The sequence below is a fragment of the Apodemus sylvaticus genome, chromosome 7, assembly GCF_947179515.1.
Source record: "Apodemus sylvaticus chromosome 7, mApoSyl1.1, whole genome shotgun sequence".
NCBI classification, from domain to species: domain Eukaryota; kingdom Metazoa; phylum Chordata; class Mammalia; order Rodentia; family Muridae; genus Apodemus; species Apodemus sylvaticus.
Genome location: NC_067478.1, coordinates 14361618 through 14486414, shown reverse-complemented (window position 1 = coordinate 14486414; position 124797 = coordinate 14361618). Strand labels below are relative to the sequence as shown.

The following is a 124797-nucleotide window of genomic DNA, read 5'->3' as shown; positions in this document are numbered from 1 at the left end:
TCTCAGCACCCATGGCTATCTCTCCAGCCTTTGGGTTAGCTTATAAATATCTAAAGGATAGTAATTTAGAGAGCATATCCTTTGAAATTTGAATTATACTTGTATAAACAATTGTAAAAATTAAGAATTAGCAGTATTAAAAATAGAATAATTTTAAGCAATTGTAAACCATGAGCTTTATATATATTTACTATTATTAAAAGATTGATTTTTAACATCTTAAAAATAGCTGCTATAGCACCCAAGTGCTGAAGCACGGAAAACTTAAAGGAAGAGATGTGTGATCTAATTATATAAACTTTATTCCCATAGTTGATATAATCTTTATGGGATATATGTATAGAAATATAAAGCAAATTGTAACAACTTATTTTTTGGATAACAATTATTAATTTTGCCTAAAAAGGCTTGCCATGTAATAGATCAACCATTAATAATAATTAAGTTGATTGCTACTTGAAGCAAGGAATAAATGTTTTATTAGGCATTTAAAACATTTCTTTAAAGTATCTCTATAACATTTTAACAACACATCAATATCTTTATTGAAGAATGTAAAAAACTTTATTTTATGAGCAAAAAATGTGATTCTATATCAACATTATTTTTGACAAGGAATGGCAGTGAACATATATCATAAACAGCTGATCATAGCAGCGTTATCTGCCTTGAAAACAGAGGTTTAAGTTCTCCTGTGGCAAGCTTAAAAGGATGTCTTAGCCAATTAACTTATTTTAATAACCTTTGAAAATTATTTATTTAAAAATTTAAAAAACCCAAAAGCAAAGGCCTGTTTTTCTATAAACAAAACATTTTTATAAACAAATATTTTTATAAAACAAAAGAGATTTCTATAAATAAAATGTATTAAAAATGTAAGATCTCAGCTTTTTTTTTTTTTTTTTTAATTGAAGCAAAGACAAAACACTCCTCTTGTAAGAGGTGCTAGGGGCCGCTTGGAAAACCCACGGCCAGTGGCAGGGGGGACACTTCTCTCCTGTTGTCCTGCAGAAAAACTAAGTTCCTCAGGCCATGCCCGGAGGCTGCTTGGCTCCAGTCTAGATACATAGCCATTGAGGCCTTGCCGCACTGTGTTGTGCTCCACCACTACAGTGGCCGTTTGCAGAGCTCTTGCTCCACTTCCAGCTGCTTGCCTGGGCCACCCGCCCGGCCCACGGCCCTCAGAGTTCCAGACTCCCTTCAGCCACGCGCCGAGCGCTGCCTGGGCCACCTGCTCATGGCCCGCAGAGTTCCAGATATCTAAGATTTAATTTAAAGGCTGGAGGCTAGTGGACCTTTAAGAGAAAAAAAAAAGGTTGAGCACGTTGCTGGGGCCACCCGGCTCATGGCCCTCTCGGAGTTCCAGGCTCATTCCCTGAGCTCTGCCTCCCAAGGGTTGGGATTAAAGGCGTGCGCGCCACCATTGGCCGCTGCTGCACGCAGCTTTGTATCAGCTTGTGGCCTGCCGGCTCAAGGCCCGAGCAGACGAAATTTTCATCAATTTTTATTTTTTAACATGAAACAAACACTCATTCACACAAAACACAGACAAATAAACGTACATGTGGACAATCGGTGCACCGAAGACATAGAAATTAAAGCGCTCCTGCAATGTAACCAAATCCATTTTCCTTTTTTCTTTTATGTTTCTAGAATTTTTTGTTTTTTACTGTTTTTATTTTGTTTTATAATTTATGCCCTATTTCTCTTGCCTGATGCAGTTTTAGACTGCGGACAATTGCCTAACTAAATTCCCTGTTCCATGGCTGTCTTCACATCCTAGCTGATCTCAGTGCAGGGCCTATATCCTGAGTCAGTCTAGCCTGTATCTTTACATACTTCTGCAGCAACATTCTTTAGAAATAAATGACATTATTAGTGCTAAATTAATACCCTGTTGCTTACCGAGCCCGATACATAAACTTTTTCCTTTTCTTTTTACTTGGAGCTCCTACATTCAGACAAACATACCTCATTCTGCCTCTCCATTTCCAGTTATAATCCATGTTGGGCGCCACATGTAGAGTCCAGCTCACACATTTTAACCTTGGGTTTTCTGGAAGGAGAGATGGGTAAGGAACAGGTTGCAAGAGAAATCACATGGAGAGACACAAAAACACATGGCTTCTGGTTCAAGTCTCCATCTTTAATAATGCCTCTCTCCCAACCAACAAAGGCAGACCAAGCTCTTCCCCTGAAGACTGGAAACCGGTTTTTCTTGTTCTTCAGGAGGTGGGTAGTCAGGTTGCTGGCTGCTTTTCTTGAGAGCAGTGGGCAGGGGGAGGTCACAGTTCTTCATGTGAAAATTCTTTGTTTAGCTCCATACCCCACTTTTTAATGGGGTTATTTGGTTCTCTGGGTTCTACCTTCTTGAGTTCTTTGTATATATTAGATATTAGCCCTTTGTCGGATTTAGGATTGGTGAAGATCCTTTCCCAATCTGTTGGCTGACGTTTTGTCCTTTTGACAGTGTCCTTTGCCTTACAGAAACTTTGTAGTTTTATGAGGTCCCATTTGTCAATTCTTGATCTTAGAGCGTAAGCTATTGGTGTTCTGTTCCACTGGATGCTTTCAGCTCCTTTGTCGGAGATCAAGTGACCATAGGTGTGTGGTTTCATTTCTGGGTCTTCAGTTCTATAGCATTGATCTACTTGCCTGTCACTGTACCAATACCATGCAGTTTTTAACACTATTGCTCTGTAGTACTGCTTGAGGTCCGGGATACTGATTCCCACAGAAGAGGGAAGGAGGAAGATTTCTTCACACTGCTCAGAATGAGGTGGGTGGAGGCTAATGTTCAAGGTCAGACTGCCTGCATTTGGGATCCCCTAGGAGACACACCTTGGGGACTCCATTGTGATGGACTGTCTGCTCTTAACACCAGTGAACCCAAATAAACTGTCCCTTCAGTTGCTTTTGTCGGGTTCTTAACTCTCACAGTAATAAGAAAAGTCACCAGTACACTATACCTTATTTATTCATTTTGGTTTTTTTGGGATAGGGTTCTGTTCTGGAACTCACTGTGGAGACCAGACATATTCCTGCCTCTGCTTCCCTTTTTGCTTTTGAGAAAAGCCCTCTACATAATCCTGACTGCCCTAGAAATTTGCTATATAGACCAGAATGGTCTTAAACTCAGATCCACCCACCTCTATCTTTGAATGCTGAAAGGTATCTGCCACTATGCCCAGGAGGTTAAAGATTTATTTTTATTTTATATATGAGTGTTTTTGCCTGCATGCACATCTGTGCACTGCATGCATGCAGGACCTACAGAGAACAGAAGAGGGCATTGGATTGGATCCTTTGAAACTGCAAGCTCCAGCATAAAAACTGTAAAACTCACATTGTGAATAGGTGTGTGTACAAGAACTAATCACAGGGTTTTGGACTTGATAGGTGAGGACTTTACCATTAAAATATATATGTATGTATAACCATTAGTGTTGCTCCTTTGTGGAATACTAACCACCCAGGGAAGGGGAAGGTTAGAAAATTGCCATTGAAAGGTGCCTACTGACAGGGCTGCTGTGACTGAGGGAAAAACGTGGGTCAGGCCCTGGCTAGTGAGGACAGACCAGAAGATGACTGCATAGCCATGCTGGTGTACATAGAAGCTAAGATCACCCTACACTCGAGCATGTGTGTGTGCATGCAAGTGCACATGTGGTGAGTGTGCAAGTGCTCACACTCACGCCAGAACATGCATGTGGAGCTCAGAGGCCAACTTCAGGATTAGATCTCTTTCTACTGTGTGGGTTCCAGAGCCTGAACACGCGGGACATCAGGCTCACCTCAAGCTCCCTCACCCACTGAGCCAACTGGTTGGCACAGCTTTTGTTTTTATAATCTTGCATCAAAATTATCTTGTTCACACTTTGGTCTTCCTTCTCCTTGAGCTTCATGTGGTTTGTGAATTGTATATTGGGTATTACGAACTTTGGGGCTAATATCCACTTATCGGTGAGTGCATACCGTGTGTGTTCTTTTCTGTTTGGGTTACCTCACTCAGGATTAGACTTTCTAGTTCCATCCAATTGCCTAAGAATTTTATGAATTCATTGTGTTTAATAGCTGAGTAGTACTCCATTTTTTTAATGTACCACATTTCCCTTCATAGAAGGGGCATCAAAATACCCATGGCTCACAGCCAACCAAAGGATTGAGCATAGGGTCCCCAATGAAGGAGCCAGAGATAGGACCAAAGCAGCTGAAGAGTTTTGCAGCCCCATAGGAGGAACAACATTATGAACAACCCAGTACCCACAGAGCTCCCAGGGACTAATCCACTCACCAAAGAGTACATATGGAGGGACCGATGGTTCTAGCTACGTATGTAGAAGAGGATGGCCTTGTCAGACATCGATGAGAGGAGAGGCCATTGGTCCTGTGAAGGCGCAATGCCCCAGTGTAGGGCCAAGTCAGGAAAGGGGTGAGGTGGGGTTGCTGTGCAGGGGGGTGGGGGATGGGTGAGTGGGTTTTGGAGGGGAACAAGGAAAGGGGATAACATTTGAAATGTAAATATAGCAACTATCTAATAAAAATATTATCTTCTTCATAAAACTTCCCCAAATTAATCTGTGACAACTCGTATCATGCTAGGACTTCAGCTGACAGGAAGCCCAGTGTCAAGCATGGGCAGTGCTTCCATTTGGACCTTCTGGAATGCCATTTCTGTTTTGTTCTGTCTTAGAGCAAACCATCACCCTCAACCTTCTCCAGTGGACACAGTCCCTTCCGTTTATCTCCATAAGCATTACTTTTCTGATTGTCTGAGGTTCTCCAATTTTGTAGAAACACTGAAGTTCATTATGAAATTCCTTAAAATTCTAAGAAGACATTCTCTTTGTTTTGCCTGCTTTTTTCAGTTCATAATATTTTCATTCCCCAACTCAGAAAATTCTCTTTTTAGCCATATAGCCTTATTTACAAACACACAGTCTAAGCTACCTTGAACTCCCTGTGATTAGGCTCAGCCTCCTGAGTTCTGGGACTCCAGGCATTTATGATCCTTACTAGACAACCAGGGAGCTTGTTGTGTATGTATGTATGCATGTGTGTATGTACATATGTATGTAGGTATTTAAGTTTGTTTTGCCTGAATGTATACCAGAAGAATGTAGTTTCCTCAGAGGCCAGCAGAGGGCACTGGATCCCTGGACCTGGATTGTCAGCTGTGAACTGCCCTGTGGGTGCTGGGAATTGAACCTGGGTCATGTGGAGGAGCAGCTCTGGTCTTAAGTGCCAAGCCTTGTCTCTAGTCCCTTGGTTTTAGTTCTTGGTGAGGCAGTGTCCTGTAATCCAGGTTAGCCTTGAACTCACCATATGGTGGAGGATTCCTTTGCTTTTGCCTCTCAAGTGCCTTATCTATGGGATTTCTTTCTTTGCATGTTTCTGTGTGGTTTGCATGTGTGTGCATGTGTGGTAATCTGAACGAGAATGGCTCCCATAAGCCTGTCCCCTGGTTGGTGGAACTATTTTGGAAGGATCAGGTGGTGTGTCTCTGTTAGAGGGGTTGTGTCACTGTGGACAGGCTTTGAGGGTTAAAAAGACTTGTTATTCCCATGGTTTCTCTTTGCTTCCTGTTTGCAGATGGAGATGTGCATGCTCCAGGGTTCCTGCCGCCATGCCTTTGCTCCACCCTGTTGACTCTAATCCTTTTAAACCATGAGCTCAATTGAATTTTAATTTCCCATTTTAAGCTTTTTCAGGGCAGGGTTTCTCTGTGTATATACATGTACATGGCTCTGACTGTCCTGGAACTCTTTGTTTTTTGTTTTTTTTTTTTTTTCAATTTTTTTTATTTGATATATTTTTTATTTACATTTCAAATGATTTCCCCTTTTCTAGCCCCCCACTCCCCGAAAGTCCCGTAAGCCCCCTTCTCTCTCCCTGTCCTCCCACCCATCCCTCCCACTTCCCCGTTCTGGTTTTGCTGAATACTGCTTCACTGAGTCTTTCCAGAACAAGGGGCCACTCCTCCTTTCTTCTTGTACCTCATTTGATATGTGGATTATGTTTTGGGTATTCCAGTTTTCTAGGTTAATATCCACTTATTAGTGAGTGCATACCATGATTCACCTTTTGAGTCTGGGTTACCTCACTTAGTATGATGTTCTCTAGCTCTATCCATTTGCCTAAGAATTTCATGAATTCATTGTTTCTAATGGCTGAATAGTACTCCATTGTGTAGATATACCACATTTTTTGCATCCACTCTTCTGTTGAGGGATACCTGGGTTCTTTCCAGCATCTGGCAATTATAAATAGGGCTGCTATGAACGTAGTAGAGCATGTATCCTTATTACTTGGTGGGGAATCCTCTGGGTATATGCCCAGGAGTGGTATAGCAGGATCTTCTGGGAGTGAGGTGCCCAGTTTTCGGAGGAACCGCCAGACTGATTTCCAGAGTGGTTGTACCAATTTGCAACCCCACCAGCAGTGGAGGAGTGTTCCTCTTTCTCCACACCCTCTCCAACACCTGCTGTCTCCTGAATTTTTAATCTTAGCCATTCTGACTGGTGTAAGGTGAAATCTCAGGGTTGTTTTGATTTGCATTTCCCTAATGACTAATGAAGTTGAGCATTTTTTAAGATGCTTCTCCGCCATCCGAAGTTCTTCAGGTGAGAATTCTTTGTTTAACTCTGTACCCCATTTTTTAATAGGGTTGTTTGGTTTTCTGGAGTCTGACTTCTTGAGTTCTTTATATATATTGGATATTAGCCCTCTATCTGATGTAGGATTGGTGAAGATCTTTTCCCAATTTGTTGGTTGCCGATTTGTCCTCTTGATGGTGTCCTTTGCCTTACAGAAACTTTGTAATTTTATGAGGTCCCATTTGTCAATTCTTGATCTTAGAGCATACGCTATTGGTGTTCTGTTCAGAAACTTTCTCCCTGTACTGATGTCCTCAACTGGTCTTCCCCAGTTTCTTTTCTATTAGCTTCAGAGTGTCTGGCTTTCTATCAATGCCTGACACAATTACCAGTAGCTGACAGAGTTCACATAAGTGCTACCATACCGAGTGCTTTATATAGTGCCTTCTCTCTTACCTGCCATCTCTCTGGTGCTTGTTTCTTAGGTAGTGTGAGAGAAATGGTCTGTTCAGAGGCCAAGTACTCCTCAGGGCCCAAGCATATTTATTTGGTTTTCTCCATTGATATACTTTCAAAGAAGCCTGGGTTACAGTGTGACAGTCTCAATGCCTCATTTTTTTTTTTTAAGTGTAGACCAGCCCTGGACTCAACCTCTACACAGGGAAAATGTACTTAATCAAGCTCTTCCTGATGTGTCCATTGCAGGGATTTTACCTGGGTCAGGGATTCTATTCTGTCTCTGAATATGATAGGAGGGGCAGGAAGACTGTGAGTTATTCTGACCCTGAGCTGGAGTAATGGCTGCTCTGCCCTGCCCTGGGTGAGGAACAGATGCGGCCAGTCCTGGGTTTCTTTCAAAGCCCCTTTTCTGGAGTGCACATGTGCCAGGCTAAAGAGGTGTTACTCTTCTTTGATTCCACTGGGCAACACAAATGCCAGCCAAAACTACTATATCCAGCAAAACGCTCAATCACTGTAGATGGAGAAACTAAGATATTCCATGACAAAACCAAGTTTACCCAATATCTATCCACAAACCCAGCCCTACAAAGGATAATAGGAGGAAAACACCAATACAAGGAGGGAAACTTCACCCTGGAAAAAGCAAGATAGTAACCTTTCATCAAACCCAAAAGAAGTTAACCAATCAAATTTAAAAAATAACGTCAAAAATGACAGGAAGTATCAATCACTATTCCTTAATATCTCTTAACATCAATGGACTCAATGCCCCAATAAAAAGACATAGACTAACTGAGTGGATATGTAAACAGGACCCTACATTTTGCTGCTTACAGGAAACACACCTCAGGGTCAAAGACAAACACTACCTTAGAGTAAAAGGCTGGAAGACAATTTTACAAGCAAATGGTCTCAGGAAACAAGCTGGAGTAGTCATTTTAATATCAGATAAAATTGACTTTCAACCCAAAGTCATCCAAAGAGACTCTGAGGGACACTTCTTGCTGGTCAAAGGAAAAATACAACAAGAATAACTCTCAATCCTGAACATCTATGCTCCAAATGCAAGGGCACCCTCTTTCATAAAAGAAACTGTATTAAAGCTCAAAGCACACATTGCACCTAACACAATAATTGTGGGTGACTTCAACACTGCACTTTCCTCAATGGACCGATCAGGAAAACAGAAACTAAACAGGGACACAATGAAACTAATTGGAGCTTTGGATCAATTAGATTTAACAGATATATATAGAACATTCTATCCTAAATCAAAAGAATATACCTTTTTCTCAGCACCTTGTGGTACCTTCTCCAAAATCGACCAATCACAAGACAGACCTCAACAAATATAAGAAGATCGAACTAATCCCATGCCTCCTATCAGATCACTATGGAGTAAAAGTGGTCTTCAATAGCAACAAAAACAACAGAAAACCCACATACATGTGGAAACTGAACAATATTCTACTCAAGGATACTTGGTCAAGGAAGAAATAATGAAAGAAATTAAAAACTTTTTAAAACACAATGAAAATGAAGACACAACATACCCAAATCTATGGGACACAATGAAAGCAGTGCTAAGAGGAAAACTCATAGCCCTGAGTGCCTCCAAAAAGAAAATGGAGAGAGCATACATTACCAGCTTAATGACACACCTCAAAGCCCTGGAACAAAAAGAAGCTATTTCACCCAGGAGGAGTAGAAGGCAGGAAATCATCAAACTCAGGGCCGAAATCAATCAAGTAGAAACCAAGAGAACCATACAAAGAATCAACAAAACCAGGAGCTGGTTCTTTGAGAAAATCAACAAGATAGATAAACCCTTAGCCAGACTGACCAAAGGGCACAGAGAAAGTATCCAAATTAACAAACTTAGAAATGAAAAGGGAGATATAACAACGGAAACTGAGGAAATCCAAAAAATCATCAGATCCTACTACAAGAGCCTGTACTCAACACAACTGGAGAATCTGGAGGAAATGGACAATTTCCTTGACAGATACCAAATACCAAAATTAAATGAGGACCAAATAGATCATCTAAACAGTCCCATAACGCCTAAAGAAATAGAAGGAGTCATAGAAAGTCTTCCAACCAAAAAAAGCACAGGACCAGATGGTTTCAGTGCAGAATTCTATCAGACCTTTAAAGAAGACCTAACACCAATACTTTTCAAACTATTCCACAAAATAGAAACAGAAGGAACACTACCCAATTCCTTTTACGAAGCCACAATTATGCTGATACCAAAACCACACAAAGATCCAACAAAGAAAGAGAACTTCAGACCAATTTCCCTTATTAACATCGATGTAAAAATACTCAATAAAATTCTTGCCAACCGAATCCAAGAACACATCAAAACGATCATCCACCATGATCAAGTAGACTTTATCCCGGGAATGCAGGGTTGGTTCAACATACGGAAATCCATCAATGCAATCCACTACGTAAACAAACTCAAAGAAAAAAACCACATGGTCATTTCATTAGATGCTGAAAAAGCATTTGACAAAATTCAGCATCCTTTCATGATTAAAGTCTTGGAAAGAACAGGAATTCAAGGCCCATACCTAAACATAGTAAAAGCAATATACAGCAAACCGGTAGCCAGCATCAAACTAAATGGAGAGAAACTTGAAGCAATCCCACTAAAATCAGGGACTAGACAGGACTGCCCCCTTTCTCCTTATCTTTTCAATATTGTACTTGAGGTACTAGCTCGGGCAATTTGACAACATAAGGAGGTCAAAGGGATACAAATTGGAAAGGAAGAAGTCAAACTATCATTATTTGCAGATGACATGATAGTCTACCTAAGTGACCCAAAAAACTCCACTAGAGAACTCCTACAGCTGATAAATAACTTCAGCAAAGTGGCAGGTTATAAAATCAACTCAAGCAAATCAGTGGCCTTCCTATACTCAAAGGATAAGCAGGCTGAGAAAGAAATTAGGGAAATGACCCCCTTCACAATAGCCACAAACAGTATAAAGTATCTTGGGGTGACTCTTACCTGGAACTCTTTGTAAACCAGGCTGGCCTTGAACTTACTTCTGGCTGACTCTGTCTCCCAAGGGCTCTGTCTCTCCAAGTGTGCTCTTACACCACCTGGCTTTTAATAATTTTTTTCCATTTTCTTTTTTTTTTTTTAAAAACGATTATTAAGTGTGTTGTTGTTTTGTCCATATGTATGTCTGTGTGAAGGGTACCATATCCCTGGACCTGGAGTTATAGACAGTTGTTACCTGCTATCTGTATGCTAGCAAATGAACCCAGGTCCTCGAAAAGAGCAGCCAGTGGTCTTGAATGTTGACCGTCTCTCCAACCCCTATGCCCTTGATTTAAAAAGTGTTTTGAGAAAAAAAGAAGTCAAGAATTCAAAAGAGAAAGTGAGGAGACGTATATGGGAAGGTTTAATGGAGGAGGGGGAAGGGATAATTATAGTCTCAAAAAGGTTTTGGTTTTTTTGTTTTTATTTGCCACATGTGTTCTGACGTGATAAGCCACCACATGGCCTGGTCATGTGATTCAACTCTATAGCAATGAAATGAGAGCTATCATAGTCAAATTGGTTGTATATATAGCCACGGTCTTTGTTTCAGAGATGGGTTCTCATGATGTAGCCCTGATTGGCCTGAACTAGTTCTATAGACCAGGCTGGCCTCAGAACTCAGATCTTCCCCCTGTCTCTGCCTCCCCAGTGTCAGGATTGAAGGTGTGTACTGCAACCTTGGTCCTCTTCAGTTCTTAGCAACACTGAAACCACCAGCCTGGGCTTGCAAATAGGCCTTTATTATCATTGAGGAAGAGGACACACAACTCACTTAGTTTTCAAGATCAGATTTCAAGGTATATGCCATGAGAAAGCAGGGGGTGGAACCATTTGTCATCATTTGAATTATGTTCATATTGTCACATAGCGTTTGGTTAAAGTCGCTGCAAAAGGGGAAAAAAAATCCAAAACGTTGGTAGTGAAATGGGAGTGAAGTTTATCAACTAAAAATCAAAGGCCTGACTTTTCATCACCGTCCTGAATCTGTTTAAAACTTTTAAATACTTATTTGTTTTGGGCTGGAGACATGGCTCAATGGTTTAGAGCACTGACTCCTCTTCCAGATGTCCTGAGTTCCAGTCCCAGCAAAGACAAGGTGGCTCAGAATCATCTGTAATGGGATCTGATGCCCTCTTCTGCTGTTTCTGAAGGCATCTAGTGTGTACTCATAACCATAAAACAAACAAATAAAAATACTTATTTGTCATGTATGTATGTGCGCCCTTGTGTGTGTGTGTGTGTGTGTATATACCTTTGTGTGTATGTGTGTGCCTGTGTGTGTGTTTACATGTGCCTCTCTGTGTGTGTATGACCCCAAGTGTGTGCATGTGTTCTTATGCATGGAGTAGGTAGATAATAACTTGTGGGGATCAGTTCTCTCCTTTCACCAAGCAGGGTCCAGAGACTGAACTTGTCAGGCTTGGTGGCAGTTGCCTAAACTGCTGAGCCATCTCAGGTTAATTTTGAGTAACTGTGCACATTGGCAAAGGAAGACTGTCATTAATAGCATGCGTTCCCAATCCCAGCCTTCTGCAATAGACCTCTGCCACATTTCTCAATTCTTAGTTGTTCAGTACATTACCTAAGAACAGAGATAGCAGCCAGGTGTGAGGCTACATACCTATAAATCACTTCAACTCAGGAGGCTGAGGCCAGAAAATTGACAGAGTTTGAGGCAGTTGGAGGTTAGACTAGGCTAGATAGTGAGCTCTTGTCTCAGAAAAAACCCAAAGATGTTAATGTATAAATTTATTTTAAAATTGAGTTGTGTTCCCTTAACCAAACTTGGTCCACTCAGAGTAAATACAGCAATGCATCCCCTCCCCACTAGGGGGCGTGGAGATGATAGGGCACATGTCAATCATTCTGCTCTTTCCTAATGAAGGAAACCTCTACCAGATCATTCAGGGACTGAATGTCAGGCCTGTCCTAGGCAAGTACACAGCCTCCAGCATGTGGACTTGCAGGTTCTATCTGAAACCTGTCGTCAATTCCAAAGTCTCCTTCACACTGAGGTGGTGAAAATGGCACCCTATCTCCCTCCACCCGGCATGTTGAGAACACATCAAAACTCCCTGAAATTTTGGGGTAAAGTTCATTATCAGAGTTCATCTTTTATATGTGCAAGACCCTGGATTTACTCCCCCAGAACAAGAAAATCAAAATACCTTTGCCAAATTGTAAGTCTACTGGATAGTCTACAGAGTCAAAAGCAGATCAAGGCCAAATATTTTAAGTTTCAACACTTTATACTAGAGTCACCAAGAAGGATTTTCTAAAAAAAAAATTTAAAAAAACCCTTGAATTCAGAGGGACATTACACCTGATCATCTATAGAATGACAGATCCCAATGGCAGTAGATCTTTCAGCACATCATAGAGGCCAGGAGGACACGCTAGAGCCCTTTCCAAATCCTGAAGGAGAAGAAACTAAAACCTATGAAAACAACCAAGACTGAGTGAGAGGGAGAAGGTTCTGGAGTTCAAGGCAAGCCTTGGATACATAAAGTTTTAGGCTAGCCTTAACTACATAGCAAGTTCAAGGCCAGTCTGGGGGTACACAAGATGTCCCAAAACAACAACATACATACACATGCTCAAACATGCGCACGCATGCATGCACACACACACACACACACACACTTTACATACCCAAGGTCTTCTGGAGCAAAACAAGAAAACTGAAGCTATCACAATATCAGATTTTAAAATACATCACAGCAAGCTGTTGTGATCCAAGCAGATGAGTGGTACTACCATCACACAGGTGCGTCAGAGCCTCTGAAAAGAACCTCCACTTTTGTCATTTTTTAATTTTTTTTAAAGATTTATTTATTAGTATATGTAAGTACACTGTAGCTGTTTTCAGACACACCAGAAGAGGGAGTCAGATCTCATTAGTTATGGATGGTTGTGAGCCACCATGTGGTTGCTGGGATTTGAACTCAGGACCTCTGGCAGAGTAGTGGGTGCTCTTAACTGCTGAGCCATCTCTCCAGCCCTTAATTTTTTTTAATGACAAAGAATAGGCTCTTTTATAAATGGTGCCAGGATGATTCAAAAGCCACCACATTCTGATACCTCCCACTACTCAATAATGCAATAATCAACTTATAACACATTGAAAGAAAGAGTAGATCTGAGACTAGAAAATGACTAAGAGAGAATCTGTAGAAAAAGCTCCATGACTCGGTCTAGGCAGGAGTTCTTGGCTAAGAATTTCCAAGTACCAGTCACCAAAGCAACAAGGAACAAATGGAACTGAATCAAACTACAAAGTCTCTCTGCAGCATAGTGGAGGAAACAAACAAACAAAACACCAAAACTAACCAAACAACATCATCAAACAATGAATAGAAACTCCACAGTGTGTGTGTGGGGGGGGGGGGAATTGAAATAAGGTTTCATTGCATAGCCTAAATTAGCATTGAATTTGAATGTAGCATAGGCTAGCCTCAAACTCGAGGAAATTCTTCTGCCTTAGTTTCCTGCATGTTGGAATTATAGCTGTGTGCCACTGTTCAGAGGGACAAATAACTTTGAGTCATACATGTAATATAAATTATATTGGTAAATTGTCACCTGCTGTTGACTCTTGTTGAAAATGAACTCTGGGCAAACACCTTTAGTCCCAGCACTCTGGATACAGAGACTGGTACATCTCAAGGTGGAGTTCAAGGCCAGCCTGATTCTAAGACTACTGAAGTTACACGGAGAAATCCTGTAAGAGGGAGGACTCGTTTTTCTTTATCTTTTCTTTCTTTCTTTTGGCTTTTTTGTTTGTTTGTTTGTTTGATTTGAGACAGGGTCAGGCCTGTACTGCCACACTATAATCACTGAAAATAACTGAAATGAAGGCAAGTAAAACTCCAAGGAAAATCAGCCAAATGGAGATAATGACAGCTCGCCAAGGAAAATCAGCCAAATGGAGATAATGACAGCTCGCTGATTAAGTAACCCAAGTGGAGGGGCCATACTCAGGGGAACCCATCCTACCATTAAAGACAAGCTAGGAGGATGCAGTGCCCCCACTTCTACTGTGGGCCTGAGACTGCCGACATGACTGTGTGTGCTGAGATCCCAAGAACTGGTAATTCTTTCTTTTCCCTCCCTCCCTTCATTCCTAATACATAATCTCTCTCTATAGCCCTGGCTGTGCTGGGACTCACTGTGTAGACCAGGTTGGCCTAGAACTGACAAGATAGCCACTGACTCTGCCTCCTAAGTACTGGAATTAAGGCCTGTGCTATGCTTGGCTGGTTCCTATTTTGTTTGTTTGTGATGCTTTTGCAATGAACCCAATTGGCTGCCAACCTTCCTAAATAGCAGAAGGTGACCTTGAACTTCTGGATCCTCCTGCTACTACTTCTTAAATGTTACACAGACACAGCACAGTGTCTGTTCTGTGTGATGCTAGAAATCATAAATTTAGACATGATTTTTTTGTAGAAAGTTCATTTCTCTTTGAAAAATACATTTTCACTTAGAACTTTTTAATATGTTTACCTTTCCTTTAAATGCATGGATGTGAAGGAGTCAGTCAGATCCCCTGGAACTGGAGTCACAGAAAGTTGTGAGTCACCACATGGATGCTGGGGATTGAACCCAAGTCCTCTGGAAGAGCAGCCAGTGCTCCTAACTGCTGGGCCATCTCTCCAGCACAGAAATGTCTGAAAATTAATGTGCAGTTGAAGTCAAGAAGCACAGCTCACCTTTGTGGTGGCAGACATTTCCTGTTCTGCAGCCCATAACACCTCCTGAGCCGAGGGGTTCTCTCCTCCCATGCATACACATCCAAAGAGCCATCATAAAAGGTGACGATGACATGAATGGGGTCCTACAAAGAATGCCCAACTGTGAGCAGGCTGGAGTCAATGTCAGATCAAAAGACAGGGAGAGGACCTAGGAGATGGCTCATCAGGTAGAGGCACCTGCTGAGCGAGCCTGGTGCTCTGAGCCCATGTGAAGGTGGAAAGAGAGAGACTAATGCCAGGAAGTCGGCCTCTGGCCTCTGCAAGTGCTCTCCCAAGTACAAGTGCACATGCGCACACACCAACAGTATGCAGTTTCAAAATATGTAAATCTATTTTATTTAAAAAAAAACCCACTGCAGGGCAAACATTCTAAACGTACCACCCACAGGCTCAAGATCTCTTCAGGGCTGTACTGAAATGCCTGCAGACGAAAACCATTCATGCTGAAGAGCAGCAGACAGGACAGAGTTGAACAAACAATCACGTACTTATCACTGACTCCCATACATTCCAGGCAGTCTTCTCGAAACCCGAACATTGCTACCACATATCCTGTTCCAAACAAAGTACAGAGGCAAATTTTCAGTCATTTAAGCAAGAACAAAATCCTTAATGCTCAGTGCAAAGCAAATCCCTACTTCCATGGCATGGTAGACTCTTAGAGACAATGAACACAGTCTATTTATCTGACAAGTCCATGTGCTTGGCCACAGGAATGCAGGCTGTGACACAGGGTCGGTGTGGACAGTCAAAAGCTCAAACATTGGAAAGACAGCTGTACTGGGAAAGGACAGTAGAACCAAGTCTCTAGTACAAGACAGAAATGGAAACATGTCTGCCTGAGAGAACTGTAGCTCGCTAGTGCCGTGACCATCAAACAGGCCCAAGTTCACATCTGGCCAAGGAGCCTCCTGCTCCCTTTACAGAAACATCATGTGCAGCAGCATCGTGTGGAGATCCACAATCGGAGCACAGACCAGGGATCTCCAAGGTCAAGGCCAGCCTGGTCTACAGAGCAAGTTCCAGTTAGCCATGGCTACACAGAGAAACCCTGTCTTCAAATACCAAAAATACAAAACAATGACAAGCATTTATAGCATACTATGAGCACTTCTGGGAGTCACAGGAGAAATCGGGATTTCTTTTAAAAATCGCTTTCACATTGTTACATATGTGTAGGTTTTCATGCCACAGCACACATGTGGGCGTCAGGGGACAACTTGAGGGATTTGGATCTCTCCTCCATCATGTGGTCCCCAGTTATTGAACTAGGTTGCCAGGCTTGGTAGTTAAGTGTCTCTGCCCTCTAAGCCAGGGCTTCTCCTCCTTCCTAAAGCTTCCTACTGCACTTTAACACAGTTCTCATGTGGCCTTGGAGTCACCCCAGCCATAAAGTTACCTTCATTGCTACTTCATAATGGTAAGTTTGCTACTGTTATCAACTGTGACTTAAGTATTTTTGAAGACAGAATTTAGCCATAGGGGTAACCACCCATAAGTAGAGAATCCCGGCCCTAGAACATTTTGCCACCCGTAATATAGTTCTTTATTGCCTGTCATTTGGGATATTATGTTATTGAGACAAGGGTCTCCATATGCATTTCTGGCCAACCTGGTACTAACTGTATAGATCAGGCTGGCCTGGAACCCAAAGAAATCTGCCTGTCTCTCCTCCTTAATGCTCAGATTAAAGGTGTGCACCACCATGCATGGCCTTTTGTTTTTATTTTTTTAACTTTATCAGTTTGTGTGTGTGTGTGTGTGTGTGTGTGTCTGTGTGTCTGTATATGTGTGCACACGTCTCCATGCATGTATGTATGCATGTATACATGATAAAATATCTTGCCAGTTCCATGATTTTTCATTGTGATTCAGCACCTTACATGAAGCTCTCCTGACTCAGTCTCCTGATTTTGTGCATGTGCCATGATGTGTGGATTGAGCATTTTCTGAGGTTTACCTTTAACACTTAGTTGGTTTTCGATGTTTCCAGCTTCATATTAAATGTGATAAACTTTGTGGTTATTTTGGGGCCACTTCTGCACATCAGTGTTATCCTGTCTTCCCTTCTTGGGGTCCAGAAGGCTTTTTCTGCATAATGAAATATTGAGATTGGTACACACAGGTGCAGAGAATTCTGATGTCCTCAGTAAGCTGCTCATTAAAAACACCTGCAGAGAGGATTGCCCCGAAGAATCAATGAAGAGTAAATATCTGCAGACTGGCACATGCTCACTCCAGACAAAGGGCTTTTGAAAGATACCCAGGGGTGGCTGCATCTGTTCTCCACCCAAGGACAGGGCGAAGCTGACATTGCTCCAGATCAGGGTTGGAATAACTCACAGTCTTCCTGTCACTCCCACCATATTCAGAGACAGAATGGAGTCCCTGACCCAGGTCAGAGCACCTTGTCATCCTACTGCAATGGACACATCAGGCAGAGCTTGGTTAAGTACATTTTCCCTGTGCAGAGGACTACTCCAGGGCTGTTCTATACTTATTTTTTAAATGAGTTATTGAGACTGTCACACTGTAACCTAGGCTGTTTTGAAGGTATATCGATGTATAAAATCAAATAAATAAGCTTGGGTCCTGAGGAGTAGTTGGCCTCTGAGCAGACCATCTCTCTCTGGTACCTAAGAACCAAACACCAGAGAGCTGGCAGTGAAGGGAGAAGGCACTATATAGAGCCCTGGGTGTGGCAGCACGTAAAGGTTTCTGGGCACTGTTATTTCACCTGCCTTCGTCCTTTGGCTGAGCCACATTTTAAGGACAGTTCACTGATAGACATTTGCCATTGTGACTCCTTCCAAGTTCTTTATTCTTCCCTGACGTCTGTAGGATGGCTTTCCTTATGGTAGGGCTTAGGAGAGGGGGAGGGGTCTGCCTGGACCTCCCTGAGGGCTGGACCTTCCCACTGTCTCCCACCTTCACCCTAGAGTTGCTAGAACAGACCTACCTTTGGGAAGATATGTGGGTGTTTCTTATTCACAAAGACCCATTTCTTCTGAGGAGAGCAGTAGATTTCATCAATACAGAATAGGAATACATTGATTGTGCACATGAAGCATAATTCGGGAATGCTAAAGATGTGGAGGTTACCTGAGATATCGCTTGCTGGAAATCAGAGCAACAGCACCCGGTCAGTGGGAAAAGGTTTAGCAAAGAAGAAGTCTTACCTGTTCTGAGATGTGTCACTGTATCTTCAAGTCCAGAAACAAGATCCAAAGCTCTGACCAGTCTGTCTCACAGAGTATCTGGCCTGATCCCATGGAGTAAGACCCTCCAGACCTGGTGGGGCAGGGGGATGACTCAGTGGGTAATGGTGCAGAGCAAGAGTGAGATCTAGAGCAAGAGTGAAAGAGAGAGAGAGAGTATTTATACGTTTAATCCTGGGCCTCCAATGACTTTCTCTGGCCTCCAAGCATGCTCATAATACATAGGTACCCACGCAGGCAAACTATTCACACACAAATAATTGTTTCTTTTGGGTTTTTTCCAAAAAGGACTCCTTTGTGTAGCCCTGGCTATCCTGGAAATCACTCTGTAGACCAGGCTGGTCTAAACTTAAGAGATTCACCAGTCTCTGTGACATGCACCACCCTGCCGTGTAAGTTTTTTTTTTTAAGAAACTTTTGTAGGGCACAGTAGCATATATCTTTAATCCCAACACTGAGAAGGTAGAGTCAGTCTGATCTCTGTGAGTTAGAACATCCTAGTCTACACAGTGAGTTCTAGGCCAGCCAGGGCTACATCATGAAACTCTGTCTCAAAACACATGAGGTAGGGTATGAGTAAAGATTTTTAAAGCCCTAAAGTACTCTTCCCTGGTACTCACTGGGATACCAACATTATCTTTTTCTCTGAATATCTGATAAAATTCACATTCTTCTCTCCATTGTCCTTACCAAATTCATAGATTCAGCAATAATAAACATTTCAAAGACAAGTTGTAAAATCAATTAGAAAAATCATGTGTGTGTACCTGCGTGTGCATATTATATGTATACTTATGTATATTTATGAAGATTACATACCTGGGCATACATGGAAACCAGGAAAGGATACCAGGTATCCTGTTAGAACACTCTTTTCCTGATTTCCTGAGTTTCTTTTTGAACCTGGAGCTAGACTGGCTTGGCCAGTGACCCTTGTGTTTCCATCCCCAACAGGACTGGGGTTACCAACCCATTTAGCCAATATATTTATGTGAGTGTCAGGGATTTGAACTCAGGTCTTCATGATTGTACAGCAAAGACTGCTACACATTGAACCATCTATCCCCAGATCCCAGGAAAGGATTTTAAAATGATATATTTAAGAGGATGGCTTAAGGAAATGTACATGGATTAGGTCACAGGCTAAGGGATGGCCATGTTTATGGTTTACTGTGATTGACTTTCAGGGTTTGCAGAGACTCCCAGAAAGCAAGTTGAGATTTGACTTTAATGAAACCTCAAATTGGCAAGGGTTTGGTCTGTGTGACTACTCCAGATTTGAGGGTCACTTACCAAGACAATCGGTCCATCCTTGGTATCCACAGCTTTCAGTAATCGACAGTTAAAGAGCAGCCTGTTACTTGCCAGAGCTTCCCTGTTCTGATAGTCCCACAGTTTGACAGTTGATTCTAGATCTACAGTGACTGCAATGTGCATCTCAGGGAGGGTGGTCAACAGGAGTATTCTGGTGGGTTGTACGGGGCTTTCCCAAGTCACAATGCCCTGGGGAACAAGAGCACCATCATGTCTGAACACCTCTAGTGCAAATACTCTCCCCCACCATATTTGCAAGCCTCCTCCAGACTGGAAACCCTGACTTCTTCTTTACAAGAAAAGATTATGAAAGCTCTAAGTATCCCTCACTGGACATGGTAGCACATGCCTAGCATCCCAGCCCAGGGAGGCAGAGGCAGGAAGGTCACTAGCAGCTTCAGGCCAGTCTGCTCTACATGCCAAGTTTCAGGACAGCTAGGACTACATGACAAGAGTATCTGAAAAAAGAAAAAGAAACACAGGGCTGGAGAGACGGCTCAGCAGTTCAGTTAAGAACAGCTCATGGTCTAAAGGACTGCGGTTCAACTTCCAGCACACACATGGCAGCTCACAACTGTGTGTAACTCCAGTTCAGGGGGATATGACACTCTCACATAGACATACATGCAGACAGAGGACCTATGTACATAAAAATAAAAAGAAACACAAAGAAGAAATCACACATCTAGATTATTTGGGACAGGAGTGGACAGGAAACAGGACACATGCATTATGCTCAGAGGCGAGCACACACTCACTGTACAAACCAGAAAGAAGAACATGGCTGCCAGGATGGCTCAGCAGGGAAGGGCAGCAGCCACTGAACCTCATGACAGGAGGCCAATCCCCAGGGACCACATGGAAGGGGAGAACCACCTCCCACAAACATGGATGAAGAACAATCATCAGCCCTGTGCTCAGAGACTGTTTTTCTTTTACTAACAGTGCAAGCTTGTGCCTAGCAGCACTTTTAGTGGGGTTAGGTTCTTTTTGTGTTTGAGGAAGGATCAGGGAAGCTGTCCCATTCACAGTAGCCTTGAACACCACCCTGAAGGGGCCTTGGGGACATTGTCCATGCTTATGATCCCAGCAGGCAGAGGTTGTCAGATCTCAGAGTTCAAAGGCACCCTGGTCTACCGAGCAAGTTTCTACCCAGCAAGTTTCTGCTGAGGCTCTTACACATTGAAACCCTGTTTCAAACAACAACAACAACAACAACAACAAAAACAAAGCAAAGAGAAAAATACCACCACCAACAAACAAACCTTGGAGTTAAGGACCAAAGTGATGGTTCTGCAGTTTAGAGCAATTAATACTCTGGGTTCCCTACTTGGGTTCCTAAAGTCTCCACAACATCTCACAGCCTCTGGCCTCTGCCATCCAGCACCAACCATAAACACACAAGGCAAACATACATAAAATAAAAAAAATTATCTTAAAAAAGAATACCTAGGAATAAACCCGATCTTGTATGTAAACAATCTCTATGATGGAAACTTTGAAACACTGACAGGTCCTGCAGAGATGGCTTAGCAGAGGACCTGAGTTCAGTGCCCACAGCCCCAGGACCCACAGCTTACATTCATCTGCAACTCTTGTGACCTCCACAGGCAGCAGACACACATGTATTACACAGACATATATGCACAGAAAACACTCACACATATAAAATAATGAAATCTAAAAGAAAAAAAGTAAGAAGGAAAACCCAGGTGTGGTGGTAGAAATCTTTGATCCAAGCCCATGGGAAGCCAAGGTAAGTGGATCTATACAGGGACTTCCAGGACAGCCACAGGTCCTTCTGTACAGGGGTATCCTGTCTCATCATCACCCACAACAACAAGATGAAACCAGAATTCACATCCAGGGAACAGGAGGTGAGTCAGACTCACCTCCTGATTATCCCAGGTGGAAATCTTGGTCATGGAAGACACCATACAGACAACCGACTTGCCTTGTCCGTTTCTTGTTAAGCCATGTCCTGAGATATAGCATGCATTTGCCTGTACTCCTGCAAGGAAACCCCAAGAATATGTGGACAAACACAGTAGAGGCGGCACTCAAACCGAAGGAACTATGTTTCCTTTCCCTCTGCCATGTAGAATGCTTGGATAAAAGCTGTGGAAAGGATGAAGTGAGAGGCAGCCAAGCAAGCTGCAGGCTGGTCATTTGTTCAGAGACATTTCCACTTTAATCTGTTTCTATAGATTCAAAATGGGGGCTGGGGGCTGGGGCTGTAACTCCGTGGGCAGGGTGCTGGGTTCTGTTCCTAGAGGCCTATATGATTCTATATCTATATCATATAGAAATATATTCTATATCTATAAGAATCATATCTATAAGATATGATTATTCCCTTCAGGAGAATGGATTCCACAAAGTTGTCTTCTGATGCACACCCACACACACACTGTGTCATGTATACACATCACATGCACACACACTCAAAATAATAAATATAAAAATTAAAAAGTTTCTCCACCAGAAACCTGTTCTGAGGAAGTTTTTTGAAAAAGATAAATACTAACACCTTTGTAGTAATCTCCCCATTAAATTCTCTCTGCACACTGGGAAGGGTTCGAACCTGCAGGGAAAGGGAGGGATAGGGCAGGTTTACAATGTTGAGTAACCACTCAACAGATCACAGATTGGTTCCATAGCTAGGCTAGTACAGCAGCCCCATCCTGTTAAGCTACAATTCCCTGCCTGTTATTAAATGAGAATGTAGGACAGCACAGAATGGGAAAAACAATGTGGGCATCACTACTAGGGTACCCCAGCCCATACCATACTCTGCAGGAATTTCCTTGTAAGTGAAATCTTCTGGCTTTGTCCGGGATTGGCATGTTCTTGCCATGTTTGATAAACATAGAACTGCTTCCATGTCTCTGTGACCAGGAGGTATAGGTTGACCTTGTCACAGAAAGGCCTTCTCTTCTGACAGAACTTCCTGCAATGAACAGTTGTAATCCCTTCAGGCTGACCCCAGTCACCTCACCTTAGAATCACAATTACAGTGCTTAAAACATTTATTCTCTAACCATCCTGCAGCAGAGGTGCAGGTCCAGTATCAGAAGGCCTCTTCTTACCTTCCTGACCCATTTTGTCCCCTCTTCCCATCCCACCCTGCCCCTCTCCTTACCTCCACAGGACATCACTGCTTGCAACTGCATTCCAGCTCTATGGTACAGAAAAGAATCCTTAAAGCAACAACTGCCTCCCTCTCCTGCACTCAATTAGTTTTCTGCTGGGCCTACAAAAGGTTAATCAAACACAGTCCTAGCTCTCCAGGCCCAGCCAGCCTGGAGAGTCCTACCCCAGCAAACACAAGTCACCTTGTGAGGGCTCAGAGGAAGGAGGGCCAGCCTCTGAAGGTCTGACATGGAGTCTCAAGGATGTCAAGCTTCAGCAGCACATCTCAACAGGGCAGCTGGCTCTTTTCGTTTAGCAGAATTTTATTATTTCTGTTACTGTTCTGAGATAGGGTGTCTAGTCGCGTGGGTTGGGTTTAAGGTCATGTGATTGAGTCTGACCCACACTCCTGATCATCTTGCTGCCACCTCCCAAGTCCTTCAATTACAGGTGTGAGCCACCACTCCTGCCTCATTGAACCAGATTTGAGGTCTTCAGAGTGGACAGTGTTAACCCATGAGCCCTAGGTATATCCTTTTGCTATTCTGTAGGCTGATGATCCTGTTGGTCAAGAGAAGCAGATGGGTCCCCGAGACACTAATGTGCCAGAGCTTAGTAGACAGGTCTGAATAAGGTAAGTTTGGGAGATAAGGAAGGAAGGAACAAAGGAAGGAAAGAAATAGGGAAAGAAGGAAGGAAGTCAGGAAGTCAGGCTATGTGAGTGTGATGCTGGTACCCAAGACTCCACATTGAGCAGGAAAGGCTAAAGGGGGCTTATGTAGGATGCACCCCATGGAGGACTTCAGCCAATGATCTTTTACCTTGTTCACTTGGGCAACCTGGAGCAAACTGAAGGCCTCCAGACAAGAGAGGAGTTTCAGCAATTGCTCAGGGGGCAAATGGATCTCCATCTTCTGTGGCCTATGTCCACACTGACTCTTCTTTCTCCTCCCCAGCTTGCTCACATTTTAAAGGCTTGGCCAAAGGGTCAGCAGGATGGCCACCCACAGCTCATCAGGCTTTGATGGGAGCAAGCTGCAGGTGTGTAGACTCTCAGCCTGCCCCTGCCCCCACTCACTGGAGACAGATACACTCAGCTGAGAGCGCTCACACCTAAACTACTCCACAGTGTCTTTCATTGCATAGATGAGCTCAACAACCCCACCCTGGCACTGTGGAGACCAAAAGTCCATGATCTGGGGCAGCCCCGATTGATGATGTACTTGTCAGAACTTTCTAGAAAATACTGAGTAACACACTAATTTTCTACAGGTTCATTTGGTTATGTGAAGTCCAGTAGGTTGCTCCAAATTACATGTGTAGGGAATCTGGTTTCCATGTTTATATCTACTTTGAGAACTGAATTAGATCAGCAGAGTCCACCTCTCTTGTGGCACAGCCTCTGAGAATATGTGGTTGTGTAGTAACTTTCTGGTAGCAAGGTGCCAGGCAAAGAAGACACCTGAATGTTTACTGCTGTTCCCTGCGCATACACAGGCATGTGCACTCATGTAGGTAGGCACTTTTACGCATGAAGTTTTGCACATGAAGTTTAGGCTAGCCTATTGTAAACAATGAGACTCCGTTTTAAAAAAATATTAAAAGGGTCATGCTGATTATATCACTAACTAGAAATCGGAATGTATTTTTATTCTAAAATTACCTTCTCCCGTGTATCCACAGGGTAGAGCTGTTGTCCTGAGAAACATCACGTTGTTCTCTGTCCTTGCCCCCAGGCATGTTCTCATCCCTGTCTGCTGTGTTGTACCTCACTAGGTAGCTCTGGTGACCTAGGCTCACTATGTAGACAAGGCTGGACTTGAACTCACAGGGATCCACCTGCCTCTGCCTGTTGCTGAGTGCTGGGATTAAAGGTGTGTACCATCATTGTGAGGTGACTTTTGTTTTGTTTTGTTTTGAGACTTGGTTTCTCTGTGTAGCCCTGGCTGTCTTGGAACTCACCCTGTAGCCCAGGCTGACCTCAAACTCAGAGACCTACTTGCTTCTGCCTCCCTAGTGCTTGGATGAAAGAGAACACAGCCTCTATCAGCTGGCTGGGATATCTTTCTTTTTAGGTCACCTGTAAATGTATACATCTGGGTAAATTCAGATAAGCTCCTCAGTTGAGATTTATAACCCAGTCATCAATTTTTGATTTTTTTTTATTATGTGAATGAGCATGTGTGTATATGAACTTGAGAGCAGGTGCCCACTAAGGTGGAGGTGTCAGTTGCAGGTACTACTGTTGCAGGCAGTGGTGAGCTGCCCCAGGAGGTTCTGGGAACAGAACCTGAGACTTCTGTAGAAGCGGTATGTGCTCTTAATTCATGAGCCATATTGTCCCCATTCCCACCCAGTCATATATTGTATCATGTTAAATGTCACTCGTGCTTCGTCAAATAAGGAAATACAAGTTCTGGAGTTTGGGAACTTGTATTTCTAAAAGAGCAGAGAAAGAGTGAGAGATTGAGATCAGAAGGGCCACCATGATTGGACACTGCAGTTGTTGGATAAAGATATATTTGCACAGAGAGCATCTGGCTTCATATTAAATGGCTTCCTCAGTGGGACTTTTTTGCTCAGTGTCAGGGCAGATCAATAAAATGGTTGGCTTATATTCACTTGTAAAACTCTGCTATTGACTCTGGGCCCAATGGCAGAACTGTAGGCTAAGACAAGCAAACTCACACAGCCTTGCCAGCACAGACAGCCCAAGGCCAGCACAGGTCTTACACCACAGTTACCCAAGCCACATCATTTGCTGTGGGGAGAAGAATTTTCTGAGTGCCAGCCACCCAGAGGCCCCTGCACTTATTATGTCCTTCTCAGAGTCCAAATGGCCAAAGGAAAGTCCCAGTAAGATAGTTGCTAGATTTCTCAGGCTCTGATAAACACTGTGACCAAAAGCAACTTGGGGAAGAAAACATTTGATTACAGGTCACAGCGCATCACCAGGGAAGCCACAACAGGAACTGAAGCACAGGTCATGGAGGAACAGCAGCATCTGGTTACCCAGCCTGCTTTCTTAACCACCCAGGAATCCTTCCTTAGGCAAAGGGAATGGAGTGGGGGTAGCACCACCCACAGTGGGCTGGGCCCCCACATCAATCATTAATGAAGAAAATGCCTTACAGTCCTGCCTGCAGGCCAGCCTGGGGGAGGCATTCCTTTAAATGGAGGCTCTCTTTTCTCAACTGACTCCAGCTTCATCAAGTTTTCCAAAATCTAACCAAGACAGTAGCTGACTGCAATCACCAGTTCTGGGTCCTGCAAATCAGAAGGGCATTTCACATCACCCATTTTGCCTTGTTCTCTTTGCTTGTTTGTTTCAAGACAGAGGTTCTCTCTATATCTGTGGCTGCTCGGGCATTGCCTTTGTAGAATAGGCTGGCCTGATTTCTGCCTGCCTCTGACACATGAGTGCTGGGATTAAAGGAGTGCACCATCATGACCAACTTACTTTGCCTTGTATTTAAAAATCAACTATTGATGAAATTTCTAATATTCTCAATTCTTTGATCTACTGCTCTGTCGCAAGGCTAATAACCTTAAATAGGTCTAATTTCTGGTCTTCTTGCTGTTGTCCTCAGTATTAAATTACTCGTACAGTCTTCACGTGGAAAAAGCACATCACACACGGTCTTTGTAAAGAGTAGAGTGTGCACTGTTCATTATAACAGCATTCTGCAGAGTCAGCAAACCCAGCCCCAAGGCGTATGCACAGCCTACAAGTGACATGAGACCCCAGAAGAGGCAGACAAACCCAGGATTTCAGACTGCCATCTACTGGGTACTTGCTTCTCAGCAGAATCATGTTTCTGGGTGGCAGCAAGACCAGTGGATCCATCAAATGTATGTGAACAGAAGGGAGCTTATGGCGTGAGGACAAAAGCAAACACCTGCTCCTCTCAAGCTAATTGCTAAGATGTTAGGAGTGTCCCTCAGTTCTGGTACCGGGTGTGGGTGGCAAAACCTTGCTTATCACTCTGATGGGTTAGCTTCATCATAGCCCACTGGGATACAGTGGGAGGGGACCTGACAGGATTATTCAGAAGTAATTGAGGTTGCTGCAGTTGCAGTCAGGTCAAGGTGAATCCCTCCATTGCGATAATGTAACTGTATGTATAAAAGAACACAGATGCATCTGCAGTTCTAGGCTAAGTGTTCCTTTACATCCCAATTCACAGGAAATCAACAGTTAGAAAAACTGTGAACTTTTCTTTTGTCTTGCTTTTTTCATGACAGGTTCTCTGTGTAGTCCTGGCTGTCCTGGAACTTGCTGTGTAGACCCTGGCCTTGAACGCACAGAGATCCACCTGTCTCTGCAGTTTGAGTGTGGGGTTAAGGGCAGCACCACCCACATCAGGAAATGTAAATGAACTCTCACTGCAGACTTTGTCATCACTAAGGTGGAGGGGGTAACATCTCAGCTGTCAGAGGGCAAAGGCACCTGAAACTGACCCTCAGGACTTGAGTTCTGTGCCCAGGACCCATTTGGTAGAGGAGAGAAACCAGCACTGCAAAGCTGTCCTCTCTCTTCCACAGGTGTGCCATGGCAAAAATTAATTTAAAATAATTTGTTAATGAGACTGGATAAAGGACCTATGGATTAAGCGCACACACTATTGTTCTAGAGGGTGTGAGTTCCTCTGCCTGTAAGATTACAACCATCTGTACCTACAGCTCCAGGGGGATCTGTGTGTGATAGGTACCGCCTCTGGGCTCCAGGGCACCTATAGTCACATCCATATGGCATGCACCTGTAAATATCACACCCCAGGAAATGCCAACCCTACGTTTTCCACCCTTAATATCTGCTCTCCCCCCAGCATATGCTATTCCCTCCAGCATCTGCCATCCCCAACATCTGATCTCCCCCAGCATATGCAATCCATCTATATACATAACTAAAATATTTTTAAAAAATTTTTGTTATTGTTAAACAAAAGACAGTCTGCTCATGGTGGCTCTTGGCTCTAATCTCAGCATTCAGGTGGATAATGAAGGAGAATTCTTGAGCTCACCAATGGCCTACATCCTGAGCTCTGTCTTAAATGAACAGTCCTACCAACCAGTCCTCAAACCAAATGAAATCAACCAACCAACCAACCAACCAAAATCCAGGTAGACACTGAAAGTGACGTAAGGTTCTGGGCTTGTCAGTCATGCAATGGGGGCTGCCCTCCAGTAACCCTGCTGTCAGCAACAAGGCAAGGCAGACGCCTTCATGTGCCTTCAAATGTCCTTTTGTGCTTCAGATGAAACTAGAAACAAGTAAGCACAGGTATTTGTCGTCTAGCTTTAGGCTCTTTGAACCTGTGTTCCTTGAACTGACCCAGGAATACAGACCCAAGTCTGCAGTCCGTGACTCCTGGAGGAGGACTTCCAATTGAGCGTGCTCAAGAAGTGCCTGACCCTTAAGTGCTTCCCCTATGAGTGTGCACAGGATCCCAGAACAAGGCCTCCCAGTTCCTTTCTGTGAGGAGACTCTTCTCTGCCATGCCCTTTTGTTTTGGCCTTGCACTCAACAAGACGGGAACCAGCTGTCGTCATTTACACTGAGTGTGCACTGTGACAGTGTGTCCCAGAAGGCAGGCAGCCACTTAAGAGGCTGATGAATGGGTAGTGTATAGAGTGGGCATGTGTGGGACAAAGGGATGATTCATGCCCTGGGTGGGAAGGAGGAAGATTTCTTCACTGCTCAGAATGAGGTGGGTCGAGGCTAATGTTCAAGGTCAGACTGACTGCATTTGGGATCCCCTAGGAGACACACCTTGGGGACTCCATTGTGATGGACTGTCTGCTCTTACACCAGTGAGCCCAAATAAAGTGTCCCTTCAGTTGCTTTTGTCAGGTTCTAAACTCTCACAGCAATGAGAACAGTCACCAGTACACTATACCTTATTTATTCATTTTGGTTTTTTTGGGATAGGGTTCTGTTCTGGAACTCACTGTGGAGCCCAGATATGCTCCTGCCTCTGCTTCCTTTTTTTGAGAGAAGCCCTCTACATAACACTGGCTGTTCTAGAAACTGGCTATGTAGACCAGTGTGGGACCTTGTAAGGCGGTCTTTGGCCTGGTTGAGCAAGAGTTACTCCTGAGACCCAGTAGAACATTCTTCTACAAGGGCCAGAACTATTGAGCCATGCTCCCTGACTCCTGACTCCTCAACTCTATAATCCTGTGGCCATCAGTCACATGTGGCCACAGAGAGGCCCTAATGGCAGAAAGGTTCCCTATGTAGTTTCTATTGGGGACACTGAGTCCCAGCAAGGACCCAAGTCCTCTGGCTCCCAGTTTCTGCCTTCCCATTACCACCTTCCACCTCAGGAAGGGTGAGTGTGGAACTTACAGCTTCTGTTCTCTGCCCTTCCTCTTCTCCTCTTCTTCCAAGAAACCAGTGTGGAGTGGATCACCCAGCAGGCCTGGCCTCTGGGCATGGAGAGCCAGCCGGTCAGCAGGGTCCCACACATGCAACAGCTTTCCTATGGTGACTTCTCTGGCAGGTAGTCAGGAAATGACTTATAGGAGAGGAAGCAGAGGGTGAGAAGTCTGTTCTCTCTGTGTGGGCACTGTGCAGTGAAAGCCCACTTTTTATGCTCTGAGTCCTTGGGACTTTAGACCAGGGCACACTTCCTTCAAGGGCAGAGCTTCTGTGTGACCCAAGCACACATGGCCACATCACACATACATGTGCCATTACATTCAAACACAAAGAGGAACCTGGGTTAGACAGGAATGAAGTGTCACTCTACAGAGGTCTCCAAATATTGCCATGTCCCTCCGTGGGTGTGAGGCAGGCAGGTATGCTGGCTGTTGCATCTCTGGAGTGGCCTATGCCTTGTTCTGACTGAAGTCTTTGGCCCTGAGATGAAGCAATAGACAGAACTTGGTTTGCACAGCCTGAAGCTTGGTGTCACACTTGGATCCCAGGCTGGAGAGATGGCATAGACGCACTATTAGACTGAAAGTTGAAATGTCCCAGGTTCTCCAGGTAGAATGTGTGGCTCCTCCCAAGAACCAGGGATGGGGGAAAGGGAGGGTCCCGGAAGCCAGGCGGCTTGGAGCCAATTCTTGCCCTGGCAGGAACTGACTGTTTTCCCAGAGGACCTGTGTTTGATTTTCAGTACCCACATGGTGGCTTTAACCTCAGTACCAGCAGGACAAATGCCTTTTTTCTGGCATCTGCAGGCAAGAGAATTCATATTCGAGGCTAAGCTAAACTCCACAGTGAATTCTAGGCCAGTCTGGATCATAGGATGATATTCTCTCTCATACACACACACACACACACACACACACACACACACATCTTAAACAATTACACATTGTAAAAACAATCTGATCTCTATCATGAATGGAAAATATCCACTGTTAAGGTGTCTGGGGTAAGAATGCCTCATGTCTGTTACAAGGAGTTATAAGAGATCTGCATTTGAACATCTAATCAGGCACTCAGAGACAGAAGCCAGGGCCATCCTCTGCCTCAGCAAACATGCAAACAGAAAGTTGAAAGCCAGGCATTGTGGCACACATCTTTCATCCCAGCACTTGAAGGGCAGAGGCAGAGAGATCTTTAAGTTTGAGTCATGGACTATTTATCACAATCCAGGATAGTCAGTCAGAGCTAGAGAGGGAGACCTGTCTCAAAGTCAAATAAAGGAAAGAAAAATGAAAAAGAAAGAAGAAAACTGAGGAAGTGTAGCCCAGGGAGGCCTCTGGCTCTTTCGGGGCCTGCACTGTGGCCTGCAGTCCTCTCTTCAGGCTGCTTTGGCTTTGATTACTGCTTCACATTCTAACCTCCATCTCTGTGGTAGCAAAGACAATGGTGGGGCCTGCAGTCCTCAAAATACTTACAATCTGAATCAGTTGAGAGCGTAGTTTCAAAAGTGTGTCTCTCCATGTAAACATATATCCATTTTGTATGTGTGTGTGTCTGCTTATGTGTACATGCATATGTCCATGGTTTGTCTGTGTGCACTCTGTCTTGGTCCTGAGTTCCCTGACTTATTGTCTTAAAGTACAAAGGAGCACACTTACCCAGGGCCTGGGACATCAGCTCTACCCTGTGCATGCACAGGAGAAGGTAATTTTAGAATAAAAGTACATTTCAATTTCTGGTTAGTAATATAATCATCATGAATAAAAGCAGTATGAACCTTTTACTCTTTTTTTGAAACAAAGTCTCATTCTTTAGCCTAGGCTGGCACGGAATTCATGTGCAGTACATGTAAAAGTGCCTTTATGCATGAGTACACATGCATGTGCATACACACAGACCAGCGATAACCATCAGGTGTCTATCTTTCTACTAGAAAGCTAAGTACACAAGCACATAGTCTCAAAGGCTGTGTAGGCACAGAGAGGTCTCTCTGCTGATCTAATTCAGTTCTCAAGGTAGACATAAACATGGAAACCAGATTCCCTACACAAGTAATTTGGAGCAACCTACTGGGCTTCACATAAGCAATTGAACCTGTAGAAAATTAGTGTGTTACTCAGGATTTTCTAGAAACTTCTGACAAGTACATCATCTATCGGGGCTGCCCCAGATCATAGACTTTTGGTCTCCACAGTGCCAGGAAGGGGATGATGAACTCATCTACCCAATGAAAGACACTGTGGAGTAGTTTAGGTGTGAGCACTCTCAGCTGAGTGTATCTGTCTCCAGTGAGTGGGGGCAGGGGCAGGCTGAGAGTCTACACACCTGCAGCTTGCTCCCATCAAAGCCTGATGAGCTGTGGGTGGCCATCCTGCTGACCCTTTGTCCAAGCCTTTAAAATGTGAGCAAGCTAGGGAGGAGAGAGAAGAGTCAGTGTGGACGTAGGCCACAGAAGATGGAGATCCATTTGCCCAGTGTGCCGATGATGGAAATCCTCTCCTATCTGGATGCCTTCACTTTGCTACAGGTTGCCCAAGTGAACAAGGTAAAAGCTCCTGGGCTGAGTCCTCCATGGGGTGCAACCTACATAAGGCCGCTTTGACCTTTCCTGCTCAACATGGAGTCTCAGCTACCCCAGCATCACACTGACACAGCCTGGATTCCTTCCTTCCTTCCTTCCTTCCTTCCTTCCTTCCTTCCTTCCTTCCTTCCTTTCCTTTCCTTCCTTCCTTTCCTTTGCTTCCTTCCTTCCTTTCCTTTGCTTCCTTTGCTTCCTTTCCTTCCTTCCATCCTTCCTTCCTTCTTTCCTTTCATCCTTCCTTCCATCCTTCCTTCCTTCCTTCCTTCCCTTCCTTCCTTCCCTTCCTTCCTTCCCTTCCTTCCTTCCCTTCCTTCCCTTCCTTTCCTTTGCTTCCTTTCCTGTGCTTCCTTTCCTTCCTTTGCTTCCTTCCTTCCTTCCTTCCTTCCTTCCTTCCACTTACCTTATCCAGACCTGTCTACTCAGCTCTGACACATTAGTGTTTTGAGAACTCAGCTGCTTCTCTTGACCAACAGGAGCACCAGCCTACAGAATAGCAAACAGATATACCTAGGGCTCATGGGTCAGCTTTAACCATTCTGAAGACCTTAAATCCGGTCAGTGAGGCAGGAGTGGTGGCTCATGCCTGTAATTGAAGCACTTGGGAGGTGGAAGCAAGTTGATCGGGAGTGTGGGTCAGACTCAATCACATGAACTTAATCCCAGCCCAGGCGACTAGACACCCTATCTCAGAACAGTAACAGCGATAACAAAATTCTGCTAAAGGAAAAGATCCAACTGCCCTGTGGAGATGCGCTGCTGACACGTGTCATCCTTGAGACTCCATGTCAGACCTTCGGAGGCTGGCCCTCCTTCCTCTGAGGCCTCACAAGGTGACTTGTGTTTGCTGGGAGAGGTCTCTCCAGGCTGGCTGGGCCTGGAGAGCTAGGACTGTGTTTGATTAACCTGTGTAGGCCCAGCACAGAACAAATTGAGAGCAGGAGAGGGAGGCAGGTGTTGGTTTAAAGATTCTTTTCTCTCTTATAGAGCTGGAATACAGTGGCAAGCAGTGATGTCCTGTGGAGGTAAGGAGAGGGGCAGGGAGGGATGGGAAGAGGGGACAAGATGGGGCAGGAAGGGAAAAAGAGGTCTTCTGATTCTGGACCTGGACCTTTGTTGAAGGAGGGTGGTTAGTGAATAAATAAAGCACTGTAACCATGGCTCTAAGGTGAGGGGACTGCGTTCAGCCTGATGGGATTGCAACTGTGAATTGCAGGAAGTTCTGTCAGAAGAGATGGCTCTTCTGTGACAAGGTCAACCTTCAATTCCTGGGCACAGAGACATGGAAGCAGTTCTATGTTTACAGAACATGGCAAGAACACACCAAGTCCCGGGCAAAGCCAGAAGATTTCACTTACAAGGAAATTCCTGCAGAGTATGGTATGGGCTGGGGTACCCTAGTAGTGATGCCCACTTTGTTTTTTCCATTCTGTGCAGTCCTACATTCTCATTTAATAACAGGCAGGGAATTGTAGCTTAACAGGATGGGGCTGCTGTGCTAGCCTAGCTATGGAACCAATCTGTGATCTGCTGAGTGGTGCTCAACATTGTAAACCTGCCCTATCCCTCCCTTTCCCTGAAGGTTCGAATCCTTCCCAGTGTGTAGAGAGAATTTAATGGGGAAATTACTAAATTGGCTTTAGTATTTATTTTTCTCAAAAACTTTTTTGGAACAGTTAAGTTATGGAGAAATTCTTTTTAATTTTTTACATTTATTGATTTTAGTGTGTGTGTATGTGATGTGTGTACATGGCACAGTGTGTGTGTGTGTGTGTGTGTGTGTGTGTGTGTAAAGACAACTTGGTGGAATCTGTTATCTTTCCTGTTTGTTTTGAGGTAAGGCCTTACTTCATAGTCATGGCTATCCTGGAACTTGATCTGTAGACTAGGCTGGCCTCAAACGCATGATCTGCTGCTTTTCTTCTCTCTGGACTGGTACATCTTTACAGTGGATTTTTCTTATCTTTTGTTTCTTTTTCCTTCCTTCCTTCCTTCCTTCCTTCCTTCCTTCCTTCCTTCCTTCCTTCCTTCCTTCCTTTCTTTTCTCTCTCTCTCTCTCTCCTCTCTCTCTCCTCTCTCTCAACAGGATCTCATGTACCACATGCTGACCTCAAACCCTTCATGTAACAAACTCAATAACCTGAATTTTGGATCCTTCTGCCTCCACATGAGTACCGGGTCACAGTCCATAGGCCTCTAGGAACAGAACCGAGCGCCCTGCCCACTGAGTTACAGCCCCAGTCCCCAGCCCCATTTCGAATCTATAGAAACAGATTAAAGAGGAAATGTCTCTGAACAAATGACCAGCCTGCAGATTGCTTGGCTGCCTCTCACTTCATCCTTTCTACAGCTTCTACAAGCATTCTACATGACGGGGGAAAGGAAACATAGCTCCTTTGGTGTGAGTGGCACATTGACTGTTATGTGTCCACATATTGTTGGATTTTGTTTTTTGCAGGATTTCGGGCATATGCATGTTATATCTCAGGGTGTGGTTTAACAAGAAACAGAAATGCCAAGTCCATTGTCTGTATGGTGACTTCCGTGAACAGGATTTCCACCTGGGATATTCATGAGGTGAGTCTGGCTGACGAGTAGCAAAAGTTCCCTGGATGTGAATTCTGATTTCATCTTAGTGTTGTGGGTCATGATGAGACAGGATACCATGTACAGTGCTGGCTATCCTGGAAGTCCCTGTATCGATCCACCTATCTTGATTTCCCATGGGCTCAGATCAAAGGTTTGCACCACCACACCTGATATTTCCCTCTTGTTACATTTTTTGCAGATTTAATTGTAAAGAGAATTTAATGGGGTGTAATACATGCGTATCTGCTGCCTGTGGTGGTCACAAGAGGGTGTCAGGTCCCCTAAAATTTATAGTTGCAGATGACTGTAAGCTGTGGGCTAAGAACTCAGGTCCTCCTCTAAGCTATCTCTGCAGGGCCAGTCAATATTTCAAAGTTTCCATCATAGAAATTGTTCTCATACAAGGTCAGATTTACTCCTAGGTATTCTTTTTTAAGATATATTTTTTATTTTCTATGTGTGTGTGCCTGTGGTAGTGCCTGCTGCCAGAGGCCAGAGGCTGCGAGGTGTTGTGTAGGCTTTGGGAACCCAACTAGGGTCCTCTGCAAGAGCACTAATTGCTCTGAACTTATGAACCATCACTCCTGCCCCTTACTCCAGGATTTGTGTGTTTGTTTGTTGTTTGTTTGCTTTTGTTTGAAACAGAGTTTCATTGTGTAAGACCCTTGGAGCAAACTTGCTCTGTAGACCTGGCTGCACTTGAAGTCTGACATCTGTCAACCTCTGCCTGCTGGGATCATAGGCCTGTACCATGTCCACCAGGCCCCTTCAAGATTGTGTTCGAGGCTGCTGTGAATGGGACAGCTTTCCTGATCCTTCTACACTTTGTTTATTGCCATATAGGTAGAGCACTCTTTTTTTTTTCCATGTCAACTATAGATAAGCATGATAGACAAAAGATATGGCATCGTGGCAGCACCAGAGTCAGGGCAGCTGGTGAAAGGTGATTAAGGTTTCTTGACAGAGCCATTGGAGAAGCTGTAAGTGGCAGCTGTGAGTTAGTTCCTGGGGGTACAGATAGTCAGCGATCTTTAATGTGCCCAGGTTGTGTGACACTAAGGAGTTAGGACAAGGTCAGGGTCTGAAGCAGAAGACAAAAAAATGGCAGGTTAGTGTCATTTATGAGAAGGATGTCAGGGAAGTGATGATGTTGGAGGAGTGAAAGAATGTTCTTTTTTTAAATAGTTTTTTAAAATATTTTTATTTTCCATATTCTTTGTTTACATTCCAAATGATTTCCCCTTTCCCAGATCCCCCCTCCCCATATATCCCATAAACCTTCTTCTCTCCACCCATTCTCCAATCACCTCCCTCCTTTTTCTCTGTCCTTATATTCCCCTCCAACCCTAGATCAATCCTTTCTAGGATCAGGACCCTCTTCATACTTCTTCATTGGAGTCATTTGTTATGCAATTTGTGCCTTGGGTATTCAGAGTTTCTGGGCTAATTAATATCCACTTATCAGAGATTGCATTCCATGTGTATTCTTTTGTGATTGGGTTACCTCACTTAGGATGATATTTTCCAGATCAAACCATTTTGCCTAAAAATTTTGTGAATTCATTGTTTCTAATTGCTGAGTAGTATTCCATTGTGTAACTATACCACATTTTCTGTATCCATTCCTCCTTTGAGGGACATCTGGGTTCTTTCCAGCTTCTGGCTATTACAAATAAGGCTGCTATAAACATAATGGAGCATGTGTCTTTATTGCATGCCGGGGAATCCTTTGGGTATATGCCCAGGAGAGGTATAGCAGGGTCCTCCGGAAGTGTCATGCCCAGTTTTCTGAGGAAACTGCCAGACAGACTTCCAAAGTGGTTGTACCATCTTACAGCCCCACCAACAGTGGAGGAGTGTTCCTCTTTCTCCACATCCTCGCCAACACCTGCTGTCTCCTGAGTTTTTGACCTTAGCCATTCTGACTGGTGTAAGGTGAAATCTCAGGGTTGTTTTGATTTGCATTTCCCTAATGACTAATGATGTTGAGCACTTCTTAAGGTGCCTCTTGGCCATCCGAATTTCTTCAGGTGAAAATTCTTTGTTTAGATCTGTACCCCATTTTTAATAGGGTTATTTGATGGGTGGGATGTGTCTAGGTCACTAAGGGCCACAGCTCCAGCTACCTTGTCATCTCGGTTGTTTCCCTTGGAGACAATAGTGTCATCTATCTGGTGGGGCCTCAGTGGACAATGCTATCTCCACTCGGACAGAGGATGTCTGGCCATCGGACCCAGAGGATGAGAAGCTTTTTCCTGTGAAGAAGAAACATGGGAAAAATGAGTCACTTGTCTTAGGCAATATGAGACATTTAACTCTCCCTTGTATCCTCTGTTTGTCCACAGTTTTGGCCAAGCCTTGGCAGCAGGCAAGGTAATGGAGCAGTGAATCTCAGTGATTATCACACCACAATCTAGGCAGTCGTGTCACTGTGCCCATATCACTCAGATCTAGAGGGTGGGGGTGGGGTTCACTATGAAGATTCAGGAGTCTCTGTCTATTATAGTAAGCTAAAACACTTAACATTGCATTTAGCAGATTTCTGACAAAATTGAAAGCCAGTATTAAGTATATCTGAGTTAGACAGTCTGTGTTTGTGTATTTGTTCTAGACTGTATCTAGTAAATAGAGTACAATGTAACATTATGACAGTAGCAAAAACAAGGCTAAAAATACTGTTTGGCAGATGGGACCTGTTTTCAGAAGGTCCTAAGGAATAATGACTTTTATTTATCTGTCAGAAATCCCATCATCCAGCTTGATCTCATTTCTGGATATTTGGAGAGTCTTGAGAGCTGACATTTACCACATAATATAGGTTGGCTATCAGTTTGTGTGTGTGTGTGATTTCTGTTGCAGCATTAAAAGGCTGTGGCCAAAAAGTAACCTGGAGGAAAGGACTCACAGATTACAGTCCACCAGAGGAGGCTGAGGCAGAAACTGTAGCAGGGGCCATGGAGGGTTGGTCACTCTCTCTGGCTCGCTCTCCATGGCTTGCTCAGTTAGCTTCCTCATAGCACCCAGGACCCCAGCCTGGCAGTAGCACTGCCCACAGTGGGCTGAGTCCTCCCACACTGATGATGAATTAGGGCAATACTCTGCAGATGTGCTAAGAGGCCATCAGCTGGCATGCATGGTGGGGGGGTGATGCCCTCCCTCAATTCATCACCTGCCCCCTCATTGTCTATGGCACAAGGAGAATGGATACCCACTCCTTGACTGGGCAGCACAGTGGAGCTGTGCTCTCTTGGGGGGCAGAGGGAGCAACACAGCTGTTCTCCACATGATTTTTTCTCTGATAATGTCTACCTGGATTTGGGGTCCCTCACCCCAGGTGCAAAACAGAACAGGGTGTGGCTTGCACTGAACATAGTTCTCCTGGGACCTTCCTGGGCTGTGTGTCTTAGGGGTGGAAACAGGGTAGGGCTGTGGCAGCATTGCATGACCTGGCAGCAGCACACCTGTGTGGTAGAGTCTCTGTTCTCGATGGGTTTGTGAGTGCTAGGGGCCCATGTGATGCCCTGGGAGAGGGGTGGTGGGGACCCTATTACCCACGGGAAAGAACACAGGGCTGGCCATGCCTGTGGTTCTTGAGGACAGTACTCATGGCTTTTCTCAGCCTCATGACAGTAGATTCCCACTGTGCAGTCCCTGTCCTTTTATGCAAGAGTTTTTTTCTCTTGTGTATCCTGTCTTGCGAGATGGCTACATGCTCTACCACAATAAGAAAGAATCTGGTGAATGCTGGACACCTCAATGTGTTTCCTGATTATCCTCTGTTCTCTCAACTATTTTTTATTTTAAAAGGTAAAAGAGCTTAATGGAGTGGACATTATCCATGCTTGAGGTTGGGTGGTTCTGTTTGTCCTGGAGATGGTCTTCCCCTGTAGTCCTAGCTGGCCTGGAACTATGTAGACCTCCCTGCTTGTACTGACAGTAAAAGGTGAACTGGCTCTGAGCACAGGGCCGATGATTGTTCTTCATCCATGTTTGTGGGAGGTGGTTCTCCTCTTCCATGTGGTCCCTGGGGATTGACCTCCTGTCATGAGGTTCAGTGGCGGGTGCCCTTCCCTGCTGAGCCATCTTGGCAGCCATGTTCTTCTTTCTGGTCTGTACAGTGAGTGTGTGCTCGCCTCTGAGCATAATGCATGTGTCCTGTTTTCCTGTCCACTCCTGTCCCAAATAATCTAGATGTGTGATTTCTTTGTGTTTCTTTTTATGTTTATGTGCATAAGTCCTCCGGATGCATGTATGTCCGTGTGAGGGTGTCAGATCCCCTGGCGCTAGAATCAAACAGTTGTGAGTTGTCCTGTGTGTCCTAGGATTTGAACACATGCCCTTAGGTTAAGGTCAGCTGGTGGTCTTAACCAGCTGTGCCATCTCTCCAGCCCCGTGTTTCTTTTTCTTTGTTCAGATACTCTTGTAATATAGTCCCAGCTGTCCTGCAAGTCTGGCATTATGGACCAGACTGGCCGGAAGCTGCTAGTGACCTTCCTGCCTCTGCCTCCCTGGGCTGGGATTCTAGGCATGTGCTACCATGTCCAGTGAGGGATGCTTAGAGCTTTCATAATCTTTTCTTGTAAGGAAGAAGTCAGGGTTTCCGGTCTGGATGAGGCTTGGAAATCTAGCTTCTGGGTGAAACCGGTTGCACTAGAGGTGCTCAGACATGAAGATGTTCTTGTTCCCCAGGGCGTTATGACCTGGGAAAGCCCAGGACATCCCGCTGTTATCATGCGTTTGACTACCCTTCCTGAGATGCACATGGCGGTCACTGTAGATGCAGAATTAACTATCAAACTGTGGGACTGTCAGAACAGGAAAGCTCTGGCAACAAACAACCTGTCCTCTCCCTGTCAATTACTGAAAGCAGTGGATACCAAGGATGGCCCGATTGTCTTGGTAAGTGACCCCCAAATCTGGAGTAGTCATACAGACCAAACACCTGCAAATTTGAGGTCTCACTAAAGTCAAATCTCAACTTGCATTCTTGGAGTCTCTGCAAACCCTGAGAGTCAATCACAGTAAACCATAAACATGGCCATCCCTTAGCCTTCGACCTAATTCATGTATATTTCCTCAAGGCATTCTCTTTAAAATGTCATTTTAAAATTCTTTCTGGGATCTGGGGACAGATGTTTCAGTGGGTAGCAGTCTTTGCTGTGCCTGCATGAATGCTCAAGTTCAAATCCCTGACACTCAAAAAGTGGGATGTGGCTAAATGTGCCTGTAACCCCAGTGCTGTTGGGGATGGAAACACAAGGTCACTGGGCCTAGATGGCTGCTGGCCAAGCCAGCCTAGCTCCAGGTTCAACACACTCAGCAAATCCAGAGAAGAGTGATCTAACAGGATACCTGGCATCCTTCTCTGGTTTCCATGTATGCCCAGGTATATAATCTACATACACAAATATAAAAAATACATAACACATGTACACACACACACACACACACACACAATTTTCCTAAGTGATTTTACATCTTCTTGACCAAAAGCTCAGAATATGCAGGATACAGGTCACAGACCATATGAAGCTCAAGAAGAAGGAATGCCATATTGTGGATACTTTGGTCCTTCTTAGAAGGGGAATCAAAAGTCCCATGACTCACAGCCAACCAATGGACTGAGCATAAGGTCCCTAATGGAAGAGCCAGAGAAAGGACCCAAGGAGCTGAAGGGGTTTGCAGCCCCATAGGAGAAACAATAATATATATCAAACGGTAACCCCAGAGCTCCCAGGGACTAAACCACTAACCAAAGAGTACACATGGGGGAACCCATGGCTCCAACTCCATATATAGCAGAGGATGGCCTTTTCAGACATCAGTGAGAGGAAAGGCGATTAGTTCTATGAAGGCTTGATGCCCCAGAACAGGGGAATGCCAGGTCAGGAATGTTGGGGGTTGGGTTTGTGAGCAGGGGTAGGGGGGATGTGATAGGGGGTTTTCAGAGGGGAAATGAAAGGGATTAACATCTGTAATGTAAATAATGCAAATATCTAATAAAAAAAAACAGAAGGAGATAAATAAAAAATCCATATACTGGAAAAGTTAAAAAAACAAAAACAAAAAACAAAAAACCCTGAAGAGCGAATTTTAGTTTAGATTTTAATTGTGAGGCTTCCTGCCAAGGGAGTGGAAAGAGAGCCCAGCTTACCTGCAGAGGTGAGCCCAAAACCATGGCTTCTTCCTTTAATCTTAAAAGGTCAGAAATAGGTAGGAAGCAGGAAGATAAGTTGAGATGTTATGGGGAAGGGCAAAATTACAATTAACGGTGTGTACTTCTTAAAATAATAAATGTAAACAAATGAAATCAATTAAAAATAAAGATGACTAAAGCATTGGGGACTATCTGAAAAAATATATGCTATCATATCCTACAAATGTTTCTTTCAAAAAATATTCTGCAGGGTATGGTGGTGTATGGCACAGAGGCAGGTGAATCTCTTGAGTTTGAGGCCAGTCTGGTCTACAGAGTGAGTTCTAAGATAGCCAGGGATACACAGAGAAATCCCCTCTGAAAAAACCCAAAAGGAAAAAAATTATTTAGTGTGTGAATATTTTGCCTACATATGTGTCTATGTATCCTCTCTCTCTCTCTCTCTCTCTCTCTCTCTCTCTCTCTCTCTCTCACTGAGCCATCCCACACAGGCCTAGAGAGTCTTATTCCATGGGATCAGCCCAGACCCTCTGTGAGGCAGGCTGGTCAGAGCTTTGGATCTCATCACTGGACTTGAAGACACAGTGGTGTATCTCAGAGCAGGTAACACTGCTTCCTCCATGCTTAACCTTTTCCCACTGACCAGGTGCTGGTGCTCTGATTTCAGGCAGGAGATACCTCGGGTAACCTCTATGTCTTTAGGATTCCCGACTTAGAACTCATTTCCAGAGTCAATGTATTCCCATACGGTATTGATGGAATCTACTGCTCTCCTCAGAAGAAATGGGTCTTTCTGAATCAGAAACACCCACAAATCTTGCCAAAGGTAAGTCTGTTCTAGCAACTCCAGGGTGAAGGTGGGAGACAGTGGGAAGGTCCAGCCCTGAGGGAGGTCCAGGCAGACCCCTCCCCCTCTCCTAAGCCCTATCATAACAAAAGTCATCCTACAGACATCAGGGAAGAATAATGTGTTTGGAAGGAGTCACAATGGCAAATGTCTATCAGTGAACTGTCCTTATAATGTGTCTCAGCCAAAGGACGAAGGCAGGTGAAATAACAGTGCCCAGGTAGCGTAGCTGGCCCTGAACTAAAAGCAATTTTCTATCACTGGCTCGTATGCTCACACGTGGTTTTCACATAAGTGTTACCATATCCAGTGCTTTATATACTGCCTTCTCTCTTAACTGCCAGCTCTCTGGTTCCTGGTACTGTGAGATAGATAGTCCACTGGAGGCCAAGTATTACTCAGTATCTAAGCATATTTGTTTGGTTTTATACATCGATATACTTCAAAGCAGCCTGGGTTACAGTGTGACAGTATCAATGCCTCATTAAAAAAAAAGAAGTCCAATGCCCGGCGGTGCTGGTGCACGCCTGTAATCCCAGCACTTGGGAGGCAGAGGCAGGCAGATTTCTGAGTTCGAGGCCAGCCTGGTCTACAGAGCAAGTACCAGGGCTGCCAGGGCTACACAGAGAAACCCTGTCTTAAAAAAAAAGTCCAGAATAGCCCTGGAGTAGTCCTCTGCAGAGGGAAAACATATTTAACCAAGCTCTGTCTGACGCATCCATTGCAGTAGGATGACAAGGCGCCCTTTGACCTGGGTCAGGGACTCCATTCTGTCCCTGAATATGATGGGAGGGGCAGGAAGACTGTGAGTTATTCTGAACCCGAGCTGGAGCAATGGCTGTTATGCCCTGTCCTGGGTGAGGAACAGATATGGCAACTCCAGGGTTTCTTTCAAAGCCCCTTGACTAGAGTGTGCATGTGCCAGGCTAAAGAGATGCTACACTTCATTGATTCCACTGGGCAATCCTCTTTGCAGGTGTTTTACATGAGCAGCTTACTGAGGACATCAGAATTCTCTGCTCCTGTGTCTACCAATCTTGAATTTTCATTTTACAAAAGAGCCTTCTGGACCCCAAGAAGGGAAGACAGGATAACAATGATGTCCAGAAGTGCCCCCCCAGTAAACACAGCATTTGTCACATTTGATATGAAGCTGGAAAAGATTGGGACTGAAACAATTGCTAAAGGTAAACCTTAGAAACTTCTCAAGCCAAATACAATGGCTCATGCCCCAAATCAGGAGACTGAGTCAGGAGAGCTTCGTAGAGGGTGCTGAATCGCAAACAAAAAGGAAATCCTGATTTCTCCAGTGTCTCCCACAAGTGCTCATAGTGAGCTATAAATGCTTGTCATTGTTTTGTACTTTCAGTCTCTGGAGACAGGGTTTCTCTGTGTAGCCATGGCTAACTGGAACTTGTCCTGTAGACCAGGCCTCCGTGGCCTCAACCACAGAGATCCCCTGGTCTGTGCTGGGATTGTGGATCTCCACACGATGCTGCTGCACATGATGTTTCTGTAAAGGGAGCAGGAGGCTCCTTGACCAGATGTGAACTTGGGCCTGTTTGATGGTCCCTGCACTAGCGAGCTACGGTTCTCTCGGGCAGACATGTTTCCATTTCTGTCTTGTACTAGGGATTGTGTTCCCCTGTCCTTTCCCAGTACAGTCATCTTTCCAATGTTTGAGCTATTGACTGTCCTTGTGTCACAGCCTGTCTTCCTGTGGCCAAGGACATGGAATGTCAGACCAGTGGACTGTGTTTGTTGTCTCTGAGACTAGCATGCCATAGAAGTAGGGATTTACTTTGCACTAAGCATAGGATTTTGCTCTTCCTTAATGATTGAAAAAATTGCCTCTGTATTTTGTGTGTTTGGAACAGGACATTTGATTGCAAGATTCTTATTGCCAGATTACATGGAGAGGCCGGAATGGATGGGAGTCAGTGATAAGGACGTGATTGTTTGTTCAACTCTGTCCTCTCTGCTGCTCTTCAGCATGAATGGTCTCCGTCTGCAGACATTTCCATACTACTCAGAAGAGGTCTTGAACCTCTGGGTGGTACGTTTAGAATGTTTGCCCTGCAGTGGGTTTTGTTTTTTTTTTAAATAAAATAGATTTACATATTTTGAAACTGCATACTGTTGGTGTGTGCGCATGTGCACTTGTACTTGTGAGAGCACTTTTAGAGGCCAGAGGCTGACTTCCTGGCATTAGTCTCTCTCTTTCCACCTTCACATGGGCTCAGAGCACCAGGCTCGCTCAGCAGGTGCCTCTACCTGATGAGCCATCTCCTAGGTCCTCTCCCTGTCATTTGATCTGACATTGACTCCAGCCTGCTCACAGCTGGGTGTTCTTTGCAGGACCCCGTTCATGTCATTGTCACCCTTTATGATGGCTCTTTGGATGTGTACGCGTGGGAGGAGAGAACCCCGCAGCTCAGGAGGTGTTATCGGCTACCAAAGAGGAAATCTCTGACACAGCAAAGGTGAGCTCTGCTTCTTGAGTTAAAATGGACATTAATTTTCAGACATTTCTGGGCTGGAGAGATGGCCCAGCAGTTAGGAGCACTGGCTGCTCTTCCAGAGGACTTGGGTTCAATCCCCAGCATCCACGTGGTGACTCACAACTTTCTGTGACTCCAGTTCCAGGGAATCTGACTCCTTCACACCAATGCATCTAAATTAAAGGTTAACATATTAAAAAGTTCTATGTAAAAATGCATTTTTAAAAGAGAAACGAACTTTCTATAAAAAGACATGACTAAATTTATGATCTCCAGCATCACACAGAACACACACTGTGCTGTGTCTGTGTAATATTTAAGAAGTAGAAACAGGAGGACCCAGAAGTTCAAGGTCAACTTCTACTGTTTAGGAAGTTTGGCAGTCATTTGGGTTCATTGCAAAATCATCACAAGCAAACAAACTAGAAACTGGCCAAGCATAACACCCACCTTAATTCCAGTACTCAGGAGGCAGAGTCAAGTGTCTATCTTGACAGTTCTAGGCCAGCCTGGACTACAGAGTGAGTCCCAGCACAGCCAGGGCTATATAGAGAGATTATGTATTAGGAATGAAGGGAAGGAAAAGAAAGAATTGTTAACATTTTGGATCTCAGCGCATATAGTTAAATCAACTTGTCTCAGGCCCACAGTAGAAGTGGGGGGACTGTGTCCTCATAGCTTGTCTTTAATGGCAGGATGGGTTCCCCTGAGTGCAGCCCCCACTTGGTTGCTTCATCAGTGAGCTGTCATTATCTTCATTTGGCTAATTTTCCTTGGAGTTTTTTTTTAATATTTTTTATTCAATATATTTTTATTTACATTTCAAATGAATGAAATCCTTTTCTCCTTTTCTCCTTTTCTGGCCCCCCCACTCCCCGAAAGTCCCATAAGCCCTCTTCCTTCCTCCTGTTCTCCCATCCACCACTTCCCACTTCCCTGTTCTGGTTTTGCCTTCTACTGCTACACTGAGTCTTTCCAGAACCAGGCCACTCCTTCATTCTTCTTGTACATCATTTGATGTGTGGATTATGTTTTGGGTATTCCAATTTCTAGGCTAATATCCACTTATTAGTGAGTGCATACCGTGATTATTTTGAGACTGGGTTACCTCACTTAGTATGATCTTCTCCAGCTCCATCCTTTTGTCTAAGAATTTCATGAATTCATTGTTTCTAATGGCTGAATAGTACTCCATTGTGTATATATACCACATTTTTTTGCATCCATTCTTCCGTTGAGAGATACCTGGGTCCTTTCCAGGTTCTGGCTATTATAAATAGGGCTGCTATGAACATAGTGGAGCATGTATCCTTATTACCTGCTAGGAAATCCTCTGGGTATATGCCCAGGAGTGGTATAGCAGGATCCTCCAGAAGTGACATGCCCAGTTTTCTGAGGAACCGCCAGACTGATTTCCAGAGTGGTTGTACCAATTTGCAACCCCACCAGCAATGGAGGAGTGTTCCTCTTTCTCCACATCCTTGCCAACACCTGCTGTCTCCTGAGTTTTTAATCTTAGGTATTCTGACTGGTGTAAGGTGAAATCTCAGGGTTGTTTTGATTTGCATTTCCCTAATGATTAATGAAGATGAGCATTTTTTAAGATGCTTCTCAGCCATCCGAAATTCTTTGGGTGAGAATTCTTTGTTTAACTCTGTACCCCATTTTTAACAGGGTTATTTGGCTTTCTGGGGCCTAACTTCTTGAGTTCTTTGTATATATTGGATTTTAGCCCTCTATCTGATGTAGGGTTGGTGAAGATCTTTTCCCAATTTGTTGGTTGCCTATTTGTCCTTTTGATGGTGTCCTTTGCCTTACAGAAACTTTGTAATTTTATGAGGTCCCATTTGTCTATTCTTGATCTTAGAGCATACGCTATTGGTGTTCTGTTCAGGAACTTTCCCCCTGTACTGATGTCCTCAAGGGTCTTCCCCAGTTTCTTTTCTATTAGCTTCAGAGTGTCTGGCTTTATGTGGATGTCCTTGATCCATTTGGAGTTGAGCTTAGTACAAGGAGATAAGGATGGATCAGTTTGCATTCTTCTGCATGCTGACCTTCAGTTGAACCAGCACCATTTGTTGAAAAGGCTATCTTTTTTCCACTGGATGTTTTAAGCTCCTTTGTCGAGGATCAAGTGGCCATAGTTGTGGGTTCATTTCTGGATCTTCAATCCTATTCCATTGATCCTCCTGCCTGTCACTGTACTAATACCATGTAGTTTTTAACACTATTGTTCTGTAGTATTGCTTGAGGTCTGGGATACTGATTGCCCCAGAATTTCTTTTGTTGTTGAGAATAGTTATAGCTATCCTGGGTTTTTGTTATTCCAGATGAATTTGAGAATTACTCTTTCTAACTCTATGAGGAAGTGAGTTGGGATTTTGATGGGTATTGCATTGAATCTGTATATTGCTTTTGGCAAAATGGCCATTTTAACTATATTAATCCTGCCAATCCATGAGCATGGGAGATTTTTCCATTTTCTGAGGTCTTCTTCCATTTCCTTCTTCAGAGTCTTGAAGTTCTTGTCATACAGATCTTTCACTTGTTTGGTCAGAGTCACACCAAGGTACTTTATACTGTTTGTGGCTATTGTGAAGGGTATAATTTCCCTAATTTCTTTCTCAGCCTGCTTATCCTTTGAGTATAGGAAGGCTACTGATTTGCTTGAGTTGCTTTTCTAACCTGCCACTTTGCTGAAGTTATTTATCAGCTGTAGGACTTCTCTAGTGGAGTTTTTTGGGTCACTTAGGTAGACTATCAATCATATCATTTGCAAATAGTGATAGTTTGACTTCTTTGTTTCCAATTTGTATCCCTTTGACATCCTTATGTTGTCTAATTGCCCGAGCTAGTACCTCAAATACAATATTGAAAAGATAAGGAGAGAGGTGGCAGCCTTGCCTAGTCCCTGATTTTAGTGGGATTGCTTCAAGTTTCTCTCAAGTTTGATGTTGGCTACCGGTTTGCTGTATATTGCTTTTACTATGTTTAGGTATGGGCCTTGAATTCCTGTTCTTTCCAAGACTTTAAGCATGAAAGGATGCTAAATTTTATCAAATGCTTTTTAAGCATTCAATGAAATGACCATGTGGTTTTTTTCTTTGAGTTTGTTTATGTAGTGGATTGCATTGATGGATTTCCGTATATTGAACCATCCCTGCATCCCTGGGATGAAGCCTACTTGATCATGGTGGATGATCATTTTGATGTGTTCTTGGATTCAGTGGGCAAGAATTTTATTGAGTATTTTAGCATAGATGTTCATAAGGGAAATTGGTCTGAAGTTCTCTTTGTTGGATCTTTGTGTGGTTTTGGTATCAGCGTAATTGTGGCTTCATAGAAGGAGTTGGGTAGTGTTCCTTCTGTTTCTATTTTGTGGAATAATTTGAAGAGTATTGGTGTTAGGTCTTCTTTGAAGGTCTGATAGAATTCTGCACTGAAACCATCTGGTCCTGTGCTTTTTTTGGTTGGAAGACTTTCTATGACCCCTTCTATTTCTTTAGGGGTTATGGGACTGTTTAGATGATCTATTTGGTCCTGATTTAATTTTGGTATTTGGTATCTGTCTAGGAAATTGTCTATTTCCTCCAGATTCTCCAGTTGTGTTGAGTATAGGCTTTTGTAGTAGGATCTGATGATTTTTTGAATTTCCTCTGTTTCTGTTGTTATATCCCCCTTTTAATTTCTAATTTTGTTAATTTGGATACTTTCTCTGTGCCCTTTGGTCAGTCTGGCTGAGGGTTTATCTCTCGTTGATTTTCTCAAAGAACCAGCTCCTGGATTTGTTGATTCTTTGTATAGTTCTTTGTTTCCACTTGATTGATTTCAGCCCTGAGTTTGATGATTTCCTGTCTTCTACTCCTCCTGAGTGAATTAGATTCTTTTTGTTCCAGAGCTTTCACGTGTGCCATTAAGCTGCTAGTGTATGCTCTCTCCTGTTTCTTTTTGGAGGCACTCAGGGCTATGAGTTTCCCTCTTAGCACTGCTTTCATTGTGTCCCAAAGATTTGGGTATGTTGTGCCTTCATTTTCATTAAATTCTAAAAAGTCTCTGATTTCTTTATTTCTTCTTTGGCCAAGGTGTCATTGAGTAGAGCATTGTTCAGCCTCCATGTGTTTGTGGGCTTTCTGTTGTTTTTGTTGCTATTGAAGACCACTCTTACTCCATAGTGATCTGATAGGAGGCATGGGATTAGTTCGATCTTATATTTTTTGAGGTCTGTCTTGTGGCCAATTATATGGTCGGTTTTGGAGAAGGTACCATGAGGTGCTGAGAAAAAGGTATATTCTTTTGCTTTAGGGTGAAATGTTCTATAAATATCAGTCAAATCCAATTGGTCCAAAGCTTCAATTAGTTTTACTGTGTCCCTATTTATTTTCTGTTTTCCTGATCGGTCCACTGAGGATAGTGGAGTGTTGAAGTGACCCACAATTATTGTGTTAGGTGCAATGTGTGCTTTGAGCATTAGTAAAGTTTCTTTTACGAATGAGGGTGCCCTTGCATTTGGCGCGTAGATGTTCAGAATTGAGAGTTCTTCTTGGTGGATTTTTCCTTTGACCAGTAAGAAGTGTCCTTCCATGTCTCATTTGATGACTTTAGGTTGAAAGTCAATTTTATCTGATATTAGAATGGCTACTCCGGCTCGTTTCCTAAGACCATTGGCTTATAAAATTGTCTTCTATCCGTTTACTCTAAGGTAGTTTTTGTCTTTGACACTGAGGTGTGTTCCTGTATGCAGCAAAATGTAGGGTCCTGTTTCCTTATCCAGTCTGTTAGTCTATGTCTTTTTATTGGGGAATTGAGTCCATTGATGTTAAGAGATATTAAGGAATAGTGATTATTACTTCCTGTCATTTTTGATGTTATTTTTATGTTTGAGTGGTTATCTTCTTTTGGGTTCGATGAAAGAAGGTTACTATTTTGCTTTTTCCAGGGTGTAGTTTCCCTCCTTGTATTGGAGTTTTCCTCCTGTTATTCTTTGTAGGGCTGGGTTTGTGGAAAGATATTGTGTAAATTTGGTTTTGTCATGGAATATCTTGGTTTCTCCATCTATGATGATTGAGAGTTTCGCTGGGTATAGTAATCTTGGCTGACATTTGTGTTCTCTTAGATTCTGCATGAGATCCGCACAGGATCTTCTAACTTTCATGGTCTCTGGTGAGAAGTCTGGTGTGATTCTGATCGGTCTTCCTTTATATGTTATTTGGCCTTTTTCTCTTATTACCTTTAATATTCTTTCTTTGTTTAGTACATTTGGGGTTTTGATTATTATATAATGGGAAGTATTTCTGCTCAGGCCCAGTCTGTTTGGAGTTCTGTAGGCTTCTTGTATATTCACAGGCATCTTTCTAGGTTAGGGAAGTTTTCTTCCATAATTTTGTTGAAGATATTTGCTGGCCCTTTCAGCTGTAAATCTTCACTCTCATCTATACCTATAATCCTTAGGTTTGGTCTTCTCATTGTGTCCTGGATTTCCTGGATGTTCTGGGTTACAAACTTTTTGCATTTTGCATTTTTTTGACTGTTGAGTCAATGGTTTCTATGGTATCTTTGGCATCTGAGATTCTTTCTTTCATCTCTTGTATTCTGTTGTTGATATTTGCATCTATGGCCCCTGATTTCTTCCCAAGGTTTTCTATCTCCAAATTTGTCTCCCTTTGTGCTTTCTTAGTTGTTTCTACTTCTGTTTTTAGATCCAGGATGGTTTTGCTCAGTTCCTTCATTTGTTTGTATTTTCCTTTAGTTCTTTAAGAGATTTTTGCGTTTCCTCTTTCATGACTTCTGCTTGTTGACTCAAGTTCTCCTGCATTTCTTTAAGTGTTTTTTTCTTGCATTTCTTTTTTATTGGTTTCTATCTCTTGAGCCTTATTCTCTAGAATTTCTTTAAGTGATTTTTTTGTGTTCCATTATACGGGTTTCTAGCTTATTCATGTTCCCCTGTATTTATTTAAGAGATTCATTTATGTCCTTTTTGTGTTCCTCTAGCAGCATCATAACCAGTGATTTTTAAATCAAAATCTTGTTTTTCTGGTGTGTTGGGTATCCAGGACTTGCTGTTGTTGGAGAGTTTGGTTCAGATGCTGCCATATTGCCTAGATTTCTGTTGGTAGCATTCCTACGTTTGCCTTTTGCCATCTTGTTATCTCTGGTGTTAGTTGGTCTTGTCTCTGGCTGGTGTTTGAGCCTCCTGTGAGGCTGTAGGGCTATGTTTGCAACACTGGATGGCTGGGTTTCCCCTGTCTCAGATTGCTGATGTGCTGCTCTCCTCTTGGGTGCCCTTGGAGCCCTAGTGTGCCTTGCCCCAGATTGTCTCTGTGAACCAGGTGATGCCTGTTTTTTCCTTCAGGGAGTGCTGATGGTGTATGCTGTGGGGACCTTTTCTGAGTGCTGATGACTCTGCCGGGCAGCCGATCCCCCAATTGGGTTGGTGCACACAAGGCCAGCCTAGCTGTTCAGGCCCTGAGTCTAGGCAAAAGCCTGACAGGCTTAGGCTTGAGCAATGTTCGCCTAGGGCTATGACTGCTAACTGGTTCTGTCAGGTAGCCAAGATGGTGCTGCCCAAGCCCTCTGCAAGTCCCAGGACAGCCTGCTGGGCTGACAGCCTCCTCGCTGGGTTGGCACACAGATGGCCCACTGGACAGCCCAGGGCCTGGGTGCAGTCCAACACCTGTGTCTCATAACTGACTGGTGGGAGGCAGAGTTCTGATGTGGCTTCAGTGCGGTGAAAAGCGCTGTAACTCCACCGTTTGCAGCTGGGCTGGCCAGCAACGGTCAGTTGTAGCAGGTACAGGGCCTGCCAGGACCCTGTCGCCTTGGTTCCACTGATGGTGGCCCTTCCACTGGACAAGCTGCTGCCGCCACCACCGCAGCTGTTGCTGCCACCCTTCCTTGGAGTTTTACTTGCCTTCATCCCAGTTATTTTCCGTGATCATTGTGTGGTGGCACAGACCCCAAACCCTGCACCCGGGCTACTGAAGCAAATGTTGATTGACATTTACCAAGACACCATGACCCTGTCTTCAAAAAAAAGAGAGAGAGAAAGAAAGAATGAAAGAACGAAAGAAAGAAAAAACGAGTCCCCCCTCTTAGAGGATTTCTCTGTGTAGCCTCAGCAGTCTTAGAATCAGGCTGGCCTTGAACTCCACCTTGAGATCCACCTGTCTGTGCCTCCAAACTGCAGGGACTAAAGGTGTTTGCCCAGAGTCCTTTTACAACAAGGGTCCACAGCATGTGACAATTTACCAATGTAAGTTATATGTATGACTTAAAGATATTTCTCCCTCTCAACATAGATGCATACAGCTATAGTTCTAGCATTTAGGAAACTAAGGCAGAAGAATTACTTAGAGTTTGAGTCTAACCTATGCTACATTCAAATTCAATGCTAATCTGGGCATTGAATGAAACCTTATTTCAATTTTTTCCCACACTCTGTCAGGGTTCTCTTTGTTCTCTTGTTTTTGTGTCTTTGTTTTTGTTATTCATTTGTTCATTTTTGTGTTTTGTTTGTTTCCTCCACTATGCTGTGGAGAGAGTTTGCAGTTTAAGTCCCATTTGTTCCTTGTTGCTTAGGTCGCTGGTACTTGGGAATTCCTAGCCAAGAACTCCTGCCTAGACACGAGTCATGGAGCTTTTTCTACACATTCTCTTTTAGTCATTTTCCTGTCTCAGATCTAGCCTTTCCTTCCGTGTGTTATGAGTTGAATATTGAACTGTTTAGTAGAGGGAGGTATAAGAATATGCTGGCTTTTGAATCATCCTGACAACATTTATTGGAGAGCCAATTCCTTGTCCTTAAAAAAAAAATTAAGCGATAAAACTGCAGGTTCTTCTCCTAGGTTCTGATGTATCTGTTTGATGGAAGTGTCCTTCATCCTGCTTGGAGCACAAGATCTTGCTGTGACAGAATTTAAAGTCTCATACAGTGATAGCTTCATTTTTTTTTGTTTGCTTTTTTGGTCAAGAAGGCCTTGGATATGTAAAGTGTGTGTGTGTGTGTGTGTGTGTGTGTGTTTATTTGAATACACGCATGTATGCTGTTGTTTTGAGACAACTTGTATACCCCCAGACTGACCTCAAACTTGCTATGTAGTTAAGGCTAGCCTAAAACTTTATGTATCCAAGGCTTGCCTTGAATTCCAGAACCTTTCCCCTCTCACTCAGTCTCGGTTATTTTTATAGGTATTAGTTTCTTCTCCTTCAGGATTTGGAAAGGGCTCTACCATGTCCTCCTGGCATCTATGGTGTGATGAAAGATCTATTGCCATTGGGATCTGTCATTCTATAGATGATCATGTGTAATGTCCCTCTGATTTCAAGTCTTTTGTTTGATAATTAGAAACTCAGTCTTGGTGAATCTAGTATAAAGTGTTGGATCTTAGTATGTTTGGCCTTGATCGTATAGACTATCCAGTAGACTTACCAATTTAGGGAAGGTATTTTGACTTTCTTGTGCTGGGAGAGTAAAACCATGGTCTTTCACATGTAAAGGATGAACTCTGATAATGAACTTTACCCCCCAATTTTAGGGAGTTTTGATGTGTTGTCAACATGCCAGGTGGAGGGACATAGGAGTGCCATTTTCTCCACCTCAGTGCAAAGGAGAATATGGGTATGGCTGACAGGTTTTGCTCAGAGTCTGTACCGCCACATGCAGGAAGCTGTGTACTTGCCTGGGACAGGCCTGACACTTATGAGCCCCTGAATGATATAGTAGAGGTTTCCTTCAGTGGGAAAGAACAGAATGATTGACATGTGCCCCACCATCTCCACGTCCCCTAGTGGGGAGGGGATGCATTGCTGTATTCACTCTGAGTGGACCAAGTTTGGCTAAGGGAATACAACTCAATTTTAAAATAAATTTATACATTAACATCTTTGGATTTTTCTGAGACAAGGGCTCACTATCTAGCCTAGACTAACCTTAAACTGCCTCAAACTCTGTCAATTCTCAGGCCTCAGCCTCCTGAGTTGAAGTGATTTATAGGTATGTGGCCTCACACCCGGCTGCTCTCTCTGTTCTTAGGTAATGTACTGACCAACTGAGAATTGAGAAATGTGGCAGAGGTCTACTGCAGAAGGCTGGGACTGGAACTCATGCTATGAATGACAGTCTTCCTTTGCCAAGGTGCACAGTTACTTAAAATTAACCTGAGATGGCTCAGCAGTTTAGGCAACTGCCACCAAGTCTGACCCAATTACATACCCACTTGGGTATACACAGGCACATCCCCACACAGAGATACATACATGCTTGATGGCACCCATACACATACACATATACAACAAACTAGTATTTTTTATTTCTTTATCTTATATATATGGACATGGTAGATGTCCTCAGACACACGAGAAGAGGGCATCGGTTTGCATTACAGATGGTTGTGAGCGAACATGTAGTTGCTAGGAATTGAACTCAGGACCTCTGGAAGAGCTGTCAATGCTCTAAACCACTGAACCATCTCTCTAGCCACTGACAAATAAATATTTAAAAGTTTTAAACAGATTCAGGACTGTGGTGTAAAGACAGTCCTTTAATCATCAGTTGATAAACCTCACTCCCATTTGAGTACTGATATCTTGGTTTTTTCCCTTTGGTAGCTTCCTTTTCAAAACGCTATGTGACGACGTGAGCATCATTCGAGTGATGAGAAATAGTCCCGCCCCCTGCTTTCTCATGGCATATACCTTGAAATCTGAACTTGAAAACTGAGTGTGTTGTGTGTCCTCTTTCTCAATGATAATAAATGTCTATTTGCAAGCCCAGGGTGGTGATTTCAGGGTTGCTAAGAAGTGAAGAGGCCCATGTGGTGGTTCACATGTTTAATCCTGACGCCGGGAAGGCAGAAGCAGGTGGAAGATCTGAGTTCTGAGTCCATCCTGGTCTACACAGCCAATTTGAGGCCAACAAGTGCTACATCATGAGACCCTATCTCTGAAACAAAACCCGTGGCTAAATATACAACCACTTTGGCTGTGATATCTGTCATTTCATTGCTATAGGGTTGAATCACATGACCAGGCCATGTGGGCAACTTATCAGGAGAGAAGACATGTGGCAAATTAAAAAAAAAAAACCTTCTTTGAGACTATAATTATCCCTTCCCCCTTCCTCCATTAAACTTTTCCATATACCTCTCCTCACTTTCTCTTTTGAATTCTTGACTTTTTTTTTCTCAAAACACTTTTTAAATCAAGGGCATAGGGGTTGGAGAGATGGTCAACATTCAAGACCACTGGCTGCTCTTTTAGAGGACCTGGGTTCATTTGCTAGCATACAGATAGCAGGTAACAACTGTCTATAACTCCAGGTCCAGGGATATGGTACCCTTCACACACATACATCGGGACAAAATAGCAACATAATTTTTTTAAAAAGAAAACAGAAAAAAATTATTAAAAGCCAGGTGGTTTAAGAGCACACTTGGAGAGACAGAGAGCCCTTGAGAGACAGAGTCAGCCAGAAGTGAGTTCAAGGCCAGCCTGGTTTACAAAGAGTTCCAGGACGGTCAGGGCCATGTGCATGTATATACATAGAGTAATCCTGCCCTGAAAAAGCTTAAAATGGAAAATTAATGTTTATTGAGCTCATGGTTTAAAAGGATTAGAGTCAATAGGGTGGAGCAAAGGCATGGCGGCAGGAACCCTGGAGCATGCACTTCTCCATCTGCAAACAGGAAGCAAAGAGAAACCATGGGAATAACAAGTCTTTTTAACCCCCAAAGCCTGTCCACAGTGACACAACCCCTCCAACAGAGACACACCTCCTGATCCTTCCAAAATAGTTCCACCAACCAGGGGACAAGCTTATGGGAGCCATTCTCGTTCAGATTACCACACATGCACACACATGCAAACCACACAGAAATGTGCAAAGAAAGAAGCCCCACAGCTAAGGCACTTGAGAGGCAAAAGCAAAGGAATCCTCCACCATATGGTGAGTTCAAGGCTAACCTGGGTTACAGGACACTGCCTCACAAAGAACTAAAACCAAGGGACTAGGGACAAGGCTTGGCACTTAAGACCCGAGCTGCTCCTCCACATGACCCAGGTTCAATTCCCAGTACCCACAGGGCAGTTCTCAGCTGACAATCCAGTTCCAGGGATTTAATGCCCTCTGCTGGCCTCTGAGGAAACTACATGCTTCTGGTACACATTCAGGCAAAACAGTTTTTTTGATTTCTGGTACAAATTCAGGCAAAACGTATTACATACACATACCTACATACATACATCCATACACGACAAGTTCCTTGGTTATCTAGTAAGGGTCATAAATGCCTGGAGTCCCAGCACTCAGGAGGCTGAGCCTGATCACAGGGAGTTCAAGGTAGCTTAGACTGTGTGATTGTAAATAAAGCTATATGGCTAAAAAGAGAATTTTCTGAGTTGGGAAATGAAAATATTATGAACTGAAAAAAGCAGGCAAAACAGAGAGAATGCCTTCATAGAATTTTAAGGAATTTCATAATGAACTTCAGTGTTACTACAAAATTGGAGAACTATTAGAAATCAGATTCCAGACCCTCAGAAAAGTAATGCTCTTGGAGATAAACGGAAGGGTCTGTGTCCACTGGAGAAGGATGAGGGTAATGGTTGTCTCTGAGACAGAACAAAACCAGAAAAGACTTTCCAGAAGGTCCAAATGGAAGTACTGCCCATGGTTGGCACTGGGCTTCCTGTCAGCTGAGGTCCTAGCCTCCTACGAGTTGTCACAGATTGATTTGGGGAAGTTTTATGAAGAAGATAATATTTTTATTAGATAGTTGCTATATTTACATTTCAAATGTTATCCCATTCCCTTGTTCCCCTCCAAAACCCACTCACCCATCCCTGACCCTCCTGCACAGCACCCCCACCCCACTCCTTTCCTGACTTGGCATTCCCCTACACTGGGGCATTGAGCCTTCACAGGACCAATGGCCTCTCCTCTCATCGATGTCTGACAAGGCCATCCTCTTCTACATAAGTAGCTAGAACCATCGGTCCCTCCATATGTACTCTTTGGTGAGTGGATTACTCCCTGGGAGCTCTGTGGGTACTGGGTTGTTCATAATGTTGTTTCTCCTATGGGGCTGCAAAACTCTTCAGCTGCTTTGGTGCTATCTCTGGCTCCTTCATTGGGGACCCTATGCTCAATCCTTTGGTTGGCTATGAGCCATGGGTATTTTGATGCCCCTTCTATGAAGGGAAATGTGGTACATTAAAAAAATGGAGTACTACTCAGCTATTAAACACAATGAATTCATAAAATTCTTAGGCAATTGGATGGAACTAGAAAGTCTAATCCTGAGTGAGGTAACCTAAACAGAAAAGAACACACATGGTATGCACTCACCGATAAGTGGATATTACCCCAAAGTTCGTAATACCCAATATACAGTTCACAGACCACGTGAAGCTCAAGGAGAAGGAAGACCAAAGTGTGAACAAGATAATTTTGATGCAAGATTATAAAAACAAAAGCTGTTGGTTTTTTTTTTTTTTTGGCTCAGTGGGTGAGGGAGCTTGAGGCGAGCCTGATGTCCGCGTGTTCAGGCTCTGGAACCCACACAGCAGAAAGAGATCTAATCCTGAAGTTGGCCTCTGAGCTCCACATGCATGTTCTGGCGTGAGTGTGAGCACTTGCACACTCTCACCACATGTGCACTTGCATGCACACACATACATGTTCAATGTAGGGTGATCTTAGCTTCTATGTAGACCAGCATGACTACGCAGTCCACTTCTGGTCTGTCCTCACTAGCCCAGGCCTGATCCACATTTTTCCTCAGTCACAGCAGCCCTGTCAGTAGGCACCTTTCAGTGGCAATTGTCTAACCTTCCCCTTCCCTGTGCGGTCAGTATTCCACAAAGGAACAACACTAATGGGCATCAGGCAGTTGTAGCTGAGTAAGCAGAGGAGGGATGAGGAGACTTCCATTTCCTCAGTTCCCAAGAATATCCTGGGGCTTCAAACTGTTACTCAACAGAGCAAACAGATCATCACAGAAAATTAATGTCATTTCATTTTTTATCTGAAAATATTAAATACAAAATTCTGGAAATAAGATGAGGATATAATATATGTATGTGAATATATATATATATATGTGTGTGTGTGTGTGAGGATATATGTGTGTATATATATGATATATATGTATATATCTTTGTATAATAATATATGTGTATATTTATATATACATATATATGTGTATATATATACTGGAGCTTGCAGTTTCAAAGGATCCAATCCAATGCCCTCTTCTGTTCTCTGTAGGTACTGCATGCATGCAGTGCACAGATGTGCATGCAGGCAAAAACACTCATATATAAAATAAAAATAAATCTTTAACCTGCTGGGCATAGTGGCACATACCTTTAATTTCAGCATTCAACGATAGAGGTAGGTGGATCTGAGTTTAAGACCATTCTGGTCTGCATAGCAAGTTTCTAGGACAGTCACAGTTATGTAGAGGGCTTGTTTCAAAAGCAAAATGGGAAGCAGAGGCAGGAGTATGTCTGGTCTCCACAGTGAGTTCCAGAACAGAACCCTATCCCCAAAAAACCAAAATGAATAAATAAGGTATAGTGTACTGGTAACTTTTCTCATTACTGTGAGAGTTAAGAACCCGATAAAAGCAACAGAAGGGACAGTTTATTTGGGCACACTGGTGTAAGAGCAGACAGTCCATCACAATGGAGTCCCCAAGGTGTGTCTCCTAGGGGATCTCAAATGCAGTCAGTCTGACCTTGAACATTAGCCTCCACCCACCTCATTCTGAGCAGTGAAGAAATCTTCCTCCTTCCCACCCAGGGCATGAATCATCCCTTTGTCCCACACGTGCCCATTCTATACACTAGCCATTCATCAGCCTCTTAGTGGCTGCCTGCCTTCTGGGACACACTGTCACAGTACACACTCAGTGTAAATGACCACAGCTGGTTCCCGTCCTGTTGAGTGCAAGGCCAAAACAAAAGGGCATGGCAGAGAAGAGTCTCCTCACAGAAAGGAACTGGGAGGCCTTGTTCTGGGATCCTGAGCACACTCATAGGGGAAGCACTTAAGGGTCAGGCGCTTCTTGAGCACGCTCAATTGAAAGTCCTCCTCCAGAAGTCATGGACTGCAGACTTGGGTCTGTATTCTTGGGTCAGTTTAAGGAACACAGGCTCAAGTCGCCTAAAGCTAGAGGACAAATACTTGTGCTTGTTTCTAGTTTTATCTGAAGCACAAAAGGACATTTGAAGGCACATGAAGGCGCCTGCCTTGCCTTGTTGCTAACAGCGGGGTTACTGGAGGGCAGCCCCCATTGCCTGACTGACAAGCCCAGAACCTTACTTCACTTTCAGTGTCTACCTGGAGGTTTTCTTTGTTTGTTTGGTTTGAGGTTGGGATGGCTTGTTAGGATTGTTCATTTAAGACAGAGCTCACAATGTAGGCCAATAACTTAGTGAGTACAAGAATTCTTGTACTTCAGCCAATGCTGAGGTTGTAGCCATGAGCCACGGTGACCAGCTTGTATTTCATTAAACAACAACAACAACAAAATCTTTAAAAATAATTTAGTTATCTATATATATGGAGGGGTGGTATATGCTGGAGCACAGCAGATATTGGGTATGGCATATCCTGGGGTAGCAGATGTTGGGGATGGCAGGTGTTGGGGATTGCAGATGTTAGGGATCACAGATGTTGGGGGTGGCATATCCTGGGGTAGCAGATGGGGATTCAGATGTTGGTGTGGCATATGCTGGGGGGTGCCATATTCAGGGGTATGGCATATGCATGTGACTATAGGTGTCCTGGAGCCCAGAGGCGGGTATCTATCACACACAGATCCCCATGGAGCTATGGTTACAGGTGGTTGTAAGCTTCATAGGCAAAGGAACTCACACCTTCTAGAACAATAGTGTGTGCACTTAATCCATGACTCCTCTCCCCAATCCCATTAACAAATCATTTTAAATTAATTTTTGCCATGGCACACCTGTGGAAGCCAGGGGATAGCTTTGCAGTGCTGGTTTCTCTCCTCCACCAAGTGGGTCCTGGGGACAGAACTCGAGTCCTGAGGGTCAGTTGCAAGTGCCTTTATCCTCTGACAGATGACATGTCATCTCCTCCACCTTAGTGATGACAAAGTCTGCAGTGATACTTCATTTAAATTTCCTGATGTGAATGGTGGTGCCTTTAACCCCAGCTGTCAGGAAGCAGAGACAGTTGAATCTCTGTGAGTTTGAGGCCAGGGTCTACACAACAAGTTCCAGGACAGCCAGGACTACACATAGAAACTCTCTTAATAAAAACAAAACAAAACCAAACAAAACATTTCCTGATTTTTCTGCCTGTTTATTTCCTGTGTATTCGGACATAATGAACACTTTGACCAGAAATGCAGAGGCAACTTGTAATTTTTTTCTTTTCTTTTTTCTTTTCTATATTCTTTGTTTATATTCCAAATGATTTCCCCTTTCCTGGTTCCTCCCTCCCCATAAGTCCCATAAGCCCTCTTCCCTCCACCCATTCCCCAATCAACCCCCTCCCACTTCTCTGCCCTGGTAATCCCGTATATGGCTGCATCAAGCCTTTCCAGGACCAGGGCCCTCTCCTTCCTTCTTCTTGGGAATCATTTGATATGTGAATTGTGTCTTGGGTATTCAGAGCTTCTTGGCTAATATCCACTTATCAGCGACTGAATCCCATGTGTGTTCTTTTGTGATTGGGTTACCTTACTTGGGACGATATTTTCCAGTTCCAACCATTTGTCTAAAAATTTCATGAATTCATTGCTTTTAATTGCTGAGTAGTATTCCATTACGTAAATATACCACATTTTCTGTATCCATTTCTCCATTGAGAGGCATCTGGTTTTTTTTTTTTTTTTCCAGATTCTGGCTATTATAAATAAGGCTGCTATGAACATAGTGGAACATGTGTCCTTATTGTATGCTGGGGAATCCTCTGGGTATATGCCAAGGGGTGGTATAGCAGGGTCCTCCAGAAGTATAGTGCCCAGTTTTCTGAGGAACCACTAGACTGATTTCCAGAGTGGTTATACAAGCTTGCAATCCCACCAGCAGTGGAAGAGTGTTCCTCTTCTGAGGGAATCAGTATCCCAGACCTCAAGCAGTACTACAGAGCAATAGTGTTAAAAGCTGCATGGTATTGGTACAGCGACAGGCAAGTAGATCAATGGAATAGAATTGAAGACCCAGAAATGAAACCACATACCTATGGTCACTTGATCTTCACAAAGGAGCTAAAACCACCCAGTGGAATAAAGATAATCTTTTCAACACATGGTGCTGGTTCAACTGGAGGTCAGCATGCAGAAGAATGCGAATTGATCCATCCTTATCTCCTTGTACTAAGCTCAACTCCAAATGGATCAAGGACCTCCACATAAAGCCAGACACTCTGAAGCTAATAGAAAAGAAACTGGGAAAGACCCTTGAGGACATCGGTACAGGGGGAAAGTTCCTGAACAGAACACCAATAGCATATGCTCTAAGATCAAGAATAGACAAATGGGACCTCATAAAATTACAAGGTTTCTGTAAGGCAAAGGACACTGTCAAAAGGACAAAACGGCAACCAACAAATTGAAAAAAGGTCTTCACCAACCCTACATCAGACAGAGGGCTAATATCCAATATATACAAAGAACTCAAGAAGTTAGACTCCAGAGAGCCAAATAACCCTATTAAAAAATGGGGTACAGAGCTAGGCAAAGAATTTTCACCTGAAGAATTTTGAAAGGCTGAGAAGCACCTTAAGAAATGTTAAACATCATTAGTCATTAGGGAAATGCAAATCAAAACAACCCTGAGATTTCACCTCACACCAGTCAGAATGGCTAAGATTAAAAACTCAGGAGGTTGTGTTCTTTCAAACATACTGTAGGGGGCAAGCATGGCTGGCCATGAGCGGAGCTCAGGAGCTGTGCAGCCTTGCAACAGGGGTGGTTCTCTGAGCCTGAGGTTCCAGGATGGCTTCTGCATCAGCGTCTAAGTATAATTCACACTCCTTGCTGAATGCATCCATGAAGAAGGTATCTCAAGATGAAGTCAATCAAGATGTGAGACTGTCAGAATGGCTAAGGTCAAGTCTCAGGAGACAGCAGGTGTTGGCGAGAATGTGGAGAAAGAGGAACACTCCTCCACTGCTGGTGGGGCTGTAAGATGGTATAACCACTTTGGAAATCAGTCTGGTGGTTCCTCAGAAAACTGGACATGACACTTACGGAGGACCCTGCTATACCTCTCCTGGGCATATACCCAAAGGATTCCCTGGCATGCAATAAAGACACATGCTCCATTATGTTCATAGCAGCCTTATTTATAATAGCCAGAAGCTGGAAAGAACCCAGAAGTCCCTCAAAGGAGGAATGGATACAGAAAATGTGGTATATTTACATAATGGAATACTACTCAGCAATTAGAAACAATGAATTCACAAAATTTTTAGGCAAGTGATTTGATCTGGAAAATATCCTAAGTGAGGTAACCCAGTCACAAAAGAATACACATGGAATGCAATTTCTGATAAGTGGATATTAATTACCCCAGAAGCCCTGAATACCCAAGGCACAATAACAAATGACTCCCATGAAGAAGTATGGAGAGGCTCCTGATCCTGGAAAGGATTGACCTAGAATTGGAGTAGAATATAAGGACAGAGAAAAAGGAGAGAGGTGATTGGAGAAGGGATGGAGAGAAGAAGGTTTATGGGACATATGGGGAGGGTGGATCCGGGAAAGGGGAAATCATTTGGAATGTCAACAAAGAATATAGAAAATAAAAATATTAAAAAATAAACTACATGGTCATTTCATTTTAAAAAATTAAAAAAAAAAAAAAGATGTGAGACTGTGCCTGGACTCGCAGGGAATTACCAATCACTGATAAAGAAGTTATTTACATATGTCCTATCAATGGCCCCATAACGTGAAGAGTTTACATTGCAAATTATTGTCTTTATTTAAGAAGTTTGGATACAGATTTGAGAAACCTGAGGTTTGCATTGAGGCAGGAGGCCAGAGGAGAAGATATGTTTGAGATCCTCATAAAACATGCCTTTCTGTGCTGGAGAGATGGCTCAGCAGTTAAAAGTACTGAACAATCTTCCAGAGGTCCTGAGTTCAATTCCCAGCAACCACCTGGTGGCTCAAACCATCATAATGAAATTCTATGATAATCATAGGATTTCATCCTATGTTCATCATAATGAACACCTCTTCTGGTGTGTCTGAAGACAGATACAGTGTACTTATGTAAATAAAATAAATCCAAAAAATTTTTTTAAAAAATACCTGCCTTTCCACTGGCACACATTGTGCCATTATTTGCATTTGTAAATGAAGAGAAATTTAATGTGGGAGGGTGGACTGTTTACACTCTAGTTGAAGAATACAGAAGGCAGGGCCTTCCCAATCACCATTGGAGGATAACTTTTATTAATAAGTGCTATGAAGTCTGTGATACATACCCTGCACTTTTGGTAGTTTCCTATGGAACCTCAGATGACAACCTTAGGAGAACTGCAACTTTTAGATCCCCAAATCAGATTCCTTGATTGTCATGTGTCTCTTCCCCCCACAACATTAAGCTGGCTGGCAACCCCCACTCTTCCGATGGGCTACCTCAGGCCTTTGTTCCTTGGAACAATAAGGCGCCTTCATTGCCTCAAGGTGGTTTCACCTGACACCCAACAGAGACTTCACCAGGATGGAAGCAGGCGACCTGCTGAGATCTGGAGCCAAAGACTTCTCAGCCTGCCCTTTGATGTGACCAGCTACTGGGAGGGGTTGGGTTATTCCCCTAAGACTATAAATCTTGACATAAAAATATTAAAGTTAGTCTTGACCGGCACTGTCGCCTTGACTCAGTCTCTCTTTTCGCCCCCCCTTCCCATCACCCTCAGAATTCTCTTCCAGGTAACCCGGTTCGTATGTGACCGCTGGCGGCCTATAGTCATGGATTCACACAAGAAAACAAGCTGGTCATTATGGGCGGAGCTCACTCTCTTGTTGGTATGAGTGATAAAAGAAACAAATATGACGAGAAATAACCTGGATGCAATCAGAGAAACTAACAAACGTCTAAGTTCACAGTTTATGATGCACAGCCCCATGTAAATGCATGTGCACAAAGTAGATTTAAAGTATTTGCCTCCAGATCAAGGGGTTTACATCCCCATGGGAAGAACAACGATGTCAGCCACCCAGACACCCCAGGACTCCCAGGGACTAAACCATCAACCAAGCGGTACACATGGTTCCAGCCAAAAATGTGGCAGAGGGAATACCTTGCTGGGCATCAGTGGGAGGAGAGGTCCTTGGTCAGGTGAAGGCTCAATAGATGCCCCAGGAAAGGGAAATCGAGGGGGCAAGGTGGGAGTGGCTTGGGGGAGGGACATATACTTGGAGGCAGGGGGTGGGAGGAGGGGTTAAGGGTTTTTGGGGAGGGGGGAAACCTGGAAAGGTTTTACCATTTGAAATGTAAATGAAGATTATATTCAATAAAAAAGTATCTCCCTCCATGTAGAGGTTGAGCTAACATCTTAGACTTTTGAGTATGTGCCTCCTGTAATACATATGACAAAAATCGACAAGAAATCTGTCTGTGTGGCAGTCATAAGGAAGGAGTCAAGAGAGGGTTCTGCAAAATCCTCACACTTTTTTACAAAGCACTTTTGCAAAGATAAAGTTTAAATTTAATTTACCTCTACATAATTTCTACATATACAGTATGTATTGTGGGCTTAATTGAAATGTTATTTTAAATTTAGGGGGGAGATTTGTTTTAAAATGGATTTTCCTCCAGCTGCTTACAACAGTTGCTTTGGATTATGTAAAATTAATCCAAATGCGAAAGGTGGGAATTACTGCCAAAGCCAAACTGCACCCTTTTTAACAACATTGTGTGGTGTGATTTTTGCACATGAAGCCTGTGCAGCAGTCATTCAGAACGGATGGCAACACAGGGGCAGCAGAAATTAGACCTATCTAAGGCTGTTAGCCTTGGGACAGAGCAGTGGATCAAAGAACTGAAGATACTGGAAATGACATCAATAGTCCATTTTTTAAAACAAGGCAAAGCAAGGTGGTCATGATGGCACACACCTTTAATTTCAGCACTCATGTGTCAGGGGCAGGCATGTCTCAGAATTCGAGGCCAGCCTGATCTACAAAGGGAGTAGCCAGGGCTACACAGAGAAACCCTGTCTTGAAACAAACATGCAACCAAAACAAGGCAAAATGGGTGATGTGAAATGCCATTCTGGATTTGCAGGACCCTGAACTGGTAGTTACAAACAGTTACTGTCTTGGTTAGATTTTGGAAAACTTGATGAAGATGGAGTCAGTTGAGAAAAGAGAGCCTCCATTTAAAGGAATGCCTCCCTCAGGCTGGCCTGCAGGCAGGACTGTAAGGCATTTTCTTCATTAATGATTGATGTGGGGGCCCAGCCCACTGTGGGTGGTGCTACCCCCCACTCCATTCCCTTTGCCTAAGGAAGGATTCCTGGGTGGTTAAGAAAGCAGGCTGGGTAACCCCATGCTGCTCTTCCTCCATGGCCTCTGCTTCAGTTCTTGTTCAGTGATGTCCTGTGGAGGTAAGGAGAGGGGCAGGGTGGGATGGGAAGAGGGGACAAGATGGGGCAGGAAGGGAAGAAGAGGTCTTCTGATTCTGGACCTGGACCTTTGCTGAAGGAGGGTGGTTAGTGAATAAATAAAGCACTGTAACCATGGCTCTAAGGTGAGGGGACTGCGTTCAGCCTGATGGGATTGCAACTGTGAATTGCAGGAAGTTCTGTAAGAAGAGATGGCTCTTCTGTGACATGGCCAACCCACACCTCCTGGGCACAGAGACATGGAAGCAGTTCTATGTTTACCGAACATGGCAAGAACACACTACGTCCCGGGCAAAGCCAGAAGAATTCACCTACAAGGAAATTCCTGCAGAGTATGGTATGGGCTTGGGTACCCTAGAAGAGATGCCCACTTGTTTTTTTCCCATTCTGTGCAGTCCTACATTCTCATTTAATAACAGGCAGGGAATTGTAGCTTAACAGGATGGGGCTGCTGTGCTAGCCTAGCCATGGAACCAATCTGTGATCTGCTGAGTGGTTGCTCCACATTGTAAAACCTCCCCTATCCCTCCCTTTCCCTGAAGGTTCGAACCCTTCCCAGTGTGCAGAGAGAATTTAATTGGGAAATTACTAAATTGGCTTTAGTATTTATCTTTTTCAAAAAACTTTCTCAGAACACTTAAATTATGGAGAAATACTTTTTAAGTTTTTACATTTATTGATTATAGTGTGTGTGTGTGATGTGTGTACATGGCACAGTGTGTTTGTCAGAAGACAACTTGTGGAAACTGTTATCTTTTCTGTTAGTTTTGAGATAAGGCCTCACTTCATAGCCATGGCTAACCTGGAACTTGATCTGTAGACTAGGCTGGCCTCAAACTCATGATCTGTTGTTTTTCTTCTCTGGGACTGGTACATCTTTACAGTGGCTTTTTTCTTTTGTTTCTTTTTCCTTCCTTCCTTCCTCCTTCCCCCCCCCCCCTCAACAGGATTTCATGTACCACAGGCTGACTTCAAACCCTTCAAGTAGCAAACTCAATGACCTGAACATTGGCTCCTTCTGCCTCCACATGAGTACCCGGGTCACAGTCCATAGGCCTCTAGGAGCAGAACCAAGCACCCTGCCCACTGAGTTACAGCCCTAGCCCCCAGCCCTCATTTTGAATCTATAGAAACAGATTAAAGAGGAAATGTCTCTGAACAAATGAGCAGCCTGTAGCTTGCTTGGCTGCCTCTCACTTCATCCTTTCCACAGCTTTTATACAAGCCTTCAACATGGCAGAGGGAAAGGAAACATAGCTCCTTCAGTTTGTGTGATGCATCGACTGTCTTGTGTCCACATATTGGTGTTTTGTTTTTTTGTTTGTTTGTTTTTTGTTTTTTGTTTTTTTTTGCAGGGGTCCGGGCATATGCATGTTATCTCTCAGGGTGTGACTTAACAAGAAACGGACAAGCCAAGTCCCTCATCTGTATGGTGACTTCCGTGAACAGGATTTGCACCTGGGATATTCATGAGGTAAGCTGGCTGATGAGTAGGAAAATTACCTGGATATGAATTCTGATTTCATTTTTTGTTGGTGGTGAGGATGAGACAGGATCCCCATGAACAGACCTGGCTATCTGGAAGTCCATATATTGATGCACCTGTCTTGATTTCCCATGGGGTTGGATCAAAGGTCTGAACAACCACACCTGATTTTTTCCTCTTGTTAGGTTTTTCCACAGATTTAATTATTTTATATGTATGAGCGTTTTCTGTGCATATATGTGTATGTAATACATGTGTGTCTGCTGTCTCTGGCAGTCACAAGAGGGTGTCAGGTCCCTTAAAAACTAGAGTTGCATATGATTGTAAGGTGTGGGCTCTGCGGCTGTGGGCCCTGACCTCAGGTCCTCTGCTATGCCATCTCTCCAGGCCTGTCAATGTTTCAAAGTTTCCATCATAGAGATTGTTCACATATAAAGTTGGGTTTACTCTTAGGTATTTTTTTAAGATATATTTTTTATTTTATATGTGTGTGTGCCTGTGGTAATGCTGGCTGGCATAGGTCAGAGGCTGTTAGGTGTTGTGTAGGCTTTAAGAACCCAACTAGGGTCCTCTGCAAGAGGATTGATTGCTCTGAACTGATGAACCATCAGTCTGGCCCTTTACTCTAGGATTTGTTTGTTTTTGGTTTGAAAGTGGGTTTCATTGTGTAAAAGCATTGGAGCAAACTTGCTCTGTAGACCAGGCTGGTCTTGAAGTCTGAGATCTGCCAACCTCTGCCTGCTGGAATCATGAGCCTGTACCATGTCCACCAGGCCCCTTCAGGGTGGTGTTCCAGGGTACTATGAATGAGACAGCTCCCTGGTCCTTCTACACTTTGTTTATTGCCATATAGGTAGAGCACTCTTTTCTTTTTCATGTCAACTATAGATAAGCATGATAGACAAAAGATATGGCATCGTGGCAGCACCAGAGTCAGGGCAGCTGGTGAAAGGTGATTAAGGTTTCTTGACAGAGTCATTGGAGAAGGTGTAAGTGGCAGTTGTGAGTTAGTTCCTGGGGGTACACATAGCCAGCGATCTTTAATGTGTCCAGGTTGTGTGACACTAAGGAGTTAGGACAAGGTCAGGGTCTGAAGCAGAAGACAAAAGAAATGACAGGTTAGTGTCATTTATGAGAAGGATTTCAAAGAAGTAATGACCTCGGGGGAGTGTAAGAATGTTTTGTGGTGGGTGGGATGGGTCTAGACCCCTAAGGGCCACAGCTCCAGCTACCTTGTCATCTCCATTGTTTCCCTCGGAGACAATAGTGTCATCCATCTGGTGGGACCTCAGTGGACAATGCCATCTCCACTCAGGTAGAGGATGTCTGGTCATCGGACCCAGAAGATGAGAAGCTTTTTCCTGTGTAGGAGGAAGATGGGAGAAATGACTCACTTGTCTTAGGCAATATGAGACATTTAACTCCTGGTACCCTCCCTTTGTCCATAGTTTGTCCAAGCCTTGGCAGCAGACAAGGCAACGGAGCAGTGATTCTCAGTGGTTATCACACCACATTCTAGGCAGTCGTGTCACTGTGCCCATATCACTCAGAGATCTAGGGGGTAGGGGGCTCACTGTGAGGATTCGGGAGTCTCTGTCTATTATAGTAAGCTAAAACACTTAACATTACATTTAGCAGATTTCTGACAAAATTGAAAACCAGTATCTATTAATTATATCTGAGTTAAACAATCTATGTTAGTTTGTTTTAGAATGTATCTAGTAAATAAAGAGTACAGTGTAACATTATGACAATAGCAAAAACATGGCTAAAAATAACTTTTGGCAGATGGGACCTGCTTTCAGAAGTTCCTGAGGAATAATGACTTTTATTTATCTGTCAGAAATCCCATCATCCAGCTTGATCTCATTTCTGGATATTTGGAGAGTCTTGAGAGCTGACATTTACCACATAATATAGGTTGGCTACAAGTTTGTGTGTGTGTGCTTCCTTTGCAGTGTTAAAAGGCTGTGCCCAAAAAAGTAATGTGGAGGAAAGGACTCACAGGTTACAGTCACCAGAGGAGGCTGAGGCAGAAACTGTAGCAGGGCCATGGAGGGTTGGTCACTCTCTCTGGCTCGCTCTCCATGGCTTGCTCAGTTAGCTTCCTCATAGCACCCAGGACCCCAGCCTGGCAGTAGCACCTCCTATAGTGGGCTGAGTCCTCCCACACTGATGATGAATTAGGGCAATACTCTGCAGATGTGCTTAGAGGCCATCAGCTGGCATGGATGGTGGGGGGGGGGGTGATGCCCTTCCTCAATTCATCACCTGTGGTAGTCAGGAGCTGACCCTGCCCTCTCATTGTCTGTGGCACTAGGAGAATGGACACCCACTCCTTGACTGGGCAGCACAGTGGAGCTGTGCTCTCTTGGGGGGGGGGTTGAGGAATGGATACAGCTGTTCTCCGTGTGAGTCTTTCTCTGATAATGTCTACCCAGATTTGGGGTACCTCACCCCAGGTGCTAAACAGAACAGGGTGTGACTTGCATTGAGCATAGTTCTCCTGGGACCTTCCTGGGCTGTGTGTCTTAGGAGAGAAAACAGGGTAAGGCTGTGGCAGCATTGCATGACCTGGCAGCAGCACACCTGTGTGGTAGAGTCTCTGTTCTTGATGGGTTTGTGAGTGCTAGGGGCTCATGTGATGCCCTGGGAGAGGGGTGGTGGGGACCCTATTACTCACAGGAAAGAATACAGGGCTGGCCATGCCTGTGGTTCCTGAGGACTTACTCATGGCTTGTCTCAGCATGATGACAGTAGATTCCCACTGTGCAGTCCCTGCTGGTTTATCCAAGAATTTTTTCTCTTGTGGTTCTTGTCTTGTGAGATGGCCACATGCTGTGCCACAATAAGAAAGTATTGGGGGAATGCTGGACATATCATTGTGTGTTTCTTGATTAACCTCTGTTCTCTCAACTATTTATTATTTTAAAAGGTAAAAGAACTTAATGGATTGGACATTAATCCATGCTTGAGTTTGGGTGGTTTTGTTTGTCTGTAAGAAGGTCTTCCCCTGTAGTCCTAGCTGGCCTGGACATATGTAGACCTCCCTGCTTGCACTGTCAGTAAATGGTGAACTGACTCTGAGCACAGGGCCAATGATTGTTCTTCATCCATGTTTGTGGGAGGTGGTTCTCCCCTTCCATGTGGTCCCTGGGGATTGACCTCCTGTCATGAGGTTCAGTGGCTGCTGCCCTTCCCTGCTGAGCCATCTTGGCAGCCATGTTCTTCTTTCTGGTCTGTACAGTGAGTGTGTGCTCGCCTCTGAGCATAATGCATGTGTCCTGTTTTCCTGTCCACTCCTGCCCCAAATAACCTAGATGTGTGATTTCTTCTTTGTGTTTCTTATTTTTATGTACATAGGTCCTCTGTCTGCATGTATGTCCATGTGAGAGTATCAGATCCCCCTGAACTGGAGTACACACAGTTGTGAGCTGCCATGTGTGTGTTGCGAGTTGAACCACAGTCCTTTAGACCATGAGCTGTTCTTAACTGAACTGCTGTGCCATCTCTCCAGCCCTGTGTTTCTTTTTCTTTTTTCAGATACTCTTGTAATGTAGTCCCAGCTGTCCTGAAACTTGGCATTGTAGACCAGACTGGCCTGAAGCTGCTAGTGACCTTCCTGCCTCTGCCTCCCTAGGCTGGGATGCTAGGCATGTGCTACCATGTCCAGTGAGGGATACTTAGAGCTTTCATAATCTTTTCTTGTAAGGAAGAAGTCAGGGTTTCCAGTCTGGATGAGAAAATATAGAAACCAATTGCACGAGAGGTGCTCAGACATGATATGATGCTCTTGTTCCCCAGGGCATTAGGACTTGGGAAAGCCCAGGAAATCCCATCATTATCAAGTGGTTGACCACCCTCCCTGAGATGCACATGGCAGTCACTGTAGATGTAGAATCAACTATCAAACTGTGGGACTGTCAGAGTAGGGAAGCTCTGGTGACAAACAACCTGTTCTTTTGCTGTCAATCACTGAAAGCTGCCGATACCAAGGATGGCCCAATTGTCTTGGTAAGTGACCCCCAAATTGGAGTAGTCACACAGACCAAACCCTTGGCAATTTGAGGTCTTATTAACTTTACATCTCATCTTGCCTTCTTGAGTCTCTGCAAACCCTGAGAGTCAATCACAGTAAACCATAAACATGGCCATCCCTTAGCCTTTGACCTATTTCGTGTGCATTTCCTTAAGCTATTCCCTTTAAAATATCATTTTAAAATTCTTTCCTGGATCTGGGGATAGATGGCTCAGTGGGTAGCAGTCTTTGCTGTGCATTAATGAATGATCAATTTCAACTCTCTGACACTCACATAAAAAGTGTGATGTGGCTAAAAGTGCCTGTAACCCAGTGCTGTTGGGGATGGAAACACAGGTCACTGTGACTAGACAGCTGCTGGCCAAGCCAGCCTAGCTCCAGGTTCAGTAAGAGACTCAGGAGATCAGGAGAAGAGCGTTATAACAGGATACCTAGCATCCTTCCCTGGTTTCTATGTATGCCCAGGTATGTAATCTACATATACAAATATAAAAATACATAGAACACATGCACACACACTTTTTCTAAGTGATTTTTACATCTTCTTGACTGAAACCTCAGAATAACTAAGATACAATTTACAAACCACATGAAGCTCAAGAAGGAATACCATATTGTGGATACTTCAGTCCTTCGTAGAAGGGGGATCAAAATACCCATGGCTCACAGCTAACCAATGGACTGAGCATAAAGTCCCCAATAGAAGAGCCAGATAAAGGATCCTAGGAGCTGAAGAGGTTTGTAGCCCCATAGGAGGAACAATAATATATACCAAACAGTATCCCCAGAGCTCCCAGGGACTAAACCACTAATCAAAGAGTACACATGGAGGGACCCAGGGCTCGAACTACATATATAGCAGAGGATAGCTTTTTCAGACTTTAATGAGAGTATAGGTCATTGGTCCGTGAAGGATTGATGCCACAGAATAGGTGAATGACAGTTCAGGAAATTGGTGCGATTGGGTTGGTGTACAGGGGTGGGGGGATGGGATATGGGGTTTTCAGAGGGAAAATATGGAAAGGGGATAACATCTAAAATGTAAATAAAGCAAATATCTAATAAAAAAGAGCAAAAGGGGACAAAAATACCCATATATTGGAAATGTCAAAAAAAAAAAAAAAAAACCAAAAAACCAAAAACAACCAAAGAGTGACATTTTACTTTAGATTTCAATTGTGAGGAGTGGAAAGAGAGCCCAGCTCACCTGCAGAGGTGAGCCCGAAACCATGGCTTCTTCCTTTAATCTTAAAAGTTCAGAAATAGGTAGGAAACAGGGAGGTAAGCTGAGATGTTATGGGGAAGGGCAAAATTATAATTTATGGTATGTCCTTCTTAAAATAATAAATGTAAACAAATGAAATCAATTAAAAATAAAGATGATCAAAGCATGATGGAGTATTTGGGGGAAAAAAGATATATGCTACCATGTCTTACAAATGTTTCTTTAAAAAAATTCTGCAGGGTATTATGGGGCATGGCACAGAGGCAGGTATTTGAGGTCAGAGTGAATTCCAGGATAGCCATGGATACACAGAAAATCCCATCTGAAAAAACCCAAAAGGAAAAAAAATTATTAAGTGTGTGAATATTTTGCCTGCATGTGTATCAATGTATCAGCTCTGCCTGTGTCTCTGTCTCTCTGTCGTTTCTCTGTCTCTGTTTCTGTCTCTTTGTCTCTCTGTCTCTGTGTCTGTCTCTGTCTCTCTCTCTATGCATAGGTTCCCACTGAGTTATCTCCCCTCCCCCACCTAGAGAGTGTTATTCCATGGGATCAACCCAGACCCTCTGTGAGGCAGGCTGGTCAGAGCTTTGGATCTCATCACTGGACTTGAAGACACAGTGGTGTATCTCAGAGCAGGTAGCACTGCTTCCTCCATGCTTAACCTTTTCCCACTGACCAGGTGCCGGTGCTCTGATTTCAGGAAGGAGATACCTCGGGTAACCTCTATGTCTTTAGGATTCCCGACTTACACCTCATTTCCAGAGTCAATGTATTCCCATACGGTATTGATGAAATCTACTGCTCTCCTCAGAAGAAATGGGTCTTTCTGATTAGGAAACACCCACAAATCTTGCCAAAGGTAGGTCTGTTCTAGCAACTCCAGGGTGAAGGTGGGAGGCAGTGGGAAGGTCCAGCCCTCAGGGAGGTCCAGGCAGACCCCTCCCCCTCTCCTAAGCCCTATCATAAGGAAAGTCATCCTACAGACGTCAGGGAGGAATAATGTGATTGGAAGCAATCACGTGACCAGTTACAATGGCAAATGTCTATTAGTGAAGTGTCCTTGACATGTGGCTCAGCCAATGGCCCACGGTAGGTGAAATAACAGTCCCCAAGAACTTTAGCTGTCCCTGAACTAAAAGCAATTTTCTATCACTGGCTTACACACTGACCTGTGGGTGATAAATTTCACTTAAGTGCTACCATACCCAATGATTTATATACTGCCTTCTCTCTTAGCTGCCAGCTCTCTGGTGCTTGGTTCTTAGGTACCTTGAGAGAAATGGTCCACTCAGAGGCCAAGTACTCCTCAGGATCCAAGCATATTTATTTGAATGTATATCGATGCAAACAACCAAAGAAGCCTGGGTTGCAGTGTGACAGTCTCAATAACTCATTTAAAAAATAAGTATAGAACAGCCCTGGAGTAGTCCTCTGCATAGGGAAAATATATTTAACCAAGCTCTGCCTGATGGGTCCATTGCAGTAGGATGACAAGGCACCCTTTGACCTGGGTCAGGGACTCCATTCTGTCTCTGAACATGATGGGAGGGGCAGGAAGACTGTGAGTTATTCTGACCCTGAGCTGGAGCAATGGCTGCTATGCCCTGTCCTGTGTGAGGAACAGATGCTGCCACTCCTGGGTTTCTTTCAAAGCCCCTTGACTGGAGTGTGCATGTGCCAGGCTAAAGAGATGTTACACTTCATTGATTCCACTGGGCAATCCTCTCTGCAGGTGTTTTACATGAACAGCTTACTGAGGACATCAGAATTCTCTGCTCCTGGGTCTACCAATCTCAAATTTTCATTTTGCAAAAGAGCCTTCTGGACCCCAAGAAGGGAAGACAGGATAACCCTGATGTCCATGAGTGTCCCCCCAATAAACACAAAATTTGTCACATTTGATATGAAGCTGGAACAGATAGCAACAGAAACAATTGTTAAAGGTAAACCTTAGAAAATTTTCAAGCCAGATACAATGGCACATGCCCAAAATCAGGAGACTAAGTCAGGAGAGTTTTGTCAAAGTTGCTGTCTCACAAACAAAAAGGAAATCCTGATTCCTCCATTGTCTCCTGCAAGTGCTCATAGTAAGCTATAAATGTTTTTCATTGTTTTGTATTTTCAGGCTTTAAGACAGGGTTTCTCTGTGTAGCCATGGCTAACATGGAATTTGCCATGGAGACCAGGCTGGCCTCGATCTTGGAGATGCGTGGCCTGTGCTGGGATTGTGGATCTCCACATGATGCTGCTGCACATGATGTTTCTGTAAAGGGAGCAGGAGGCTCCTTGGCCAGATGTGAACTCGGGCCTGTTTGATGGTCACTGCACTAGCGAGCTACAGTTCTCTTGGGCAGACATGTTTCCATTTCTGTCTTGTACTTCAGACTGGGTTCTACTGTCCTTTCACATTACAATTGTCTTTCCAGTGTTTGAGCTATTGACTGTCCACACTGTCCCTGTGTCACAGGCTGCCTCCCCATGGCCAAGGACCTGGACTTGTCAGACTTCTCCACTGTGCTGTGGAAGACTTTGTAGTTTGATTCAGTTGCATTTGTTACTTCTTGCTTTGGCTGCTGGTACTTGGGATTTCTTAGCTGTAGCTGTCCTCAGGTTACATTCGAAGAGGTTACTGGGTCACCTGGAAGGAAAGCTGGGGATGGGAACAGGGTGGCCAGAGAACCATGGAGTCAAGAGGAGATTTCCTGCTCAAGACTCAAAGTTTAATGGAGGTCCCCAAATATATATATAGGTGGGGGAAGACCTTTTCCCCAAAGGCTGGAAACAGGTCTGCAGAACTGTTCTGCTTGCTCCACTGGAGGTTGGCATCAGGTGTCAGCTAGTGTCTCTCAGGAAGAAGCTATCCTTGGAGAACAATGGGCTTCACATTGGTCTGAGCTCTTCACCCTAGGTGGAGGGGATTATGGCTAGCACAGGAATTCCTGCTCAAATGTTGGGAGAAGAACTTCACCTTTGTCAAGGTCAAGTCGTGCCAGGTGGCAAAGCACCCCAATATGGCTCTCTACACCTAGCCAAGAGCTCCTGCCTAGACCTGAGTCATGGAGCTTTTTCTACAGATTCTCTTAGTCATTTTCCAGTCTCAGATCTAGTCTTTCCTTCCGTGTGTTATGAGTAGATTATTGAATTGTTTAGTAGAGGGAGGTATAAGAATATGCTGGCTTTTTAATCATCCTGATACCATTTATTGGAGAGCCAAATCCTTGTTCTTAAAAATAAATCAACACATAGTAGAAGTGCAGGTTCTTCTCCTAGGCTCTGATGCATCTGTTTGATGGAAGTGTCCTTCATCTTGCTTGGAGCACAAGATCTTGCTGTGACATAATTAAAAATCTGATACAGTGATAGCTTCATTTTTGTTTTTTTGTTCAAGAAGTCCTTGGCTATGAAAAATGTGTGTGTGTCTGTGTGTTTGAACATGTGAATATATGTTGTTGTTTTGAGACATCATTTATACCCCCAGACTGACCTCAAACTTGCAATGTAGTTAAGGCTAGGCTATAACTTTGTGTGTCCAAGGCTTGCCTTGAACTCCTGAAGGCTTTCCCTCTCATTCACTCTTGGTTGTTTTCATAGGTATTAGTTTCTTCTCCTTCAGGATTTGGAAAGTGCTCTACCGTGGCCTCCTGGCCTCTATGATGTGCTGAAAGATCTACTGCCATTGGGGTCTGTCACTCTATAGATGATCAGGTTTAATGTCTCTCTGATTTCAAGTTTTTTGGTTTAATTTTTAGAAATTTGATCTGGTGAGTCTAGTATAAAGTGTTGGGTCTTAATATATTTGGCATTGATCTGCATTTGACTCTGTAGACTATCCAGTAGACTTATAATTTGGGAAAGATATTTTGACTTTCTTGTGCTGGGGGGAGTAAAACCAGGGTCTTGCACATGTAACGGATGAACTCTGATATTGAACTTTACCCCAAAATTTCAGGGAGTTTTAATGTGTTCTCAACATGCCAGGTGGACAACAGGGGTGCCATTTTTACCACCGCAGTTCAAAGGAGAATATAGGTGTGACTGACAGGTTTTGGCCAGAGTCTGCAAGGCCACAAACAGGAGGCTGTGTACTTTCCCAGGGCAGGCCTGACACTTATGAGCCCCTGTGTGATCTGGTAGAGATTTCCTTCAGTAGGAAAGAACAGAATGATTGGCATGTGTCCCATTATCTCCACACCCTCTATAGTGAAGGGGATGTATTGCTGTATTCACTCTGAGTGGACCAAGTTTGGCTATGGGAACACAACTCAATTTTAAAATAAATTTTACATTAACCTCTTTGGTTTTTTTCTGAGACAAGGGCTCACTATCTAGCCTAGACTAACCTCAAACTAGCTCAAACTCTGTCAATTCTCTGGCCTCAGCCTCCTGAGTTGAAGTGATTTATAGGTATGTAGCCTCACACTGGGCTTCTCTCTGTTCTTAGGTAATGTACTGAACAACTGAGAATTGAGAAATGTGGCAGAGGTCTACTGTAGAAGGCTGGGACTGGAACTCATGCTATGAATGACAGCCTTCCTTTGTCAATGTGCGCAGTTACTCAAAATTAACCTGAGCTGGCTCAGCAGTTTAGGCAACTGCCACCAAGCCTGACAAGTTCAGTCTCTGGACCCTGCTTGGTGAAAGGAGTGAACTGGGTCCCACAAGTTATTATCTACCCACTCCGTGCATAGGAGCACATGCATGCACTCAGGACACACACACAGGCACACACACACACACACACACACACACACACACACGACAAATATTTTTTATTTCTTTATCTTATATATGAGTACAGGGTAGATGCCTTCAGACACAGCAGAAGAGGGCATCAGATCCCATTACTGATGATTCTGAGCCACCTTGTCTTTGCTGGGATTGGAACTCAGGACATCTAGAAGAGGAGTCAGTGCTCTAAACCAGTGAGCCATGTCTCCAGCCCAAAACAAATAAGTATTTAGAAGTTTTAAACAGAGTCAGGACTCTAATGAAAAGTCAGGCCTTTAATCATCAGTTGATAAAGTTCACTCCCATTTGAGTGCTGACATCTTAGGTTTTCCTTTTGGCAGCTTCATTTCCAGAGCACTATGTGATGATGTGAGCATATTTCAAGTGGTGAGAAATGGTTCCTGCCCCTGCTTTCTGATGGCATATACCTTGAACATATGCTCTTGAAAACTGATTGTGTTGTGTGTCCTCTTCCTCAATGATAATAAAGGTCTATTTGCAAGCTTAGCTGGTGTTGCTAAGAACTGAAGAGGACCAATGTGGCAGTGCACACCTTTAATCCTGACACTGCAGAGGCAGAGGCAGGGGGAAGATCTGAGTTCTGAGGCCAGCCTGGTCTACAGAGCTAGTTCAGGCCAATCAGGGCTACATCATGAGAACCCATCTCTGAAACAAAGTTTGTGGCTATATATACAACCAATTTGACTGTGACATCTGCCGTTTCATTGCTATAGGATTGATCAGGTGACCAGGCCATGTGGGCAGCTTGTCACTGCAGGAGACATGTGGCAAATTAAAAAAAAAAAAAAAACAACTTCTTTGAGACTATAATTATCCCTTCCCCATTCCTCCATTAAAGCTTCCCATATGCCTCTCCTCAATGTTCTCTTTTGAATTCTTGACCGCCCTTTTTTTTTCTTCAAACCACTTTTTAAATCAAGGGCATATGGGCTGAAGAGGTGACTCAGCAGTGAAGGCTACAGGCTGCTCTTCCAGAGAACTTGGGTTCAATTACTACCACATAGACAGTACCTAACAACTGTCTGTAATGCCAGGTCCAAGGAATATGGTACACTTAACATAGATACACATACAGGCAAAACAGCAACAAACATAAAATTTATATAAAAAAAAAAAAAAAAAAAGAAGAAGAAGAAGAAGAAGAACCAGCCCTGTAACACCCTGAGGAATCTCTACTCCCAGGATCTCAGGAGCAGAGACGAGGAGGACTTAACATCAGTCCCAACACCACTGGGAGTAACTGGGACCAGCTGGACCCAGGGATGCAGGAATCCCACCTGACCAGTGGCACTGGTTCTTTTCAATCTGGGCTGGTTTACCTTGGAGCAAAATCCTTAGCTAGCCCTGCAACACCCATAAGAACCTCATTTCCTAGGCACTCTAATACTCTCAGGATCCCAGGAGTTTGATCACACCAAGATCCCAGGGCCCCAGAGGCAGCTTGACTCCCAGGAGCTCTGACACACTCAGGATCTCAGGATCACAGGATCCTGGAAACACAGGACCACAGAGAGACTCTGAGAAGTTCTGACACAACCAGGATCACAGGAGGACAGGCTACAGTCACATATAATGAGGGCAGGTAGCATTAGAGATAATCAGATGGCTCCAGGAGGCAACCGTAAGAACATAAGCCACAGAAACCAAGGTAATGTGGCATCATCATAACCCAATTCTGCTGCCATAGCAAGTCCTGTATATACCATCACACCAGAAATGCAAGATTTGGATTTAAAATCACTTCTTATGATGATGATATAGGACTTTAAGAAGGACATAAATAACTCTCTTAAGTACAGGAAAACACAGGTGAACAGGTAGAAGCCCTTAAAGAGGAAACACGAAAATCCCTTAAATAATTACAGGAAAACACAATCAAATAGGCAAAGGAAATGAACAAAGCCATTCAAGATCTAAAAATGGAAATAGAAACAATAAAGAAATCACAAAGGGAGACAACCTGGAGTTAGAAAATCTAGGAAAGAGAGCAGGGTCCGTAGGTATAAGCATCACCAACAGAATACAAGAGATAGAAGAATGAATCTCAGGTGCAGAAGATACCATAGAAAACATTGGCACAACAGTCAAAATATAAAAAGCTCCTAACTCAAAACATCCAGGAAATCCAGGATACAGTGAGAAGACCAAACCTAAGGATAATAAGTGTAGAAGAGAGCGAAGATTCCCACCTCAAAGGTCCAGTAAATATCTTCAACAAAATTGTAGAAGAAAACTTTCCTAACCTAAAGAAAGAGATGCCCATGAACATACAAGAAGCCGACAGAACTCCAAACAGACTGAACCAGAACAGAATTTCCTCCTGACACATAATAATAAAAACACCAAATGCAATAAAGAGAAAGAATATTAAAAGCAGCAAGGGGGAAAGGTCAAGTAACATAAAGGCAGACCTATCAGATTACACCAGACTTCTCACCATAAACTATGAAAGCTAGAAGATCCTGGGCAGATGTCATACAGACCCTAAGAGAACATAAATGCCAGCTCATGCTGCTATTCTCAGCAAAACTCTCAATTAACATAGACAGAGAAAATAAGATTCCATGATAAAACTAAATTTACACAACATCTTTCCATAACCCAAGCTCTTCAAAGGATAAAAGATGGAAAATACCAACACAAGGATGAAAACTACCTCTAGAAAAAGCAAGAAAGTAATCTTATTTCAACAAACCCAAAAGATAGCCACACAAACATAATTCCACCTCTAACCACAAAATAACAGGAAGTAACAATTACTTTTCCTTAATATCTCTTAACATCAATGAACTCATTTCTCCAATAAAAAGCCATAGACTAACTTAGTGGATAAGTAAACAGGACCCAACATTTTGCTGCATACAGGAAACGTACCTCAGTAAAAAAGACAGATACTACCTCAGAGTAAAAATTTAGAAAACAATTTTCCAAGCAAATGGTCCCAAGAAACAAGCTGGAGTAGCCATTCTAATATGGAATAAAATCAACTTTCAACCAAAAGTTTTCAAAAAAGATAAGGAAGGACACTTCAAACTGGTAAAAGGAAAATCTACCAAGATGAACTCTCAATTCTGAACATCTATGCTCCAAATGTAAGGTCACCTGCATTGAAAAAGAAACTTTACTAAAGCTCAAAGCACACATAACACCACACAACAATAGTGGGAGACTTCAACACCCGACTCTCAGCAATGGACAAATCATGGAAACAGAAAATGAACAGAGACAGGGAAACTAACAGAAGTAATGCACCAAATGGATCTAACAGATATTTATAGAACCTAATGCGAAAGAATATACCTTTTTCTCAACACCCCATGGTACCTTCTCCAAAATTGACCATATAATTGGTCACAAATCAGGCCTCAACAAATACAAGAAGATTGAAATAGTTCCATGCACCCTATCAGATCGCCATGGACTAAGGCTGGTCTTAAAGTCCAACAAAAACAATGGAAAACACACATACACATGGAAGCTGAATAAGGCTCCACTCAATGATAACTTGGTCAAGAAACAAAGAAAGAAAGACTTTTTAGAATTTAATGAAAATGAAGACACATCATACCAAAATTTATGGGATACAATGAAGGCAGTGGTAAGAGGAAAACTCATAGCTCTAAGTGCCTACACAAAGAAACTGTAGAGAGCTTACACTAGCAGCTTGACAGCACACCTGAAAGCTCTAGAACAAAAAGAAGCAAATACACCCAAGGGAGGGCATTCTCTGAAAAAGTGTTCGTCCAGACACTGTCTCTGTGCTCTCTTATCCCTCCCTCATTGGTTGTGATTGATATAGAGGAGGGACATTTAAAACAGCCTCTATCTATGTCTGCTCTTTTCCCTAACTTCTCAAAAAGACCAAAGTCTATCCTTCTCTACAAACTCTGAAATCTAGTCATAATTCAGGTGCTGACACTCTATCATCCGGGGAGGAAGCCAGCTTGGAGGAGAAAGCTGTCAGCAAGAGAGCCACTGAAGAAACTTTGGTCAAATAGTAGAAAGCAGCAGGGAGCAAGTAGCCCTCTTAAAGGAGCTACAAGATTTAGAGATACAGATGGTCATTCTAACTTCAGGACTCTTAAAAGCACCGTGACTTTAAAATTTAAAAAAATTAAAGTCTGCAGCCACAGCCTATGGGCAGATTGCTCCCTTTACTTTGGCACTTAGAGTCTTCCACTGAGGGATGGCTCGTACCTAAGAAATTTATCCAGCTTACCCCAGCCATGCTCTCAGGGTGAGAAATTTGTTCTTTGGAAGTCAGAGGCAGCTGAAGCGGCCGGAGAAATTGAAAGTAAAAAAACGCTCACGGGCAGAGTGTAAGTCCTGGACTGCAAAGAAACTCCTGGGCTCTCCTCCCCTCCCACCTCTCTCCACATGGTCACTGCCCATCTCTACTTCTCTACACACACTCTCTCTGCCTCCACTACCCCATTAACTCTCATTCTCCATCCTGAATAAACTTCATTCTATACCATGTCTGTGTGTGTGTCCGCCTAGGCACCCCCTTCCCCACACCATGTTCTCTAAACCTCTTTCTCTTTTTATGAACCCAACAGAGGTTAAAAAAGCAGGGCGCTGGGGAGCAACTGTTAGTGGCTGCCACTGTGCCTCCCCTCCCTTCTCTGGCAGAATTCCCAGAAAAAAACAAAATAAATTAAATCTTAAACAAGAGAGAGAAAAAGCAGGTTTCAGAAAAGCAGTTTTTCCACCTGCAGGACATGGTATAAAAAAAATTGGTTAAAAGCTGTTTCAAAACTCTCCTAGGGAGGAGAGGAAAGCAGGAGACGTCCTGCTTCCTCTCTGGATCCTACTGGAGATATCTTTAATTCTGGTTAGGATATTTGGATCTCTTTGGGACAACAAGTACTTCTCTGTCTATTGTCTGTCTTTGGTGCACCAAAACCTGTCTATATGTGTGTCGATTTATGTTTGTCCTTGTTGTTTAGATGATTGTTTTATGTTAAAAAAAAAAAGGTAAAAAAAATTATCTGCTGGCAGTCCTGCCAGTTGCGGTTTACACAGCGAAAGCTGATTTAAGGTGCCTTACATTTTTTTTTCTAAATTCTTTGTTTACATTCCAAACGCTTTCCCCTTTCCTAGTTCCCCCCTCCCCATATGTCCCATAAGCCTTCTCTACACCCATACTCCAATCACCTCCCTCCTTTTTCTCTGTCCTGTTACTCCCCTACCATGCTGGATCAGGCCTTTCCAGGATCAGGGCCCTCTCCTTACTTCATGGGAGTCATTTGATATGCTATTTGTGTCTTGGGTGTTCAGAGCTTCTGGGCTAGTTAATATCCACTTATCAGTGATTGCATTCCATGTATATTCTTTTGTGATTGGGTTACCTCTCTTAGGATGATATTTTTCAGTTCCAACCATTTGCCTACAAATTTCATGAATTCATTGTTTTTAATTGCTGAGTAGTATTCCATTGTGTAAATATACCACATTTTCTGTATCCATTCCTCCATTGAGGGACATCTGGGTTCTTTCCAGCTTCTGGCTATTATAAATAAGGCTGCTATGAACATAGTGGAGCATGTGTCCTTATTGCATGCCAGTTGTGGTGGTGCCTCACATTCTTTTTTTTTTTTAATTTTTTTTATTCGATATAATTTATTTACATTTCAAATGATTTCCCCTTTTCTAGCCCCCCACTCCCCGAAACTCCCGTAAGCCCCCTTCTCTTCCCCTGTCCTCCCACCCACCCCTTCCCACTTCCCCGTTCTGGTTTTGCCCTATACTGCTTCACTGAGTCTTTCCAGAACCAGGGGCCACTCCTCCTTTCTTCTTGTACCTCATTTGATGTGTGGATTATGTTTTGGGTATTCCACTTTTCTAGGTTAATATCCACTTATTAGTAAGTGCATACCATGATTCACCTTTTGAGTCTGGGTTACCTCACTTAGTATGATCTCTAGCTCCATCCATTTGCCTAAGAATTTCATGAATTCATTGTTTCTAATGGCTGAATAGTACTCCATTGTGTAGATATACCACATTTCTTGCATCCACTCTTCTGTTGAGGGATACCTGGGTTCTTTCCAGCATCTGGCAATTATAAATAGGGCTGCTAATAACATAGTAGAGCATGTATCTTTATTACCTGCTGGGGAATCCTCTGGGTATATGCCCAGGAGTGGTATAGCAGGATCTTCTGGAAGTGAGGTGCCCAGTTTTCGGAGGAACCGCCAGACTGATTTCCAGAGTGGTTGTACCAATTTGCAACCCCACCAGCAGTGGAGGAGTGTTCCTCTTTCTCCACACCCTCTCCAACACCTGCTGTCTCCTGAATTTTTAATCTTAGCCATTCTGACTGGTGTAAGATGAAATCTCAGGGTTGTTTTGATTTGCATTTCCCTAATGACTAATGAAGTTGAGCATTTTTTAAGATGCTTCTCCGCCATCCGAAGTTCTTCAGGTGAGAATTCTTTGTTTAACTCTGTACCCCATTTTTTAATAGGGTTGTTCAGTTTTCTGGAGTCTAACTTCTTGAGTTCTTTATATATATTGGATATTAGCCCTCTATCTGATGTAGGATTGGTGAAGATCTTTTCCCAATTTGTTGGTTGCCGATTTGTCCTCTTGATGGTGTCCTTTGCCTTACAGAAACTTTGTAATTTTATGAGGTCCCATTTGTCAATTCTTGCTCTTAGAGCATAGCTATTGGTGTTCTGTTCAGAAACTTTCTCCCTGTACCGATGTCCTCAAGGGTCTTCCCCAGTTTCTTTTCTATTAGCTTCAGACTGTCTGGCTTTATGTGGAGGTCCTTGATCCATTTGGATTTGAGCTTAGTACAAGGAGACAAGGATGGATCAATTTGCATTCTTCTGCATGCTGACCTCCAGTTGAACCAGCACCATTTGATGAAAAGGCTATCTTTTTTCCATTGGATGTTTTCAGCCTCTTTGTCGAGGATCAAGTGGCCATAAGTATGTGGGTTCATTTCTGGATCTTCAATCCTGTTCCATTGATCCTCCTGCCTGTCACTGTACCAATACAAAAAATATGGAACGCTTCACAAATTTGTGTGTCATCCTTGCGCAGGGGCCATGCTAATCTTTTCTGTATCGTTCCAATTTTAGTATATGTGCTGCCGAAGCAAGCACGGTGCCTCACATTCTTAACTAGGAGTCAAACACAGCTGGAGAAAAAGCTGCTTCTTAAAAGGCCAGCAGATCTGGGACAAGTGGACTAATGGATATTTCTCCTAAAAAAATTTCTACAGTAGCAAAGATTGGCTTCAAAGTGCTGTTTTCCCTTAAAAACTTGTTTGGTTTAAATTATGAGATTCATGTAATTGTTTCATCTTTATTTCTAATTGGTCTTAAAGGTATAAATGTTTTACATGTCTTGACTATAGAGTATTGGCTCATAAGTTACAGTACACAATTTAAAAGGTATATTGATAAAAGATAAGTTTAAAACTGATAATTCAGGGTTAGAGCTATCTTAAGCAACATGTGGCATGACACAACCGAAGAAAAACAGGCCTCTAAGCTATTTCTGAATTGGCATAATGTTTTATGTAGATTTTATCCTAGAAATCAGACTTATAAGAAATGAGATATAAAATAATGTCTCTTCAATAAGTTACACTGTCATACATTCAAACATACAAGCTGATAGACAAACTTTGCAATGTGAAAGTAATGTGTTTGCCATTAATTTTAAGGAGAAAAGATTGTTTAAAACTGGGTTTTACTTTCAGAAATTGGAGTTATGCTTTAATATTACAGTTTCCTTTTGTTATTTGACCTTCATACAATGAAGGGGTCTGGTTACAGGCTACTCCTTGCAGGACTGGTGGTGTAGGCCTGGCCTTAGAGACAATAGACTCAGATCAGAAGATTTACATCTGAGTTAATACAAAGCTCAGAGCTGCCTCAGCAGAGGCTTGAGAGAGGCTGCTTTTGTCTTGCAGGCCTCACCTAGAGAGCTTCTGGCCACAAGAACATTTTTTACAGATTCATACAAATGTGGTTCAAAATACAGTTCAAACTTAGATCTGTAAAAGATTAATAAGGCTGTATAGAAATTATAAAACCATTCAAATGTGGCCTGCCTACTCCATACAAAATTATTATAGATTTAAATGGTTGTTTTTTGCTTTGTAGATCCTGATAATTATAAAAGCATTTGCTTCTAACTTTAAAAGAACATAAGATAACTTTAAAAAACCAATAAAATGATTTCATTAAAAAGTTCTTCCTCAGGGTGAGAGAAGGGGGCTTATAGGACTTTCGGGGAGTGGGGAGCTAGAAAAGGGGAAATCATTTGAAATGTAAATAAAAAATATATCGAATAAAAAACGTGGCTAATATCCTTACCATATATATATATATATATATTGTCTCTGCTTCAATACAAAAAGCTATGATCTTAAATTTTTCAATATATATTGTTTATAAAATATTTGGCTAAGATACTACTTTAAGCTTGCCACAAGAAGATTTACACCTCTGATGTTCTCAAGGTAAATGCTTAATAAATATTGAGAGTCATAACTTAGAGAAAGCTACCATAAGTATTTGTCAACAGTTTTTGATATGTGTTCATTTCTATTCCTTGACAAAAAGAACATTATTGTAAAATCTCTCCAAATAAAGTTTTTATATCCTTCAATAAAGATATTAATATGATAATAAAATGCTATAAGATAAAATCATAAAGATATTTTTAAAAAAATGTTTTAAGAGCCTGATAAAATGTTTGTTGCTTGTTTCAAACAGCAATTAAATTAATTATTATTGATAGTTAATTTATTACATGGCAAGCCTTTTTTGACAAAATTAATAATTATTATCCAAAGAATAAACTGTTAAAATTTGATTCCATACATGCTTTTTATATTTCTATAGATTTATACATGTATCCTATAAAAAAATGCATCGACTATGGCAGTAAAGCTCATATAATTAGATCATATGTTTATTCTTTTGAGTTTCCACTTGCTTCAACACAGATAATTAAATTGGGCACTATTGCTGCTATTTTTAAAATGTTAAAAATCAAACTTTATATATTAATAATATATATATAGTTCATGTCTTACAATTGCTCAAAATTGTTTCCTTTTTTAAAATTCTGCTAATTCTTAAATTTTACAACTATTTATACAAATACATTTCAAGTTAAAAAATATAAAAATTAAAAAATATATACATATGACTATTGACAGCCTTTCAAGCTTTCTAGTTACATTTGTTTTAACTGAAGAAACAGCAACAACAAACTAATAATAAAATTAGTCATTACATATGTTATTTTTCTATACTGAATGTTCCAAATTAGATTAAGACATATATTATAACTAACTATTACAGTCAGTCATTTGAGATGTTTTATTAACAATTTAATATTAGTCATGTTACTGAGATTCCTTATAATCCTCAAGGACAAGATATTATGAAACAGGCCCATAAAACTTTAAAACAATATTTTTATAAATAAAAGAGGGGAGAATCATATTTCTGTATATCACAAAAAAATTTAAAATTTTAATGCCAGAGAACTCTCTGAGTGTGGAGAAGAGGGCATGTTTGTGTTTTTTCTGCAGGATGCCAAAAGAACATGCTAGCTGCCAGAGTATGCTAATGCTGAGACAAAGAATGATGCTGATTATAATCATTAAAAATGGCCACGGTCCTCAACACCTTTGGATGCCTCCTACTAATGTTGACATCACAGACATCTACAGACTCAACATCCCTCTTTGGCTGGCAATTTTATTTAGCTGAAAATTAGACAAATTATAAACAGATTAAAGGGGAGATATTGGCTACTGCTGATTGCCCCCCTTCAGGGTGTCAAAGGGCATATATTTAAATTTTACAGATTTCAAGTGTAGACCAGGTAGAATGTGGCCTACCATTTGTTTTCTTTAAGACATCCACAGGATTTACTTTGGTTGTTTGGGGCCCTTGGGATAGCCGTTAGACTTTTCCTCGTGGGATTACATCCAAGTAAAACACAATTTTACATCCCCAGCTAGTTTTCTAACAGATGATGAATCCTGCAAGGCCTCTAATCCCTCTACAAAGGTATGGTGCACACCTTTACAAATTTTTACCACCTATGCAAAATCTCCCAATCTATATTGGCAAAAGAGGTTATGAATGGGGTCTTCACCTCTATGTACTTGGCTTTGATGCAGGTATTATTTTCTCTATTAAGCTCCTTAAAGAGCCTTTATATCATGCCCAGCCAGTCCCAATGGGACCTAATCCTATGTTGGTACCTCGTCCTGTTTCTCCTAAAGGAATTGACCAGGACACCACCCTACCTTTTACATTTGCCCTCCGGCCACCAGCCGCTATTCTGCCTGTACAGCCAGCTCCCACTAAAAGTCTTGTACTTTCTTTAATCAGACTTTTCTCACCTTAAATGAAACTTCCCCTGAACTTGAAGATTGCTGGCTATGCTACCATTCCCAACCACCCTTTTATGAAGGAATTGCTGTTCTCAGTGATCCCCTCCATGCTGATGATCCATGGCACTACCGTTGGCAAAAGGGTGTTTGGCCAGGTCTTTCATTAACCCAAATATCTGGCCTGGGACTTTGTGTGATCCCTAGTGGAACAAATATCCCCTCAATTTATGCTCACTTGTGTAATTAAACCTATTTTCCCCCTCCTGGCAATTATTTTATTTTCCCCCCACCCCAAGGAACCTAGTGGGTGTGCCTTGATGGCCTCACACCTTGCCTCTCCACCTCAGGTTTTCAAAATTGAAAGAATGGAGAGAGCCCTGAGTTTTTGTATCCTTATTAAGAAGGCTCAGCGTTTAGTTTAGTATCACTCTAAAGAATTTTTTCACTTGTGGGATCAATCCACATCCACTGGAGACTCCACCTCTTTGAGCTGTTCTCGCAGAGAACCTATCTCTGCTATTACTATTTCTGCCCTACTTGGCCTCGAAGCTATGGGAGCGGGGACAGGTATTTCTTCCCTTGTTCTTTCTAACTCTAGGTACACAGAGCTAAGTGCCACCATCAACCAAGACGCCCAATGCCTTCAGCAGGGGATAATTGATCTCTCCTACTCCACTGACTCCCTAGCTGAGGTTGACCTCTAAAATAGGTGAGGACTTGATCTCCTGTTCCTCCAACAGGGTGAACTTTGTGCAGCTTTAAAAGAAGAATGCTGTTTCTATGCTAGCAAACCAGGAGTTGTTAGAGATAGCATAAAAAAAGTCAGAGAAGGACTAGAAAACCGAAAGAAAGAAAGAAAGAAAGAAAGAAAGAAAGAAAGAAAGAAAGAAAGAAAGAAAGAAAGAAAGAAAGAAAGAAAGAAGAGAAGAAGGAAGGAAAGAAAGAAAGAAAAAAGGAAAGAAAGAAAGAAAGAAAAGAAAGAAGGAAGGAAAGAAAGAAAGAAAAAAGGAAAGAAAAGAAAAAAGGAAAGAAAAGAAAAAAGGAAAGAAAACAGAAAAAGTTGGTATAAAAACAGGCTTTCCACCTCTCCATGGCTCACTACACTTTTACCCAGTATCCTAGGTCTATTATTTTTATGTAGGCCTATTATTGTTATGTTCTTTTGGACCATGGGCTTTTAAATGCCTCACTGCCCTGACTAAAAAGCAGGTAGATGACTTGGCAGCCAAGCCCATTCAGATACATTACCATTGTTTGGCTATGGAGGATCTAGAGAAGGCTACTCAGCTCCCAGGTCAGTTACAGAACAGCCCAAATGGCACACTCGAGTGCCCTGCCAGAGAGAGCATTCCTGTCACAGCCATTCCAGCTGGGACTCCAGAAGGAGCCCATAAGCTGGAGGCACCAATAGACAATAAAGTTGCTGAACAGTTGTTGATGATGGTCACCTTCCCAGGACCTCACCCACCTAAGACAGGAGTCTCTGGAGGCTGGTGGAGACACCCAGGGACAGAAAAGGGTGATAGATAGCCACTGGGATGATCCTAAGATAGGCCCTGATCCATTATCTTGGTACCTCATCTGCTTTCCATCAATGGCTGTCTGTCCTCTGCTCTCTTTTATACAGAGAAGGGAGAGATGCCAGGAGCCATTCTCACATGGATCTCAAAAACCCCCTCCTCTCAGCCATTTCTATCCTGCTTTCTCTAGCCTGCTTTTAGAAGGAAATGTACTAGTTTAAATATTAGCCAAGTAAGCTAGATGGTCAGCACATGCAGAGCTCACCTGAGTGGGCTAGAACAAATGAAGCTCACCTGTGGTTAGGTTACCACAGCAACTCCTTTCCACCTCACCTCCTCATGATCAGTTTTTAGTGCCAAGTTCCTACAGCAATTGCCAATTTTCCCCTGCGATTCTGAGAGACAATTCTGAGAAACTGTTCCTGAGAAATGATGCTAGCCCCCTGAGATTGTTCCCCGAATACTTTCCCCCTTCATCCCTCCCTATACCTGCCTGCTTGCCTTTACATTGCCTTGTGTAAAAAATAAAATTTGACAGCTTGATCAGAATACTGTCTTGCTGTCTGTCTCTCGTGTCTCTTGTCTCTTGCCTTCTCCTAGGTTGTCTGGGGACCCTGTTGACTGTCCTGTGTGTTGGGACAATTTAACACCCTTTTATGATAAAAGTCTTGCAAAGATCAGGAATTCAAGGCCCATACCTTAACATAGTAACAGCAATATACAGCAAGTCAGTAGCCAACATCAAACTAAATGGAAAGAAACTTGAAGCAAACCCACTAAAATCAAGGACTAGACTAGGCAGCCCACTCTCTTCTTATCTATTCAGTGTAGTACTTGAAGTTCTAACTAGAGCAATTAGACAACAAAAGGAGGTCAAAGGGATATAAATTGGGAAGGAAGAAGTCAAAATATCACTATTTGCAGATGATTGTATACTTAAGAGACCCCCCAAAATTCCACCAGAGAACTCTTAAACCTGATAAACAACTTTAGCAAAATGGCTGGATATAAAACGAACTCAAATAAACCAGTAGCCTTCCTCTACTCAAAGGATAAACATGCCGAGAAAGGAATTAGGGAAACAATACCTTCACAACAGTCACAAGTTATATTACATACCTTGGTGTGATGCTAACTAAGCAAGTGAAAGATCTGTATGATGAGAAGTTCAAGTCTCTGAAGAAAGAAATCGAAGAAGATGGAAAGATCTCCCATGCTCATGGGTTGGCAGGATTAATATAGTAAAAATGACCATCTTGCCAAAAGCAGTCTACAGATTCAATGCAATCCCCATCAAAATTCCAACTCAATTCTTCATAGAGTTAGAAAGAGCAGTTTCCAAATTTATCTGGAATAACAAAAAACCCAGGATAGCAAAAACTATTCTCAACAATAAAAGAACTTCATGGGCGGGAGGGGGGGTGGGGAATCACCATTCCTCACATCAAGCTGTATTACAGAGCAACAGTGATAAAAACTGTATGGTATTGATACAGAGACAGGCAGAAAGACCAATGGAATAGAATTGAAGACCCAGAAATGAACCCACACACCTATGGTCACTTAATATTTGACAAAGGAGCTAAATATATCCAGTGGTAAAAAGACAGCATTTTAAACAAATGGTGCTGGTTCAATTGGTGGTCAGCATGTAGAAAAATGCAAATCAACCCATTCTTATCTCCTTGCACAAAAGCTCAAGTCCAAGTGAATCAAGGACCTCCACATAAAACCAGATACACTGAAACTTATAGAGGACAAAGTGGGGAAGAGCCTCAAACACATGGGCACAGGGGAAAAATTCCTGAACAGAGCACCAATGGCTTATGCTCTAAGATCAAGAATCAACAAATGGGACCTCATAAAATTGCAAAACTTCTATAAGGCAAAAGACACTGTCAATAAGACAAAATGGCAACCAACAGATTTGGGAAAGATCTTTACCAATCCTCCATCTGCTAGAAGACTAATAACCAATATATACAAAGAACTCAAGAAGTTGGGCTCCAGAGAATCAAATAACCCCATTTAAAAAGAGGGTACAGAGCTAAACAAAGAATTTTCAACTGAGGAAAATCAAATGGCCGAGAAGCACCTTAAGAAATGTTCAACATTCTTAGGTATTAGGAAAATGCAAATCAAAACAACCCTGGGATTTCACCTCACACCAGTCAGAATGGCTAAGATTAAAAACTCAGGAGACAGCAGATGCTGGTGAGGATGTGGAGAAAGAGGAACACTCCTTCACTGCTGGTGGGATTGCAAGCTGGTACAACCACTCTGGAAATCAGTCTGGGGGTTCCTCAGAAAACTGGGCATGACACTTCTGGAGGACCCTGCTATACCACTGCTGTACATATACCCAGAGGATACCCGGCATGCAATAAGGACACATGCTTCACTATGTTCATAGCAGCCTTATTTATAATAGCCAGAAGCTGGAAAGAACCCAGATGTCGCTCAATGGAGGAATGGATACAGAAAATGTGATATATTTACACAATGGAGTACTATTCAGCTATTAAGAATGATGAATTAATGAAATTCTTAGGCAAATAGATGGAACTAGAAAATATCATCCTGAGTGAGGTAACCCAATTACAAAAGAACACACATGGTATGCACTCACTGATAAGTGGATATTAGCCCAAAAGCTCTGAATACCCAAGATAGAATTCACAAACCATATGAAGTTTAAGAAGGAAGACCTAAGTGTGGGTGCTTTGGTTCTTCTGAGAAGGGGACCAAAATACAAGAACAAATATGTAGATAAAGTGTAGAGCAGAGATCAAAACTGTCCCACTTGGGGATTCATTCCATATACAGTCACCTAACTATCATGGATGTCAAGAAATGCTTACTGAAAGGAACCTGATATGGCTGTCTTCTGGGAGGCCCTGCCAGAGTCTTACAAATACAGAGGCAGATGCTCACAACCAACCATTGGACTGAGTGCAGGGTCCCCAATGGAAGAGTTAGAGAAAGGCCTAAAGGAGCTGAAGGGGTTTGCAACCTCATAGGAAGAACAATGATATAAACCAATCAGATCCCCCAGAGCTCCCAGGGACTAAGACACCAACTAAGTGGTACACATGGCTCCAGCTGGATATGTAGCATAAGACGGCCTTGTCAGGCATCAATGGGGGAAAGGTCCTTGGTCCTATGGATGCTCGATAGATGCCCCAGAGTAGGGGAATCGAGGCCGGAGAGATAGGAGGAGGGTGGGTAGAGGAACACCCTCAGAGAAGTAGAGGGAGGGAGGATGGCATAGGGACTATCTGGGAAGGGGAGAACCTGGGAATATAAATAAAAAATATATTCCATAAAAAAGAAAGAAAATAAAAAGAGAAAAATAATAATTATTAAAAGCCAGGTGGTGGCCAAGCACATTTTAATTCCAGCACTTGGGAGACAGAGTCAGCCGGAACTGAGTTCAAGGCCACTAAGGTTTACAGAGTGACTTCCAGGACAGTCAGGTCTATATATGCACACAGAGAAACCCAGTCTTGAAAACCCTTAAAATGGAAAATTAAAGTTCAATTGAGCTCATGGTTTAAAAGGATTAGAGTCAATAGGGTGGAGCAAAGGCATGGCGGCAGGAACCCTGGAGCATGCACATCTCCATCTGCAAACAGGAAGCAAAGAGAAATCAATTAATGTTTTACAGTGGTTTGTAAAGGATTATTTATGACTTATATGGTTTTGTCTCTAGTCCCTTGGTTTTAGTTCTTTTTCGAGGCAGTGTCCTGTAACCCAGGTTAGCCTTGAACTCACCATATGGTGGAGGATTCCTTTGCTTTTGCCTCTCAGGTGTCTTAGCAGTAGGGTTGTTTCTTTGCATGTTTCTGTGTGGTTTGCATGTGTGTGCATGTGTGGTAATCTGAACGAGAATGGCTCCCATAAGCTTGTCCCCTGGTTGGTGGAACTATTTTGGAAGGATCAGGAGGTGTGGCTCTGTTAAAGGGGTTGTGTCACTGTGGACAGGCTTTGAGGGTTAAAAAGACTTGTTATTCCCATGGTTTCTCTTTGCTTCCTGTTTGCAGATGGAGATGTGCATGTCCAGGGTTCCTGCTGCCATGCCTTTGCTCCACCCTATTGACGCTAATCCTTTTAAACCATGAGCTCAATTGAACTTTAATTTCCCATTTTAATGTTTCTCAAGACTGGGTTTCTCTGTGTATATACATGCGCACAGTCCTGACTGTCCTGGAACTCACTCTGTAAACCATAGTGGCCTTAGACTCAGTTCTGGCTGACTCTGTAGCCTGAGTGCTGGGATTAAAGGGGTGCTCTGCCACCAGCTGGCTTTTAATATTTTTTTTCTTTTCTTATTTTTAAAAAGATTTTAAAAAGAAGTGTTGCTGTTCTTCCTGTTTGTATGTCTGTGTTACATATTCCCTGGACCTGGAGTTATAGACAGTTATTATCTGCTATCTGTGTGTTAGCAATTGAACCCAGGTTCTCTGGAAGAGCAGCCAGTGGTCTTCACTGCTGACCCATCTCTCCAATCCCTATGCCCTTGATTTAAAAAGTGGTTTGAGGGGGAAAAAAAGATCAAGATTTCAAAAGAGAACAGTGAGGAGAGGTATATGGGAAGGTTTAATGGAGGAATGGGGAAGGGATAATTATAGTCGCAAAGAAGTTGATTTTTTAATGTGCCACATGTCTCCTGCAGTGACAAGCTGCCCACATGGCCTGGTCATGTGACTCAATCCTATAGCAATAAAATGACAGGTGTCACAGTCAAATTGGTTGTATTTATAGCCACGGAAATTGTTTTAGAGATGGGTTCTCATGATGTAGCCCTGATTGGCCTGAACTAGCTCTGTAGACCAGGCTGGCCTCAGAACTCAGATCTTCCCCTTGCCTCTGCATCCCCAGTGTCAGGATCAAAGGTGTGCACTGCCACATTGGGCCTCTTCAGTTCTTAGCAACACTGAAATCACCTGCCTGGGCTTGCAAATAGACATTTATTATCATTGAGGAAGAGGACACACAACACACTCAGTTTTCAAGAGCATATGTTCAAGGTATATGCCATGAGAAAGCAGGGGCAGGAACCATTTCTCACCACTTGAAATATGCTCACATCATCACATAGTGCTCTGGGAATGAAGCTGCCAAAGGGAAAAACCAATATGTCAGCACTCAAATGGGAGTGAACTTTATCAACTGATGATTAAAGGCCTGACTTTTCATTAGAGTCCTGACTCTATTTAAAACTTTTAAATACTTATTTGTCAGGGGGGCTGGAGAGATGACTCACTGGTTTAGAGCACTGACTGATCCCAGAGGTTCTGAGTTCAATTCCCAGCAACTACATGGTGGCTCACAATCAGCTGTAATGTGACCCGATGTCCTCTTCTGCTGTGTCAGAAGACATCTACCCAGTACTCACATACAAAAGATAAAGAAATAAAAAAATTCTTATTTGTCATGTGTGTGTATGTGTATGTGCCTGTATATGTGTGTGTCCTGAGTGCATGCATATGCTCCTATTCATGGAATGGATAGATAATAACTTGTGGGACCCAGTTTGCTCCTTTCACCAAGCATGTTCCAGAGACTGAATTTGTCAGGCTTGGTGGCAGTTGCCTAAACTGCTGAGCCAGCTCAGGTTAATTTTGAGTAACTGTGCACACTGGCAAAGGAAGGCTGTCATTCATAGCATGAGTTCCAGTCCCAGCCTTCTGCAGTAGACCTCTGCCACATTTCTCAATTCTCAGTTGGTCAGTACATTACCTAAGAACAGAGAGAGCAGCCGGGTGTGAGGCCACATACCTATAAATCACTTCAGCTCAGGAGGCTGAGGCCAGAGAATTGACAGAGTTTGAGGCAATTTGAGGTTAGGCTAGGCTAGATAGTGAGCCCTTGTCTCAGAAAAAAAAAAAAAACAAAGATGTTAATGTATAAGTTTATTTTAAAATTGAGTTGTGTTCCCTTAGCCAAACTTGGTCCACTCAGAATGAATACAGCAATGCATCCCCTCCCCTCTAGGGGGGCGTGGAGATGGTGGGGCACATGTCAATCATTCTTCTCTTTCCTACTGAAGGAAATCTCTTCCAGATCACTCAGGGGTTCATAAGTGTCAGACCTGCCCTGGGAAAGTACACAGCCTCCTTTTTGTGGCCTTGTAGACTCTGGCCACATCCTGTCAGCCACACCCATATTCTCCTTTGAACGAGGTGGTAAAAATGGCACCCCTATTTCTGTCCTCTTGGCATGATGACAACACATCAAAATTCCCTGAAATTTTGGGGTAAAGTTCATTATCAGAGTTCATCCTTTACATGTGCAAGACCCTGGATTTACTCGCCCAGCATAGGAAAGTCAAAATACCTTCCCCAAAGTGTAAGTCTACTGGATAGTCTACAGAGTCAAAAGCAGATCAAGGCCAAATATATTAAGATCCAACCCTTCACACTAGACTCACCAAGATCGAGTTTCTAAAAATTAAATAAAAAACTTGAAATCAGAGGGACATTACACCTGATCATCTATAGAATGACAGATCCCAATAGCAATAGACCTTCCAGCACATCATAGAGGCCAGGAAGCCATGGTAGAGCCCTTTCCAAATCCTGAAGGAGAAGAAACTAATATCTATGAAAACAACCAAGACTGAGTGAGAGGGGGAAGGTTCAGGAGTTCAATGCAAGCCTTCGACACACAAAGTTTTAGGCTACCCTTAACTATGTTGCAAGTTTGAGGTCAGTCTGGGGGGGGGGTATACAAGATGTCTCAAAATAACATACATCCACATGTTCAAACACCCACAGACAGACACAGATGAACACACACAAACACACACACACACACTTTTCATAGTCAAGGACTTCTTAAAACAACAAAAAATGAAGCTATCACTGTATCAGATTTTTAATTATGTCACAGCAAGATCTTGTGCTCCAAGCAAGATGAAGGACACTTCCATCAAACAGATGCATCAGAGCCTAGGAGAAGAACCTGCACTTCTACTATGTGTTGGTTTATTTTTAAGAACAAGGATTTGGCTCTCCAATAAATGGTATCAGGATGATTAAAAGGCCAGCATATTCTTATACCTCCCTCTACTAAACAATTCAATAATCTACTCATAACACACGGAAGGAAAGACTAGATCTGAGACTGGAAAATGACTAAGAGAATCTGTAGAAAAAGCTCCATGACTCAGGTCTAGGCAGGAGCTCTTGGCTAGGTGTAGAGAGCCATATTGGGGTGCTTTGCCACCTGGCACGACTTGACCTTGACAAAGGTGAAGTTCTTCTCCCAACATTTGAGCAGGAATTCCTGTGCTAGCCATAATCCCCTCCACCTAGGGTGAAGAGCTCAGACCAATGTGAAGCCCATTGTTCTCCAAGGATAGCTTCTTCCTGAGAGACACTAGCTGACACCTGATGCCAACCTCCAGTGGAGCAAGCAGAACAGTTCTGCAGACCTGTTTCCAGCCTTTGGGGAAAAGGTCTTCCCCCACCTATATATATATTTGGGGACCTCCATTAAACTTTGAGTCTTGAGCAGGAAATCTCCTCTTGACTCCATGGTTCTCTGGCCACCCTGTTCCCATCCCCAGCTTTCCTTCCAGGTGACCCAGTAACCTCTTCGAATGTAACCTGAGGACAGCTACAGCTAAGAATTCCCAAGTACCAGCAGCCAAAGCAAGAAGTAACAAATGCAACTGAATCAAACTACAAAGTCTTCCCACAGCACAGTGGAGAAAACAAACAAACAAAACACCAAAACCTACCAAACAACAACAACCACAACAGCAAGAAACAATCAAGAGAACAAAAAGAACCCACACAGACTATGGGAAAATTGAATAAAGGTTTCATTGTATAGCCCAGATTTGCACTGAGTCTGAAGGTAGCATAGACTACCCTCAAACTTGAAGAAATTCTTCTGCCTTAGTTTCCTAAATGCTGGAATTATAGCTGTATGCCTCTATGTACAGAGGGAGAAATATCTTTAAGTCATACATGTAATATAAATAACATTGGTAAATTGTCATGTGCTCTTAACCCTAGTTAAAAAGAGTCGCTGGGCAAACAGTTTAGTCCCAGTAATCCTGAGGCAGAGACAGGTGGATCTCAAGATGGAGTTCAAAGCCAGCTTGATCCCAAGACTGAAGAAGTTACACAGAGAGATCTTGTAACAAGGAGGACTCATATTTTTCTTTTTCCTTTAGAGATTGCATCAGGCTGTCTTGCTAAAAGTCAATCAACATTTGCTTCAGCAGCCTGGGTGCAGGGTTTGGGGCCTGTGCCACCACACCATGATCACTGAAAATAACTGAAATGAAGGCAAGTAAAACTCCAAGGAAAACTAGCCAAATGAAGATAATGACAGCTCACTGATGAGCAACCAAGTGGGGGCCACACTCAGGGGAACCATCCTGCCATTAAAGACAAGCTAGGAGGATGCAGTCCCCCACACTTCTACTGTGGGCCTGAGACTGTCGACATGACTGCATGTGCTGAGATCCCAAGAACAAGCAATTCTTTCTTCTCCCTCCCTCCCTTCATTCCTAATACATAATCTCTCTCTATAGCCCTGGCTGTGCTGGGACTCACTCTGTAGACCAGGCTGGCCTAGAACTGAGAAGATAGCCACTTGACTCTGCCCCGGAGTACTGGGAATAAGGACTGTGCTATGCTTGGCCAGTTCCTAATTTGTTTGTTTGTGATGATTTTGCAATGAACCCAAATGACTGCCAACCTTCTTAAACAGTAGAAGGTGACCTTGAACTTCTGGATCCTCCTGCCTCTGCTTCTTAAATATTACACAGACATAGCACCATGTCTGTTCTGTGTGATGCTAGAGATCATAAATTTAGTCATGTCTTTTCATAGAAAGTGCATTTCCCAAAATGCATTTTTACTTAGAACTTTTTAATATGGTAACCTTTAAATGCATTTGTGTGAAGGAGTCAGTCAGATCCCCTGGAACTGGAGTCACAGAAAGTTGTGAGTCACCACATGGATGCTGGGGATTGAACCCAAGTCCTCTGGAAGAGCAGCCAGTGCTCCTAACTGCTGGGCCATCTCTACATCCTAGAAATGTTTAAAAATCAATCAATCAATTAATTAATTGATTAATTAATGTACAGTTGAAATCAAGAAGCAGAGCTCACCTTTGCAGTGGCAGACATCTCCTCTTTTGCAGCTGATAATACCTCCTGAGCCTTGGGGTTCTCTCCTCCCACGCGTACACATCCAAAGAGCCATCCTTAAAGCTGACAATGACATGAACAGGGTCCTTCAAAGAACACCCAACTGTGAGCAGGCTGGAGTCAATGTCAGATCAAAAGACAGGGAGAGGACCTAGGAGATGGCTCATCAGGTAGAGGCACCTGCTGAGCGAGCCTGGTGCTCTGAGCCCATGTGAAGGTGGAAAGAGAGAGACTAATGCCAGGAAGTTGGCCTCTGGCCTCTGCAAGTGCTCTCCCAAGTACAAGTGCACATGTGCACACACCAACAGTATGAATTTTTAAAAAATATAAATCTATTTTTAAAAAACCCCACTGGAGGGAAACATTCTAAACGTACCACCCACAGGCTCAAGACCTCCTCAGAGCTGTACTGAAATGTCTGCAGATAGAGACCATTCATGTTGAAGAGCAGGAGAGAGGACACAGTTGCACAAACAATCACATCCTTATCACTGACTCCCATCCATTCTGGGCTCTCTTCTTGCAACAAGAAGCTTGAAAACAAATGTCCTGTTCCAAAAACACAAAATACAGAGGCAATTTTTTTAATTATTTAAGCAAGAACAAAATCCTTAATGCTTAGCGAAAAGTAAATCCCTACTTCCATAGCATGCTAGTCTCATAGAGACAACAAACAACAGTCCATTGATCTGACAAGTCCATGTCCATGACCATGGGAAGGCAGGCTGTGACACAGGGACGGTGTGGACAGTCAATAGCTCAAACATTGGAAAGACAACTGTACTGAGGACAGTAGAACCCAGTCTCTATTACAAGACAGAAATGGAAACATGTCTGCCTGAGAGAACTGTAGCTCGCTAGTGCAGTGACCATCAAATAGGCCCAAGTTCACATCCGGCCAAGGAGCCTCCTGCTCCCTTTACAGAAACATCATGTGCAGCAGCATTGTGTGGAGATCCACAATCCCTGCACAGGCCAGGGATCTCCAAGGTCTAGGCCAGCCTGGTCTACAGAGCAAGTTCCAGGTTAGCCATGGCTGCACAGAGAAACCCTGTCTTCAAAGCCTGAAAATACAAAACAATGACAAGCATTTATAGCTTACTATGAGCACTTGCAGGAGACACAGGAGAAATTGGGATTTCTTTTAAAAATAGCTTTCACATTGTAATTTTTGTGTAGGTATTCATGCCACAGTACACATGTGTGCGTCAGGGGAAAACTTGAGGGATTTGGATCTCTCCTCCATCATGTGGTCCCCAGTTATTGAACTAGGTTGCCAGGCTTGGTAGTTAAATGTCTCTGTCCTCTAAGCCAGGGCTTCTCTGCCTTCCTAATGTTTCCTACTGAACTTTAACACAGTTCTCATGTGGCCTTGGGGAGTCACCCCAGCCATAAAGTTACCTTCATTGCTACTTCATAATGGTAAGTTTGCTACTGTTATCACTTGTGATTAAAGTATTTGGAAGAGAGAATTTACCACAGGGGTCATGACCCATAGGTAGAGAACCAGGGCCCTAAGACATTTTAACACCCCATAATATATTCCTTTATTGCTTGTCATTTGAGATTTCCTGTTATTGAGACAAGGTCTCACTGTGCATTCCTGGCTAACCTGGTACTCACTGCATAGATCAGGCTGGCCTGGAACACAGAGACATATATGAGTCTCTCCTCCTGAATGTTGACATTAAATGTGAACACTATCTTTCTTGGCCTTCTGTTTTTATTTTTTAATTTATGAGCATGTGTGTATGTGTGTGTATCTCTGTGTGTCTTTGTACATGTCTGCATGCATGCATGTAACATGTGTACATGCTAAACCATGGTCTCAACTCCCTCATTTTTGTTTGTGAGACAGCATCCTCTATGAAGCTCTCCTGACTCAGTCTCCTGAGTTTGGGCATGTGCCATCATGTCTGGCTAGATAATTTTCTAAGGTTTACCTTTTACAATCATTTTGTTCTTGATCTGTTCCAGCTTCATATCAAATGTGACAAATGTTGTGTTTACTGGGGGGGGCACTTCTGGACATCATTGTTATCCTGTCTTCCCTCCTTGGGGTCCAGAAGGCTCTTTCGCACAATGAAAATTCGAGACTGGTAGACACAGGGGCAGAGAATTCTGATGTCCTCAGTAAACTGCTCATGTAAAACACCTGCAGAGAGGATTGCCCAGTGGAATCAATGAAGAGTAACACATCTTTAGCCTGGCACATGTGCACTCCAGAAAAGGGACTTTGAAAGAAACCCAGGACTGGCCGCATCTGTTCCTCACCCAGGGCAGGGCAGAGCAGCCATTACTCCAGCTCAGGGTCAGAATAACTCACAGTCTTCCTGCCCCTCCTATCATATTCAGAGACAGAATAGAATCCCTGACCCAGGTAAAATCCCTGCAATGGACACATCAGGAAGAGCTTGGTTAAGTACATTTTCCCTGTGTAGAGGTCGAGTCCAGGGCTGGTCTACACTTTAAAAAAAAAATGAGGCATTGAGACTGTCACACTGTAACCCAGGCTTCTTTGAAAATATATCAATGGAGAAAACCAAATAAATAAGCTTGGGCCCTGAGGAGTACTTGGCCTCTGAGCAGACCATCTCTCTCACACTACCTAAGAAACAAGCACCAGAGAGCTGGCAGGTAAGAGAGAAGGCACTATATAAAGCACTCGGTATGGTAGCACTTATGTAAACTCTGTCAGCTACTGGTAATTGTGTCAGGCATTGATAGAAAGCCAGACACTCTGAAGCTAATAGAAAAGAAACTGGGGAAGACCCTTGAGGACATCGGTACAGGGGGAAAGTTTCTGAACAGATCACCAATAGCATATGCTCTAAGATTAAGAATTGACAAATGGGACCTCATAAAATTGCAAAGTTTCTGTAAGGCAAAGGACACCATCAAAAGGACAAATTGGCAGCCAACAAATTGGGAAAAGATCTTCACCAACCCTACATTAGATAGAGGGCTAATATCCAATATATATAAAGAACTCAAGAAGTTAGACTCCAGAAAACCAAATAACCCTATTAAAAAATGGGGTACAGATCTAAACAAAGAATTTTCACCTGAAGAAATTCAGATGGCAGAGAAGCATCTTAAAAAAATGCTCAACTTCATTAGCCATTAGGGAAATACAAATCAAAACAACCCTGAGGTTTCACCTTACACCAGTCAGAATGACTAAGATTAAAAATTCAGGAGACAACAGGTGTTGGCGAGGATGTGGAGAAAGAGGAACACTCCTCCACTGCTGGTGGGGTTGCAAATTGGTACAACCACTCTGGAAATCAGTCTGGCGGTTCCTCCGAAAACTGGGCACCTCACTTCCAGAAGATCCTGCTATACCACTCCTGGGCATATACCCAGAGGATTCCCCAGCAGGTAATAAGGATACATGTTCCACTATGTTCCTAGCAGCCCTATTTATAATAGCCAGAAGCTAGAAAGAACCCAGGTATCCCTCAACAGAAGAGTGGATGCAAAAAATGTGGTATATCTACACAATGGAGTACTATTCAGCCATTAGAAACAATGAATTCATGAAATTCTTAGGCAAATGGATGGAGCTGGAGAACATCATACTAAGTGAGATAACCCAATCTCAAAAGATCAATCATGGTATGCACTCACTAATAAGTGGATATTAACCTAGAAAACTGGAATACCCAAAACATAATCCATACATCAAATGAGGTACAAGAAGAACGGAGGAGTGGCCCCTTGTTCTGGAAAGACTCAGTGAAGCAGTATAGGGCAAAACCAGAACAGGGAAGTGGGAAGGGGCGGGTGGGAGAACAGGGGGAGGGAAGGAGGCTTATGGGACTTTAGAGGAGTAGAGGGCTAGAAAAGGGGAAATCATTTGAAATGTAAATAAAAAATATATCGAATAAAAAAAAAGAAAAAAAAAAGAAAATCGCTTTGAGTTCAGGGTCAGCTAAGGTTTCTGGGGACTGCTATTTCACCTGCATTCTGCCTTTGGCTCAGACACATTTCACAGACAGTTCACTGATATACCTTTGCCATTGTGACTGGTCACGTGACTCCTTCCAAGACGTTACTCTTTTCTTAGTGTATGCTGGCTTTTCTTATGATAGGGCTTAGGAGAGGGGGAGTGGTCTCCCTGGACCTCCCTGAGGGCTGGACCTTCCCACTGTCTCCCACCTTTACCCTGGAGTTGCTAGAACAGACCTACCTTTGGGAAGATATGTGGGTGTTTCTTATTCACAAAGACCCATTTCTTCTGAGGAGAGCAGTAGATTCCATCAATACCGTATGGGAATACATTGACTCTGGAAATGAGGTGTAAGTCAGGGATCCTAAAGACATAGAGGTTACCCAAGGTATCTCCTGCCTGAAATCAGAGCACCAGCACCTGGTCAGTGGGAAAAGGTTAAGCATGGAGGAAGCAGTGCTACCTGCTCTGAGATACACCACTGTGTCTTCAAGTCCAGTGACCAGATCCAAAGCTCTGACCAGCCTGCCTCACAGAGTGTCTGGGCTGATCCCATGGAATAAGACTCTCTAGACCTGGGGCAGGTGGATGACTCAGTGGGTAACTGCTGAGCACAAGAGAAAGGGACAGAGAGAAAGAGACAGAGACAGAGACAGAGAGACACAGAGAGACAGAGAGACAGAGAGACAGAGAGACAGAGACACAGAGACACAGAGACACAGACACAGAAATATAGTTGATACATTGACACACTTGCAGGCTAAATATTAACATACTAAATAATTTTTTTCCTTTTGGGTTTTTTGAGACAACATTTCTTTGTTTATCCCTGGCTATCCTGGAAATCACTCTGTAGATCAGGCTGGCCTCAAATACCTGCCTCTGTGACATGCACCAGCATGCCCTGAAGGATATTTTTAAAGAAACTTTTGTAGGACGATTTTAGATATATTTTTAAACCCAACACTCAGAAGGCAGAGCAGTCTGATCTCTGTGAGTTAGAACACCCTAGTCTACACAGTGAGTTCTAGGCCAGCCAGGTCTACATCATGAGACATGAGGTAACACATGAGGTAAGAAAAAATATAAAGGTTTTCTAATCCTTAAAGCACTCTTCCCCAGGAATCACTGGGATATCATCATTATCCTGTTTTCTCAGTATCTGATGAAATTCACATTTTTCTCTATTATCCATATCCAAATTGATATGGATAGGAATAATAAACATTTCAAAGATAAAGAGATGTAAAGGCTCATAGAAAAATTGTGTGTATGTGTGTGTGTGCCTGGTATATGTATTTTTGTGTATGTACATGTAGATTACATACATGGACATACATGGAAAACAGAAAAGGATGCCAAGTATCCTGTTAGATCACTCTTCTCCTGATTTCCTGAGAGAGTCTCTTATTGAACTTGGAGCTAGGCTGCCTTGGCTAGAGGTGTCTAGTCCCAGTGACCCTTGTGTTTCCATCCCCAACAACACTGGGGATACAGGTACATGTAGCCACATTACACTATATATGTGAGTGTCAGGGATTTGAACTCAGGTCTTCATGCTTGCACAGCAAACATTGCTACCCACTGAGCCATCTATCCCCATATTCCAGGAATGAATTTTAAAATGATATTTTTAAGAGAATGGCTTAAGAAAATGCACATGAAATAGGTCAAAGGCTAAGGGATGGCCATGTTTGTGGTTTACTGTGATTGACTCTCAGGGTTTGCAGAGACTCCAAGAAGGCAAGTTGAGATTTGATATCGAGACCTCAAGTTGGCAAGTGTTTTGTTCTGTGTGACTACTCCAGATTCGGGGTGGGGGTGGGGGTGGGGGGATGGGGCCACTTACCAAGACAATCGGACCATTCTGGGTATCAACAGCTTTCAGTAATTCACAGGGAGATAACAGGGCTTTAGTCGCCAGAGCTTCCTTGTTCTGACAGTCCCACAGTTTGATAGTTGATCCTGTATCTACAGTGACTGCAATGTGCATCTCAGGGAGGGTAGTCAACAGGTGGATATAGGCAGGCTGTATGGGGCTTACCCAGGTCATAACACCCTGGTGAACAAGAGCATCTTCATGTCTGAGCACCTCTAGTGCAACCGGTTTCACCCAGCAGCTATATTTCCAAGCCTCATCTAGACTGGAAACCCTGACTTCTTCCTTAAAGAAAATATTATGAAAGCTCTAAGCATCCCTCGCTGGACATGGTAGCACATGCCTAGAATCCCAGCCCAGGGAGGCAGAGGCAGGAAGGTCACTAGCAGCTTTAGGCCAGCCTGGTCTACATGCCAAGTTGTAGGACAGCTGGGACTACATTACAAGAGTATCTGAAAAAAGAAAAAGAAACACAGGGCTGGAGAGATGGCACAGCAGTCTAGTTAAAAACAGCTCATGGCATAAAGGACTGTGGCTCAACTCCCAGCACACACATGACAGCTCACAACTGTGTGTAACTCCAGTTCTGGGGGATCTGATACTCTCACATGGACATACTAGCAGACAGAGTACCTATGTATATGAAAACAAAAAGAAACACAAAGAGGAAAACAAATATCTAGATTATTTGGGGCAGAAGTGGACAGGAAAACAGGACACATGCATTATGCTCAGAGGCGAGCACACACTCACTGTACAGACCAGAAAGAAGAACATGGCTGCCAAGATGGCTCAGCAGGGAAGGGCAGCAGCCACTGAACCTCATGACAAGAGGTCAATCCCCAGGGACCACATGGAAGAGGAGAACCACCTCCCACAAACATGGATGAAGAACAATCATCGGCCCTGTGCTCAGAGTCAGTTCACCTTTTAGTGACAGTGCAAGCAGGGAGCTTATGCCTATCGGCAATTCTAGTGGGGCTGGGTTCTTTTTTTTTTTTTTTTTTTTTTTTTTGGTTTTTTTGTTTGTTTGTTTTTTGAGACAGGGTTACTTGGTCACTCTATACTGTTACTCTCCCCAAACTCTCTATGTAAACCAGGCTGGCTTCAAACTCTGCTTCCTCTGCCTTCTGATTGATGGAGTTAAAGACCTGTGCTACCACTTCTGGCACTAGTAAGATTTATAACACTTGAAACAGACCTGTTCACAATGAATCAATTCCAAAACTGGTTATTGTATCAATTCTTATACATTGCAAATGAGAAAAACAAGTTCTCTTCCAGGCTTTCCTTTAGTTAAGAAAAACAAACAAACATCAAGGGTCAGGAGAGATGGCTCAGTGTTTAAGAGTGCTGTTTGCTCTTCCAGAGGTCCTAAGTTCAATTCCCAGCAACCACATGGCGGCTCACAACCATCTGTAATGGAATCTGATGCCAACTTTGGATATGCAGGTGTACATGCAGATAGAGCAAATAAAATAAATAAGTCCAGTTTTTTTTAAAAATCACAGACACACACACACACACACATACACACACACTCCACCAGCAGCAGCATCAATGAATCAAATCCAAAAGTATAATTAAATTTAGTAAAATATTAGAGGCAGCAATCAATATATTCATTTCTAAGCCTTAGATACATTTTCATGAAAATTATTAATAACCTCTCCTTCCCAATAAATGTAATCTCCCCTTTGAGTCAGTATTTCTCAGGAACTTCTGAAACCAGTTCCTATCTGCCAAAAAGTTTCTTTACCTTTGTTTTTGGTATTGTCATAATGTTGCAATGTACTCTCTCTATGTACAAGATACATTGTAGAACAATTAAACAAACCTAAATTGTCTAACTCAGATATACTTAATAGATACTGGCTTTCAGTCTTGTCAAAAATCTGTGAAATGAAATGTTAAGTGTTTTAGTATAATAGACAGAGACTCCCAAACCCTGACAGTGAATCCCCCGCCCGCCCCAAGATCTCTGAGTCATATGGGCACAGCAACACGACTGCCTAAATTGTGGTGTGATAACCACTGAGAATCACTGCTCCGTTGCCTTGCCTGCTGCCAGGGCTTGGACTAACTGTGGACAAAGGGAGGATACCCAGAAAGTTAAATGTCTCATGTTGCCTAAGACAAAATGAGTCATTTTTCCCATGTTCCTCCTACACAGGAAAAAGCTTCTCATCCTCTGGGTCTGATGAACAGACATCCTGTGTCTGAGTGGAGATGGCATTGTCCACTGAGGTCCCACCAGATGGATGACACTATTGTCTCCAAGGGAAACAATGGAGATGACAAGGTAGTTGGAGCTGTGGCCCTTAGGGGTCTAGACCCGTCTCACCCACCACAAAACATTCTTACACTCCCCCAAGGTCATTACTTCTTTGAAATCCTTCTCATAAAAGACACTAACCTGTCATTTCTTTTGTCTTCTGCTTCAGACCCTGACCTTGTCCTAACTCCTTAGTGTCACACAACCTGGACACATTAAAGATCGCTGGCTATGTGTACCCCCAGGAACTAACTCACAGCTGCCACTTACAGCTTCTCCAATGACTCTGTCAAGAAACCTTAATCACCTTTCACGATCTGCCCTGACTCTGGTGTTGCCATGATCCCATATCATTTCTCTATTTTTTTCAGATTTATTTATTTATTATATGTAAGTACACCGTACCTGTCTTCAGACACCCTAGAAGAGGGTGTCAGATCTCACTAAGAATGGTTGTGAGTCACCATGTGGTTGCTGGGATTTGTACTCAGGACCTCCGGAAGGCCAGTCAGTGCCTTTAACCATTGAGCCATCTCTCCAGCCCTTCTCTATCATTCTTAACTATAGACTTAAGGTGTTTCTCATACTAAACTATATAATCAACTATCATATTCACATGGTCAAATTTTCAAGTTTCCTATAATTTGTCTTTTAAATGTAAAGTTAAACATGTTTCTCACTGTGCTAAATTTATATATATACATATATGTTCAGTCTCCCAGATAGAAGGAAAAAGCCCTTCTTGCTCCTTCTGCTCCAAAAAAGATTTGTCTTCCCTAATCTCGTCTTAAAGAGTGTTCATGCTGTTAACAGATTTATCTCTTTTTTAAACTTATAAGTGCAAGGAAATCCACTTAGATCCACCTTTGATGGACCAAACACATTCCATCAAGCTAAGTACACCTGCCAATCAATAGCCCAAGTCTCTACCTGTTGCCTATTCCAGAGGGTGGGATTCCTCTCTTGTTCCCTGGGACTGGGACTCCTCTCACCCCAACCACCAAGACCTAAGGGTTTCAAATGTACACTTAAGGCCTTTTTAAAAAAAAAAAATCCCCAAACTACTTAACTTTATTCTCTACCTCTAATATATGTAAGTGTTTCAGCATCTTGCTAAGTCCAGGTGTTTACTCAAAATCTACATCCAGAACAGCTACAGAGAAGCAACCCACAGATGTGCCAGTGCCTGCTCTCACAGACAGACGCTTCTACTGGATCTGCTCCTCCCTACCCACAGATGGACCTACAGAACCTGAACAGCAAGGAAACAAGTGACTCCCCTAATACAGGACCAACATACCCATCTCCATTTTCTTAGGTTTCCCTGACAGGCTGTCCCAAAGTCAGCAGGAAGTAGCTAACAATCACAAGGACCCTATTCCTGGTCACCATGGCCTCTTTCTAATTTCTCCTTATTAAAATTGAACCAAAATGGAGGAAAGTTAGCATCCTTCTAGCCTCTAGCCAACAGTTACCTGACAACAGCCAGGTAGGCCTGGCTTGCTCTAAAAGGAGCAGTGCGGCCCCTCCTGGCTCTCTCTGTCGCTCCTGTCTGACACTTTTCTCCCTCTAACACCTTTTTCCCTCTTTCCCCTTCCCCCTTCCTCTCCACATTTTCTGACCGGCCTCTGCTCTCCTCTCTTTGTCCCTTTCTCTCTCTCCATCTTTCTCTGTCTCTGCTCCCTTCTCCACTTCCCTTCCCATGCTCTAAATAAACTTGAGTCTACATTCTACCCATCCTATGTCTGGTACCTCAGGGCAAAGGCTGCCTCAGCCTGGGCCTCCCCGCCAAGGCGCCCCTCCCACCTCACCATCCTGTGCTCTACAAAACATATCCTGGCCTTTTAAAAACACCGCACAGTCTACTTCTTACTCTGGCTGCTCTGGACTCTTCCAGATGCCTCTGGCCGTTCTCTCATATCTACAATAAAAAAACCTTAATCATGTCATGGGGCAGTAAAGTCAGCAGTTTCTTTACTGTACCTCTTCAAATAGAATAAAAATATCAACAAGACAAGTATATCCACACTTTCTACTCTTATTTAATGTGGTATTGTTTTAGCTAGAACAATAAAGCAAGAGAAGCAAATACAAGAGAGGCCAATAGGAAAGAGAAACCAGAGTTTCCTCATTTTGAGACACCAGGAGCCTGTACTTAGAGACCCCAAGTCTCCTCTGGGAAACTCTGAGAACTGAATAACTTCCAGAAAATTGGCAAGCTACAAAGTTAACAAGTGAAAAAAATCAGTGCCCTTCCTATGTAGCAATAAACACAGTGAGGAAGGATCAGGGAAACCGTCCGATTCACAGAAGCCTCGAACACCACCCTGAAGTAGCCTGGTGGACACGGTACAGGCTTATGATCCCAGCAGGCAGAGGTTGGCAGATCTCACAGTTCAAGACCAGCCTTTTCTACAAAGCAAGTTTCCTCCAAGGCTTTTACACAGTGAAACCCTGTTTCAAACCAACTAACCAAACCACCACCACCAACAACAACAAAATAACCCCTGGAGTAAGGGGTGGAGTGATGGTTCATCAGTTCAGAGCAATTAGTGCTCTTGCAGAGGACCCTAGTTGGGTTCCCAAAGCCCACACAACACCTCACAGCCTCTGGCCTCTGGAAGCAGGCACTACCACAGGCACACACACATATAAAATAAAAAATATATCTTAAAAAAAGAATACATAATAGTAAATCCGACCTTGTATGTGAACAATGTCTATGATGGAAACTTTGAAACACTGACAGGCCTGCAGAGATGGCTTAGCAGAGGACCTGAGTTCAGTGCCCACAGCCCCAGGACACACACCTTACATTCATCTGCAACTACAGGTTTTAAGCAACATGCCACCCTCTTGTGACCTCCACAGGCAGCAGAGACACATGTATTACACATACATATATGCACAGAAAACATACATCTAAAATAATTAAATCTGGGGAAAAAGTAAGAAGAAGGAAAAATCAGGTGTGGTGGTAGAAAACTTTGATCTGAGCCCATGGGAAGTCAAGGGAGGTGGACCTATAGAGGGACTTCCAAGACAGCCAGGCCTGTACAGGGGTATCCTGTCTCATTCTCACCAACAACAAAAAGATGAAATCAGAATTCATATCTAGGTAACTTTTACTACTCATCAGTCATACTCACCTCATGAATATCCCAGGTGGAAATCCTGTTCATGGAAGACACCATACAGACAACTGACTTGCCTTGTCCATTTCTTGTTAAGCCACACCCTGAGATATAACATGTATTTGCCTGAGCTCCTGCAAGGAAACCCCAACAGTATGTGGACACAAGACATTAGAGGGGCGACTCAAACCGAAGGAGCTATGTTTCCTTTCCCTCTGTCATGTTGAAGGTTTGGATAAAAGCTGTGGAAAGGATGAAGTGATAGGCAGCCAAACAAGTTGCAGGCTAGTCATTTGTTCAGAGACATTTCCTCTTTAATCTGTTTCTATAGATTCAAAATGGGGGCTGGGGGCTGGGGCTGTAACTCAGGGGGCAGGGTGCTGGGTTCTGTTCCTAGAGGCCTATGGATTGTGACCCGGTACTCATGTGGAGGCAGAAGGATCCGAAGTTCAAGGTTATTGGTATTTGTTACATGAAAGTTTGAGGTCAGCCTGTGGTACATGAGATCCTGTCTTAAAAAACAGAGAGAGAGAGAGAGAGAGAGAGAGAGAGAGAGAGAGAGAGAGAGAGAGAGAGAGAGAAGAAGAAGAAGAAGAAGAAGAAGAAGAAGAAGAAGGAGGAGGAGGAGGAGGAGGAGGAGGAGGAGGAGGAGGAGGAGGAGGAGGAGGAGGAGGAGGAGGAGGAGGAGGAGGGAAGGAAGGAAGGAAAGAAAGAAGGAAAGAAAAAAGGAAAGAAATAAAGAGTGAAAAAGAAACGAAAAAGAAAAAGCCAGGTGTAGAGATGTACCAGTCCCAGCGAAGGCAAGGGGCAGATCTTGAGTTTGAGGCCATCCTAGCCTACAGATCAAATTCCAGGCTAGCCATGGCTGTATAGTGAGGCCTTATCTCAAAACAAACAGAAGGTGTGACAGATTCTACAAAGTTGTCTTCACACACACACACACACACACACACTCACACACACTGTGCCATACATACACACATATCACATACACACAAACTAAAAATAAGAAATGAAAAAATTTGAAGAGTGTTTCTCCATCAGATAACTGTTCTGAGGAAGTTTTTTTGAAAAAGATAAATACTAAAGCCTATGTAGTAATCTCCCCATTAAATTCTCTCTGCACACTGGGAAGGGTTCGACCCGTCAGGGAAAGGGAGGGATAGGGCAGGTTTTACAATGTGGAGCAACCACTCAGCAGATCACAGATTGGTTCCATAGCTAGGCTAGCACAGCAGCCCCATCCTGTTAAGCTACAATTCCCTGCCTGTTATGTAGGTCCGCACAGAATGGGAAAAGCCAAGTGGGTGTCTATTCTGGGGTACCCCAACCCATACCAAACTCTGCAGGAATTTCCTTGTAAGTGAAATCTCTTGGTTTTGCTCGGGACTTGGTGTGTTCTTGCCATGTTCGGTAAATGTAGAACTGCTTCCATGTCTCTGTGCCCAGGAGGTGTGGGTTGACCTTGTCACAGAAGAGCCATCTCTCCTGACACAACTTCCTGCAATGAACAGTTGCAATCCCATCAGGCTGACCCCAGTCACCTCACCTTAGATCCACTGTTACAGTGCTTAAAACATTTATTCACTAACCATCTTTGAGCAGCAGAGGTCCAGGTCCAGAATCAGAAGGCCTCTTCTTCCCTTCCTGCCCCATCTTGTCCCCTCTTCCCATCCCACCCTGCCCCTCTCCTTACCTCCACAGGACATCACTGCTTGCAACTGCATTCCAGCTCTATGGGAGAGAAAAGAATCCTTAAACCAACAACCGCCTCCCTCTCCTGCTCTCAATTTGTTCTGTGCTGGGCCTACACAGGTTAATCAAACACAGTCCTAGCTCTCCAGGCCCAGCCAGCCTGGAGAGACCTACCCCAGCAAACACAAGTCACCTTCTGAGGGCTCAGAGGAAGGAGGGCCAGCCTCTGAAGGTCTAACACGGAGTTTCAAGGATGACACGTGTCAGCAGCGCATCTCTGCAGGGCAGTTGGGTTTTTTTGTTTGTTTGTTTGTTTGTTTTTCATTTAGTAGAATTGTGTTATCGCTGTTACTGTTCTGAGATAGGGTGTCTAGTAGCCTGGGCTGGGTTTAAGTTCATGTGATTGAGTCTGACCCACACTCCTGATCAACTTGCTTCCACCTCCCAAGTGCTTCAATTGTAGGCATGAGCCACCATTCCTGCCTCATTGAAATGGATTTGAGGTCTTCAGGATGGATAATGCTAACCTGTGAGTTCTAGATATATCTGTTTGCTATTCTGTAGGCTGGTGCTCCTGTTGGTTCCGAGAAGCAGCTGAGTCCCCAAAACACTAATATGTGTGATAGCTGAGTAGACAGATGTGAATGAGTTAAGTTTTAGGAGGGAAGAAAGGAAGGAAGGAAGGAAGGAAGGAAGGAAGGAAGGAAGGAAGGAAGGAAGGAAGGAAGGAAGGAAGGAAGGAAGGAAGGAAAGAAGGAAGGAAGGAAGGAAGAAAGGGAGGGAGGGAGGGAGGGAGGAAGGGAGGGAGGAAGGGAGGAAGGAAGGAAGGAAACCACGCTCTGTGAGTATGATGCTGGGGTAGCTGAGACTCCATGTTGAGCAGGAAAGGCCAAAGGGACCTTATGTAGGATGCACCCAATGGAGGACTCAGCCAATGAGCTTTTACCTTGTTCACTTGGGCAACCTGTAGCAAAGTGAAGGCATCCAGATAGGAGAGGATTTTCATCATCGGCACACTGGGCAAATGGATCTCCATCTTCTGTGGCCTACGTCCACACTGACTCTTCTCTCTCCTCCCCAGCTTCCTCACATTTTAAAGGCTTGGCCAAAGGGTCAGAAGGATGGCCACCCACAGCTCATCAGGCTTTGATTGGAGCAAGCTGCAGGTGTGTAGACTCTCAGCCTGCCCCTGCCCCCACTCACTGGAGACAGATACACTCAGCTGAGAGCGCTCACACCTAAACTACTCCACAGTGTCTTTCATTGTGTAGATGAGCTCATCAACCCCTTCCTGGCACTGTGGAGCCAAAAGTCCATGATCTGGGGCAGCCCTGATGATGTACTTGTCAGTACTTTCTAAAAAATACTGAGTAACATGCTAATTTTCTACAGATTCAATTGCTTATGTGAAGCACATTAGGTTGCTTCAAATTACTTGTGTAGGGAATCTGGTTTCCATGTTTATGTCTGCTTGAGAACTGAATTAGATCAGCAGGGCCCACCTCTCCATACCTGCACACCTCTAAGAGCATATGCTTGGGTACTTAGCTTTCTAGTAGAAAGGGAGGGTCAAAGAAGACACCTGATGTTTAGTGCTGGTCCCTGCGCACACACACTAATGTGCAAATAGTCACTTTTACATGTACTGCACATGAATTCCAGGCCAGCCTAGGCTAAAGAATGAGACTTTGTTTCAAAAAAGAGTAAAAGGGTCATGCTGATTTTATTCAGGCTGATTACATTACTAAGTAGAAATCAGAATGTACTTTTATTCTAAAATTACCTTCTCTCGTGCATCCACAGGGTAGAGCTGATGTCCTGGACCCTTGGTAGCTGTGCTCCTTTGTCCTTTAAGATAATAACTCAAGGAACTCAGCACTACACACAGACATACACCTTGGACATATACACGTATACATACATAAACATACACACATACAAAATGGATATATGTCTATATACATGGAGAGACACACTCTTTAAACTATGCTCTCTACCGTTTCAGATTGAAAATATTTTTAGGACTGCAGACCCCAGCATTGGCTTTGCTACCACAGAGATGGAAGTTAGAATGTGAAGTAGTCAGCAAAACCAAAGCAGCCTGAAGAGGGGCTGACAGGACACAGTGCAGACCCTGAAAGAGACAGAGGCCTCCTTGTTCCTTGTGTTATACTTTCTCAATCTCTCTCTCTCTCTCTCTCTCTCTCTCTCTCTCTCTCTCTCTCTCTCCTCTTTCCTCCTTTCCCCCATATGCCTGACTTCATATTTAACTCTACCTGCTTTTTATTCTATTATAATCAGGTGAAGTGTGTGTGTGGTTTGGGGTTGGATGGTTTGTTGTTGAATTGTTTTTGGAGACAGGGTTTCTCTGTTTAGCCCTGGCTGTCCTGGAACTTGCTCTGTACACCAGGCTGGCCTCAAACTCAGAGATCTGTCTGGATTTGCTGGGACTGAATGTACACACACCGTCATTTTTTTTAAAAAAAAATCACTGTTTTTGCTGATCAAGAATAGGCCTGTGTGCAGTGACCTGAGCTTGCCTGCCCATGTGTAATGTGCCAGGAACTATGGACAAGCCGTCAGTAAGAGTAACCCAAAGAAATAACCATTGAGACAAGAATAATCACTGTTTTGTTCTTAAGATCTGCAGAACTGGAAAATATGTATGACCAGTGATCAGGGTCACCTGCATACCTGTCACCTGACTTCACACATGACAAGACACCTACCCACCCTGTCTCCAGTCACCTGTTTCTAGAAAATAATCAGCTTCCTGGAAGTGTTGGCCTCTCGCTGGCCATGTTGTGACCAGCTAGCTCATCAATTGGTACAATTCTTTGTCGTGCACACCTTCTCCCTTGCCTGGTTGGCTCTATCAGGCTCTAGGCAGAATGTGACACAGTGTGTCACAGTGCACATGTGTTCAAGGAAACTTGAGGGAGTCAGTTCTTGTCTACCACATGGGTCCTAGGCTCAAAAATGCACACAAACCCACAAACACACACAGAGCATCTGGCTTCATATTAAATGGCTTCCTCAGTGGGACTTTTTTGCACAGTGTCAGGGCAGATCAATAAAATGGTTGGCTTATATTCACTTGTACAACTCTGCTATTGACTCCACCCAACACAACTGTAGGCTGACCCAAGCAAACTCACACAGCCTTGTCAGCACAGACAGACCAAGGCCAGCACAGGTCTTAGATCAGTTACCCAAGTCACATCATTTGCTGTGTGGAGAAGCATTTTCTGAGTGCCACCCAGTAACCCCTGCCCTTATGATGTCCTTCTCAGACTCCAAAATGTCCAAAGAAAATCCCAGGTAAGACAGTTGTTATGCTGTTCTAATTGGACTTCTCAGGCTCTGATAAACACTATGACCAAAAGTAACTTGGGAAGGAAATCATTTGGCTTACAGGTCACAGCCCATCACCAGGGAAGCCACAACAGGAACTGAAGCACAGGTCATGGAGGGACCGCAGCATGGGCTTACCCAGCCTGCTTTCTTAACCACCTAGGAATCCTTCCTTAGGCAAAGGGAATGGAGTGGGGGTAGCACCACCCACAGTGGGCTGGGCCTCCCACATCAATCATTAATGAAGAAAATGCCTTACAGTCCTGCCTGCAGGCCAGCCTGAGGGAGGCATTCCTTTAAATGGAGGCTCTCGCCAGGTAGTGGTGGCACAAGCCTTTAATCCCAGCACTTGGGAGGCAAAGGCAGGCAGATTTGAGTTCACGGCCAGCCTGGTCTACAGAATGAGTTCCAGGACAGCCAGGGCTACACAGAGAAACCCTGTCTTGAAAAAACAAACAAACAAAACCAACCCCCCCCCCAAAAAAATTGAGGCTCTCTTTTCTCAACTGACTTCATCTTCATCAAGTCTTCCAAAATCTTACCAAGACAGTAGCTAACTGCAATCACCAGTTCTGGGTCCTGCAAATCCAGGAGGGCATTTCACATCACCCATTTTGCCTTGTTCTGTTTGCTTGTTTGTTTCCAGACAGGGTTTCTCTGTACATCCCTAGCTGTCCTGGCACTCCTTAGTAGACCAGGTTGCCCACAAACTCTGAGACATGTCTGCCCCTGACACATGAGTGCTGGAATTAAAGGTGTGTGCCATCATGACCAACTTACTTTGCCTTGTTTTAAAAAATGGACTATTGATGTCATTTCCAGTATCTTCAGTTCTTTGATCCACTGTTCTGTGCCAGGGCTAACAGCCTTAGATAGGTCTAATTTCTGCTACCCCTGCTGTTGCCATCCGTTCTGAATGACTACTGCACAGGCTTCATGTGCAAAAATCACACCACACAATGTCTTTAAAAACAGTTGATAGTGTACTGTTCATTATCACAGCAGTGCAGACCCAGGAATGAGGCAGAAAAACCCAGGATTTCAGATTGCCGTGTATTGGGAAACTTTCTTCTCAGCAGAAATATGTTTCAGGTGGCAGCAAGACCAGTGGATCCCTGTCATCTGTGTGAGCACAGGAAGCTTATGGTGTGAGGGCAAAAGCAAACACCTGCTCTTGTCAAGTCAATAGCAAAGATGTTGGGAGCCTCCCTGCACTTCAGCTACCAGGTGTGGGCGGCAAGGCCTTGCTTCTCACTCTGATGGGTTAGCTTCACTGGGGTCCTGGGGGGACAGTGGGAGGGGACCTGACAGGATTATTCAGAAGTAGCCATGGTTGCTATGGCTGTAGTCAGGTCAAGTTAAATACCTTTATTGTGAAATATTACAGTATGTTGAAAGGAACTCCAGATGCATCTGCAGTTCTAGTCAAAGTCTTCGTTTACATCCCAATTCACAGGAACTCAACAGTTGGAAAAATCAAGACATTTTGTTTTGCTATGGCTGCTGTTAGATCAAGGTGAATTCCTCCATTGTGATAATGTTTCAGTGGGTTTTTTTTTTTACTATATTTATTATAGCAGGTCTTTTAATATTTATTGCCATGAAAATATTTTCATGAAATTTCATAAATTCCTTTGAACTCTTAATATTACCTTTTTAAGGAGTGACACATTACTTCTTTTTTTTTTGACACATTACTTCTTATGGAGTGACACATTTTAATTTGTGAAATATTTACACTGCTTACAAAAAGCAAAAGAATATCTAATATTTTTTACACTTAGAAAATCCATACATTATACTACTATATTTGAGATGTCATATTCAGTAGGCCGTTAAGCTATGACCTAAAATAATTGACAAAGATAAATTTAATCTCTCTTAATTCACTGAAAACAAACCATATTAGCCATAAATAATCCTTTACAAATCACTGTAAAACATTAATTGAGTAAACTTTTGCTTTTACAAATATATTTACTAAATCAATTAGTTTGGATGTCAAATAAAACTGTGCATTTAAATTGTCATTTTATATTACAAAACAAAATGAAAAATAAAAACCTGAAAAAGCAAATTGCGCGGTACTTCAAGTAAGAATGTGCAGAACCAGTTTTCATGCACGTATGTGGGGGAGGAGCCCGACACCATTTAAACAGAGACACATAAACAGAATACTTTCAAGAATACACTAAAGATATACACGGGGCATTATTGTAAAGAAAGGAGCTCTGCCCTAGCTCATCCGTCGGAGACGGAGCCCCTACACTTCAGCAGATAAGCCGCACCGACTGGAGGCCTGTTTGTGAACGTATTCCTCTAAGCAGCAGAAGACAGCCAGCTCCTCACACAGTGCTGTCATGGGTTCGCTTCACCCTGAGTGTGACTCAGTGTTAGACAAGCTCATGGGATAATTCAGAGAGCGAAGCTGAGCATGTTGAGCGAAAAAATCAAACCCCATCGCTTCTTTAATATAAAAATATGCTTCTCTTGAATAATGATGGGAGAACCTTCTATTTCCAAAAATTCAAAATGATGAAATGTTCATCTTTCCTTTTACACTCATGGTAGCATAAAAACTGGCAATTATTCAAATGCCTTGCTCCTGGAATCTGCCTAGGGAGCAGAGTGCAGTTTGGCTGTGGCAGTAATACTCACCTTTCACATTTGGATTAATTTTACATAATCCAAAGCAACTGTTGTAAGCAGCTGGAGGAAAATCCATTTTAAAGCAAATTTCCTCCCTGGATTTAAAATAACATTTTAATTAAGCCCACAAAATATATACTGTATATGTAGAATTTATGTAGAGGTAAATTAAATTTAACCTTTATCTTTGCAAAAGTGCTTTGTATAAAAAAAGTGTGAGCATTTAAAAAAAAAAAACCCTCTCTTTACTCCTTCCTTATGACTGCCACACCGACGCCGTCGATTTCTTCTCATATGTGTTACAGGAAGCACATACTCAAAAGTCTAAGAGGTTAGTTCAACTTCTAAATGGAGTCAGATACTTCATATCTACCTTGTGCTCGTGCCCAGAATGAGAGTCAACTATTTCACTTGTCTAGTTGAAGTGCAGTGCCAGGGATGCCCTCAGAGGTGAGTTTGCACACGGGGCATCATCTGTGAAGAACTGGGAGGTGAAGTGGGGGCATCAGCAAGCTGGGTGGAGTCGGCCAGCTGCAATTCCTCAAGTCTCTTTATACAATCATCACCCAAGGCCAAGAGCTCCATGCTGTGCTGCTCTGGGCTGGGCTGTTGCTGCCTGATCCTGGGATTCCATCGAATGAAGTAATTCACCCACAGTTCCAAGGGACACATACAGGCAACTGGATATAAACCCGATTGATTCTTTTGTGTAGCAGGGGTTTTCGCATTTGTCTTTATTGCTGTTAATTAACGGCCATACAGAAACTGACAGAAACAACAGCTTCTGTATCTTCTTTCTGTAAGTTTCTGTCTTTCTCGAGCCGATTCACAGTTGAATAAGAAAGTACCCAATTGGCAGCTGTACAGGTGATCAAATGGTAACCAAAATGTCTTCATTGGACTTAAAAGCTGCGGGGAGCTGTTTCCACATCTGCCACACACGGTCAGTGAACTGACGAAAAATAGGGGCTCGGTCAGCATCTGCATGGTTTCTATCACCATGACCTGTTCTAGATTCAAATGTATGTCCTGCTAGGCCCACCCGGGTGCTCAGGCATAGCCAGTTTTCCCTTCTGTGGGCCTTTCCCACCAGTTCTCCTGGATGTGGGCTCTGCCTGCCAGTGTTCAGGCCCCAAGGCCCCACCATTTTTCCCTCACAGACCAGAATGGCCTTGAAATCAGATCCACCTGCCTCTACCTCCTAAATGCTGAAATTAAAAGTGTATGCATGGTACTATACCCAGCAGGCTAAAGATTTATTTTCATTTTATATATGAGTGTATTTGCCTGCATGCACAACTGTGCACTGCATGCATGCAGTGCCCACAGAGGCCAGAAGAAGGCATTGGATTGGATTCTTAGAAACTGGAGGCTCCAGCATAAAAATTGTAAAACCCACATTGTGAATAGGTGTGTGTACATGAATCAAATGCAGGGTTTTGGGTGTGCTAGGCAAGCACTTTACCATTAAGATACACACACACATACACACACACACACACACACACCCCTATCTCCTCAGCTTATTTCCAGAATTTTCTATTTAATATTTTCAGACTGTTTACCACTGGTAACTGAAATAAGGGACGGAAATCCATGCCTAGGGCAAGAGGACTACAGTTCACTGTTCAGTGGAGCAGCTCCAGGTTTGTCCCAAGTGATTTTAACACAAGTGTATGGGTGGTCTATAAAGAAGGCATTTCCTGTGGATTTTTTCCTGGATAGAGTACATTAGTCAAGTTCAGCCGTGAGTAAAGTGCTGGCTGCTTGAAGCAGGAGGGTCTGAGTCCCGATCCCCAGTAGCCTTGGAATAGCCAGGTACAGCATGACGTGCTACACTCCCAATGAGGTAGCCAGCCTAGTGGAAAGGGGAAACTCTAGGTTCAGGGAGATATCTGTCTCAATAAGAGATGGAGGGCTAGCGATTGCTCAGTCGGTAGAGGCGCTGCCCTGCAAACCTCATGACCCAGGTTCGATCTCTGCAGCCCACAGGTGCGAGGACAGAACTTACCCTGCAGGTCTCCTTCAAACTTCTCCATGTGTGTTGTACCGCCTCCTCTACCCCAAGTAGTAATAATAGTGTAATCATTGATTTTTAACATGTAGACCAAAAGAGGGAAACACGAACACAGATCTATGACCTCCATGACCACACTGACATGTGAGTATACTCAGATCGATAAATTTAAACCACTTACTATGTCTTAAAAATTAATTTCACCCACCCTGATCTACAGGATGAGTTCCAGGACAGCCACGACTATATAGAGAGACCCTGCCTCAAATAACAAAAAAACCCCTTAATTTCGCAAAAATAAATAAATGTAAAAATTAATTTTATATGTATGTGGTTTTGAAGTTTTTAAAATCAAAACATGTGTGTGTTTTGCCTAGGTGTATGTATGTGTACCATGTGCAAGCCTTGCACCAGAGGGACCAGAAGACCGTGTTGGATCTCTTGTAACTAGAGTTACAGATGGTTGTGAACTGCCTTGTGGGTACTGGGAACTAAACTAGGTCCTCTGTGGATCAGCAAATTCCCTTAGCCACTGAGCCACCTCCCCAGTGCCCTTTCTGCTGCTTTAAATGTCATCAAGGCAATGGTATCTGGAGGAACAGTCCTAATAAAGGAAATGGCCTTGATTCGTTCTCCAGGATAAACAGTTTGCTCTGTGAGTAACAGTTTGCAGCCCCAGGATATTCTGGGGAACTGAGGAAATCGAGGTCTCCTCACCCCTCCTCTGCTTACTCAGCTACAACTGCCTGATGCCCATTAGTGTTGTTCCTTTGTGGAATACTAACCGCACAGGGAAGGGGAAGGTTAGACAATTGCCACTGAAAGGTGCCTACTGACAGGGCTGCTGTGACTGAGGAAAAACGTGGGTCAGGCCTGGGCTAGTGAGGACAGACCAGAAGTGGACTGTAGAGCCATGCTGGTCTACACAGGAGCTAAGATCACCCTATGCTCGAGCATGTGTGTGTGTGCATGTGAGTGCACATGTGGTGAGAGTGTGCAAGTGCTCACACTCACGCCAGAACATGCATGTGGAGCTCAGAGGCCAACTTCAGGATTAGATCTCTTTACTCTGTGTGGGTTCCAGAGCCTGAACACGCGGACATCAGGCTCGCCTCAAGCTCCCTCACCCACTGAGCCAAGTGGTTGGCACAGCTTTTGTTTTTAAAACCTTTCTTCTTAAGTATCTTGTTCATAAAACCTCCCTGATTAATACATGATAACTCATATCATGCTAGGACCTCAGCTGACAGGAAGCCCAGTGCCAAGCGTGGGCATTGCTTCCATTTGGACCTTCTGGAAGGCCATTTCTGTTTTGTTCTGTCTCAGAGCCAACCATCACCCTCAACCTTCTTCAGTGGACACAGTCCCTTCCTTTTACCTCCAAGAGCATTACTTTTCTGAGAGTCTGGGGTCTGATTTCTAATATCTTCTCCAATTTTGTAGAAACACTGAAGTTCATTATGAAATTCCTTAAAATTCTATGAAGACATTGTCTCTGTTTTGTCTGCTTTTATTAGTTGGTAATATTTTCATTCCTCAACTCAGAATTATTATTTTTTTTTTGGCCATATATAAGCCTAATTTACTTACCGAGAAAGGGTTTTGTCACACAGTCTAAGCTACCTTGAACTCCCTGTGATCAGGCTCAGCCTCCTGAGTGCTGGGACTGAAGGCTTATACCACCCTTGCTAGACAGCCAGGGAGCTTGCTATATATCTATGTATGTATGCATGCATGTATGTAAGTTTGTTTTGCCTGGATGTGTACCAGAAGAATGTAGTTTCCTCAGAGGCCAGCAGAGGGCACTGGATCCCTGGACCTGGATTGTCAGCTGTGAACTGCCCTGTGGGTGCTGGGAATTGAACCTGGGTCTGCTGGAAAAGCAGCTCTGTTCTTAAGTGCCAAGCCTTGTCTCTAGTCCCTTGGTTTTAGTTCTTTTGCAAGGCAGTGTCCTGTAACCCAGGTTAGCCTTGAACTCACCATATGGTGGAGGATTCCTTTGCTTTTGCCTCTCAGGTGCCTTAGCAGTAGGGTTGTTTCTTTGCATGTTTCTGTGTGGTTTGCATGTGTGTGCATGTGTGGTAATCTGAACGAGAATGGCTCCCATAAGCTTGTCCCCTGGTTGGTGGAACTATTTTGGAAGGATCAGGAGGTGTGGCTCTGTTGGAGGGGTTGTGTCACTGTGGACAGGCTTTGAGGGTTAAAAAGTCTTGTTATTCCCATGGTTTCTCTTTGCTTCCTGTTTGCAGATGGAGATGTGCACGCTCCAGGGTTCCTGCTGCCATGCCTTTGCTCCACCCTATTGACTCTAATCCTTTTAAACCACGAGCTCATTTAACCTTTAATTTCCCATTTTAAGGTTTTTCAAGACAGGGTTTCTCTGTGTACATATAAGTACATAGCCCTGACTGTCCTGGAAGTCACTCTGTAAACCTTAGTGGCCTTGAATTCAGTTCCGACTGACTCTGTCTGCCAGTGCTGGGATTAAAGGGATGCTCTGCCACCACCTGGCTTTTAATAATTAATTTTTTCTTATTTTCTTATTTTTAAAAAGATTTTTATGTGTGTTGCTGTTCTTCCTGTTTGTATGTCTGTGTTACCATATCCCTTGGACGAAAAGTTACAGTGGTTAGCTGCTCTCTGTGCACTAGCAATTGAACCCAGGTTCTCTGGAAGAGCAGCCAGTGGTCTTCACTGCTGAGCCATCTCTCCAATCCCTATGCCCTTGATTTAAAAGAGGTTTGAGGGGGAAAAAGAGGTCAAGAATTCAAAAGAGAACAGTGAGGAGAGGTATATGGGAAGGTTTAATGGAGGAAGGGGGAAGAGATAATTATAGTCTCAAAAAAGGTCTTTTCTTTTTAATGTGCCACATGTCTCTTGCAGTGACAAGCTGCATGCATGGCCTGGTCATGTGACTCAACCCGATAGCAATGAAATGACAGGTGTCACAGCCAAATGGCTGGTACCTTTAGCCAGGTGTTTTGTTTGAGTGTTAGGCCCTCATGATGCAGTCCTGATTTGCCTGAACTAGCTCTGTAGACCAGGCTGGCCTCAGAACTAAGATCTTCCCCTGCCTCTGCCTCCCCAGTGTCAGGATTAAAGTATGCACTGCCACATTTGGCCTCTTCAGTTATTAGCAACACTGAAACCACCAGCCTGGGTTTGCAAATAGACTTTATTATCATTGAGGAAGAGGACACAAAACACACTCAGTTTTCAAGATCAGATTTCAAGGTATATGCCATCAGAAGCCTGGGGAAAGCACCAGTTGTCATCACTCGAATTATGCTCATATCATCACATAGCATTTGGCTAAAGTTACTGCCAAAGGGGGGGAAAAAACGAGACCTTAGTACTCAAATGGGAGTGAGGTTTATCAACTAACAATCAAAGGCCTGACTTTTCATCACAGTCCTGCCTGACTCTGTTTAAAACTTCTAAATACTTATTTGTTGTGGGCTGGAGACATGGCTCAATGGTTTAGCGCACTGACTCCTCTTCCAGATGTCCTGAGTTCCAATCCCAGCAAAGACAAGGTGGCTCAGAATCATCTGTAATGGGATCTGATGCCCTCTTCTGCTGTTTCTGAAGGCATCTAGTGTGTACTCATAACCATAAAATAAACAAATAAAAATACTTATTTGTCATGTGTGTATGTGTGCACTCATGTGTGTGTGTGTGTGTGTGTGTGTGTGTGTGTGTGTTCATGTATGTGTGTGAGAGTGTGACTGCATACATGGGTGTGTGTGCCTGTGTGTGTGTATGTCCCCCAGTGCATGCATATGCTCCTATGCATGGAGTGGGTAGATAATAACTTGTGGGGACCCAGTTCTCTCCTTTCACCAAGCAGGTTCCAGAGACTGAACTTGGATTGGCAGGATTAATATAGTAAAAAATGGCCATTTTGCTAAAAGCAATACACAGATTCAATGCAATTCCCATCAAAATCCCAACTCAGTTCTTCATAGAGTTAGAAAGAGCAATTCTCAAATTCATCTGGAATAACAAAAAATCCAGGATATCGAAAACTATTCTCAACAGTAAAAGAACTTCTGGGGGAATCAGTATCCCGGACCTCAAGCAGTACTACAGAGCAACAGTGTTAAAAACTGCATGGTAAGCTGGGTGATGGTGGCACACGCCTGTAATCCCAGCACTCTGGGAGGCAGAGGCAGGCAGATTTCTGAGTTCCAGGCCAGCCTGGTCTACAGAGTGAGATCCAGGACAGCCAGGGCTATACAGAGAAACCCTGTCTCGAAAAAACCAAATCCAAAAAACTCATTTCTTTTTCTTTTTCTTTTGGAGACAGGGCCAGGCTGTCTTGCTAAATGTCAATCAACATTTGCTTCAGAAGACTGGGTGCAGGGTTTGGGGCCTGTGCCACCACACCATGATCACTGAAAATAACTGCAATTAAGGCAAGTAAAACTCCAAGGAAAACTAGCCAAATGGAGATAATGACAGCTCACTGATGAAGCAACCAAGTGGGGGCCACACTCAGGGGAACCCATCCTGCCACTGAAGACAAGCTATGAGGACACAGTGCCCCCAATTCTACTGTGGGACTGAGACTGGGACATAACTGTGTGTGCTGAGATCCCAGGAACTAGAAATTCTTTCTTTTTCTTCCCTCCCTTCATTCCTAATACGTAATCTCTCTATAGCCCTGGTTGTGCTGGGACTCACAATGTAGACCAGGCTGGCCTAGAACTGACAAGATAGACACTTGACTCTGCCTCCCCTGTGCGGGAATTTAGGCCTGTGCTATGCTTGGCCTGTTCCTATTTTGTTTGTTTGTGATGGTTTTGTGATGAACCCAATTGGCTGCCAAACTTCCTAAACAGCAAAATGTGACCTTGAACTTCTGGATTCTCCTGCCTCTACTTCATAAATATTATCCATACACAGCACCATGTCTGTTCTATATGTTGCTGGAGATAATAAATGTAGTCATGTCTTTTTATAGAAAGTGTATTTCTCTTTTAAAAATGCATTTTTACTTAGAACCTTTTATATGTTTACCTTTCCTTTAAATGCATGGGTGTGAAGGTATCAGTCAGATCTCCTGGAACTGGAGTCACAAACAGTTGTGAGCCTCCACATGGATGCTGGGGATTGAACCCACATCCTCTGGAAGAGCAGCCAGTGCTCCTAACTGCTGAGCCATCTCTCCAGACCAGAAATGCTTGAAAATTAATGTGCAGTAGAAGTCAAGAAGCAGAACTCACCTTTGCGGTGGCAGAGATCTGTTCTGCAGCCGATAACACCTCCTGAGCAGTGGGCCTCTCTCCTCCCATGCATACATATCCAAAGAGCCATCATGAAGGGTGACAATGACATGAATGGCGTCCTACAAAGAACACCCAGCTGTGAGCAGGCTGGAGTCAATGTCAGATCAAAAGACAGGGAGAGGACCTAGGAGATGGCTCATCAGGTAGAGGCACCTGCTGAGCGAGCCTGGTGCTCTGAGCCCATGTGAAGGTGGAAAGAGAGAGACTAATGCCAGGAAGTCGGCCTCTGGCCTCTGCAAGTGCTCTCCCATGAACAAGTGCACATGCGCTGACCCTGACAGTATGCAGTTTCAAAATATGTAAATCTATTTTATTTAAAAAAAAAACCACTGCAGGGCAAACATTCTAAACATACCACCCACAGGCTCAAGATCTCTTCTGAGCAGTATGGAAATGTCTGCAGACGGAGACCGTTTATGCTGAAGAGCAGGAGAGAGGACACAGTTGAACAAACAATCACGTCCTTATCACTGACTCCCATACATTCTAGGCAGTCTTCTCGCAACCCGAACATTGCTACCACATACGCTGTTCCAAACAAACACAAAATACAGAGTCAAATTTTCAGTCATTTAAGCAAGAAAAAAATCCTTAATGCTCAGTGCAAAGCAAATCCCTACTTCCATGGCATGGTAGACTCTTAGAGACAATGAACACAGTCTATTTATCTGACAAGTCCATGTGCTTGGCCACAGGAAGGCAGGCTGTGACACAGGGTCGGTGTGGACAGTCAAAAGCTCAAACATTGGAAAGACAGCTGTACTGGGAAAGGACAGTAGAACCCAGGCCCTAGTACAAGACAGAAATGGAAACATGTCTGCCCAAGAGAACTGTAGCTCGCTAGTGCAGGGACCATCAAACAGGCCCGTGTTCACATCTGGCCAAGGAGCCTCCTGCTCCCTTTACAGAAACATCATGTGCAGCAGCATCGTGTGGAGATCCACAATCCCAGCACAGACCAGGGATCTCCAAGGTCAAGGCCAGCCTGGTCTACAGAGCAAGTTCCAGGTTAGCCATGGCTACACAGAGAAACCCTGTCTTCAGAGACTGAAAGTACAAAACAATGACAAGCATTTATAGCTCACTATGAGCACTTGTGGGAGACACAGAGAAATCAGGATTTCTTTTAAAAATCACTTTCACATTATAATTTTTGTGTAGGTATTCATGCCACAGCACACATGTGGGCGTCAGGGGACAACTTGAGGGATTTGGATCTCTCCTCCATCATGTGGTCCCCAGTTATTTAACTAGATTGCCAGGCTTGGTAGTTAAATGTCTCTGCCCTCTAAGCCAGGGCTTCTCCTCCTTCCTAATGCTTCCTACTGAACTTTAACACAGTTCTCATGTGGCCTTGGGGAGTCACCCCAGCCATAAAGTTACCTTCTTTGCTACTTCATAATGGTAAGTTTGCTACTGTTATCAATTGTGACTTAAGTATTTTTAAGACAGATCTTTACCATAGGGGTCATGACCCACAGGTAGAGAACCCCTAGAACATTTTACCACCCATAATATAGTTCTTTATTGCTTGTCATTTGGGATTTTTTGTTATTGTGACAAGTTCTTACAATGAATTTCTTGCCAACCTAGTACTCTATAGATCAGGCTGGCCTGGAACCCAAAGAAATCTGCCTGTCTCTCCTCCTTAATGCTCAGATTAAAGGTGTGCACTACCATGCATGGCCTTTTGTTTTTATTTTTTTAACTTTATCAGTGTGTGTGTGTGTGTGTCTGTGTGTCTGTGTGTTTCTGTGTGTTCACATGTCTGCATGTGTGT

At 43.3% G+C, this 124797-nt stretch overlaps 3 protein-coding genes, 1 non-coding gene and 2 pseudogenes across 4 annotated transcripts in view; 2 read left to right on the top strand and 4 right to left on the bottom strand.

Annotated features, from left to right (window-relative positions):
- Window positions 1-10891: 10891 nt before the first annotated feature.
- LOC127688498 (F-box/WD repeat-containing protein 15-like) lies at window positions 10892-23448 on the bottom strand (annotated as a pseudogene).
- A 7920-nt stretch (window positions 23449-31368) lies between these two features.
- LOC127688503 (F-box/WD repeat-containing protein 15-like) lies at window positions 31369-53306 on the top strand. The gene is made up of 10 exons (XM_052187187.1): window positions 31369-31464; window positions 32485-32522; window positions 32714-32877; window positions 33956-34074; window positions 38776-38985; window positions 40911-41069; window positions 42067-42277; window positions 42968-43146; window positions 43449-43573; window positions 53195-53306. The coding sequence occupies exons 1-10, from the start codon at window positions 31375-31377 to the stop codon at window positions 53304-53306; spliced, it is 1407 nt and encodes a 468-aa protein (XP_052043147.1). The 5' UTR covers window positions 31369-31374.
- A 7252-nt stretch (window positions 53307-60558) lies between these two features.
- On the top strand, window positions 60559-73487 carry LOC127689519 (F-box/WD repeat-containing protein 15-like). The gene is made up of 8 exons (XM_052189220.1): window positions 60559-60648; window positions 64159-64184; window positions 64376-64539; window positions 65558-65676; window positions 69493-69702; window positions 71653-71811; window positions 72685-72895; window positions 73420-73487. Exons 1-8 carry the CDS (start codon window positions 60559-60561, stop codon window positions 73485-73487), a joined length of 1047 nt encoding a protein of 348 aa, XP_052045180.1.
- Window positions 73488-82709: 9222 nt separating this feature from the next.
- LOC127690451 (U6 spliceosomal RNA) lies at window positions 82710-82816 on the bottom strand. Its single transcript, XR_007979138.1, has one exon. It is a non-coding gene; the product is annotated as a U6 spliceosomal RNA (small nuclear RNA).
- A 9794-nt stretch (window positions 82817-92610) lies between these two features.
- On the bottom strand, window positions 92611-110742 carry LOC127688501 (F-box/WD repeat-containing protein 15-like; annotated as a pseudogene).
- A 10193-nt stretch (window positions 110743-120935) lies between these two features.
- Window positions 120936-124797, bottom strand: part of LOC127688504 (F-box/WD repeat-containing protein 15-like) — an 11047-nt gene continuing 7185 nt past the window's right edge. Inside the window, exons 8-10 of the mRNA XM_052187188.1 lie at window positions 123373-123545; window positions 122955-123076; window positions 120936-121047 (exon numbers count right to left, since the gene is read on the bottom strand). Of these exons, the coding sequence (XP_052043148.1) occupies window positions 120936-121047; window positions 122955-123076; window positions 123373-123545 (407 nt within the window). The remainder of the gene's footprint in view (window positions 121048-122954; window positions 123077-123372; window positions 123546-124797) is intronic.

Bases quoted from the DNA above. Each gene is read 5' to 3' on its own strand.
- LOC127688503 (XM_052187187.1), top strand. From the start codon at position 31,375: ATGGAGATCCATTTGCCCAGTGTGCCGATGATGGAAATCCTCTCCTAT. The intron at 32,523-32,713 runs GTAAGGAGAGGG...TGTGAATTGCAG, and splicing joins AGCAGTGATGTCCTGTGGAG to GAAGTTCTGTCAGAAGAGAT. The intron at 42,278-42,967 runs GTAAACCTTAGA...TGTTTGGAACAG, and splicing joins GACTGAAACAATTGCTAAAG to GACATTTGATTGCAAGATTC.
- LOC127689519 (XM_052189220.1), top strand. From the start codon at position 60,559: ATGGCTTCTGCATCAGCGTCTAAGTATAATTCACACTCCTTGCTGAAT. The intron at 64,185-64,375 runs GTAAGGAGAGGG...TGTGAATTGCAG, and splicing joins TTCAGTGATGTCCTGTGGAG to GAAGTTCTGTAAGAAGAGAT. The intron at 65,677-69,492 runs GTAAGCTGGCTG...CTTGTTCCCCAG, and splicing joins GCACCTGGGATATTCATGAG to GGCATTAGGACTTGGGAAAG.